The following is a 144,179-nucleotide window of genomic DNA, read 5'->3' as shown; positions in this document are numbered from 1 at the left end:
CTTTTACATAGATGTGATTTTTTTTCTGTCAGTTGTGGGGATGGAACCCAGGGCCTGGGCACCATTCTTGAGCTTTTCTGTGCTCAACTTTAGCACTCTACCACTGAACCACAGGGCCACTTCTTATTTTCTGGTGGTTAATTAGAGATAGGAGTCTCACTGAGTCATTACCTTACCCATGTAATTGTAAACCCTCTGTACAGTATTTTCACAATAAAAGAAAAGAGGCTCACTGACTTTCCTGTCCTGATTGGCTTTGAACTGCAATCCTCAGATCTTAGCCTCCTGAGTAGCTACAATTACAGGCATGAGCCACCAGTGCCTGGCCTCCATGGTTGGCTCAATCCAAGGATGCACTCTTTGAGAAAACATTAGTCAGAAAATTTTAAAACCTGGATCTAAGTGAATGGGAATGCAACATTTACAAAAAGTTTTCAGGCATATTTCTTGTAATTTGTAAATCCTGTCTTCTCATAGTTCTGCATTTGTGAGTAATGAGAGGTGCAGAGTGACAGAAGTCACGTACATCACAGGGCTTTGGAGACACCAGGAGAGAACCATAAGCCACTTCTGGCTTATGATGGGAACCTGGAGGTGGGAAGCACAGCAGGGCTGTGGGAATTATGATCCAAGGTGAAGTTATGAAGCCCTGTTCTTGATGTTAGCCACAGAGATGCTGGTGGCTCATGGCTTTAATCCTAGCTACTCAGGAGGCTGAGATCTGAGGATTGTGGTTCAAAGCCAGCCCAGGCAGGAATGTTTGTGAGACTTCATTTCAAATTAATCACCAGAACACCAGAAGTGGAGCTGTGGCTCAAGTGGTACAGTGTTAGCCTTGAACACAAAAGCTCAGAGATAACACTCAAGCCCTGAGTGAAAGCCCCAGGACTGGCACAAAATCAAAGATCCCTTTTTCCCAACCAAAAAGCAACAGCATGAGTTTTTTCTACACAAATCTGAATGTGTTTCTGGGTATGTTACCCAAGTAAACCAGCTATAGACAATATATTTAACTGCCTGAAACTTAGTACCCATTCCAATAAATCTTGGAATCATGTTAAATAAGTTAAGATACCTTCAAAAATAAATGCTTTGATCTTTCCTGAAACATTATGCAATTTCTAAAATTAGAAGGCAAAAATTTATACCTTCTTTTTGTAAATGATAAAAATGATAAAAAGAAAGATATACAGTCTTGCTGACATTGGTACAAAGGACATCTTCATTTATCTTCGATGCACTATTAATTACAAAGCTCCTAACTGCCTTTCCCTGAACATGTAGTAAGAAATCCATTAGCAAATCTAAAACCATGACAAATGAAAATAAAAGTAGAGCCTGGTTGCTCAGACCTGTAATCCTTTCCCTTTGGAGGCTGAGGTCTCAGGATCTTAGTTCAAAACCAGCATAGGCCAAACAAGTCCATGAGACTCTCATCTAGAATTAACCAGCAAAAAAGGAAGTGAGAAATGGAGGTGTGACTCAAGTCGTAGAGCATTAGCCTAGGCCCTGAGTTCAAGTGCCAAGACAATCACACACACACACACACACACACACACACACACACACACGAATTTGTTTAAAGTTATATAAAACTAACATTTTTCTAGACTATTACTATTTTATCAAAAAATTCATGCTTTATACACAGACAATAATGCATGCAAGAAAGAACACAAATAGTTTTCAAGGTGGACTTTTACTGTGCTGCCAAGTCTCACCTTAAACTATTGGGCTCAAATGAGTCTCCCATCCTAGGCTACCAAATAAATAGCTGGGACTACAGATATGCATACCACATATGCTACAAATTGTTTTTGAAATGTCAAAATACAGACTGGAAAGTCTAACTATATTTAAGAGCATTCAAAATCTCAACATTAGCTATAATTGCATTTAATTACATAGCAACAATTTGGGAATTTACAAATTTGAGAAAATAAGCCTTTGGTAGTTGGAGAAGTTTTTTCCTTTGAAAAATATATTTGGGATGGGTGCTAGTAGCTCATGCTTGTAATCTTAGATCCTTAGAAGGCTGAGATCTAAGGATGATGATTTAAACCTAGCATGGGTAGACAAAGCTAAGATATTCTTATCTCTAATCAACCAGCAAAAAGCTGGAAGTAGAGGTGTGGCTCAAGTGGTAGAGCAAAAATGCCGAGTGAAAAGCTAAGGTCCTGAGGTCAAGTATTGGTACAAATATAAATACCTCTTTTTTTTTGTTGGTTGTGGGGCTTGAACTCAGAGCCTGAGTGCTGTCTCTGATCCTTTTTGTGCTCAAGGCTAGCACGATCCACAGCACCACTTCTGGTTTTTGAGTCATTTATTGGAGATAAATAGTCTCAAAAGGACTTTTCTGCCCAGGCTGGCTTCAAATTTTGATTTTCAGATCTCAGCCTCCTGAGTAGCTAGGATTACAGTCATGAGCCCCTGATGCCCAGCTTCAAAGATATCTTTATGACAAGTATAATACTGTTACATTAATAGAAAAACTTTAAGTGCTAATAGAACAAAGTAGGAATTTGAGAAATGGTTGTTAATCTAATAGAACTAAATGAATATAGCTTTAACCAAAAGCATATTAACTGATTACATTTTATTACTTTCACCTTTATAATAATCAGTTGCAGAGATTGTTGGTCACGCAAATAATTGAGAAATACAAGCAATAATAACAATCTGGGTTGTTTAGTGCTCAGTTCACTAACTCTTTATGAAAGTAAGAGGCAGCAACTCATTAGAGTGTGCAGTTAAACTTCATAGTCATCTTTATGCAAAAGTGTAAATTAAGATTCATTAATAACTTGTAAGGTTAAAAAGGCTACAAACATATTTTTCTATAGACAACTGAATGTTATCCTGTGAAATTCCTCCTTACCAAATGCTCATGAATTTACATATATATATATATATATATATACCGTATACATTATATATATCTGATATATATGTATATGTATATGTATATCTATCTATCTATCTATCTATCTATCTATCTATCTATCTATCTATCTATCTATCTATCTATGATACCAACCCATTTCCTCCATTTGCTGGCATCAAGGCTTAAACTCCAAGCCTCACACTCTTGCTCAGCTTGCTTGCTCATAGCTACTGCTCTACCAGTTGAGCCATGCCTCCAGCCTGGCTTTTTGCTGGTTAATTGCTCAGACTGGGCTTGACTTGTGATCCTCTAGATCTGTAGGATTAAATTTGTAAGCCACTGGAGCTCCATAGGACATCAGTTACCAAGTAATCACATCTTTTTCTGTAGCTATTTATCCAGCTCTGATTTTGTGTGGCTGGTCTTAGAACTATGTGTGCTTTATCATAATTTGGTAAAGATTTTTTAAATATATGGCCAATTTTTCTACAACAGTAACAGCTGTTTGAAGTAAACAAAAGATATTAAAGACTGAGATGATTATAAGTTGATCTTAGGGAAATGAACCCCTAAGATACATATTCAAATGTTTTTTTTTCTTTCATGCAATTGTTTCTAACACATTTATAAGGTGATTTCTTTGTTGCTTTGTATGTCCCTCCCCATGGTAAAAACCCTGCTTTCACTGTATTTGATGTCGGTATAATTTGTGGAGGGGAAGGGAAGAAACAAATCGTTTAAATAGGGATACAGGTGGACCCATTGCAACAATGAGATGTACAAGTCCTTATGTTGAAAACGAACTTTACAACTTTGGTAGGGGAGTGGGGGGAGGTGGGGAGGTGGATTGGTTGAGGGGGGTGGGGGAGGATGGGAAGGGATGGGAAGGGGAAAAAAAGGAGGAGACTACAATGTTTGATAAGAAATGTACTCATTATCTTGCCCATGTAATTGTAACCCCTCTGTAAAGCATTTTCACAATAAAAAAATAAAAAAGTATTAAAGATCAATATAATAATGAGATTATTCTCAGTTTCAAGTAAAAAAATATGACAAAGTTGGGCATTAGCTTATTATGCCTGTAATCCTAGCTACTCGGGAGGCTATGATCTGAGGATCAAGGTTCACAACCAGCTTCAGGGAGGAAAGTCCATGAGTCTCTTATCTCTAATTAAGCACCACAGAAGCCTGAAATGAAGCTGTGGCTCAAGTGCTAGAATGTTAGCCTTGAGCAAAAAGAGAGCCCAAGCCCTGAGTTCAAGTCCCAGAACTAGCACACACACACACACACACACACACACACACACACACACACACACACACAGATACACACACACACACAGTGTCACAAAGAATTAACCTATTCTCTGCAATAGTACACAGAATGTATTTGGCACCTGGTTACTGGTGGTTCACACCTATAATCCTACAAACTCAGGAGGCTGAGATCTGAAGATTGAGGTTCGAAGCTGGCCCAGGCAGGAAAGTCTGTGAGACTCCAGCTAACCAGTAAAAAAAAAAAAAAAAATAGAATTGTGGCTTAAATGGTAGAAGACTGACCTTGAGCAAAAAAGCTAAATGACAGTACCCAGTGTTGGCATCAAAAAATTATTTGGTATCACAAAATTTGGCGACATGATATAGATATAAAGAGATGTCATTATTTTCTGTAAAAAGTAATGAGTTAGAAGATTCTAGAATTTCAGTAATATATTTTCTTCAGAATTACATTTTACTCACAGAACAACATCACCACAACATTACCAGGCAGGGATCTGTAAAATACATCTTCTCTTTGCACGTCTTGGCTTGAGTTACTTAGACACATGTTTCTCACTGTCTTCCAACACCCAAAGAGCTTTGGAGAAACAAATGTGGCCAATTAAGCCAAATTTTAAGGCATCTGCCATGAAAATTTTCCTTGTGCCAAACAAAGCATGATTACATTTTTAAGGCTGGAAAATATCTTTCCATTCATTTAATATTTATTTCTCCTATCAATATCCAATTCTCATTCCCCCCCCCTTCAGGTTTGGTGGGTTTTAAGAATGTGTCATGTCCTCAGGGATGCCTTGTACTCACAAAACGCAGGCAATTATGTTCTGAGTAGCTGCACAAGGCTAGGTGCAAGGCAGGTGGCCAGGTAATAAGCTTATGCATTTGCTCCATTTGTAGAGTCCATCCTTAGCCATCCATCAACCCTTCCTTCAGTGTTAATACCTTCCTGCTCTACATGCACTAACAAATATTTCAGCATCCTGCAGAAAGATCAGAAAGCAAAGGAGGCATTGCCAACGCTTGTCCCACAAATAATTCCACTTTGGTCTCCTAATAAACCTTACAGGGTAGCTGGCTGCGTTGTCATTTGGTGTGGTTATTTGTGTCTGCCAGGAAGTTGTAAAGTTTCTGGGGGGTGGGCAGTGAGTTGCATCTTGTTTTCCCAGAACTCTTTGGCTGTACCTTATTAAGTCTGTTTGCTTGACTTGTTTATGTGATTCTCTCTGCACTGGATTACCAGTTCCTGAAGAATGGAAATGGTACTATTTCCATCATTGGTTTCTTCTGAGCATAAAACACTGCTTTAGGTACATAATACATAATAAATGCTCAGAGATCGTGGGTTGAACTGGAATGTTTTCTCTTCTGGATAATAAGATGTTCAAAACATTCACATTTGAATGACATTTTATTTGTATCAGAAATTATTGATTTTGCAGATGAAGGGACTGGGAATTAAATGAGAAGACATGACACATTTTTTAAATGTGCTGTTTGAAACTATCCTAGGGATTTAACTGGAGTATGACAATGTAGCAGAATGCCCGGCTGGCCGTTGGTCCCTGGTCATTTTCAGGTTGAGTTTGCTGTAAGAGTGTGAGGTACCCACTTCATGGGGTTTTCATGTGCTTATTTATGTTATAGTAATCAGAACACTAGCCTTGTACTCTAGGTCCAGGACAGGCCTTGTGTACAAGAGCAACCTCCTTCTCAGTGTGTGTGGGGCCCTGGCGGCTCCTGCCTGACATCCTAGCTTTGTGGGAAGCTGAGATCAACCAGATTATATTCTAGGTACCTGCGGTCAGAAAAGTCCTCAAGACTCCATCTTAGTGAGAAAAGCTGAACATTGTGGCACACACCTGTCATACAAGCCATGACAAGAAGCCTCAAACAGGTGGGTCACATTCTAGGTGTAGGCTTGGGCAAGAAGCAAGAACTTTTCTCAAAAAGTAAAAGTTACAAAAAAGGGCTGGAGGCATGGTTCAGAGGTAGAGTGCCTGCTTAGCAAGCATGTGTTCAAACCCCAGTACTGACAAGAAGAAAAGGAAGGGGGAAAATAAGAATATTTAGCATTAGATCTACTCCTTGCACTTTCTTGACTGTAGGTACAGTGTTGTACAAAGGTTGTTAATGTTGTATAAGTCTTTCAACTTCATTCATTTTGCTTTTGAGAAATTAATTTCTCTTTGATTGCTAATTCCCATGGCCCATCTTCCTTGAGGGTTTTTAAAAAAAATAGAGCAAACAGACCCTAAAGAACTATCTATTTATATATCAATATATAAATGTATTATATAGAGATTATAGTATGTAACATATATAATAAATAGATATATAAATATATAATATAATGAATAAAAATAATACATAAATATAATAAATATAAATATAGATATACATATACATATAAAATAAATATATAAATGTATAAATATATTCAAAATGCCTCATATTATGTGTACATGCATTTTGGCAGTGCTCAACATCTATTACTAATATTAATTTATTTAATTAATTTATTTTTGTGCTAGTAGTAGGTCTTGATGCCAAAGCCTCTGTCTTACATGTGGCTTTTATGCTCAAGGCTAGTGCTCTACCACTTGAGCCACAGCTCCACGTCTGGCTTTTTGCTAATTATTTGGAAATAATTCTCCTATGGACTTTCCTGACTGGACTGGCCTCCTGAGTAGCTAGGAATGAGCTACCAGCACTAGGCTCCATTTAGCTTACACAGAGAGGAACAATTAAACTCTTTGAATTTTTAAAGGGAAATGTTTATTCGTTTCATTGAATACATCTAGGGGCTGTCCCCATAGGAGGCCCTGGTGGAAATTAATTTTAACATGATGTACTTTTTATTCTCTAACCTCCATTTCCAAAATTTCAGGTTCAGTTCTATAGAGACTTGCTTTCTTTGACAGTACTGAAATTTGAATTTAGGCTTGGTCAGTTTGCTGACTCAGTTTACCCACTACCACGTGGGACATGCCTGAGACATGCTGATTGTTTTAGAATCAGAATCTGACAGACTTTTCTAATCAAGCTGGCTTCCAAATGTGACCCACTGGATCTTAGCCTCCTGAGTGGTTAGATTTACAGGTGTGAGATTTAAATCTCTTTAGAGATTTAAAACAATGACCTTTTATAGAAAATAGGTTCACACATATGCAGTATAATTTTTAAAACTTAAATCTTTTCTTTAAAGCACAGTCAATCTCTACTTTTCTAAATTTGATTTCAACATTGCTCAAAATTTATTTCATCCCCAGAAGTCAGTGGCTCACGCCTGTAATCCTAGCTACTCAGGAGGCTGAGATCTAAGGATCTCACTTCATAGCCATCCCAGGCAGGAAAGTCCATGAGACTCCTATCTTCAATGAACCACCAGAAAACTGGAAGTGGCACTGTGGCTCAAGTGGTAGAGCATTAGCCTTGAGTAAAAGAAGCTTAGGGACAGTGCCCAGGCCCTGAGTTCAAGCCTTGAGCACACACATTTGTTTGATCATTCTATGGATACAATGAGCTGGCACCATCTGAATAATCACCATTAGCCCTGGAATCTGGAGAGGCTCTGGTGGAATCATTCACTCAAGGCCTGGCTCATGCTGGGCATGGGGAGAGGTCTGGCAGAGAACCCTTAGCAGACAGTGGGACGGGTTTAAAGCACCTGCAGTTACCCAAGCATCATAGCTATGATGATAACTGAAAGCAAGGTTTCGAATAGGGCCACCTGCAGGTAGAACTCCTCCACTAAGAGGGAAATCTATTACGAGTTCCTATGAAGGTAGACACACACTTCTCTAATATTAAAGCAAAGCCTCACTCTACTCTCCTGATGCATCTGAAAACTGTAATCTCTCACCCAAAGTGAGCATTTGCCAACAAAGGGCATACTGTGAACATATAGCAATCCCAGTTTTGTGAAAGTTCATGTACTGTCACCACACTAATAGAACCTCATATTCCACATGATTCTGTGTGTGTGTGTGTGTGTGTGTGTGTGTGTGTGTGTGTGTGTGTGTGTACTAGTACTGAGGCTTGACCTCAGGGCTTTTTCACTCAAGGCTAGAGTTCTATCCCTTGAACCACAGCTCTACTGGCTTTTTGATGGCCCATTGGTGATAAGAGTCTCAGAGACTTTTATGTCCTGGCTGGCTTTGAATAGTGATCCTCAGCCTCCTGCATAATTAGTATGACAGGCATAAGCCACCGATATTTGGTTCAATATTCTTACTCTAGTTTTTTCCTTTGGTGCTAGTCCTGGGGTTTGAACTCAGGGCCTGGGTGCTGTCATTTAGCTTTTTCATTGAAGGGTAGAGCTCTACCTCTTGAGCAACCGCGCCACTTCCAGATTTTTTGATGGTTAATTGGAGATAAGAGTCTTACTGACTTTCCTGCCCATTTTAGCTTAAAACAGTGATTCTCAGATTTCAGCTCCCTGAGTAGCTTGGATTCCAGGTGTGAGCCACTGCCACCCAGATATTTTACCTATTTTTTGAATAGGATCTCATTACCTGCCCCCACCTCCTACCCCTGCCCTAGGCTGATCTAGACCACAGTCTTCTTCATGCTTCTCTTGTACTAAGATGACAGATACATTGTCATATCCAGCGACTGATTGAAACAAGGACCTTGCTTTTTTTTTTTTTTTTGTCAGTCGTTGGGCTTGAATTCTGGGCCTGGGTGCTGTCCCTCAGCTCTTCAGCTCAAGGCTAGCACTCTACTGCTGGAGCCACAGCACCACTTCCAGTTTTCTGAGTGGTTTATTGGAGCTTAGAGTCTCACAGACTTTTCTGCCCAGGCTGGCTTTGAACCACAACCCTCAGGTCTCAGCCTCCTGAGGAGCTAGGATTAAAGGCGTGAGCCACCAGTGCCAGGTGGGAACTTGCATTTTATCTGCAGGCAGGCCTTGATCCTTGATCCTTCTAATTTCTACCTTCTAAGTAGGTAGGATTACAGGCAAAAGCCACATTCCTAGCTTGAGTAGTTACTTCTAAAGGGAAACTCGGAGGTTGGAGAGATGGGGGAGAAGGATGGAAGGGGTGACACTGATCAAGATGTATGGTGCTCACGAACTGACCTGTTGAATTGAAATCCCTTTGTACAATGACTTACAGATAGTTAAAACAAAAGTAAAACTCAGAGGGAGTTTAGAGTTTTATTCTCTAATCCTCAAAGAATTCCAAATCTTCTCCCCGTGAACTGTAATGAAGGCCAGCAGTATTCTGATTGTTGCTATAGGAGCTCTGCAACCTAGCTTTTGAATGAAAGATTTCTAGTTTTTTAAAATAACTATTTTGTTATTATAAAGGTGATGTACAGAGGGGTTACAGCTACTTAAGTCAGGTAATGCATATGTTTCTTATTTGGGGTAGGCCGGGAGTGGGGGGACTTTTTTGCTCAAGGCTAGCACTCTACCACTTGAGCCACAGCTTCACTGCTCCACTTTCAGCTTTTTGGTGGTTATTTGGAGATAAGAATCTCACAGACTTTCCTGGCCAGGATACTTTGAACCTGGATCCTCAGAGCTCAGCTTCCTGAGTAGTTAAGATTACAGGCATGAGCTACCAGTAACTGACATGAGTATGTTTCTTTTTTTGGACATTGTTACCCCTCACCTCACTCTCTGCCAATAGATACCTCAGTTTGATCTATGTTGTATCTGTGAGGTACATATTAAAGATAAGGAGTATGTCAAATAAGGCATGTGTTGCAGATGATGTTTGTTGAGTGACACATCGGATAAATGAACAATGAATCCACAAATAAAAGACCGCACTTGGGTGTTCAGAAAGATTTTCTCCTCTGAATAATTTGAAAGCAAGTGACATCATGGTTTTTCACTTGTAAGCATTTTGGTGTCTATTTTGTCAAAGTTCAAGGAAAGGAAATAATGTAATTTTATATATTCTTTTTATAAATCAATTTTACTTTTTAGAGATACTGTGAGGAAATTTGAATTTGAATCAGACAACTGCTATTGTGCTGAGAGTTAAAAAAAATTATTTTGAGACAGGGTCTCACTAATGTAGCCCAGGGCTGGCCTTGAACTTGCAACCTTCCTGCCTCAAAACCTTTCAAGTGCTGAGATTACAGGTGTGCCCCACCCTGCCCAATCTAAGAGCTGTTTATGTGTAATAGACTTTCTCACACAGATATCACCACTATTTACTACTGTAGGACAAAGAATTTCTTAGTGAACTTGTGTACCACAAAAACAAGCATTTCCTTTACACCTTTACCCCTCTGGGCAGGAATATAATCCATGTAGAGATTATCAAGAAGTTTCCTATCACCTGTATTTGGTGGTCTTGAGGCTGCTTTTCCTTTTCATTTATGATCTCATTGTCCTCAGAGACACTTCTCCACTCCAAGCCTCTCCTCTTCCATGCAGGCTTCCGGGATGCAGAGTGAGTTTGCTTCCCCTACATTTCTCAGCTATTACTTTCCAGCATGGTTTTTTGTTTGTTTGTTTGGTTGGCTGGTTTTAGATATTGCACCTCTACTTCTAGCATCTTGTTACTTAGTCTCTTCCTTTATTTTTCATTTCATTCCTAACTCTTTTGCATTCTCTTGGATTGTTTTTTCCCCATTGTCACTGCCCCCTCCAGGAAAATATGCTTACAATTCTGGGCTCATTCATATGTTATTGAGTGTGTTTTCTGAGAAATCAGGGGAGGCTTAGAAGACTCTGTTGGTGGTTCAGGCAAACAGCAGGAGGCTTAGATGGATTTAAATTATGTGAGAGGCAGAGGTGCATTTCCAGTTACTAACATGTCAGATCCACACCAGCAGACTGACATCTCTTGCTTTTTCTCTCCTGTGTTGACCCACACAGCAATTTAAACAATTTTCAACTGGTAGGTACCATTTAACATAGAGATCTGAGTTCTTTATTACACTGTGGGGAGTCATAATCATGCAGAATAACTCCAAGCAGCGCTAAGTGGCCACCGGCCTCTTCAGAGTGGGACAAACTAGTCAGAGTTTCTAGAATTTACTTTCCCTGCCTGGCCCTGTAGTCATTAGAGTTTGTGGCTTAGAAGTTAATACCTTACAAAACAGACAAGTCAAGGGGAAGGTTGGCATCAAAGGACATGAAGATTCCAGACTATTTTCACTGGGATGTGGGAAGGGAGTCCTTGGTCCCATTCCTAGCTGAATGGTGCCTTTTGTCGAATATGACTAACTCAGGCAAAATCATTACCATACCTTTATTTTTGGTGCTGGTCCTAGAACTTGAACTCAGGGCCTGGGTACTGTCCTTGAGGGTTTTTTGTTTGTTTTTGCTCAAGGTTAGCACACTACCTCTTGAAGGGAAGCTCCATTTCCAGCTCTTGGGTATTTCACTGGAGATAAGAGTGTCATGGACTTTCCCCGCACAAGCTGACTTTGAACAAGGATCCTCATATCTCAGCCTTTTGAGTAGCTGGGATTGCAGGCATGAGCCACTGGTCCCGGGTTTCATACCTTCAATTTATAAATCTGTGAAAACTCAGCAGGGCTCCTGTGAGACCTGCAATCCCCTGGATCCAAAAGTTCTTAGCAGGTGTAAGGGAGGAAAACTGGGCACCTTCCCCGGGGCACCATATACTGGCATGGAGTCAGAACCAGGACCTGATTCTTAGATCATTTCTTGTTCATTCAACTGGCCAAGCTTCCCTCTTATTCTGTGATTGGACTGCTGGTTCCTAAGAAGGCCAGAGTCACAGGAAGATAAGACAAAAATAGATTTTGTGATTGATTGAAAACAGAGTCGGCTCCATTTGACAACCTTGATTACAACCTTTCCTTCGATTCCAATGGGGCGTGTCTAGTGTCTAGATTGCTTAGTAGGGTATCCCACTGTTCTACGCCTCCCACACTAGTGCAGCATAAGGTAAAGCACTGTGCCCCGGCCACTGAACTACAGGAAGCCACCACAGAACCATTCCACACAGGGCCACAGGCAAGAATCATTTGTCCTGGTTTTCAGCCCAAAGCATCTCCTTCTGGTTCTTCTAACACATTCTTTGCTGCCTCCACATTTGCTGTTATCCATTTTCATCTTATATTGAAGTAAAATGATTGTGGGACAGGACTCAGAGATTCAAATAGCTGGTGATTCATTTCCCTGCTTTCATGGGCATTTTATATTCTATGCATCTCACATATGAATTATTATTTTTTGTGCCAGTTTGGGGACTTGTGCTCTCCCTTCCTGCTCAAGCATAGTGCTCTACCACTGGATCCATGCTCCCATGTCTGGCCTTTTGCTAGTTTAGTGCAGGAAAGAGGCTCTCAAACTTGTCTCCATAGGCTGGTTTAAAACTAATTGTGATTCTCAGATCTCAGCCTCCTGAGAAGCTAGAAATACAGACATAAGCCACCAGCTCCTGGCTCAAATTAATTTTCTTTTTTACAACAACAACAAATTATTTAAAGGAAAAAAGAAATTAATTTAAAAAATACAACTGAGGCCATTCCACTTTCAGAGAGAATATTAGTTCTAGAAGCCTCATCTCTGCTTTTTCTCTAGGTATCAACTGCGATTGTTTAGTGTTCTCTCAAACTGTAGATAGTCTCCAAATTTAAGGATATATACTAGCAAGAGAAACTTAGGGGTTCTTTCATCTTGCATATTCCCACAGTACTAAGTACTAAGTCATACTACCAAGTCACAGCATCAAGTCAGTTCTAAGTCACAACACCAAGTCAGTACTAATCACAGCACCAGGTCAGTAGTAAATCACAGCACCAAGTTAGTAGTAAGTTACACATCAGGTAAATACTAAGTCACAGTACTACATCATTACTAAGTCACAGCACCAAGGAGGTACTAAGACAGCTGTAGTTGCTCCTCAATCTTCAAAACCTGATGACATTTGCTGCCCTTGAGGTCAGTGGAGCTAGGCCATACATCCTGTTGTTGGATGGCTGCTCATTTTTGGATCATCATTACCTTCCCCATTACTATTCAAGATATATTTTTTTACTTCAATTTATAGTAATGTGTAACTTATTCTAGCTCCACCTGACCGTACAGTTATGGTGACAGAAAGGCTGATTCTCAGCACATTGATCTTATTGTCTTTCATGAGTTGCTATATCGTGCTTTGACTTTCTTACATACTTTATTGAATACAAACAATCTCATATAAATAGTTATCTGGTGAAAACCACCAGAGAGGCTGACATTTGTGATTTCCTTTGGCTTTTGAGTCTCATGTAGGAATATACCAAAGAAAGTTTCAGTTACTCTTGTTTAGAATCAGCTTTCTTGCTGAATTACACCCACAAATATCTTAGAGCTTTTTTTATGTGTGTATGTGTACTGGGGCTTAGCTATTCCCTGAAGGCTGGCACTCTACCACTGTGCCACATCTCCACTTCTGGCTTTATTCTGGTTAAGTGGAGATATGAATCTATTGATTTTTTTTCTGCCAAGTCTGGTTTTAAACCTTGGTCTTCAGATCTTAGCCTCCTGAGTGGGTAGAATTACAGATGTGAATCAAAAACATCTGACTCCATCTTACTTCTTTCATATTTAATTACCATTCTTAAATCCACAAAACACATCATGCCATTCTTAATTATACTTATGCTATTGTCCACTACAAATTCCACAGGGAATCTAACCTAAAAATCAGACCAAACCAGTGTATTTATGTCTAACTATTTATTTGATTTTACTTTATTACTGGGTAACGTGTGTGTGTGTGTGTGTGTGTGTGTGTGTGTGTGTGTGTGTGTGTGTGTGTGTGTGTGTGTGTGTGTGTGTGTGTGTGTGTGTGTGTGTGTGTGTGTGTGTGACCTGGAGCTTGAACTCAGCATTGCCCCCGAGGTTTTGTACTCAAGGCTAGTGCTCTACTACTTGAGTCACAGCTTCTTTTCCAGTTTTCTGGTGATTAACTGGAGATAAAGAGTCTCATAATGTTTCCTGCCCCATCAGGCTTTAGACTGTGATCTTCAGATCTTAGCCTCCTGAGTAGTTAGGATTACAGGTGTGAGCCATCGGCACCTGGCAATTACTGGCCACTTTTGCTAGCTTTAGGAAATCTCAACTGAGTGTGCTAATGCTGACTTCCAACCTGAGAAGGCTAATTCCATGATTAAAATGTCATGGTTTCTCATGTCTGTATTTTGCTAGCGTGAACGTGGAATACTTTCGGGAGGAAAACGAGCATACCAAAACAATTTCTTGTGGTAGAAATTTGCCATTATAAATGTTAGGAAGTAACCTTTTCATTCGCTGTCTCCCAGGAGAAATCAAATAGTGGTAATGAGCACAGTAGGGTAAGACTCAGTTTCCGACAAGTTATGCTTGCAATAATACAATAATACCTTTAGCAAAGACTGGTTATTATCCACATTTTTCTAGCCTACCTTTTGCTTAGTGATCTTGCTAATATTATGTTACCCTGTTTGTTTGCTTAGTTACTGATTTTTAGTGCCAGTAGTAGGACATAAGCTCAGGGCCTCATGCTCTCATTCTTGCTCATGGCTGGTTTTGTACTCTTGAGCCAGGCCTCCAGTCTAGCATCTGCTGATTCATTAGAGATAAGAGTATCATATACTTTTCTGCCCAGACTGGCTTTGATCCATAATTCTCTATATCTCAAGCCTCCTGAATAGTTAGGATTACCAGCATGAATCACTAAAGTTTAACTACATGATTTAAAATAAAAACATAAGGTATAGATTTTTAATGCAATTTAGAATCCAGAGATATAGTGTCATTATTATAAATGTGCATATTTGTGGAGTATGTTATGATAATCTGATTATTAAATCAAGGTAACTAATATTTTGATCTTCATGTCATTATTTTGCTTTTGGACCTTTGCTTCAAAAATATATCATAGCCAAGCACCAGTGACTCACATCTCTAAACCTAGCTACTAAAGCAGGCAGAGATCTGAGGACTGGGGTCCAAAGTCAGCCTGAGCATAAAAGTCTGTAAGACTCTTATCTACAATTAACCACCATAAAAAGCCAGAAGTGCAACTGTGACTTAAGTGGTAAAACATCAACTCTGAATGAAAAAGCCAAAGGACAATGCCCAGGCCCTGTATTCAAGCCCCAGTGCCAGCACAAAAAAAATGTAATACATACATTATATATGAGTGTGTGAGTGTATGTATGACATATATTGTCATATACCATAAAATATATGATATGTATCATAAGTTGTTCTGCATCATGGTCACCAGCATGCCATAGAACATGAACACACGTTGATGTTTATCTCACCGTGTTTTGTACTTGTTTCCCACTCCTATCACTCCTCACCTCTACCCTTCCCGTCCTGTAATATTTCAGATAACTGTATCAGCACTCACAGACTAGGGAGAATGTATATCTAACTCACCTCATGGAACACAATGTCTGTTACTAGTTGATACTATCAATAAATACAGATGTGCAGGTGTCTTCACAGTGCACTGATAGGACATCCTTTAGCTATTGATCAGAAGTAAGTCACCAAGATCATTCAGGAGATCTCTTTCCAGTTGTGTTTAAGCTTCTTTATATTGTTCCTTGTAGCAGTTACCTTAACAAGACTTTCACCAGCAAGTCAGGCCCTGCTGTCTCACACCTATAATCCTGGCTACTCAGGAGGCTGAGATCTGAGGATCATGGTTTGAAGCCAGCCTAGGCAATTAACCACTAGAAAGCCAGAAGTGGAGCTGGGTTTCAAGTGGTAGAACACTAGCCTTGAACAAAATAGCTCAGGGACAGCTCCCAGGCCCCAAGTTCAGACCCAGGACTGGCACACACACACACACACACACACACACACACACACACACACACACACACACACATTTCACCAACAGTGTAACAGAACTCCTTTTTCTCCACATCTTTACCAGCATTTGTGACTTCTGTCTTTTTTATACTAGCCATTCTCATTTGGGGTACAATGATGTCTCATTGTGATTTTAACTTACATTTCTGTGATGCTTAATGAGATTGAATACTTTTGTCTTGTATATTTATTGGTCATTTGTTTATCTTATTTTGAGAATAATATAAATACCATAATTCATATGATTTGCCCATTTGAATTATATATAACATATACACACTCTATCTATCTATCTATCTATCTATCTATCTATCTATCTATCTATCTATCTATCTATCTATCTATCTATCTATCTATCTATCTATCTATCTATCTATCTACCTACCTACCTACCTACCTATCTGCCATTCCTGGGGCTTGGTCTCATGGCCTGTGCACTCTGGGCACTGTTTCTGAGCTTATGTGCTCAAGACCAGTGCTCTACCAGTTGAGCTACAGCACCACTTCTGGCGTTTTGATGACTAACTGGAGATAAGTGTCCCTCAGTCTTTTCAGCCTGGGATGACTTCAAAATATGATCCTCAGATCTCAGTCTCCTGAGTAGCTAGTATTTTAGGTGTGAACTCCTGATACCTGGCTTTCTTGAGCTTTCTGCCATGTTTTTCCATGTGGTTGCCTCTTAACTACTCATTGTTTCCTGTGTAGTGCAGAAGGTTGTTAGTGTGATGTGATTAAATTTGTTTTGCTTTTGTTACTTATGCTTTTAAGATTGAAGAGTTAAAGTAACTCCATTTTGGGGCAGTAGCCATTTTGCTGTTTATGTTAAACTATGAGCACCTGTCAGTGCTAACAGAATTGTTTGTGCTGAAACGACTAGACCACAAACCACCCCCACTTCACAGGTGGCAGGTCAAGAGCCCCGAGCCGACACCCCTAATCATGCTCACACATCTGGTTGTAATTTGGTGTTTTTTGCCTTTATAAGCCCTGTGAAATTTCAGCTCGGGGCTTCCTCCTAAGTCCGCTGTGTCGGTGTGAAGGACGAAGCCCGAGCTGCAGCCCGCCTGAATAAAATCTTGCTTTTGCTTTTCAGAAAGTCTGACTCTCGGTGGTCTTCTTGGTGGGGGTCCTGCGACGTGGGCACTACAAGATCTTATCAGAAAAACCAAAAGGTAAAAGAAAATATTGCTTGTAGTGATGCTTAGAAATGTTTCTGCAATATTTTCTTCTAATAGTTTCAGAGCTTTGGGTCTTGGATTTAAGTGAATTTGATTCTCCACCACCCCCTCCCACACTATCCACACACTAGGCAAATGCTGTCCCTCTCGGCTACATTGTCAGATGTTGAGCTGATTTTTGTATGAAGTGAGAAGTAGACATCAAGTTTCAATTTTCGACATGTAAACATCCAGTTTTCCTAGTGTACTGATTGAATATTCTTTCTTCTCCCCAGTGAATGTTTTTGAGGCCTTTGTGGAGAGATTTTTGTGTTATGAATGTATGGAATTACTCTTAGGCACTGTATTCTGTGTCTTCAATCTGTGTGTCAACTTCTTAATTACTTTATTTTGGAGTCAGGTAGTGGGATGATCTAACTTAGCTTTGTTCTGTTTCTTTTAAGTGGTACTGGGATTTGAACTCAGGGCCTCATACTTGCTAAGCAAGCACTTTGCTGCTGAGCAATGCCTATAGTCTTTTTGTCATGAGTTATTTTTAAGACAGGTTCTCTCTCTTTGTGCAGGTGAGCTGTTGGATTGTGATCCTCCTGTTTTATTACACCCTGGAGCTAGGATGACAAGCACACGATAGCACCCTCATATTCTTCCTTTGCAATAGGTCTTGGAAACATTTTTCTTTGGTTTGTTTTTCAGGTTGGCCTGAAAATATGATCCTCTCAATCTCAGCATCTTGCACATCTGTGCACGCTAGAGTGTCCAAACAGCTTTGTTCTTACTGCTCAGGGTCGCTTTGAACATCCAGGGGCTTTTGTACTTTCATATGAATTTAAGATGGCTCTTAAAGATGCAAATAATCTAAAATGAAATAAGTAAAAGAATCTCACTTTTGTGGAGAATGATGTTGGTATTTCATTGCATTGGGAATTTTTTTTTTTTTTTGTCGGTGGTAGGGCTTGAACCTGGGCCTGGGTGCTGTCCCTCAGCTCTTCAGCTCAAGGCTAGCGCTCTACCACTTGAGCCACAGCTCCACTTCTGGATTTTTCTGCTTATGTGGTGTGGAGGAATTGAATCCGGGGCCTCTGCATTGAGAATTTTATGATTCATGGGATTTTTCACTGAATCTGTAAATTGTTTTGAGCATTATGGGCATATTAACAATAGTATTTTTTTCCCAATCCATGAGCATAGGAAGTTTTAAATCAAAGTTCTGTAATTGTCCTTGCAGAGGTCTTTCACTTTCCTGGTTAAGTTTATTCCCTGTTTTATTTTGTAGCTATTGCGAATGGTGTGTGGCTTTAATCATGGTTTTTGTCTGCAATGTCACTCTTAGTGTAGAAAAATGGTGGTGATTTTTGTGTTATTTTAGATATTGTAATTTTAAGGAATTTATCCATTTAGACAGTCTTCTTATGGAGTCTAATCTATGGAATCATATAATCTACAAACAGATTTGACATTTTTTTCTTTTTTTCTGCTGTTACTGGTGTTTGAACTCAGGACCTGAACACTACTATCTCTTAGCTTTTTTGCTCAAGGCTGGCAATCTATCCCTTGAACCACACCTCTATTTCCAACTTTTTTTTTTCAAAAATTTTTTTTATTGTGAAAATACTGTACCTCAGTGGGGTTACAATTACATGGGCAAGATAATGAGTACATTTCTTATCAAGCATTGTAGCCTCCTCCTTTGTTTCCCCTTCCAATCCCATCCCTTCCCATCCTCCCCCCACCCAATCCTCCCGACCCGCCCCCCACCAAAGTTGTAAAGTTTGTTTTTGACATAACGACTTGTACATCTCATTGTTCTGTATCCCTATTTAAACTATTTGTTTTTCCCCTTCCCCATAGGAGATAAGAGTCTCACAGACTTTTCTTCCTGGCTAACTTCGAACCTTAATCCTCAGATCTCAGCCTCCCAAATTGCTGGGATTATAAATGTGAACTCTCAGCACCTGGCCACTTTTTCTCTTTTTTTTTTTTTTTTTTTTTTTTTTTTTTTTTTGCCTAATTGTTCTGCAGAAAACTTATAGCTCTTTGTTGAATAAGAGTGCGATGAATTAACTTGTGTTGTTCAGTATCTAGAGGAAAAGCTTTTACAATTATTTTATTCTTTTATTAGGTTTAGGTTTGCTTTATAAAAACTTCTATTATATTGAGGTACATTCTTCTGTCTCATTTTTTTCATGAAGAATGCTGAATTTTTTTTTCAGTCATGAGGCTTGAACTCAGGGCCTCAGTGCTGTGCCAGAACTCTTTTTTTCAAGGCTAGTGCTCTACCACTTTAAGCCACAGCTATATTTCCAGTTTTCTGATATCTATATTATAATCAAAAGAAGATAAACAAATGACCAATAAATATACAAGACAAAAGTATTCAATCTCATTAAGCATCACAGAAATGTAAGTTAAAACCACAGTGAGACATCATTGTACCCCAAATGAGAATGGCTAGTATAAAAAAGACAGAAGTCACAAATGCTGGTAAAGATGTGGAGAAAAAGGAGCTCTGTTACACTGTTGGTGAAATGTGTGTGTGTGTGTGTGTGTGTGTGTGTGTGTGTGTGTGTGTGTGTGCCAGTCTTGGGTCTGAATTAGGAGCCTGGGAGCTGTCCCTGAGCTATTTTGTTCAAGGCTAGTGTTCTACCACTTGAAACCCAGCTCCACTTCTGGCTTTCTAGTGGTTAATTGCCTAGGCTGGCTTCAAACCATGATCCTCAGATCTCAGCCTCCTGAGTAGCCAGGATTATAGGTGTGAGACAGCAGGGCCTGACTTGCTGGTGAAAGTCTTGTTAAGGTAACTGCTACAAGGAACAATATAAAGAAGCTTAAACACAACTGGAAAGAGATCTCCTGTATGATCTTGGTGACTTACTTCTGATCAATAGCTAAAGGATGTCCTATCAGTGCACTGTGAAGACACCTGCACATCTGTATTTATTGATAGTATCAACTAGTAACAGACATTGTGTTCCATGAGGTGAGTTAGATATACATTCTCCCTAGTCTGTGAGTGCTGATACAGTTATCTGAAATATTACAGGACGGGAAGGGTAGAGGTGAGGAGTGATAGGAGTGGGAAACAAGTACAAAACACGGTGAGATAAACATCAACATGTGTTCATGTTCTATGGCATGCTGGTGACCATGATGCAGAACAACTTATGATACATATATATTTTATGATATATGACAATATATGTCATACATACACACATACACTCACATAAAATGTATGTATTACATTTTTATTTATTTCTTTGTGCTGACACTGGAATTTGAATTCTAGGTCTGGGCACTGGGCATTGTCCCTTTACTAAAATTTTGTCCGTGTTGCTGATCTTAAACAAAAAACAACTCTTCGTTTACTTAATCTTATGTTTTTATGCTCTTTTTTTTACTTCTAATTTAATCTATTTCTTTTTTGCTTTTGTTTTTGCTTTTCTTGTAAGTTTCCTTTGTTTTTGCTTTTCTACGCCAATAGAAAATCTTGGCCTACTGTGTAGCTAGGACTATAGGCATGAGCCACCAGCACCAAGCTCCAATGCTGAGTTTTATTGAATGTTTTCATAGATCTATTGAGAATAATTTCATGATTTTCATTGTCATTTGTTTCATGAGATACTTTGTACTTACTGATTTATATTTTAAACTGGCCTTGCATCTCTGAGCTAAATCCCCCTTCATCATGATAAATCTTGATTTTTGGTTTTTTTGTTTGACTTTCATAATATTCTATGTATATATATGTATATAAATGGAAATAAAATATTGAGGATATGAGTGGGGATGGGAGAGATGGGGGTGACAATGATGGAGGGGGTGACATTGATCAAGATGCATTAGACTCATAAATTAACATGTTGAGCTGAAAACCCTTTGTTACAATCATTAAAGATAATTTAAAGAAAGAGAAAAGGAAAATAAATCTTTTTGATGTGGTGTTAAATTTAATTTGCTAGTATTTTCATGAGAAGTTTTACATACATGTCTTAGAGATGTTGGCCTATACTGTGTGTACTCGTGTGTGTGTGTGTGTGTGTGTGTGTGTGTGTGTGTGTGCTCTTGTTTGTTTTTAGTATCAGAGTAATACTATATTTTGGAAGTATTTCCCTTTCCACTTATTGGAAGTGTGAGAAGAATTGGTACCAGTGCTTAGAAGTTTGATAGGACTGAGCAGTAAATCTATTTATTCTTGAGCTATTCTTCTTGGGGAAGACTTGTTTTTGTTAAATTATTGATTGACTCATACTATTCATTATTCTACTATTCTGATTTTCTATGGCTTCACAGAAAAGTTTTTCTATTGTTCAACTTTGGTGGGTTATATGTAATTATATTATTCAAAGGGGTGGCATTGTCTTAAAAAGAATTGTATTCTTTACCTGACTTATATAACTGTAACCCCTCAGTATATCAGCTTAATAATAGCAATAAACAATACAAAAGAATATTATTAAAATGTATTATTCATAAGTTTTCTACTTTTTGGGGGGGTCATGGGGCTTGAACTCTGGGCCTGAGCACTGTCCCTCAGCTCTTCAGCTCAAGGTGAGTGCTCTACCACTTGAGCCACAGCACCACTTCCGGTTTTATGGTGGTTCATTGGTTCATGAGAGTTTCACAAACTTTCCTGCCTGGGCTGGCTTTGAACCACGATCCTCAGATCTCAGTAGCTAGGATTACAGGCATGGCCACTGGCACCCAGCTTAAGTTTTCTACTTTTATGTCATATATTGGTTTGTCAGAGTTCCTAACGATCCATTTTACTTTATTTTATTTTGCGCCAGTCCTAGGGCTTGATCTCATAACCTGGGTGTTATCCTTGTGATTTTTTTACTCAACGCTAGTGCTCTACTACTTGAGCCACAGCTCCACTTCTGGGTTTTTTGCTAGTTAATTGGAAAACAAAAGTCTCAGACTTTCCTACCTGGATTGGCTTTGAATCACAATCCTCAGATCTTAGCCTCCTGAGTAGGTAGGATTACAGCTGTGAGCCATCAGAAGCCTGGCTTGATCCATTATTATGACATCCATTGTAATGTTCTCTTTTTCCTGTCTAATTTTATTTATTTTGGTTTTTTTCTCTTAGCTAATTTAGCTAAAATTTTGTCCATTTTGCTGATGTTAAACAAAAAACAACTCTTTAATTCCTTGATCTTATTTTTTTATGCTCCTTTTCCCACTTCTAACTTTATCTTTTTTTTTTTTCTTTTGTTTTTGCTTTCCTTGTGAGTTTCCTTTTGTTTTTGCTTTTCTGGGCCAATAGAAGAGAGGTCAGTTTCCATGTCTAAACTCTGTTCCCCTCATGCAGTGAATTTTGTTTAATGCTCCTGCTTGCCAACTTACCTAATGTTCTTATTTAATGTCTTTGCTAAAGAGAGTGCTTTCGGTTTCTTGCTATTCATATTCTTAGTATCCAGATATTTTGCTATTCATAAAAAAGACAAGATTGTTGAAGTTATTTACAAGTAAATTAGGATGTGTTCAGTGGTGTTCAATTCTGCCTCATATGTAGATACAACTGTAGCTCTGGAAATCATTTAAATGTTGTTTCAATAACAAGAGGTTAATGGTAAGGTCACTTTGTGACTCAGAATACATAGACACAATGTTCTGAACCAGATAATAAAGTACAGCTGGACATGTGGTCAAGATTATTCTCAGGTATTGGAACCTGAAATGTATTTTTATATTGAAGCAAAACAGCAACGTATTTTACTGAAATATATTACAGACACGAATTGCCATCAGATGTTGACTTTCAGTAGTTTCATAAAAGAGATTTTTCCTGGTGGTTCATGCCTGTAATCCTAGCTCAAAAGGTTGAACTCTAAGGACCATGGTTTGAAGCCAATTCAGGCAGGAAAGTTTGTGAGACTCATATCTCTGATTACTCACCAAAAAAAGCTGGAAATGGAGCTGTGTCTCAAGTGGTAGAGCACCCCGGCCCTGAGTTCAAGTCCCAGAGAAAATAGAGAGAGAGGTGTGTGTGTGGGGGGCAGATTTTTCATATTGGATGGAGGGAAAAATATTTAGGTTCTACATAGAATTTATTTTTACTCAAGGTAGGTCCTAGAGCCTAGGAATATTGCTCAGAAATTCTCCTTGCCTTTCTTTGCAGGTCTTGTCCCTGAGAAGGCCTATCACCCTCCTTGGCTGATAGATCCTGGGTCTCTGCCTTACTTCCAGGGAGAAAGAGATGTCATGTAGAGAGACCCAGAGGAGCCTGTGTGCTGCAGTGGCCTTTGTTGTGTACCATCAAGTCATAACCACTTTGCTAATCTTGTTTCCACTTGACTGTCCCTCATCCAATCTAGGCACAAAAAGGGCTTCCTCTGTGTCTATCAATCTCCCAAGTCATATAAAACTTGATCTTCGATATTATTCTCATATTAATTTGTTATTTGTTATAGAAGAGTCCACAATGATCCTTAGGGATGAGAAAAGGTGTCACACTTTTCTACTTCTATAGTATTTGTGTGTGTGTGTGTGTGTGTGTGTGTGTGTGTGTGTGTGTGTGTGTGTGTGTGTGTGTGTGTGTGTGTGTGTGTGTGTGTGTGTTGATCTTGGTCTCAAATTGAGGGCTGGGTACTATCCCTAAGCTGCTTTTGCTCAAAGCCAAATCTCTATCACATGAGCCATAACTCCACTTGCAGCTTTTTGGTAGTTTATTGGAAGTAAGAATCTCAATGTCTTTCCTGCTCAGGCTGGCTTTGACCTGGATCCTTAGATCTCAGCCTCCTGTGTAGCTGGGATTCTGCAGGATTTTGGATTATTATCCCTTGTATCATCCAACCTTCCAAGTCTGTGGTAGCTAACGTTTCACTCTCTGCTTCTATGGAACCAACTATTTTAAATTTCATGCTGAAGTAAAATTATGCAACATTTGTCTTGCTGTGCCTGGCTTATGTCAGTTAATGTTTTCACGGTGTGTCCATGTTGCTGCAAATGATGGCACTTTCTTTTTCTGAAAGGGTTGAATAGTATTATCCTGTGTATATGTTCCACATCTTCTTTAACCATTTATTTGTTGGTGGACACTTGTTATTTTAATGTCTTGGCTATTGTTAAAAATGTAGGGAAAAAAACCATGGATATTTAAATACCTTTTCCAAAAAAAACAAAACCCACCAAATTTAAGCTGAGTACTGGTGCTTTATGCCTGTAGTCCTAGCTACTCAGGAGACTGAGATATGAGAATAGTGGTTCAAAGCCAGCCCAGATAGAAAAGTGTGTAAGACTCATATATATATATATATGATACTGTACAGAGGGATTACAGTTACATGAGCAAGGCAATGAGCCCATTCCCTATCTAGCTTTTGTTTTTCCTTACTATCCCTTTCTTGTCCATCTCCCCAACTCCTCCCTCCCCCTGCAAAGTTGTAGTTTGTTTTCAACATAGTGTCTTGTACATCTTGTTGTTACAATGGGTCAACCTGTAGGACTCTTACCCTCAATTAACCAGAAAAAAGCTGGAAGTGGAGATGTGTCTCAAGTGGTAAAGTGCCAGCCTTCAGCAAAAAAGCTAAGCAAAGAGTGCAAGACTCTGAGTTCAAGCCTCAATATTAGCACAAAAATAAGTAAGTAAATAAAAAGTAGATGGATAGATAAATGTTATTTTCTTTGGATCAATACCTTGCAGTGGAATTCATGGATAGTACAATTGTACTCTGTTTCTTTCTCTTTGTCTCTCTGTCTCTCTCATTTTTACATTTCTTTTCTTAATGGATGCACTAATTTGTGTTCCCACAAGTAGTGTGCCACGATTCCTTCTCTTCCCTATTTTTTCCAACACTTATCTTGGCTTTTCTAATTGTTTAAAGTTTTCTATATATGGTCAGGTTGTTTGCAAATATCTTTGGGGGTTACATTCAAAGACACTCAATGGCTATTCTAAATCATGAATAATACTGAATGCTTCACACACACACACACACACACACACACAAATATATCTATGGTAAAATTTCCATAAATTAAGCACAGAAATAGATTAGCAGCAGTAACATTTGATGATATATAAGAATCATAACACCATAATGCACATAAATATGACCTCTCAAATTTGTTCTCTACTCACTGTTCTTTGATGGTCTGAGAAGATCTGATGCCTGAGTGATGGTTTTAAGTTAGAGGAATGATTTACACATTATGTGGTCATGTTAGGTTATACATAAAGAATACTTGAACCCGGTGCCAGCAGCTCAGGCCTGTAATCCTAACTACACAGAAGGATGAAATCTGAGGATCACATTTGGAGCCAGCTGGGGTTAGAAAAGTCTGTGTTCTTTCCAACTAACTACTTAAAGCAGAAAGTGGAGTTGTGGCTCAAGTGGTAGTACCATTATTAAGCAAAAAAGCTAAATGACAATGCCCCAGTCCTGAATTCAAGTCTCTATACTGGAATAAAGAAAGAAAAAAGATGATTTGGATACAAGCAGTACAGTACCATGAAAGATGATATTATGGCAGAAATATCTAGTGGTAGTGCAAACAGTGTGGATATGCCAAAAGAGTAGCAACTCAATAGAATGGATTGAAACCTAAGACTTCCTTGTGCTTCCCAACTGGCATGCAATTAAAAACTTAAAACATGTTTATTTCTAGAATTTTCCAGTTAATATTTTCAAATCATTGACTGTGGATAACAAAAACCATGGAAAGCAAGGCTGCAGATAAGAAAAGATCATTACATGGACAATTTAACATCTTCCTTTGCAAGTCCTTCCTTCCTTCTTTCCTTCCCTCCTTCGTTTCTTCCTTCCCTTCCTTCCTTCCTTCCTCCCCTTCCTTCCTTCCATTTTGTGCAGGTCTTGAACTCAGGGCCTGGGCTCCATCCCTGAGATTTTGTGCTTAAGGATAGCACCCTACCACTTGAGCCACAGCTCTATGTCCAGCTTTTTGGTGGTTAATTAGAAAAAAGAGTGTCATGGACATTTCTGCCCAATTGCTGGCTTTGAGCCTTGATCCTCAGAGCTGAGACTTCTAAGTAGCTAGGATTACAGGCATGAGCCACCAGTGCCTGGCTGTCTTTTGTTTCTTTCTCTTGCCTCATTGCTCTGGTTAGATCTTCCAGTACTATGTAAAATAGAAGCAGAAAGAATAATGCATCTGTCTTCCTTTTGTTTTAGGGTGTGTGTGTGTGTGTGTGTGTGTGTGTGTGTGTGTGTGTGTGTGTGTGTGTGTGTGTGTGTGTGTGTGTGTGTGTGTGTGTGTGTGTGTGTGTGTGTGTGTGCTTTCTGGTACCCAGGGGCCTCATGTTTGCTTAGTTCATACTCTCAAATCATGATTCTCCAGATCTCAGCTTCTCAGTAGCTGGGATTATAAGCATGAGCTACAGATGCCTTGTCTTCCTCTTGTCTTTCTTTTCTCCCAGTATTTTTATCTAGCTTTGCTATTAGGGTAATGCTGGCCTTGAAAAATGAATTTGGAAGCCAGGTGCCAGTGGCTACACAAGAGGCTGAGATCTGAGAACCAGGGTTTGAAGCTAGCCCAGGGTAGAAAAGTCTGTGAGACTCTTCAATTAACCACCAAAAAGTCAGAAGTAGAGCTGTGGCTCAAGTGGTACAGTGCTAGCCTTGAGCATAAAAGCTCACAGACAGTGCCTAGGCCTAGGTCATGCGTACATGTACACGTGCATGTGCATGCGTGCACACACACATATACACATCTACTTTGTCCTATTCACCTGCTTGATCTATTCATCATCTCCATGTTAGCCCAATCCTCTCCCACTGGTGCCTTCCAAACCCACCTGTTTCTCTTCCCCTGCCCAACATAGAAAGATGGAGACACAAGAGAATACTGTCTTATCTGCTGAGAAGAAAGGTAGCTGACTGCCACTTCAATCCATCTCTTTCTTTGGCTTTAAAGGCAGCGTATTGTAATTTTCAAGATGTGTCTTTGGAATGTGCTACTTTAAATAAAATTCTGGCTCTGTGGTTTATAAAGTATGAAAAGTTCTGTGACACTGCTTTTTCTTCTTCTTCTGTTGGTCATAGGGTATCCCTGCCAACAACATAACTATGGATAAATGGTTCTTGGTGACTATTCAATGCTGCTCATATTATGAATATTACTAGCTTTCTTAAGAGGAAAAAAATAAGCTCACCAAACTCAGAAGGCAAAGGAACGCTCCAAGTCATTTGAGGTTATCACCTGGGAAGCCAGCATTTTAGTAGATCTTCATCTTCCTTTGGTGGGTACTGATATTGGCCTCAGGTTCAGTAGGGAGAATTGGAGATGTTTCAAGATGAATGCAAGCTTTTCTGGAGTCCAAAGTGATTGCAATGGGAAGAGCCCAGATCCAAGGACACAGATGCAAAGCTGGGAGACATATAGTGAGTGAATTCACAGTGCCAGCAAAAACATCCAAGTTACTTCTTATAATCCATCCCTTGTGTTTGGGAACAAATAACTAAATATATAAGTCAAAATACTACTTAAAGAAGAAACTAGAAAAATGACAGGCACTGGTAGCTCATGACTATAATCCTAGCTACCCAAGAGGCTGAGATCTGAGGATCGTGGTTTGAAGCCAGCCTGGGCAGAAAAATATGTGAGTCTCTTATCTCCAATTAAACACCAAAAAACTTCCAGAAAGCCGGAAGTGGATCAAGTAGTGGAGGAATACCCTTGAACATAAAAGCTCAGAGACAAGGTCTGGCCCTGAGTTCAAACCCCAGGACTGACACCAAAAATAAATAAGTATTTTTTAAAAAAAAGGAAACACACTAGAAAACCATGTCAAAGCAGAATGCAAGTGGCAGAGGACATTCAACTGGATAAGTTGTATATATAGGTGACCTTCTTTCAAGTAACTCCAGGAGGATGAATATTAAAATATATTTGGACCAGGGCTGGAAAGATGGCTCAGTGGTAGAACGCATGCCTTGCATGCCTGAGGCCCTGGGTTCGATTCCTCAGCACCACATAAGCAAAAAAAAAAAAAAAAAAAAAAAAAAAGCCGGAAGTGGCGCTGTGGCCCAAGTGGTAGAGCACTAGCCTTGAGCTGAAGAGCTGAGGGACAGCACTCAGGCCCAGAGTTCAGGCCCCACAACCAGACGCCCCCTAAAATATATTTGGACCAGCAGAAATGGTTCTTTTTGTCTCCATTATAAATAGAAGGCCTTTGTCAAAAAAAATTGTCCCGCTTTCTGTTAGAGGTGCCTGGAAGGTTTTCTTTTTAAAAATACTTATTATTTATTTGTTTATTTAGTATTTTAGTAGTTTATTGGCAGCAAGTATCTCATAGACTTTTTTTTTTTTTTTGGTCAGTCATGGGGCCTGAACTCTAGGCCTGGGCACTGTCCCTCCCTCAGCTCTTCAGCTCAAGGCTAGTGCTCTACCATTTGAGCCACAGCACCACTTCTGGCTTTTTCTGCTTATGTGGTGCTGAGGAATTGAACCCAGGGCCTCATGCATGAAAGTCAAGCACTGTACCACTGAGCCACCTTCCCAGCCCCATCGCAAAGACTTTTCTTATCCCAGCTGGCTTCAGGCCATGATCCTCAGCTCTCAGCTGCCTGAGAACCTAGGATTACAGGAGTGAGCACCAGCCTGGTCGAATGACCATGCATATATAAGAAGCCCTTTTAAAGTCATTCAAGCTTTATTTATGCTTGTAGAAAGGCAGGCACAAGTGGCTCAATAGGATTTTTGACAATTTCCTCTCTGAGCAGCTTTTTTTCCCCCTAGAGTATTTCTGAATAGTTATCAGAAGATTTTCTTGATTAGATTAATTACTCTGTGTTTTCTCACAAGTCACTAGTTGCAGAGATCAGCTTTTGCCCAGATAACTCGGTCTGGTCCCATTGGAGGGGAAGGGTAAGCCACATGAGAATCACTGACAATGAGACCCTTTTTTGCCAAATTTAAGCCAACCAAGTGATTATAAGGAGTAGCTCATAACTGAGGCTTATCTGACATTTTCTGTCTAATTCTGCCTGTCCTTCACTTTATTGAAAAGAAAATCTCCTCTGGTTGCTATTTTTAGAGGATGTCCTCATGCAGAATGTCACCAGACAACAGCTTTAAAGTTTTACAAGAAAATACAAGGCAAAAGCAATCAAAGGAAATATTAAAGGCTCAGTCGGTTGGCAGCTAAGTACTGTCTAGAATCATTTTCCATGGATTGACTGCAAACGTTCCAGAGAAGGACCAGAGCCACAGTGATCCAAGCAGAATGGCCACAGTCAAAGCCAGTAGTGTAGGACCTGGCAGAACAGTCAGCATTTCCATTGCATGCAGAGGTTTAAGATAATAAAGACTGACAGCACTGCAGCAGCAGCATTAAGCTCTCCTTGTAACATTGAGGAACACATACAGACCTACAAAAGATAGAACCATTGCAGGGTGCCAGTGCCTCATTCCTGTAGTCATAGCTAGTTATAAGGCTGAGATCTGAGGATCACTGCTCAAAGCTAGCCCAGGAAGGAAAGTCTGTAAGGCTCTTATCTCCATTTAACCACCAAAAAGCAGGAAGTGAAGCTGTGGCTCAAGTGGTAGAATGCTAGATTGAGCAAAGAAGCTTAGGGACAGCACCCAGGCCCTGAGTTCAAACCTCAGCACCAAATAAAACTAAACAACAACAACAAGAGGGGGAAAAAGATGGAATGATTGATCATTTTAGGTTAGAGGACATCTGGTTGGTAAAATTTTGTTCTAAGCTTTGCATTCTAGAAGACCTCTATACTTAAAGAATGTTAAGTACATTTGACATACAGGCAGTAACAGCTACAACTATATAGACATTAGAATTCAGTCCTGTTACTCTTAAGGCAAAATTTAAAATCTTTTGGCTAGGTGAAAGTAATACGTATACATTATGATCCAAATCACATTAGATCTCTTACTAGCTAGGGGGAATGGTGACAGACAGCAAGATCTATCTATCTATCTATCTATCTATCTATCTATCTATCTATCTATCTATCTATCTATCTCTGACTATAGATCTATATATACATATACACACATTTACATATATATGTCAGGTGTTAAACAGAGTTTTCTGAATGGTAGTTTTTCTTTTAATCTGTAAAGTTCTGAAGTTCTTATTACTAACAGCAGAAATGCTCAGTTTCCTTGGTTGTTTTTATACACTGACAATCACATACATGGATAAAAAGAGCATTAATTGTTTATCATATGCTAAACTTGCTCATTTTGACTCTGCGAATATTCATATAACATTTTGAAAAACAGCTATAGATACAGACATACAGAACAGTCACTGAGTAAGATCACTTTGATGTAAGGAGGAATGATTCACCTTACAACACTTACAATAAGAGTTGTCATTCCATAATTATAAGGTGGTCATTTAGACAAATATTTAAAGCTTTACAAGCACTATGACAAACAAATGTGAAGAGATTTTTTTGTGCTGGTTTGGAGGCTTCAACTCAGGGCCTGGGTGCTATCTCTCAGCTTTTTTCTCATGATTAGTGCTCTACCACTTGAACCACAGCTCCATTTCTGGATTTTTGCTGTTAATTGGAAGAGTCTCATGGATTTCCCTGCTTGAGCTGTCTTTGAACCATGATCCTCAGATCTCAGCCTCCTGAGTAGCTAGGATTACAGTCATAAGCCACCAGTGCTCACAAAATGACTTTTCAAAAAGGAGGGTCAGATGCTGGTGGCTCCTGATGTAATCTTAGCTACTCAGGAGGCTGAGATCTAAGAATCACAATGTCAAGGCAGCCCAGTCAGTAAAGTCCATGAAACTCTTATCTCCAATTAATGACAGAAAAATCTGGAAGTGGGCCTGTGGCTCAAGTGGTAGAGTGCTAGCCTGGAGTAAAAGAAGTTCAGTGACAGAATTATCCCAGAAGCCACATTTTGAAATGTAGAATATTGAAGGCTTTATTATACAGTTAGCAGGCTGCAGGCAGCTAGTTTTTACAAAGGCCTGCGGTCCCCAAATACACATAACACAGTTAGGAAACATGCTAGAGAGGAAAGAAAGAACAAGAACAATACCAACAATACCAACAATCTAATTCAGCTCCAATGGGAGAGCTGAATTGGGTTGCCATGATGACTGGAGATGAGCCAGAAGAGAGGACACAGGAGAAGATCATGGAGACACATGTGGCATGGTGTCCTGGCAGCTAGGCTGGTCTGGGCCTAGATAGGGTTAGCACAGGGGCAGAGCCACAGGAAATTTCTGGTCTCAGGCACTGGACTGACAGATTCAGTAACCAATCAGCCAAGTACCTGCCCCTGCCTGGAATCCGAGCATGGCCATCACCTGGGAGGCAGGTGATGGACAGAGGGTTTTCTTTCCCCAGCATGAAGACAAGATGCCAGACCTACCATCCACCATGTGGCCAATATGGCGCTGGCCAGACCTGACCTCCTTTCTTTACTTCAACAGGACTGGCAAAAAAAGAGAAGAAAAAAAGAAGAAAAAAAGGAGCTTAAGAATCATCTGAACGATGTTCATAAACACACATACATACACACACATATGCAAAAACACTAGGCATACATGAGCTCAAGAAAATTCAAACCAACTCAATTTTAGTGGCCACAAATCTGTTGCAAACTGAGTTGTGACTGAGTTGTGTCTAATACTGTTCTATTTACCCTGATGGCGGAAGCAAGAGTTAATTTCTAAAGAAAACCATTGAGTATTAGAATTAGAACTATTAGAATCTTTATTAGAATATTAGAATTTTAGCCTTCATCAAGCCTATTATCATAAATACAGATTAATAGACATACATAAAAATGGCAATTATAGACGAGTGCTGATGGTTTGTGCTACTCAGGAGGCTGAAATCTGAGGATTGTGGTTCAAAGCCACCCTGGGCAGATAAGAGTCCCTAAGACTCTTATCTATAATTAACCACCAGAAAACCAAAAGTGGAGCTGTGACTCAACTGGTAGAGCTCTCTCATCTTGAGCAAAAGAGCTCAGGGATAGCACCTAGTACCCAGTCCTTCAGTTCAAGCCCCAGAATCTGCACACACACACACACACACACACACACACACACACACACACACACACACACACACACACACACACACACACACGCACACACACAATTCTGGGGACTGAGAAACAGGGACAAAGTGTGAGTTGTTTGCTTCCTAGGAGTCTTTTCAAGGTTTGCTTTTTTTTTTTTTTTAAGGGAGCTTAAAGCATATCTCTTTGTGTTCCTTAGTTGTCCAACCTATTTGTTTGCTAAGATGTAAATGAGGTACATGTAGGGAAAGAATTCAGTCAAGCAATGAACATTGGAGCTAGAGCTTATTTGGGGCTGCTCTGGTTGAAAATCTCCTGGGATACTCAACCACAACTGAGCAGTAACCTAATAGTGTGAACTTCCAAAACTTTCTCCCTGTGGGGTGAGCAAGTCCCATTATGTAAAGTGGTTTTGAAGGGTTTTAGTCATTGTTTTCATGATATAGACACAAGAAGAGTAGGCCAATGATTTATTTCACCAAAATGTGTGGCATACATTGAGTTTTTTCAAAGCAAAACAAACAAAAAAGATACCAAAAAACAAAATACCTGCGAAGTAGAGACGTGATTAATGGGAGCCTGTGGATCTCAGCTGAAGGTTCATTTATGGGAGCAATGCATCGCACTCTCTCCATGGATAAATGCCGCCACATAGCAGAGGATGGCAATGCATGCTGCACATCGTGAGTTTTTCTCTGCATTGGGCAGCCCTTGGGGATAAAGTGACTCACGTGCCCAACTCTCACTGCAAGCTATTGATTTTTTTTTCCTTCTTGTGTTTTTTTTGGGGAGTTTTTGTTTTTATTTTTGTAAATTTCAGAGAAGTGTTCACTTTTTCAGAGAACTGAAATACAATTTGGCATGTTGCTTAATGCATTTTGATAAAAAGCAAAAAAAAAATGCCCACAAAAAAACAAAACAAAAACCAAGCTCCTGTCACTCAGACACAGAACTGCCACAAAGCACTAGTTGAAGCTGGGCACTGGCAACACGTGCCTGTAATCCTGGCCATTCAGGAGGCTGAGATCTGAAGCTCCTGGTTCAGTGCCAGTCTGGATAGATAGATTCAAATTACTCTTATATCCAATGAACCAGCAAAAAGCAGGAAGTGGAGGTGTGGCTTAAGTGGTAGTGTCAGGCTGGAACAGAAAAGCCAAGTGAGAGTTTGAGGCCCTGAGTTTGCCTCCCAGTACTGGAACTAAAAGAAAAAAAACAGGAAAGAAAAAACTCCCCACTTATTTCTTTTTGTTTTCCAGTCCTTAGCAACCCTGGTGAGCTAGAAGTGTAATACCTTCAGCATCTAGGCTGCAAAATCAGCTGACTCTCTCTTCATCCAATCACTGCCAACTTCCCCTTCCTACCAGCTCTGCTCCTCTCCTCTGAGTAGTCATTTGTTCCTTTCATTTCCTTTCCTGTTTATTGTTTTTTTGTGCTCTTGTTTATCTTTTTCACTTCAGCTTAATGCTCTACAACTTGAGCCACACCTCCACTTCCAACTCTTTGGTAGCTAATTAGAATAAGAGATTCTTGGATGTGTCCTTCCCAGGGCTGGCTCTGAACCTCTATCCTTACACTCAGCCTCCTGAGTAGCTGGGATTGCAGGTATAAGCTCCAGCACCAAGCTCCAGCATTTTTAATTTTTTTAATTTAAAATTGTAATTGTTTTTGTTATTATAAAGAGGAGTTACAGTTACACAAGTCAGGTAAAAAGACCATTTCTTTTTGGTCTATGTCATTCCTTCTCTCTCTCTAGCCCAGTTTTTCCCTCCTGTCCCCACCCACAAATTGTATAGCTCATTTTCAACATAGTGTCTAGTGAGTACCACTGCTGTACTTATTCACCCTTTGTCCCTCCATTTCTGTGCCTGCCCCTTACCCTCCAAAGACAGATCTTTTCATTCTTTATTAGGCAAAGAAAACAAATCAATATTCCTCCACCACATCAATATTTTGTGAGACTGTTTATAAACATTGTTTTTTAAAGATATATATATATTTTTTTCAAAATGTCTTCTCTCCTTCTTTCCCTCCCATCCTCCCTTCCACCCTCCCTCTCTCCCTCCCCCCTCCCTCCCTCCCTGCCTCCCTCCTTTCCTTCCTTCCTTCCTTCCTTCCTTCCTTCCTTCCTTCCTTCCTTCCTTCCTTCCTTCTTTCCTCCCTCCCTTCCTTCCCCCTTTCTTTCTTTCTTTCTTTTTCTCTTTCTTTATTCCTTTCTTTCTTTCTCTTTCCTTCTTTCCCTTTAAGTCATCAGGCAAAGTGGCTTGATTCAACAAATCAGTTCATGATACAATGTGTCTGATCAATGTCAGGCCTTCTTTCCCAACCCCACCCATCTCCTCAATATAAGCATTGCTTTATATTATATGAATTCTGTATCCCAAGCTCTAGTCTACTGCTGGTCTTTATATGTCATGTCCTTGGCCACCACTTCATGGATGGTGAACTTCTCTACTCTTTCATTTTTTTTCTCCACAGCACTATGCTGACTGAGACTTCAATAATCAGCCATTTGATGAGCTCAAGTCAGACAAAGACATACGTAATCCTAATGCCTTCAATATGTTACCAAACACTTTAGAGCAGCTAAACAACATTGATGCTTGAATCTGGCAAGAGAACAATTCAGACAAGACTTGAACATAAGAAGTATATGTGATAGAAAAGAAATATTGTAGTGAAAAGGAATATGTTATGTAGACACATCACTGGGAAGATGGCAGGCTTTCCTATTTCCTGTCTTGGCTGTCTCCAGCTATCTGCTGCCATGTTTCTTTTCCAGGTTGGCCTTCAGTTAAATAGTGAGAGCTGGGCAGCTTTCTGATTGGTGGATCTCCTTTCTGTTTCCTGTAAGGTTTAATGCCCAACCTTTACTTCCTCCTTCTTATGTTCTTCTTACTTCCTCAGTCTTTCATAGCTCCTATTTTGTTGTCAGGCAGATTTTGATTTCTTAGCTGCCCTTGCTTCCAGGGAGTTATATAAACCTCAATTCCCTGCCTGCCTTTATAATAACCTCGCATCAACTGCTGCTAGACATGATTGCAGGGTATCTGTAATGAAACTCAATCAGATCTCTCCACCAGGAATATGGACATGGGGGAGAGAGGAAGACAAGTGGGAATCAGTGCAGAAGATGTTGGTGTTAATTGTGTTCAAATGGAGACATTAAAGAGATGGATACCTGTTTGTTCATGGCAATTACCATTTTAAGCCAGTGATTCTTTTTTCCTTGCTATGTTGAGCCCATTTGACTAGCCACATTTGATTCGCTCACCCAGTCTTGTAAATTAGGGATGTAAAACCCTAACCAAGACTTAGAAGCTGCTTTTGTAATAACCACAGACATCTCACTTTGGGCCACAATGTAATTGTAAGCAGGCCTGGGAGCCCTGACTTCATTTCCTATCTCTTTTCCTGGGTCCTTTGCTTAATAGAGGCTGCTTCCATGATAATCTAGTGGATGTAAAACCAGTTATCAAAACACATAAAATACAGAAAAGAAGATGAAGAGCCTGGGGCTGGGAAGGTGGCTCAGTGGTAGAGGGCTTGTCTTGCATGCATGAGGCCCTGGGTTCGATTCCTCAGCACCACATAAGCAAAAAGAAAAAAGCCAGAAGTGGTGCTATGGCTCGAGTGGTAGAGCGCTAGCCTTGAGCTGAAGAGCTGAGGGACAGCACCCAGGCCCAGAGTTCAGGCCCCATGACTCTGGACCTTATACTTCTGTGCTTACACCCTTTGCTTATTTTTGTGTCCCATCAGCATTATCTTGACATGTCCTCCCCTCTCCTTAGCCACTTGACCTGCACAGATGTCTCTCTTTTGGCTTTAATAGTATGGATCTCCTTGCCACCTGCCAGTGACTCACACTGGGAATGAGGAGGCTGAGATCTGAGGATGGCAGTTCAGAGACTGCCTGGGTGGGAAAGTCTGTGATGTGAGACTCTATCTGAAATTAACCAGCAAGAAAGCTCAAATGGTAGAACATCAGCTGAGCAAGCAAGCCAAACCAGAGTAAGAGGCCTTGAGTTCAAGCCTAGGTACCTGCACCAATAAAACAAACAAACAAAAAAGTCCAATTATGCATCAGCTATTAATGATGAGAATGGTGTAGGTGCAAAAACTAGCACAAAAATGGCAGATATATTAATTGGTAACCCAGGCATATATGACTAAATTGGGCATACGATGATCTGAACCTTAGGGATGAACAAAGCATTAATAATGAGGTATTTTTATTTGTTTGCTTTTCCTGACCTGGGGCTTGGTCTCTGGGCCTGGTTGTTATCCTTGGGCTCCTTTTGCTCAAAGCTGGTACTCTATCACTTGAACCACAGCACCACTTCCAACTTTTTCTGTGATTAATTGGAGATAAGAGTCTCATAAATTTTCCTGCCTGGCCTGGCTTTGAACCTTGATCCTCAGATCTCAGCCTCCTGATTAGCTAGGATTACAGGCATGGGCTACTGGTGCCTGATTGACATTCAACTGTCGACTCTGGTTTTCATTATCAGCTTCTGACTGAGAGGTCCCTCCATCATTATCATTGTCTTTCCCTCTGTTTGTCTTGCTGTTGACCAATTTAAGAAGATGATTTGTGGCATCAGTTACACAGTCTGCAGATGAATGAGCCTCCGGGAATGGTGAAGTCTGATGACCTGTTTGTGTCTTTTCTTCTCACTATGATCCTTAGCTGTCAGCTCTCCTGCTTCTGCTTTGAGTTCTTACTCATGACTCCTATTTAAGGTAAAATCTATAAACACATATACATCCTAAAATTTATAGTAAGGATACTTTCCTAGAACAATATTCATAATCCAAAGTGAAAGTTCACATGCACCGTGGAAACTGCTTTCTCTTCATATAATTTATACTCTTACTCTGAGCCTTGGGTGATTTCTTTTATTTTGAAAACTAAAGGAAGAATGTAGAAGTGTGGCTCAAAGGGCAGAGAACTAGGCCTGAGGAAAGATGCTGGAGGACAGAGACAAGGCCCTGAGTTCAAGGCCCAGTACTGGCACAAAGTAAAAGAAAGATACAAAGAGAGACGTAAAGAAAGAAAACAACTCATACTCCTTAAGAGCTGAAGACTTTTGTTTGCATTTCACTTTATATTAACTCACATATTATTCCAGTATAGATTATTCATTTGCCTAGCTGAATTGTGCCTTTTTGGATAATAACTTGACATCATGCTTCTGTTTTATATGATGAAAATCAATTTGGGATACAGGCATATGAAGAATTTATCTCCATAAAAAAAGAAACATAAACATTTAAAATTCAACGAGGAAAGAAAGTCCTAACTTAAGAATGGGAAAAGACTTCAATGATGAAATGCAAATTGCCAATCAATACAAAGAAAGGTCACTCTTAGTAGGAAAAACAGAAACAAAAGTTAAAATATTGATGCATTTGTGTCTTGTTTGAGTTGGCAACAAAGTAATAGTATCAATATACATGAGCGTTTTTTGAAGCTTTCACATATTGCTAGGGGGAGTACAAATTTTAAATACATGTAAATATAAACATAAATACCTCCTGGGGAGCAATATAATATATATCCATAACATGGATACATATAATATACATACAATGTATGATATAGAAATATAATATATGTACTAATATATGTGGATATATACACAAACATGAAAACACATCTACATACCTATAGAACTATTTGTGTATGCATGTATGTGTGTTACCTATGTATATATACAAATATATGTATCTGTGTTTATGTTTATAACTGTATATATGTGTATATGCATATAGTTACTGTGAACATTTGTTCTGCCCACAATTACTATTTAGTCTCCTGACTATCTAAAACTAGTTGCTACTCCTGTACTCCTTGTGAAAAGACATTTGAAGGCAACTATGTCAAGGAACAGGGACACCCTACCTCATTTCTGAAGGCATGGAAGTTTTTTCAGGTAAAATATGTTGAGCTAACCACGTGTAAGTGATGCTTGCCTCTTTTAACATTTGATTCATTATTTCTGCGCGGAAATGGTCTAAGGACTTCGATGAATCATTAGTAGGAGCAATGGTGTTGAAGCTCAAAAAATGATACTCCAGAACATGGTATTGGGCGACTTGGTCCTTTGAGGTGAGGGCATTAGAAGGGGAGTCTGTTTGTGAGCTTGTCCTGTTTTTCTTTCCTGTCTCTCATTTCCATTCCAAGGTTAGCAGTGGAATCTTGAACTCCTTTCATGACAGCCAGCCATGAAACTGGAAATGTTACTGTTAACATCTCCTGGCTTTCTTTGTAAGAGATGGCTAGAGATTTCTCTGACTTACCTTGTCTCACAGTGGACCAAAGCCCCTCATCTCAGAAGGAGTCTTGCCATAGGCCTGGGTGGAAGAAATGCCACAAAGATGCTACACACTCGGGCCGGTTCCCTACATTTTCCTCTCACTCTAGGACCATTAGGTCACACCTTAGTCTAATCTTATTTCTTCCTGTTGTCCACTTTTTAAATTACATCTTAGCACAAGCAATAATAGTTTTTCTGTTTTTATTATCTTCAAATAGTTTTTTTATTTTTTGTCGATTGTATGGCTTGAACTTTCAGCCTGAGCACTGTCCCTCAGCTCTTCAGCTCAAGGCCAGCGCTCTACTGCTTGAGCCACAGCACCACTTCCAGTTTCCTAGTGGTTCTTATTGGAGATAAGAGGCTCACAGACTTTCCTGCCCAGACTGGCTTTGAACCATGATCCTCGGATATCAGACTCCTGAGTAGCTAGGATTACAGGCGTGAGCCACTGGCGCCCGGCTTCTTTTAAGTAGTTATGCAAAAGGGTTTCAATTCCACACGGCAGGTATTGAGCACAATGTGTCTCAATCAATGTCATCCCTTCCACCATTCTCCCCCTCTCCCCACCCCACCGCTCCCCTCAGGTTACCTGCTTCCATTTTCACGGATGTACATTGAATAGTGGAGGGTGGGCAAATGTCTGTATTGGTCCATCTTTCTTTTTCCATCTGCCCAACCCCCGCTCCTGAAGCTCCAGATAAAATATTGCTTTGTTTTCTTTTTAGCTTCCTATTATTTATTTTGTTCTCAGTTAATTATTCAAAGGAATAATACCATTAGAATTCATTCCTACATATGCCACACTTCGGTTTTTAGTGCTTTTATATATCTTTATAATTTAGATCTAATTTCCACTTATGAGACAAAAACATGTGTCCTTTGTTCTTCGAAAATGACTCACCCTATTAGTAAAGGGACAAAGGAGCTAAATACAGATTTCTCAGAAGAAGAAATAAAAATGGCCAATAATGCATGAAGAATTGCTCTACCTCCCTGGCCATAGAGGAAATACAAATCAAAACACTGAGATTCCATCTCACCCCAGAAAGACTGGCCATCAAGAATCCAAACAGCACCACAAAGAACCCCTCTTACACTGTTGGTGGAAACATAAATGAGTGCAGTCACTGTGGAGGGCAGTTGGGCATTTCCTCAGAAAAGTAAACATAGGACTACTGCACGAGCCAGTGATACTGCTCTTAGGCACGTTTCTGCAAGATTACAAGTCAGGATACAATCAAGGCACTTGCACATCCACATTAGGTGCTGTACTATTCACCACAGACAAGTTAGGGAAATGGCTATCCTAGATATCCAAAATGAACCAGTTGATCAAGAAAATGTGACACATATACACATATACATTTATGCAATATATGTAATGTGTCTTGTATATGTCTCACACATATGTAATGTATGTGTGCATGTGTTTGTTGTATTATATATATGTATATACACCAACAATGGATTTTTATTCATCTGTCAGAAAGAATAATAAGTTATTTGCATCAAAATGTGTGGTTCTGGATAAAAATCCCATTTCCATGGTTTTGAAGGTTCCTGTATCACATAAAACTGTGTATGTATTCGTGTGTGCATGTGTTGCTGTGTCTGTGTGTGTGGTGCTAATGATTGAGCCCTCAGGGCCTCATTCACACAGGCTAGGCAAGTGCCCTTCTATTGAGGACAACCTCTAACCCTGCCAAACTGATTGTGAATACATTTTGTACACTTTGGCACACTTCTCTCTTATTAGTCTGCCTTTTTGTTTTTAAATAGGAGAGTTAGCTAAGACTGCCACGATGAAGAAAAAAGGTATTCCACCTTTCTGCCCCTACAATGTTCTATAGAAAAAGTGACAAGGCTGAAACTTGTATTTAGCCCTTGATGTTCTGGATTTTTGTTGGTGGTGGTGGTGCTTGTGGGGCTTGAACTCAGGGCCTGGGTGTGTCCCTAAGCCTCTTTATGGCTTCTGGTTTGATGTTCTGGATTATTGATAAATTATGTTGCACTTCAAGTGAGTAGCCAAAATAATGTCTATTGAAGAGAAATTTAACACAGAAGTCTCAAAAATTAAATCTAGAAAAGGTATTTTTTTTCCAAAGACAGACAAAAAAGAATTTATAATCACTTTATTTCTTTTTCAAAATACATACGAAACAGTAAAATTATATTTCAAGTGCTTTTCATTTTCTTTTACAAAAGAAATGATAAACTATACTTCATAACAGCTTTGAGGTTTCATTGTTACATAATTCATCCAAATCTGACAAATAGGTTCACACGCTCTAAAGAAGACAGTGTAAAAATGCTGCAATGTGTAACATCGATTAAAGAAGGCTGCAAAAACATGTGTTCTAAGTAATACAATTATAGGCTGTCAAGTTACACAAATGGCTGGTTTACCAGGTACAAAAGCCAGAATCACGAATTTCCAAAGCTTTTAAATTTTCTGTTCTATGATACGGAAGTCAAAGATATTTATTTGAACAATGGATAAATAGTAAATCACAAACTTCAGCTTAAAAAAATCACCTTACAAATAACAAGACTGAAGGATACACACAAAAAGACCAAATAAAATGGATCCTAATTCTGTAATGTCATATATAAAATGGCGAATTTTATTTGCTCCTGTCAGTAGAGAATAATGGATGAATAAACTAGCCGAGAGAGGATGCGTGAATTTTATACACTATGATCTGAGCCAGTTTCCTGTTGCTTAGATTTCTTTATTTAGAAACAAAGAATTCCTCTCACTGAACTCTGCAGTTTCTCCTTGGGAATAGTCAGTAAGTCGAGGTAATCTTAAGGGCACCAACTTGAGTGTTAAAGAGTTTTTAAATTTTTTTGTGCCAATCCTGGAGTTTGAACTCAGGGCTTTGGTACTATACATAGAGCTAATTTTTGCTCAAGACTCTACCTCTTGAGCCACAGCTCTACTTCTGGTTTTCTGGTAGTTAATTGTAGACAAGAGTCTCATGGACTTTCCTACCCAGGCTGATTTGAACTGTGATCCTCGGGTCTCAGCCTCCTGAGTAGCTAGAATTACCTGTCTGAGCCACCAGTGTACAGCTCAGGGTATTAGGCTTTTGTTTATGAAATAAAATGTAAATGCAAACATTTTGGATATTAGAATAGTACAGTGATCTGCAGTGATAAAATTTTGTGAATCTTTTTACAGTGGATATTTCTGTAATCATGAAAAGCTCAGAGGAGATTTTTAAAAGAAGCAACTTGTAAGAAAACCTAAGAAATACCTACTTGGATTATAAATAGAATAAAGTATGCACTTTTTTTGCGTGCCAGTCCTGGGGCTTGAACTCAGGGCCTGGGCACTGTCCATAAGCTTTTTTTGCTCAAGGCTAGTGATCTACCACTTGAGCCACAGCTCCGCTTCTGGCTTTTTAGAGGTTAACTGGAGTTAAGAGTCTCATAGACTTTCTTGCCAGGACTGGCTTTGAACTGTGATCCCCAGATCCTCAGATCTCAGCCACCTTAGTAGCCAGGATTATAGGCATGAGCCCCTGGCACCCAGCATGCTTTATTCTATTTAATCCTGTCCCAGGATGTTGTCATATACCCAAATCAAACACTGCTTTCTTATTTCCATGATGAGCATGGTGAAAAGGAAAATATATATTTTTTCACTGTGATGGGAATACATTTGAATTAAATGTTTAAATGCCACTGTTCAAAAAAGTCTTTTCGATCCACTACTAATAGCAGATGACAAAGAAGTATCAATAAATCTTTGTTCAAATTACCATTTACCTTAACAAAATATTCTACAAATATAGAAGTCTTTTACTGAAAGAAAATTCTTAGCTAAAATCTATCACTGAATACCATATAGAAAATAGCATTCTGTTTCATTGGCTCTGAATCCCATTTTAAAATACTAGACTCACTATTTGTTCCTGAATAATAGGCTCTTCCTACAAGTTCAGAAGAATCATGTCCTGAGTTGAGTCATTGAGTAACTATTACATGATGTCTCATGGGGTGCTTATTGGACAATGTTAGGGGGTAGACTGTCCCCTGAAACTTATTGATTTTGGATCTCAATATTTTTATTTCCATACATGTAACACTCTTACTTAGTTAGCATTTAATTACATTATCTTCATGTTCTTTTACTCCCCCCACTCCCCAGAATCACTTCTCAACAACAATCTAGTTGTAGCCTAAAAAGTGTTGTTAAGAATAATTAAAGTACTTCAGACAACTCAAATAGCTACAAGATTTGGAAAGAAAGATCTCCATCTTTAGTTTAGATTTACTACAGGTCAAATGACCTTAAATCCTTACCAACCATAGAATCTTAGTCGCTTTCTCTTTATCTCTCTGTGTCTGTCTCACACATTCTCTATCTTGTGCTGGTGTTGACCTCAAATAAGCCTTGCCTCTTGCTTGTCTTTCTCACTCAAAGCAGAGCTCTACGCCTTGAGCCACACCTCCACATATGGCTTTCTGCAGGTTAATTGGAAATAAGAGTCTCATGAACTTTCCTGCCCCAACTGGCTTTGAACTGTGATCCTTAGATCTCAGCCTCCTGAGTAGCTAGCCTTACAGGCAGGAGTGCAGCATCAGCACCTAGCTCCTTTAGTTTTCTCTTTTAATTATCAAGTAAGTAAACTGCCTGGTTCTAATCACAACTAAAGAAATATGAATATCACTTCAACCCTTTCCATAAACATGTGTTCTTCAACATTATCCAAGTGTCTTTGTGAAAAGGAAAAGCGATTGTCCTGTGGTCAAGGCTAACATCTTGTGTCACTGGCTTATGAGAGAACTAATTCTGAAATACATCATATTTTATGTTTTTGGATAGTAAAGGTGACACAGGCATAGATGGTTGACTTTTTTACCCCCTCCTTGTGAAATAACTAGCCATTCAATGAAAGTTCCAAGAAACTGACAGCTATTAATGGAGGCTGCAAAATTTTAAACTAATAAACACTCTAGGAGGATAATTCATGTCATTGTGAATGTCAATGAGACATCATCATCAATTCAGTTCATATATATTTGTTTTAATATAAAACCTGAGTCAGAATTGATCATTTGTGATCTCCCTGCAGTAACAGCACAACTGAACAAAAAACATTGTGCACAAAGTGTATGTTTGGCTCTTCAATCTGTTAGTATCTCTCTGACATTAGTCCTGACAATATTTGAATGTGCTTGGACATTCAGTAGGGTGGCAGAGACACAGACTGGCCTTGATCATGAAATTTCAAATGGCCAAGGAAAATATTATTAGAAAAGCAATGATCACATATCCATCTTTTGGCTAAGATCAAGCATAAGAAATAGGTGAGAGGGGAAAAAAACGTATCAGTGGATTTTGTGATGAACTTATGTCCTCTGCAAACATTTCTGATCATTTCCATGTTTGATTTACCCGTTTCCCGTATTGGTTGTTGGTGAATCAGTTGAAACCAATAAAATAACGATCACAAAGCCATGAAAAAAGGAATACAAAAGAACCTCAGTGTAGTTATGCTTAATGAGGTCCTAGTTATGCTTAGAGGTCCTTTTTGTGGACCTCTATTTTAGCAATGAATCACTGAGATTAGGTATTTGTTATATACCTAATCTCTATAACTTCATATTATGTCAATCCTGCTATTAAAATGTGGCATACAGAAATTAGCAGTGGAGATTTTTAACATGAGACTCTATTTTAAATGCTGGAATGAAAAATATTTCTTCAGTCATGAGCAGGAAGAGGTAAGTTCCATGTATGGCTGTGCAGAACAAAGGGATGCTGTTTCAAAATGGTGGGATCACAGTTTCTTCAAATGAGCTATCTTTGTACATGATCTGCTTTAGCAATCAGTGGGGTACATTTCTCTCCTGTGTTACAGAAAACATGAGTTGTGAATTCTTTCACCTAATTTCTTTCACAGAATTAACCACATACTCTGAGATTGTAAGTTAACTCTAACCCCTAGGGGGAAAAATATATTTTTTTAATTTCTAAAAATTAACGTAAAAGAGTGTATTTTAATGTCAATCCTCGTATTCAAACCTCCTGAGTAGCTGAGAGTTTTCGTCCTAAGAAGTGTTTTTTTCCTCTTTAGGAAATCAAGAAAAATACAATGCTTGAAGGATGAATAAATGCACAAAATAGAATTACAAGTAAAAGTGTATACTATATTGGCTTAGAAAATGTAGTTGCAAGTTTACACTGGCTACAACTAATTACCTCTCAAAAAGTCAATAGATTTAAGAGTTTTCAATTTTCATTTGACAAACTTTATGTCCCAATGAAATAAAGTTCTAAAATTATCATCTTCAGTCCTTCAGTCTCTAACAATTGGTTTTCTAGGCTTGAGAAGGTAGCCAAGGGTTTTCAGTCTGGTTTATCCTATTGTTTTCAATTAGAATTCTATTCTCAAAATAATACTACTTGCATTAGGATAGTACAAGAATTTTTGGAAAATTTTTTGCAGTATTCTTTTTGCCTTTAAAATACTAATGTGCGAAATATTTACAATTTAATTAACAGCATTTCTTTTCTTAGGAGATTCCAGCAAACAAAATCCCAAGGCTTTTAAAAGTATTTTTTTAATATTTATAAATAAGGGATTTTGTGAGAATAAAATTTTCATAATTCATGATAGAAAGTTTCTCATCCCGATAAATTTGTTTTATGTTCCAGGTATAAATGTTGTTGCTCTTAAAAATTCTTTCTAGTTTAGAATAAAATTGAAATATGGACATCTCAAAAGTAACATTGGAATAATTCAATACAGACACTTTCCAATGAGATCTGGACATAAGACAGTAAAAAGTAGATCTGGATGAAAAGGAAAAGGAAGTTCTGTCTTGTAAAAACATTGCATAGCTTTTATATCTAGTAGCCTGATACTTGCTCTTGATCCTTTTTTTTCCCTGTCAGTACTGGGGCTTGAACTCAGAGCCTAGGCACTGTCCTTAAGCTTTTGAGCTAAAGGTTAATGTTCTACCATTTGAGCCATAGCTCCATTTCTGGCTTTTGGGGTATTTACCTGGAGATAAGAATCTCACAGACTTCTACCATGGTTGGCTTTGAACTTTGATCCTCAGTTTTCAGTGTCCAGAGTAGCTAGGATTACAGGACTGAACTGCCAGCATCTGGCTTCCTTGATCCTTTTGAAGCAAAATTCCTTTCATGAAAGGACTGGAGGTCTGTGCCTTTAGAATTGATTTGCACATTTTTATTAAATGTGGAAGTTGTATCATTAATGGTATATATGCACAGATGGCTGAACAAAAAGGTCACTCTTTCTTTAAGAAAATAATCCAGTTCCACTGAAAGGCTCCTGATTGGTTTGAAACTTTGTCATCACAGAGTATAATGTAAAAAGACGGTGAACACAAGACATTTAATTGGACCTTTGGTGTCTGCTAAGTGTGATCAATCAGAAACACAAGATCTATAGGAGAGCCTCAAAACACAAAAGAACATGTGTCACAGGCTTTGAGAACCTTAGAAACACTGAGGAAAAAATACATTTCTTATTCTACTTAAATAGTAGTCCCTATGACCCTTGGGGGAAAGAAAATACCAGTCACACAACACAACAAATGTTTAAATCAACATCAGCAGTACAATATTATAAAACAGTAGCCCAAATGGCTCAACTTCCATTTTTTTCTCCAGCTACTACATGACATTCTTATATTGATATTCAAAAATTGATTCCATGTACAGCTTTCTCTGCAGGAAGCTTGACAAAGTTATTTTTTTATGTTTTATTTGTTTGGTTAGTTTGGCAGAGCCAAACTTCACCAAGAAAAGTATTTGCTCAGAATGAAAGAAAAAAATGCTATTATCAAGTAGGAAACATTAGTTTGAGTGTGCAAAGACTTGATGCTACGTAAGTTAAGATTAGAATGTCCATCAAAGGAGGCTGGGATGTAGCTCAGTGGTAGAAAATTTGCCTGGAATGCTTGAGGCCCTAGGTTTCCCCAGCATCACCAAAAAGAAGTCCATCAATATAGAACCTTGTGCATAATCATTAACAAACACAGTTGTAACAAGAGTAAAACCATACAAATATAAAATGTGCTACTTTGTGCAATAGCAGCAGACACTATGCTTAAGTTTAGATACACAGGGATTCTTTTGTTTTTTAAAAAACACAGTTTCTTTGCTGATGCAAAGAGTCACAACGTATTGAAACACTGCTAACCAGGCATGTGACTTGAGGGCCAAATGCCTGATGTAACAAAGGACTATTTGTATTCAAGTAAAATGTCTTCAGATATTCAAGACAATAAGGTAAATGAAAAAAATGCACATCAAGTTTGCTTATTACCATGGGTATTTTTGAAATGAAGAAATCAAACCTTCCAGTTGTATATTTTTCCCTAATTCAATAAGCACTGGATTGTAGGTCCTCATAAAGGCCATATTTTTTGAAGAATTAGGGCGTAGGTGGTGGTTTGGGAGAAGAGCAGGACCCTTGACTGTCAAAACTGGTTGCCCGGCCAGGTAACTGGAAGATAATAATTTCAGAACATATGATTCAGTGTAGGAAAAGTACTACACTTAGTTAAGTGTTGCTTCCTTTTGAATTGTAATTCAAAGCAAGAAGCAGAGTCTTATCCCTAGAAAGAGAGCTGATACATTCATTTGCTCTATGGCTATTACACCTATTGTTTTTTAAAATTGAAATAGGTTTGCTTTTCATCAACTACATATGTTTTTGTGAGCTTGCATTACATTACTATACAATAAATCCGTTATATGCATTATTTATTTGCAACTTTGCAGAAGATCAAGAGATTAGAAAGAAAGTCATTCAACCCACAGAGAAAGAAGACCACAGAGGCGGATCTGAGCTCCAGAAACAAAAGGCCTGACAGAAAATGGATGTTCATAACCACCTCTGTTTAATATAGAGGGTAATAGTCATTATCATAAGTAATAATATTGTGATGGTAAGTGCTAATATTGTATTCCATGTGCAAAGCATGCATTATTCCCATTGATTTGGTTTACTTCTAGCCTAGGGTGATAGGAGGAATGTATAGAGATTCATGTAACTTGCCCAAGGATTTACAATATACAGACACACAGAAGGACTTACGCTCAGGCAGGCTGATAGCTCCTGTGCTCTACTTTACCAGAAGGTTTGGTGGGGGTGGGAGGGGAGCAGAGACATATTTTTCCCCTCTGGTACACAAGTTGGATTAGGTGAGTGTACCTCTACTTAAGGACACTCTCTCAAAAAAAAAAAAAAAAAAGGAAAGAAGGAAGTAAGAGGAAAGGAAGAAGACTGGAGAGGAAAAAAGAGGGGAAGAGAAAGGAGGGACAGAGAAGGGGAGAGGGAAAGGAAGGGGAGGGGAGAGAAGCAAGGAAGGAGAGGGGGAGAAGGAATGGGAGAGAAGAAAGGCAGGAAAGGGGGAGGGGAGAAGAGGAGAGGAGAAAAGAGCAGAGGGAGGAGAGAAGAGGGAGGGGAGAGGAGCGAGTGGAGGGGAGAAGAGAAGAGATGAGGGAAAGAGAAAAGGGGAGAGGGGAAAGAAGAGGGGAGGGAAGGAGAGGGATGGAACCAGCAGGCCGGACATCAGCTGGTTGTGAGTTGGAGTAAATCCTCATGGCAGTACTAAAGCATTGGTAAAGTGAAGCAGACTTTAGGTAAGGTGATTATTCCACAAAATTCCACTTCTAGCCACTAATAAACATACAAGCTTGCTCAGGACTCATTGATATGAAATTTTAGACTGTACCAAAAAAAAGGAAATAAAGTCAGGTACCCATGGCTCATACCTGCAATCTTAGCGTCTCAGGAGACAGATCTGAGGTAAAAGGTTCAAAGCTAGCCCAAGCAGGAAAGTCTGTGGGACACTTAGCTCCAATCAACAAACAAAAAGCCAGAAGTGGAGCTGTGGTTCAAGTGATAGAGCACTAGCTTTGAGCAAAAAAAGAGGCTCAGGGGCAGTGTCCAAGCCCTGAGTTTAACTCCAGAACCAGCACACATGAAGAGAGAAAGAAAGGAAGGAAGGAAGGATGGAAGGAAAGAGGGAACGAGGGAGGAGAGAAGAGAAGAAGGGAGGAGAGAACAGAGGGAGGGAGGGAGGGAAAAAGGAAGGAAGGAAGGAAGGAAGGAGGAGGGAGTGGAGGGAAAGAAGGAGGGAGGGAAGAAGAGGGGAAGAAAGGAAGGGAGGGGGAGGGAGGAAGGAAGGAGGAAAGGAAAGTAGGTAGACGCAGCATTGTGTGCTTATTGTGCATGAAGTCTAGAAATTCTGGGGGTTTTACGATCCCCCAGGCACACAGCACACAGCAAGCTAGATGTCAGAGGCTGTGAATAAATCAAGCATCAGGTAAGGGTTAACAGGTCAATCTATTTAAGGAAAGTGCTAACCACCTCAATGGAGACCAGCATGTCTCTGGCTTACCTCCAGCAAGGGGTGCCAGTGGGTAATGGGCTTGCGGTGGTAGGCCAGCATTTCGTTCCAGTGGTCCCGGCCCAGCCCCTGGGCGTCCAGCCCAGTTCTGCACACGCCAATCACCTCATTGTGCCCCACCCTGCCATGCGGAGAATATTACATTTCATCTCCAGCATTCAAGGTCAGTGGAAGCTCTTCACACATCGTAATAACATTCTTAAAAGTTTTTTTCTATTTGAAAATGCTAAAAACAGAGGAGTTACAGTTACATAATTCAGGTAATGAGTACATTTCTTTTTGGACAGTGTCACCCCTTCCCTTGCTCTCTCCAAGTTTTCCCCTCCCATCCCCACCTACAAGTTGTATAGCTCATTTTCCAGTGAGGACGGAGGCCGCATTTGTTTACCCTTTGCTCTGTGCACTCCTTGCCCTCCCAAAGACAAATTAATAAATGAGAAAAAAGAAAAAGAAAAGAATAGTGACAAAGAAAGAAATCTTGGAGCTCGTTTAGATGAATATTATTTTATATAATCAGAGGCGCAGAGGCCTTGCGCTTTTGTGCTTTTCTTCCTGTGGTCTGGCTGTGTGTGAATGCCTGGAGTCTTGTATTATTCATCATGTCCCGGGGTATTTTAGATCTCGTAGTAACATTTTAAACATAGCACTGACACACTAGGTGGTGTGATTTTACAAATTACAATCATTTCCCTTACTCATGGTTTCAACTTGTGTATGTTTACCTATAGTCAGTTCTGTTCTAAAATTATCATATGGAAAATTCCAGAAATAATTCAAAAATTGAAAAAAAATGGTAGTCCTGGGGTTTGAACTCAGGGCATCACATTCACTTGATTTGGTTTAGCTCTTTTGCTCAAGGCTAGTGCTCTACCACTTGAGCCACAGCTCCTCATCTGGCTTTTGGTGGTTCCTTGGAGATAAGAGACTCACAGACTTTCCTGCCCGGGCTGGCTTTGAATCATGATCCTCAGATTTCAGTCTCCTAGCTAAGAACACAGGTGGGAGTTCCTAGCACCTAGTTCTTAAATAACTGTTAATTCTGTAAATCATTGTGATTGATTGGTTGATTGATTGATTGATTGATTTTTGTCGGTCCTGGGGCTTTAACTCTGGGCTTGGGTGCTGTCCCTCAGCTCTTCAGCTCAAGGCAAGAGCTCTACCACTTGAGCTACAGTGCCACTTTCGGTTTTCTAGTGGTTTATTGGAGATAGGAGTCTCATGGTCTTTCCTGCCCCGGCTGGCTTTGAACTGCGATCCTCAGATCTCAGCCTCCTGAGTAGCTAGGATTACAGGCGTGAGCCACCAGCGCCCAGCTCTGTGGTTGTTTTATTTAGTTATGGTTATCGGTAACTCCTTCCTGTGCCCAACTTAAAGGTTAAACGTCACCATAGTTATGGACTGTGTGGGAAGCACAGTGTATCTTGGGTCTTTGAGAGCAGGGGCATGTGAACCGACGTAAGTACAAATCAAGTCAACAATATCAAACAATCAACAACCCCAGATGAATTTCTATAAGAAACACAGTCAAACCCTCTGAGGGTGCTTCGATTTGAACACAGTAAGTAAAGACATTAATCATAAAAATAAGAAATAGTAATGACTGTGAATAAGCAATGCTTCGGAACTTTGATGTATGCATTTCTGTCTTGCAAGCCTTTCTATCCTTTGGGTTTTTTGTTTGTTTGTTTGTTTTTTCAAATTTTTAGTTTTTGGCTGCTGGCCTGGCTTGAATTCAAGGCCAGGATATCCGGGCTTTTCTGCTCAAGGCTAGCACACTACTTATGACTTGAGCCATAGCTCCACTTTTGGCTGTTTGCTTGTTGACTGGAGATCAGAGTTTCATGGATTTCTCGCTTGGGCTGGTTGTGAACCTTTAGCCTCAGATCTGTGTCCTAAGTAGCAGGGTTACAGGCATGAGCCATGAGCCCCCGGCTCTTTCTACCCAATTTAAGTGGTGTAAATTAAGCCTCCTTCCCCCCCTCCTCACCCCCGCACTAACTACAGCTGACCACAGGCTCTCCAGTGACCCTCCTGTTCCCTGCTCACTCCCTGTCTTCACAATGAAAAGTCAAACAACAAGAACAGCTACCACTTGGAGCTTATAGGCTACCAGAAAGTCTAAGAAACTTCAATGCTCTGTCCCTATTAGTCTGTCTCTCATGCCATGAACATCATCATCGTCATCATCACATCACAATTATAACCATCATTATCATCACCATCATCATTATCATCATCACCTTCATCATCATCATTATTACCATTATCATCATCACCATCATCATTATTACCATCATCACCATAATCATTACCATCACCATCATTATTACAGCCATCATTATCATCATCACTTCATCATCATCATCATCATCATCATATCATCACCATGATCATCATCATCATCATCGTTACAATCATTATCATCACCATCATCATCATCATGACCTTCATCATCATCATATCATCATTATCATCATTATCATAATCACCAACATCATCATCATCATCACCATCTCATTTTACTGATAAAGAAATGAAATACCCAGAGAGTTAAGACCTGGTTAGCTTTATATACTGTGCAAGAGGCAGAAGAGGATCTGAATCAGAAATTAGGCAGTTGACTCAAAAGGGCATTTGAGCCAGGGATCCCAGCTATGCAGGAGGCTGAGATCTGAGAATCACAGTTCAAAGCCAGCCTGAGCTTGAGTGGTAGAGCACCAGTCTTGAACACAGTTCAAGCTCTGAGTTCATGCTCTAGTACTACACACACACACACACACACACACACACACACACACACGCACGCGCGCGCGCGCACACACACAGAGTACATGTGATTAGCTGCTTCCTCAGATGGGATGTAATTTAAGGAGCTTCTGCATTATTTTTCCTTGTTTTGGAAGTTCTGGGGTTTGAACTCAGGACCTTGTACTTGATAAGCAGGTGTACTGCCGCATGGTTATACCTTTAGTCATTTTTGCTTGTAGGTTATTTTCAGATAAGAGTTTGGTTTATTTGTCTGGGGCTAGTCTTGGTCCTCCCATGTGCTGGGTTTACAGGCATGAGCTACTGTACCAAGCCAAAAATAGATTCTTAGGAATTTTTTAACCCCAGCTCATCTCCAACTATGATCTTTCTTATTGCTGCCCAGTATCCAATCTCTTCAGGGTTATTTGGATGGATATCTCTGAGGGGACTTTGGTGACGGTTTTAGACCATTGATTAATTTCTTCCTGTTTCTAAAACTGAACAGGTTTTAGAAATAATTTTCCTGTGTGTGTGCTGGTCCTGGGGCGTGAACTTAGGGACTGGATGCCTTCCTGAGCTTCTTGTGCCCAAGGCTGCTAGCACAACACCACTTGGGCCACAGCTCTAGTTCCAGCATTATGCTGGTTCATTTGAGCTAAGAATCTCATAGGCTTTCCTACCCGGTCTGGGTTCAAACCAGGATCTTCAGATCTTAGCCTCCTGAGTAGCAAGGATTACAGGCCTGAGCTCTCCAGCAGTGCCTGACTACAACTGACGAGTTTTGAATGAGCGTTTTCCCCTCCTTCTCTTTACATGAAGTGATTGCAGCAGGAAATATCTTTGGCCTCTGCGTTACTGACATGGCTACTGTGTGCTGAGCGGAGCCCCTGCTTACCTGTCATAATCCATGACAGCAATGGAGATGCTGACCTGGTCCACATTCTCTGGCGGGATGTCGAAAATAATAGCCTCATTGTACACAGGGTTCAGAGTGTTTTTCTTGGTCGTTGTTTTCCTCTTTTTGAGTCTCCGGCCTTCACACATCAGAGATACTTTGACATAAGGATCTAGGAATAGGAAGGTACGTCCATTCAGCTAAAAGTATAGCTATGAAGCAAAAGAAACATTTGGAGATAAGAGTCTCATGGACTTTTGCCCAGGCTGGCTTTGAACTGCAATCCTCAGAACTCAGCCTCCTGGGTAGCTAGGCTGATAGGTGTGAGTCACTGGCACCCAACTAAAATTACACTCCTAACTTTAGTAGATTATCTAAATTTCAAGCACCATATAGTTATTCAATATGCGCATCTAGAACTAATGTTGCTAAGTATTTCACAAATTTTAGTTTGCTTATTCTAAATCAGTCTGAGGGAAAATAACCTGAACAATTGAACTTCACATTATTTTTAACAGATAGATTTCAATTCACAGGACTTAATCAGGGACAATTGAAAGGTAAGCCATTTACTAGGGGGTAAATAAAAACATAATGAATCTGATATCACTGTTGGTTTTTTTTGGGGGGGCGGGTAAAGGGGGTGGTCACTGTGGATAGAACATATTCATGTTTGGCTTTCTTGTTCATGGCTGGCTGGCGCTCTACCACTTCAGCCACACCTCCACTTCAGCATTTTTGAGCTGAAGTCTCAGATCTTCTTGCCCAGATGAGATGGCTTCAAAAATTCCCAAATCCAGGAGGAATCAACAATGCTCAATAGGAAATGTACTCATTACTTTGCTCCTGTAACTGTAACCCCTTTGTACAGCATTTTTACAATAAAAAAGTATGAAAAAAAATTCCCAAATCCCCCATAGTCAGGTTCTGGTAGCTCACATCTGGAATCCTGGTTATTCAGGAGGCTGAGACCTGAGGATCCAAATTCAAAGCCAGCCCAGGGGAGAACGTCTCTGAGACTCTCATCTCCAGATAACCACCAAAAAGCTGGAAGTAGAGCTTAAGTGGTAAAGCACCAGTCTTGAGCAAAAAAATAAAACAAACAAACAAAAAGCTCAGGGACAGTGCATACACTAAGACACACACAGACACAGACACAGACACACAGACATACAGACACACAGACACACACACAGACACACACATACTTGAAATCCTCCAGATCTCAGTTGTTTGAGAAGTTATAATAATAGGTGTTATGAGCACTCAGGTTTATCTGCTTTTAGCTCAGGAGAGAAAACATATCAGTGTATCAAGGTATCAAGAGTTACTCTAGCACTGAAATACAGTTATTGTTGTTGTTGTTGTTGCTTGCCCTGGTCCTTTGATTTGAATTAACTTAGGGAATGCCAATAAATAAAAACAATTGTTCAGGTTATTTTCCCTCAGACTGACTTAGAATAAGCAAACTAAAATTCTGGGAACGACTTAACAACATTAGTTCTAGATGCGCATATTGAATTGCTTCATCATACTTAAATTTTTCTTTCACTGCTGGATAACATACTAAAGTTAGAAGTGTATTTTTAGTTGGGTGCCAGTGACTCACACCTATCATCCTAGCTACCCAGGAGGCTGAGTTCTGAGGATTGCAGTTCAAAGCCAGCCTGGGCAGCAAAGTCCAGCAAAGTCTCCAATTAACCTTCAAAAAAAGCTGGAAGTGGAGCTGTGGCTCAAGTGGTAGAGTGGTAGCCTTGAGCAAAAGATCAGGGACAGTGCCTAGGCCTGAAGTTCAAGACCCAGGAAGGGCACACACAAAAAGAAATATAATTTTAGTTACAATATTAGTGCTTGAGTTGCCAATGAATTTATATAGAAGAAATGACCCATGAATATTTTATTAGATATACAAGAGTATATGATAAAATATTTATTTTTCAGATGAACTCAAGGAAAACTCTGATAACACAATGTCTATATAATGCCACTTGGAGAGAGAAAAATTTAGTTGACTAATGTGTGTATATGTGTGTGCACAGTACTAGGGCTTGAATTCAGGACCTGGGTGCTGTCCCTTAGTTTTTGCATTCAAGCCTGGTGCTCTACCACATGAGCCACAGCTCCACCTCTGGCTTTTTGATGGTTCATTGGAGATAAGAGTCTCACAAACATTCTTGCCGAGGATGGCTTCAAACCTTGATCCTCAATCTCAGCCTTGTGTGTAGCTAAGATTACATACTGACTGTGCACTCCTAGCAGGTGGTGAGTTCACTAAATTTTTATGAGCCCCAGAAGTGAAATAATCAACAAATTCTGCTGCTGCTGAATGGATACTTATCATCTCAGAACAGGACCAATATTTCTGGAAGCTCTGTAACATTTTATAAGTTCAAGAAGTATAATGGCTTTGGGAGTGGCAAACTTGCTAGCTAATTAAAACTAGGCCATTGTATGCTCTGTATTTTTTTTCTGCCAGTACTGAGGTTTGAACTCAGGACTTTGCATTATTGCTTGATTTTTTTTCACTCAAGGCTAGTGCTTTTCCACTTGAAGCATACCTCTACTTTAAAGTTTTTGCTGGAGATAAGAGTCTCACAGACATTTTTTCTCTGGCTGTTTTTAAATCATGATCCTTAGATCTCAGCCTCCTGAGTAACTAGAATTATAGGAGTGAACCAACAGCACCCAGACTGCTCTGTCTTCTTTTTCTTTTTCTCATTATTTTTTTTTTCTGGTCACACTGAAGTTGTAACATCATCATCTCTTTCTCTCCTTTGCTATAGTCATAAATTTTATTTCCTTAGATTTAGCCAAAATGACAGTAATATAAATTTACTGAGCTGGTATGGGCTTTATAAACCCTAGGAGGAAAATGTTTCTATATATATTGAAAGCATTCTGCAAAAAGGATCCAAATGTATTTGGAGTCTAGCAATCACATCAGCAAAGGACACTGTAAGAAAACAATATTTCCTATCTATTCTGAAGCATTAAGAAAGTATGCTGAAGCAGAGTGCTGGAGGCTCACGCCTGTAATCCTATCTACTCAGGAGGCTGAAATCTGAGGGTCATGGTTCAAAGCAGGCCAGGTCAGGAAAGTCTGTGAGACTCCTATCTCCAATTAATCAGCAAATAGCTGGAAGTAGAGCTGTGGCTCAAATGGTAGAGCGCCAGCCTTGAGGGGGAAAAACAAACAACCTCAAGGACAGCTCCCGGGCCCTGAGTTCAAGCCCCAGGTCTGGGCACAAAAATCAAGGAAGGAAGGGTGGGAGGGAGGAAGGAAAGAAGGAAGGAAGGGAATGTATGCTGGAAAGAACCAGTTATGAAGGGCTAGTTTTGTGTTTGCGCCCCCAGGTCTGTCAGTGGGAAGAAGGCAGAGTCCGTTCTCGGCCCTCCCTCGCATTTCTGACAGCAAGTCTCTGCTTCTGACAAGGGTAATATCCTGGCTCCTGGGCTGATTCATGAGCCGGATGTGGAGATTAATGAGGAGGTGCTCTCTAGCACATGATCTCCCTATGCAAGTTCCATTGAAATTTAAAAAAAAGTCATCTTGCACTTAATTACACCTGAGTACTGTTGGCTTGTCTAAAATTTGATCTCTGGGAACGTTGGGAGGGGGTGGACAAAGAGGAACATAAACAATAATTGGTAGACGACATTGTTTATCTCAACGTTCCTTAATATATCTTTGCCCAAGATTTTTATTTTTCCAGAAATATAAATGTGGAAGATTCTTGTTTGTTTGTTTTTACTTTTATCTCTATAACAGATCTGAGGATCATGGTTCAAAGCCAGCTGAGGCAGAAAAGTTTGTGAGACTCTTCTCTCTAGATAACAACCAAATAAAAAGCTTGAAATGGAGCTGTGGTTCAAGTTGTAAGCTTTTGTGCACAAGGCTAGCACTCTACCACTTTGAGCCACAGCTCCATTTCTAGTTTTCTGGTGGTTAATTGGAGATCAGAGTCTCTTGGACTTTCCTACCCAGGCTGGGTTCAAACAGTGATCCTCAGATCTCAGCCTCTCTAGGAGCTAGGATTACAGGTGAGTCACTGATGCCTGGCTTCCATTATTTCTGTATGCAAATATTAGTAATATAAATTTATGATCTAAATGTCTGTCTCCATTTTTGCACAAAAGTAAGCATGACACAACACACATTCATTTTTGTGCCTTGTGGTTCTTTCCATAGAACTTAAGAGCTCCATTATGTTTTTTGTAATGTAAATTTAGCTTTTCTTTTTAGTTCTAAAGAATACCAGAGTTACAGATCCTCTTCTCCAAAGTCTTCTTCAACTGTATCTCCCTTACTCATATTTTTTAAATTCAAAAATTCTGATTTCCTTGTTTGTCTTTTATCATATTTCATCTGCAAATCTGTGCCATATTCACATATTAAGTTATATATAATCCCCCAGAATTGCAATGACTTTAAAAAGGAAGTCGCACAACATTCTGTGGCTTTCCCTCTAACAAAGTTAACACAAGAAACATTTCCTCCAAGAAAGGGTGCCGGTAGCTTACCCTTAGAATGCTAGCTACTCAGAAGCCTGAAAGATGAGGATCATGATTGGAAAAGTCCATGAGACTCCTATCTCCAATTAACCAGCAAAAAGTCAGAAGTGAAAGTGTGGCTCAAATGGTAGAGCATCAGCCTTCAATGAAAAAACTATGAGAATGCAATGCCCTGAGGTCTAGCCCCAATACTAGCCCCTAGCCCCCAAAAAGAACCTTATAAAGTATTATTTTTTTTAATTGTGAAAATACTGTACAGAGGGGTTACAATTACATGGGCAAAATAAATGAGTACATTTCTTATCAAGCATTGTAGTCTCCTCCTTTACTTTAGTCAGGTAAAGTATTATTTTATTATTTTATCTTACTGTTTCATGCAGTCCCTACAGACACCCAAATTCTGAGGTGAAAAAGTGACAAGAATATGAACGCAAATGGTGGTGTTCAAACATGGTTTTTCTGCCAATAGTGAAGGAAATAAGTTGACTGTAATTAATTCTTCCTATCACAACACAAAATCTACGAATCTCCCCTTACGACTAATCAGGCCAAAGCAGAACAGCAGTGATACATCAGGTGTTTTTTTTTAAAAAAATATAAAACTAGATTAATATTGAAAGCAAACTGAGAACCCAAGTTCAAAGTCAACCTCTTTGTTAGTCATTTTTCAAAACTAATTTTATTGTTATTATTAAGATGCTGTATAGAGGGGTTACCACTGCATATGTCAAGTAATGAGTACAACTCTTTTTGGACAGTGTCACCCTGGTAGTCATCTTTAAAGAGGTGATTTGGAATTCGTAATTGCTTTTTAAGTTGTAATTGCTTTTTCTAATTTTATTGTACTCCCTACAGACAAATGAACTGTATGGATATATGTATAATATATATGTATGTACATATGTATACATATATATATGAAACACCTATATCAAACATATATATAATGTGTATATATACATATATATGTGTGTATGTGTATATATATATGTGTGTATATATATATATGTATATATATATATATGAAATATATGTTGGTCCTAGGGCTTAAACTTGGTGTCTGGGCACTGTCGCTGAGATATTTTTTGCTTAAGGATAGCTCTGTTACTTGAGCCATAGCTCCACTTCTGGCTTTTTGCTGGTTAACTGGAGATAAGAGTCTCTTGGACTTTCCTGCCCTTGCTTTGAATTGTGATCCTCAGATCTTAGCTTCCTGAATAGCTAGGATTACAGGCAGGAGCCACTGGTGTCAGTCTGGGTTATATATCATTTTAGATAGCCAGAATATTTGATTTGGGACTATGCCTTTGCCCATGGGCCAGCCTTGTATGTACCTGATGAGCCAGTGATGTCCATAGCCTTCAGATTCCTGCACTTGATCACGGTCAGGGTCATGCGGCCAGCCGTCGGCAGGTAGCACAGCGAGAACATGATCTCTCCCAGGTCTATGCTCTCCTAGAGAAACCATCAAGAATGTTAGCAATGGCTAACACTGCTTAGTGATCAGAAAGGAAGAGTAAAGAAAGATGATAAGTGTAAAAGTCACTCGAGTAGAATGTTAGGATACTATACTCCAATAGCTCTATTTAAGGACACAGATAGGATTGCACAAAGCTGTTCTGCAGAGAATGACATCATTGTACCCCAGATGTGTGTGAGATATCTCCAGGTGTAATTAAGAATTGTGTGTGTGTGTGTGTGTGTGTGTGAGAGAGAGAGAGAGAGAGAGAGAGAGAGAGAGAGAGAGAGAGAGAGAGAGAGAGAGAGAGAGAGAGAGAGAGAGAGAGAGAGAGAGAGAGAGAGTCCAAGGGCTTGAACTCAGGGCCTGGGCGCTGTCCTTGAGCTGGTTTTGCTCACAGTTCTATCTCTGGCTTTTTTGCAGGTTAATTGGAGGTAAGCATCTCACAGACTTTCCTGCCCCGACTGGCTTTGAACCACGATTCTTAGACCTCAATCTCTTGAGTAACTAGGATTACATGTTCACCTCTAATATTTCTTAATTCCTCCCTTCTTCAAATCCTACATATGTATAGATGTTGATGTGATCCTTTGTGAGCTTGTATATGTTTATCTTTTTAGTGAAACCTATGTTTCATTATGTTTTGAAGGTACAAATAAACAACCCAGTTAATCTGGATAAACACCGACAGGTATTGTTTCATTTACTAAGCAGAACTGTCTACAGCACCAGAACTCAGATTTATGTGTTGTCTTTCTACACAAATGATAAACAAATGAAATGAATACAGGCCATTTAGGACATCTCTAGGAGGTGTTTACAGAATTCAGTCAAATCATTCCTGGTGAAACAATGAGGTAGGTTTAATTTTGGGGGGAAATACATTTTTGACTATTCATCAGGTCCACAGAATTAAGCTCTTAAAAATTCTTTATGGCTGGTGGGCACTAGTGGCTCATGTCTGTAATCTTAGCTACTCAGTAGGCTCAAATCTGAGGAACCAGGTTCAAGGCCAGCTTGGGCAGAAGAGTCTGGGAGACTCTTATCCTCAAGTAACCACCAAAAAGCTGGTTATGAAGCTGTGGCTCGAGTGACAGAGTGCTAGTCTCGAGTAAAAGAGCTTAGGGAATGTGCCCAGGCCTGGAGATCAAGCCTTGGTACTGGCACACACGAAAAATCCTTCATGGTGATCTAAAACATTTATTAGAAAATTTCAGCATGGAGAAATAATTCAGTTTTCATAAATAGTGATTGTCTTGAGAGCAAATATAGCATAAACTCAGTTTCCTTAACAGCCTGTTTGGAGATGAGGGTTCCCTGAAAGTCTTCGTTTTATGATTTAATTTCTATTATTTCAAGTCTATGCTTTAATGGCTCATTGAATGGCTTATAGATTTTACTGGGACATCTCACTGACTCCACTTGTTCTGAATCTCATCAATGTCCAAATAAAGTAAATCATATATTGAACAGCCACCAAAAAATACACACAAAAACCCAACCATTTATGGGATTTTATTCTTAATGGCTTCAGGTGTGAGTTACATAATTCTACTTTGTTATTCATGATCTAGAGGTAGTAAAACCTAGTAATTAAGAGTGTAAACCTTAGCGATAGTTAAATAGGAGTGCGATCCCTAGGCTTAAACTTCCTAGCTGTAAGATTCTCAGCAATTTAATTAGGCTTTGAATCTCTGAAATGTCACTTCCTAAGTGAGGCATATTTTTTTGCCAGCTGGATGACTGCCCCAGGAGTTATAAGCATTAAATGAGATAATGCAAATAAAGCATAGGGCATATAATAGTGTCTGGGATGTTGTTTTGTTCACTGCTGTATTGATAGCATTCGGAATGGTGCCTTATATCTATAAGGCACTCAGTAACTACTGGACAACTGAAAAAAAAGTAAATAGAAGCAATTGCTTTTGTTTGTTTGTTTGTTTATACATCCTAGGGCTTGCATTCAGGGCCTGGGTGCTATCTCTAAGCTTTGTTGCTCAAGGCGAGGGCTCTACTACTTCGAGCCACAGTGCCACTTCCAGTTTGTTCTGGTGGATGATTGGAGATAAGAGTCTCACTGACTTTCCTGGTTGGTGGTTGGATGGCTTTGAGCTGTGGTCCCCAGACCTCAGTTTCCTGAGTAGCTAAGGTTACAGGTGTGAGCCATTGGTGCCCTGCTATGAGTCCCATTTTTTCTAATGATTTTCTCCTTGTTTCTGCTTTCATTTCCTAAGTGTTTCTGAGGCTCAGCCTAGGAGTGAAAGGCTTTTATTGTATGATGGCTTTCCCATCTTTTCACTGGAGAGTTCTTTCAGTTACTACCAATGAGCATAGGCATATTTTGAAGCCAGTAGTTCAAGTCAGGGGATCTTACTCTGAATGTAGAGCATGACATCATGTTTCACCAAGGCACATGGTACTCTTAAAGGTGGGGACACCCCAAAAAGAAAGGGAGGTAATGACTTCAGACATGAGAGCCTTAGAATTGCATTCCATGAAAACAGAAAAAAAAGATACACAATTAGAAAGGCATTAACAACTAAAATATATACTCATGGCTGACTAATACATATGAATGTATGTATGTATGTATGTATGTATGTATGTATGTATGTATGTATGTATGTATTTAGGTCAGTTATTGGGCTTGAACTCAGGGCCCTGGATGCTGCCCCTGAGCTCAAGGCTAGCGATCTACCACTTTGAGCCACAGGTCCAATTCCAGTTTTTGAGCGGTTAATTGGATATAAGAGTCTAATAGGGACTTTTCTGTCCACACTGGTTTTGAACCATCATCCTCAGATACCAGCCTCCTGAATACCTAGGACTACAGGTGTGAATCACCATTACTCAGATTACAGGTTTATTCATACATATTGGACTGCTGTATGAGTAAACACACAAAAAGACATATGCATATTTATATACAATATGCAAAAATGAATCTCTATGAAGAAGACCCTTTGGACAATTAACAGGCCGTTTAGAAAGGTGATATTACTGACTGAGTGCTGGTGGTTCATGCCTGTAATCCTAGCTACTCAGGAAGCTGAGATCTGTAGATTGGGATTCAAAGTCAGACTGGGCAGGAAAAGTCTGTGAGACTCTTATTTCCAGTTAGCTACCAGCATGCCAGAAAAGGAGCCATGGCTCTAGTGGTAGAACATTAGTTTTGAGCAAAAAAACTCAGCGACAGTGCTGAGGTCCTGAGTTCAAACCCCACAACTGTGCACATGTGCACGCACATACATATGCGTGCGCGTGCGCGCGCACACACACACACACACACACACACACACAAGCACTGGACACATACATGTTAAATTGTACAACCTTTTGAAGTTTAGAAACTAATAAGCAAATAAACATGATGGAAAATAAAAAATGAAATAATAAAAAAATGTATGAGAGCATTTTTTTTTCTCTTGGTCGTGGGGCTTGAACTCTTGGTCTGGGGGCTATCCCTGAGCTCTTCAGCTAAAGTTAAGTGTTCTACCACTTGAGCCCCAGCACCACTATCTGTTTTCTGGTGGTTAATTGGAGACAAGAGACTCACAGACTTTGCTGGCTTTGAACCTCGATCCTAAGATCTCAGCCTCCTGAGTAGCTAGGATGACAGGTGTGAGCCACCAGCACCCAGCTGAAAGCAATGTTTTTGAATCAGCATGTGGCTCAAAGCAATTTTTTTTTAACTTCTCAGAACATATCACATACTTATTGGCTGAAACAAAGAAAGTTGGTCATGTTTGGTCTCATCTTGTAAAGATCCTAACACAAAGACAACATAGTACAGATCGTCTGTTACTGACAGATACTAACACAGACAGGACTTAAAACTGAGCAGTCGACTAAACCATCAACTCAAATGAGCAGAAAACAAAAAAATATAGGATCAGAGTGCAGCCTCTTGCAGCTGTATATTACAGTCAAGCTGACCTCATGCCTAATGGAGTAAAAAGAGCTTTACTTCACATTTGAACTCTATATGGTGAAGAGTTTTAGGAAATGGAAATGAACTGTGTGTGAAAATACTAATATATGAAGCCAGGACTGCTGGTTCATGCCTGGAACCTTACCCATTCAGAAGGATGAGATCTGAGCATCACAGTTCAAAGCAGCTCAGACACAAAGTCCCATAAGTACCTTATCTCCAGTTAACCAGCAAAAAGCCAGAAGTGAAGGTATGGCTTAAATGGTAGAGCACCAGCCTTGAGTGGAAAAGCCAAGTGAGAATGTAAGGATGGCCTTAAGTTCAAGGCCCATTACCAGCCCGAATAAACTCTAATATACTGTAAGCATTCATAACAATGACACAGCTTAATTCTTCTGGGAGTTTTTTCCTTTCAAGGAAGCATGAATCGGAATGATCAATTTCATACATATTAGAAAGAACAGAGTGCTCCCTAAGGTAAACACTAAAGTTGTTAAGCTTTTTAAATCTGGAAGTGATCCAAGAGATAATCCTGAGAAAATGAACTTAATGAAGATGAATGGCTGTCTGATATCTATCTATCTATCTATCTATCTATCTATCTATCTATCTATCTATCTATCTATCTATGTAAATTTTTTTGATGTCAGTCCTGGGGCTTGAACTCAAGGCCTGGGTGCTGTTTCTGAGCTTTTTAGCTCAAGGATAGCCCTCTACAATTTGAGCCATAGCTATACTTCCAGTTTTTTGGTGGCTAATTGGAGATACCAGTCTCATGGACTTTCCTGCCTGTGCTGGCTTTGGACCACAATCCTCAGATCTCAGCCTCCTGAGTAGGTAGAATTATAAGCATGAGCACCAGCACCTAGCCATCATGGTTTTGAGTGCAGAACTTTGCCCTTCCTCAGTTTCCTTGTTCAGCTGGTGCTCTACCACTTGAGTCATGCCTCCAGCTCAGGATTTTTCTGATTGTTTTGGAAATGGAGTCTTTCAGACTTTTCTGCTTACAGCTGACATATAATTGCTTTTCTCTAGATTTCTGAGTAACTAGGATTACAGGTGTGAGCCACAAGTGCCTGACAATGAGTATTACTTTTATAGATTATATCCAAAAATACTTTCAATATGTAATTGGTTGTTTTGATTTGATATAAGAAAGGCTTTAATTTTCTGAAAATTCTTTACATGTGATCTTAATTTTTCTTATATTTTATAATCATAAATTTCTCATGTTGACCTTTAAATAAACTCCTGGGCAGCCAGGACTACGGGTGTGAGGCTCCAGCACTAGAATTTTGAATCCATGCATGAAAGGAGCTTGTGAGGAAAGCTAACACTGAGGCTGGATGCAAGGCTGTGTACTGATTTCTTCATTTTGGCTCTACCAATATGGAATAGGGTAAATGAAGATCATTTTCTAATGATTGACTGTAGTCAACCTCACAAAGAGAGTTACACATAAGACATTTTCCCCCATAAACACTCTCCTTTTTCTTCCTTCCTTTCTTCCTTTCTTCCTTCCTTCCTTTCTTTCTTTCTTTCTTTCTTTCTTTCTTTCTTTCTTTCTTTCTTTCTTTCTTTCTTTCTTTCTTCCTTTCTTCCTTTCTTTCTTTCTTTCTGCCAGCCCTTCAGCTTAAACTCAGGGTCTGAGTGCTGTCCCTGGATTTTTTCTTCTTCTTCTTTTTCAAGGTTAGTGCTGTACCACCTGAACTACAGCTCCACTTCTGGGTTTTCTGGTAGCTTATTGGAGAGTAAGAGTCTCACAGACTTTCCTGTGTGGTCTGGCTTTGAACCATGATCCTCAGATCTTAGCCTCCAGAATTGCTAGGATGATAGGTGTAAACCACCAGCCTCAGGCCCAAGGACTCTTGCTCCCACATAAGAAATACCAGCCACTTGAAGTACAAATGGATATGCAAATGTTTGCACAGTGCATCTCATTTCAGAACTAAGTGATGCCCCAATGAAGCCAAGCATCGTCTTATCTTGACGGAGAGTAGAAGGCTGAGAAGCAGAGGGTAATAATCAAGAGATGCTTTCCAGGAGAGGAATAATTACCATACTGGCATTTAAGGAGTCAAAGTGATAGGATTGCATAGAGTTGGGGGAATGATGTTGCACATGAGTACTTTGAAAAATACTAAGAAATAAGAATGGGATGGAAGGGAGGGAAGTGGAGAAGAATGAAGGAAGGGGTGATGATACTGATCAAGATACTCCGTACTTGTAACCTGATGGATAGAACTGCAACCCCTTTGTACAACGACTTAATCATTAAAAAACTGAAAAATTAGGGACAAAAGAGAACGAGTAGTACGTGCTGAGAAATATGGAATATGGTGGCCTCTGTGAGGGCAGGGCCTGACAGCTTCTATAGGTGACGAGGAGCCGAAGGTTTTGGTAGCAGAAGAGTGAAGAAGGCCCCAGCAATGTGGGTCAGAAATGCTTGACTTGCTGGGCATCAGGAGCTACTTAGGAGGCTGAAATTTGAGGATTGAGGATTGAAGCCAGCCCAGGCAGCAAAGTCCATGAGGCTCTTATCTCCAATCAGCTGCCAAAAAATTGGAAGTGGAGATGTGTTTCATGTGGTAGAGTGCTAGCATTGAACAAAACAGCTAAGGGACAGCACTCAGGCCCTGAGTTCAAGCCCCAGCACTGACACAAGGAAAGAAGGAAGGAAGGAAGGAAGGAAGGAAGAAAGGAAGGAAGGAAGGAAGAAAGGAAGGAAGGAAAGAAGGCGGGCGGGCGGGCGGGCGGGCAGGCAGGTAGGCAGGGAGGAAGGGAGGAAGGAAGGGGAGGGAGGGAGGGAGGGAGGGAGGGAGAAAAGAAAGAAAAAAGAGGAACAAGAGGAGAAAGGAAGAAAGAAAGAGAAAGGCTCTATTTAAAATTCTACATATTCTACATACTAATTTGTGGGGCCTCAGAGCCCTGCAGGAGCCAAGGGCAGGTTCAGGAAGTGTGGACTGTGTGGTGTGTGCTGAGATACTGGCTGCCATCGGAACCATGATGGCAGCCACCAACTCCTGGTGCATGTCTGCATTATCCTATGTGCAAGCGAAAATGGCAGAAGCCACAGGATTCTGTATGCCTGGCCTTTCTGAGACGGAACAAGTGCTGCTTCTTTAGTGTCCCTAATCTTTACTGCATGCTGAAATCCTGTCTTCTGCCTCCTATTCTTTCATCTGGAGACCACAACCACCCCAAGCTAACAGGTACTCTCTTGCCCTGAGGATGGCCAGTGGCTCACCCCTGTAACCTTAGCTATTCAGGAGGCTAAGATCTGATGACTGAGGTTCAGGGGTCAATGTGGGATAAAAGTCCATGAGACTCTTTAACTACCAAAAAATAAAATAAAAATAAAAGCCAGAAGTAGAGCCATGGTTCAGATGGTGGAGTCCTAGCCTTGAGCAAAAATAGCTCAGGGATAGCTCCCAATCCCTGAGTTCAAGCCCCAGGAATGGCACTAAGGAAAAAAACTGAAGTAAAACAAAAACAAAAAACAAAAACAAACCCTCTCTTTGTCTCTCTTGCCAATGAATATATGTCTAGAAGAATCGTTCTTCCATCATTATGGTATCTGCTCGATGGAATTACCACTAATTCAAAAGCACACAGCAATTTTTTTCTTTCTTTAAATTGGGATTTAATTGTAAGTAAAATGGGAATCATAGCTTTGCTGAGTAGGCATCAAGCAAATATAGTGTTTGATATCTAAAAAGCAACTAGGAGGCTAATGAGAATAATATTTGGAAAACATTTCTGTATCATGAGAGCAGACAATAGGATGGAAAATCCGGGAGGAGAGAGAGAGGTCAATGGGGTGAAATGGTGTGGGAGGTGTCGGCTGAGGAAAGGCTTGAATTCAGGGATACATTAAGAATTAAGAATCAAGAAGACATTGAGGGGGGAAAAACCCACTTCAAATAAACAACTGGTTGCTATGGTGCCAGAGTCACCACTTAGCGCTCACAATGTAGCCTGCCTTCTCCATTTCCTCGAGGGTAAGGAAACAGATTTTTTTTCACACTGTGAACAGGGGATGTGTTACTGGATCAAAATAAGCTTCTTTACAAACTTACTCATCTTTTGTCCACTTTCTCCCCAAAATAAAGCTACGGGATTCAGACATCTGTGCAAGGTTTATTTCTCCTGGACCCCTCCCTACCCCTCAGTCACTTGAGAAAATAATGGAATATAATCATGAGCAGTCAATCTACTTGCTAGTCCTTGACCCCAGCATATGTGGTATAAGATGAGGGCATTCAAGTTTGGAGGCTGGAAGCTCACACCTGTAATCCTTGCTACTCAGGAGGCTGAGATCTGACAGTCCAGATAGGAAAGTCCATGAGACTCTTAGCTCCAATTAGCCACCAAAAAGCTGGAAGTGGAGATGTGGTTCAAGTGGTAAAACACTTGTTATGAGCAGAAAAAGCTGAGGGATAGCACTGACTGAGACACTGAGTTCAATCCCCAGAACCAGCATACACACACACACACACACACACACACACACACACACACACACACACACACACACACACACACACACACACACACACACCCTTCACATTTGTTTGTCATAGTGCTGGTAGAAGCTCATAGAAAAGGCTGCAAAAGAACAGTTAGTGCTAACAGATGGATGAAAAATGGTCACAAGAAACAGCTTTCACTTCATCTTGCAGAAAATATGCTGGATGAGGAAGGTTCTAATTGGCCAGGCAGAATACAGGGACTGATCTAGTTGGGGAATAATGAGAAGGTGCTAGAAGCGGCTGTGTGCAATGGCTTTTCCATTGCACTTGCCTCTGATAAAGAGCTTAACAGATTTTCTGATATGCACTATGTGCCTAAGTCTCATGAAGTCCTCACTGCTCCACAGGACAAGATGCTCTTAACATTTCAGTCTCTATCTGGGCATCAATGGCTCACACCTATAATTCTAGCTAATCAGGAGACTAAGATCTGAGGGCCAATGTTAGAAGTCAGTGGGAGCAAGAAACTCTTATCTCCTCCAAAGAGAAAAATCTGTAACATTATTTTCTTTTCTTTTTTTTTTTTTGTCGGTCATGGTGCTTGAACTCTGGGCCTGGGCGCTGTCCCTCAGCTCTTCAGCTCAAGGCGAGTGCTCTACCACTTGAGCTACTGCGCCACTTCCTGTAACATTATTTTCATCTCCAATTAGCCAACAAAAAAACAGAAGCAGAGGTGTGGCTCAAGTGGTAGAGAGCTAGCCTTCAAGTGTTAGGCCCTGAGTTCAAGCCTCAGTGCCAGCACACACACACACACACACACACACACACACACACACACACACACACACACAGGTACATACACACATACATATTTTGGTCTCTAAAGCTTGCTACTTTTGTAATAAAAATTTCTTGTTATATTCCCACAACCCCAGAATTATGAGTCCAGCCTTGTTAAAAACCTTGGCAATCTCTAAACTTTCAATCATTCATTAATATGCTTATGTACTATATATGTATAAACATATGTGTACAACATATGTGTATATATGTATATGTGTATATAGGTATATATAGGTATATATGTGTTAGTATGCTTATGTACCATATACATATATGTATATATTATATATACATATATACTACATATATATGTATAGTTATATATAGTATATATACTATAGCATATATGTAATATATATGTAGTATAGTACACATATATATAGCATATATATAGTATATATATACATATACACACACACATACACACACACACACACACACACACATAATGTTTGCAGACACTGTCTCTTTTTCTATCACCAGGGGAACTCTGGTGACCAAGAACAGTTTTTTCTCCTAGGTGTTATAATTGATTTTGGACACATGACCTCACCTCTTGGGATATCACACAGTGAAGCACAGGTAAAACACAGGAGTAAAAACAGAGGTCTGCCTAACTTTAAAAATTATTTTTTTCTCTAGCCAAATGCTGGGGCTCATGCCTGTCATCTTAGCTACTTGTGAGGCTGAGATCTGAGGAGGCTGGTTTGAAACCAGCCAGGCAGGAAAGTCATGGCACTCTTATCTCCAATTCACCAGCAAAAGCTCAGGAACGATGCCCTGAGTTCATTCAGGCCCCAGGATGGGTGCTCACACGTGTGTGCGTGTATGTGTGTGTGCACATATGTGCACACACAAACACACATGCATGCACAGACAGACAATATATGTTCTCCTAGATTCATTGTGATAATTGCTTTTTAGCAGAATTTTTGGAAGTAGGGATGGTGATGAAAAGTATCTGGTTCTTCCCACAAAGATCTACGCTTCTGATGTGGTGATAAAAAATCTAAACATTAAGGCAAAGAAAAGAAATTACATCAGTAAGAACAGCATCTACAAAGGCTGCAGGTTATACAGGAAACACTGGCTCTGGCAAAGATGGAACACAGTTACTGTGGCAACACAGTGGCTTTATTTAACCAAACCCTTCGCCAGGAAGACTTAACCAGATCACCTCTTAATAGTCTCTGCAGTCAGTATGGGTTCCATTTCATTGGATAGAAATCACCTAGAAGGGTTGCAGTTAGATTTAAGAGGGATAAGATGCAAAGATAATACAAAATTATGAGCCTGGTTTGTAGCCTGACACATAATACTTGCTAGAAAAAAATCATTTTTCCTTGCTCATAAGTTGTTGTAGGTCAGTGACTGACAAGTTTAGAGCTCTAGAAAGAGTTCAATGCATGAATAAGTCATCAAGCCATCGGGCACTCATGGCTCACACCTGGATACTCAGGAGGCTGAGATCTGAGGATCACAGTTTGAAGTCAGTCTAGACAGGAAAGTCCATGAGGCTCTTATCTCCCAATTAACCACCAAAAAGCTGAAAGTGAAGCTGTGGTTCAAGTAGTAGAGTGGTAGCCTTGAGCATAAAAGCTCATGGGCAGTGCCCAGGCCTTAAGTTCTAGGCCCCGAACTGGGACACACACACACACACACACACACACACACACACACACACACACACACACACACACACACACACACACACACACACACACACACACACACACACACAAAACTCAGGCCAGGACATGACTTTGGACACAGCAGGGCATCTACTGCTTGTAGATGTGAATACTACATAACAGCCACAGAACACCTGAGCAGAAAAACTTCTTAGGGGCTGCTGGCATGGTCTTTGTCAGTGAAATCTCCTACATGTGTCAAAGGGCTGCCCATATAGAATCGCCATGAGCATATAATAACTTACAGAAGTTTTGAGTGAATTAAGAAAAATACATTGACAGTGAACGATATAGTCACTAGCTAAAAAGACTTCCTCCCTACAGAATTGGGGAAGGACTTTGCCAGCAAGGGTCTAATATCCAGAGTATATACAGAGCTCAAAAGCTGAATCCCCAAGGACTCAAAAAACCCAATTTTAATTAATTAAATTAAACAATCAATACAAATTTAAAAATAAATTAAAAATACACAATTTACAAAGAGAAAAAGGAGCTAAATATAGATTTCCTAGCAGAAGTAAAAATGACCAATAAAAACATGAAGAAATGCTCAACATCTCAATCCATAAGGGATAGGTAAATTAAAATAATACTGAGATTTTATCTCACCCCAGTAAGATTGGGCATCATCAAGAATACAAACAACAGCAGGGCACCAGTGGCTCATGCCTCTAATCCTAGCTACTCAGGATGCTGAGATCTGAGGATCACAGTTCAAAGCCAGCCTGGGCAGAAAAGTCTGTGAGACTCTTATCTCCAATAAACCACTAGAAAACCAGAAGTGGAGCTGTGGCTCAAGTGGTAGAGTGCTTGCCTTGAACTGAGGAGAACAGGGACAGCATCCAAGCACAGAGTTCAAGCCCCATGACTGACAAAAAAAAAAAAAAAAAAGAAAAAGAAAAAGAAAAAAAGAATACATACAACAAATAATGGTGAGGGTGTGGGAAGAAAGGACCTCTAGTGTACTGTTGATAAAGATGTAAACTAGTGCAACCACTATGGAAGTCAATTTGGAGATTACTCAAAAAAAAAAAAAGCAACATAGAAATACCCTGTATAACCCAGAAATACCATCCTTGGGTATCAATCAAAAATATCAAAAGTCAGGATACAATAAAAAACACTTGCACATCCATGTTTGTTGCTGCATTATTCACCACAGCCAAGTTATGGAAACAGCCCAGATGTCCTACAATGTACGAATGAATTAAGCAAATATGACATATACATGCAGTTGTATTCATCCAGTACAAAGAATAATATTATGACATATGCAGGAAAAAAGATGGACCTGGAAAAAATTATGTTAAGTGAAGTAAGTCAGGTGTGATGAAGGGTGCATATGGAAGTTAGATCTAAACTATAAACATATATAAAAACATACAAGGTCATAGGCATATTGACAAACAAATTGACTAAACTGTGGTAGGCACAGGAGAGGAGTTCAATGGGCTAAATCCTTTGAATAACTTACTTTTTAACAAAATGAATATGAGGAAGCTGAAGTATGTTTTGACAAAGCAGTGTGAGACTCAAGGAGAGGGAGACAGATGAATGTAGAGAAGAACGGGCAAATACAGTCATGCTATTCAATTCACATCTGTGAAAATGGAAGCAGGCAACTTGAGGGGAGGGGTGACATGGGAGAGATAGGGGAGAACGATGAAAGGGGTGACATTGATCAAGATACACTGTGATCATATGCTGATGTGTTGAAGCGAAACTCCTCTGTAAAGCTACTTTTAAAGATAATTTTAAAACAGTAAAAAGAAAATGTGCATGATATTAGGAGCTAAAGAAGGAAGAAGATCAATGTATTGAATCGTATTTCTCTATAGGTCTCTCTAATCTAGAGTGGTCTGGGACTATGCTTGTTATAATTCTGTAGGGAAGTAGAACTTAACGGCTTTTTTGTTCTTTGCACATCTGGTCATCCCTTTTAACTAGCTAACACAAGCAGTCTAATGACACTAGATGGCAAAGGGAAGAGGAGGAAGCAGTTTGATAGAATGAAATTAGTAAGTATAATTAACTCTGTAACTCTTATCCAGTCCAGCCCACTTCCCTTTCAACAAACCACCATATCTTGGCAAGGCACTTCCTCCCTTCCTCTTCTCAGTGATCCTGATTGAATCAGATCTCATTATGGTCAGTCAGGGTGAGGGTGGGGGAAGGAGTGGGAAAAGGTTTCTACCATAAAACCTAGAGATTTCGCACCCTAGTTCCAGTTGATTTCTTTCCTTTTCTTTTTCTTTTTTTTTTTTTTTTTGGTCCTGGGCCTTGAACTCAGGAACTAGGTGCTATCCTGGGCTTTTGTGCTCAAGGCTCACACCCTACCACTTTAAGCCACAGCTCCACTTCCAGTTTTCTGGTGGTTAATTGGAGATAAGAGTCTCATGAACTTTCCTTCCTGGGCTGGCTTTGAACCACAATCCTCAGATCTCAGCCTCTTGAATGGTCTTTCCCCTCTCAACTCTTTCTCCCCTCAAGCTGTAGAATTAATTTCCAACATAGTGCCTAGTAAGTATCACTGTTTCATTGCTTCACCCTTTGTCCCACTGTTTCTGTGATTCCCTTTCCCTTTCCCAAACCAGATAAACTTATATACAAGACAAAGGGTATAGAAATAAAAAAGAACAGTGTCATTAGGGAATAAACCAAAGGGAAAAAAGAAAGAAAAAAGAAATAACTGTTTACAGTACACTAAAGAAAAACCTCTTGTTTCTATTTCTTGGAATTCATTTTGATAAGCATCATTTTATATGGTCATATGCACATAGCTATTGAGCTATTGTGGTCTTCTCCTATGAATATCCTAGACATATTCTAGTTATTACTGAGGGAAATCATGCAGCCTGTGTTTCTTTGGGTCTGGCTTACTTTGCTTAATATAATTTTTTCCAAGTCTTTCCATTTCCTTATGAATGAGGCAATGTCATTCTTTCTGATAGAAGCATAGAATTCCATTGTGTATATATACCACATTTTCTTGATCCCTTCATCTACTGAGGAGCATCTGGTTAATTCATAGCTTAACCTTGGTAAACAATTCTGCAATGAACATGGTTGTGCTGGTGGTTTTGGTGCAGTCTTCTGGATAAATGCCCATGAGTGGGATTACTGGGTTATAAGGAAGGCTCTATGTTTAGTCTTTTGAGGAACCTCCATACTGCTTTCCAGAGTGGTTGAATAGGTTTACATTCCCACCAACAGTGTAGTAGTGTTCCCTTTTGGCCACATCCCCACCAGTATCGGTTATTAGTTTTCTTAACAGTGGTCATTCTAAATGGGGTGAGGTAGAATCTCAATGTTGTTTTCATTTGCATTTTTTTATGGCCAGATATTTTGGACATTTCTTCATGTATCAATTGGCCAAGGAATAAATTTTATATTAAGCACATAAATCCTACTTATAGCTTTACAGTGTGTGTGTGTGTGTGTGTGTGTGTGTGTGTGTGTGTGTGTGTGTGTGTGTGTGTGTGTGTGAGTGTAGGTGTAGGTGTTCTACTGGTCTTGAGGCTTGAACTCATGGCCTGGGTGCTGTCCCTGAGCTTTTTCACTCTTGGCTAGCTCTGTACTACTTTAGCCACATCTCCATTCTGCTTTTTGGTGGTTAATTAGGGATTAGAGTTGCATGGACTTTCCTGCCTGGGCTGTCTGTGAAGCTTGGTCCTCAAATCTCAGTCTCCTAAGTAGCTGGGATTACAAGTGTTGAGCCATTTGCTCCCAGATTGTAACTTTACAAATTTTAAACAATTATTGTGCATATTTGAAATTTATAGCATGAATTAAGGAAAGTGAACAGCAAAATAGTAATTAAAAAGGAATAAGCACACAACCCTAAATGTGGTACTTGCCAGGTGAAGTATTTGGCTGAAATCAGAGTAGAAATTGGCCAAAGAACAGGATAGGGTTCAAAGCAGGGCAACTGGATGCCTCAGCAAGCCATCCAGCATCAGCGATAAGAGCCCAGAGCTGCTGGCATCCCAGACACAGAGTGCTACATTCTGCCAGATGGTCCATTCATTCTTACCTTCCCTATTCAAGTGAGAACAAACTTGTCTACTAAGATGGTTTAGCTCTTATCCAGCATATCCATAGACTTTAACTTTTACCAAAAGCTATGTAATACTCAGGTAATTAACCAATCAGGTCTCTTAACTACCAGTGTAATACAAATATGCAAGCAAAGAGGGAATAGCTCAATGTAGGTACTGAGACAAAAGCAATTTGGGATATACGAACAGAATATGAATCTGATAAGAACTCAGTCTAGATTAGAAATACCCTAGGCATTTGGGGAGAGGCACTGAATACTTATCTTTTGAATTTTATGTTGTTACTACAAAGGTGATGTACAGAGGGGTTACAGTTACATAAGTCAGGTAAAGAGTATATTTCTTTTTGGACAATGTCACCCCCTCTCTCACTCTCTCCCAGTTTTTTCCCACCTATCCCCACCCACATCTTGTATAGTTCATTTTCAGCATAGTCTCTAGTGAGTACCACTGCTGCATTTGTTCACTCTTTGCCCCTCCATTTCTGTGCCCTACTTTACCCTTCCAAAGACAGATAAGCAAACAAGGCAAAAAAGAAGGAAAATAAAAACAGCAACAAAGAAAAAAAACCTTGTTTCCATTTCCTGGAGTTCATTTTGATAAATATTATTTTCTATGATCAGAGTGAATATTTACTTTTAAACCTTGTTATTTATTCACAAAGGAATAGAAATATGTGCAATATATAGTATTTTTTAACTGTTTTAAATTTTTTACCAATATTTAAAATATCTCTATGATTTCTAGTTAAAGAAATCCCTCTTAAATACAGTTATACAGCTGGGAACCAGGAGTTCATGCCTGCAATCTAGGTATTTGGGAAACTGAGATATGAGGATTACAGTTAGAGGCTAACCCAGGCAGGAAAGTCTGGTAGACTCTGATCACTAGTTAACCAGTAAAAAGCTGGAAGTGGAGCTGTGGTTCAGATGATAGGTGTCAGCCTTTAGCAAAAAAGATCAGGGACAGTGCCCAGGCTTTGATTCAAACCCCAGTACCAGCACATTCACACAGACACAGGTGCGCACACGCACGTGCATGTACACACACATACACACACATATATAAGAAAGCTCTCATAATCATTTCACAGTCTATGATAGTCTGTGACAATAACATGACACTATTTTAAGTTTAAATTAAATAAAAGTTTACATCTGCCAGGCACTGTTGGCTCACACTTGTAATCCTAGCTACTCAGGGGACTGAGATCTGAGGATCACAGTTCAAAGCCAGCCCAGGCAGAAAAGACCCAGTGAGACTCTTATCTCTAATTAATCACTCAAAAACCAAAAGTGGCTCTGTGGCTCAAAGTGGTAGAGCACTAGCTTTAAGAGAAAGAGCTCAGGGACAGCATTCAGCCCCAGTTGTTTGTTTTTTTTTAAGTTTACGTTCAACATAGATACATAGATGCTTCCTACCAGTTATTACAAAATGACTGGAACACTGGATGGCTGTACTCCTGAAATTTCCTTGTATTATCCCAGTGAACCAACAATAAACTTAGAGTGGCTGGAGAGCAGACATGTGATCAGTGGTCGCACAGGGCTTAATTTAGAGATGAAACAGGGCACAGATATGTGTCCAGGTGTGTGTGCCCAGGGCTCTAAGACAGCCAGCAACTTCCTGGGCAATGGAGAGAAGTTGACAGCTACCATGAGAGATCCATCCTCCACTTCCCTGCCCTCTGACACATGCTTGTGTTTAATAAGATACTGGAATTTTGTTATTTATTTATTCTTTAATCTATTTTTATGGGGGCTCTCCTTCTAGGTTTCCTTTTTCCATTCAAGTCTGGCACTCTACCACTTGGGCCACACCTCCACTTGCAGCATTTTTGGTAGTTAACTGGAAAGAAGAGTGTCACAGACTTTCTTCCTCCAGCTAGCTTCAAACCATGATCCTCAGCTCTCAGTCTGCTGAGTAGCTAAAATTATAGTCATGAGCCACCATTGCTTGGCTTTTCCTATTTTTTCAAATTGTCAATTCACACATTGTTGCTGAGCTAACACACTTTAGATGAGAATTCACTGATGAAAGCAAAATGAATATATATATATATATTAGTATATTCTGAAACATGTAAGAGAATTTGCAGCTGGGCACTGGTGGCTCACACCTGTAATCCTAGCTACTCATGAGGCTGAGATCTGAGGATTGTGATTGAAAGCCAGCCTAGGAAGGAAAGCCCATGAGACTGTTATTTCAAAAAAACCATCAGAAAACCAGAAGTGGTGCTGTGGCTCAAGTCATAGAGCACTCGACTTGAGCTGAAGAGCTAAGGGACATTGCCAGGCCCCATGACTGACAAAAAAAAAAAAAAAGAAGAAGAAAGAAAAAAAGAAAAAGAAAAGAATATATTTGCCTGAGCTGGGTACTCACTGTTGGCTCAAACATATATAATTCTAGCTACTCAGGAGGGTGAGATCTGAGAATCATGGTTCAAAGCCAGCCCAGGAAGAAAAGTCTTTGAGGCTTTTATCTCCAATTAACCAGCAAAAAGTTAGAAGTGGAGGTATGGCTCAAGAGGTAGAGAGTGCCTATCCTAAGTGAAAAGCTAAGGGTTAGTATCCAGGCCTGAGTTCAAGTGCTGGTATCAACACACACACACACACACACACACACACACACACACACACACACACACACACACACACACACACACACACACACACAAATATATGATTATATCAGTACTGTGTATTGATTCATACCTGTAATTGTAGCTATTCAGGAGACAGAATAAGAGAATATTGGTTTGAGATCAGCATGGGCAAAAGACTCAGAAGACTCCTACCACCATCACAACTGAAATCCCTAATGTGATATAAATCTGTAATTACAGCTGTTTGGGGGAGGGCAGGGAACATTACACATAGGAGAATCGCAGTCCAATGGCAGCACTGGGCAAAACTGTAAAAGCCTATTCAAAAAGTAACCAAAGCAGGGTTGGGAAGGTAGCTCAGTGGTAGAGTGCTTGCCTTGCATGCATGAGGCCTTGGGTTCCATCCCTAGCACCACATAAGCAGAAAAAGCCAGAAGTGGTGCTGTGGCTCAAGTGGTAGAGCACTAGCCTTGAGCTGAAGAGCTGAGGGACAGTACCTAGGTCCAGAGTTCAGGCCCCACAATAATTTTGTGGTGCATTCAGTACCTGAGTGCTAGATACAGTGAACAGGACAGTTTTCCTTCTGTCTGTCCCATTGAGGTTGACTCTGCCAAACAACATGTCACAGATAATTCATTAGAAACAATGGATTTGAAGTCAGGCACCTGTGGTACATGCCTGCAATCCTAGCTACTCAGGAGGCTGAGAAATGAAGATCATGGTTTGGAGTCAGCCTGGACAGGAAAGTTCATGAGACTTCTACCTGATGACCCACAAAAATCTGGAAATGGAGCTGTGGCTGAGTGGTAGAGCACCAGTCTTGAACAAAAAAGCTCAGGTACAGCCCCTAGACCTTGAGACCTTGAGTTCATGCCCCAGGACTGGCACAAAAAAGAGAGAGAGAAAGAGAGAGAAAGAGAGAGGGAGAGAGGGAGGAGGGAGAGAAGGAAGAGAGAGGAGGAGAGAGAGGGAGTAAGGAAGGAAGGAAGGAAGGAGAGAAACAATAGATTCTAACACTTTAAACCTTTGAGCTAGAGCAATTTGGTATGCCTATGTCCTTTCATTTTTCTTGTGTGTTTTGAAGTTTGTAGAAGAGTTGTGGCTATAACTTTTTTTTTACTGAATAGAGAAGTTAAATAATGTGCAAAAAGGAAGCTGGTTCTTCTCAAAACCAGGAAATCTTTTCCTCAAGGATGTGTATTTTGGGGGGGGAGGGGAGGGAGGGGAGATGGGAGGGCAAGGATGGTAAGGGGAAACAAAGGAGGAGGCAACAATGCTTGAGGGAGGGAGGGGAGAAGATAAAGGGGAAGGGATTGAATGTTTCTTTCATGCCCTCCACTACAGCTTTTTTCTGGTTAATTGGAGATAAGCATTTCAGACCTTTTTGCTCTGGCTGGGTTTGAACCAAGATCCTCAGAGTTCATGTATTTTTTTAACATAATAAATCATTATCTCTCATACTTTCCTTATAGAAATATAGCAACAAAGGAAACAAAAATGAGCCCAAAAGCAAAAGAACTCCAATGTTCCTTTAAAACATGATCCAGTTTCAAATTTCCTATTTTGTTCCCTATTAAAATCCTAGTAGATGATGAGTGGATCCAAAAATTGTGGTACCTATATACAATGGAATATTATGCAGCCATTAGAAAGGACAAAACAATGGCATTTGTAGGGAAATGGATTGAACTAGAGCAAATCATTTTGAGTGAGGTAAGCCAAGAGCAAAGAGACAAATGGCACATGGTCTCCCTGATATGTTGATGCTAAAGCTAAAATGCAAGGACATATGACAAAGTAAGCAGGACTTGAGAAACAAAAGACTGCCACTCATTTTGTCATATCTTTGCTAAATGACTTCATGTTATTGACCACATATATGGTATATATATATGCCAGCAACGGAGGGAAGCTAGGAGGAGGACACAGAATCAGTGGAAAACAGGAAAACATAAAACAGAGAGGCCCATCAGCTGCACTGGACATAGATGAAAATGAGCTAAGCAACCCAAAGACAGTGATGGGAAGGGAGGAATGAGAGGGAAGGAAGGAACAGTCTACACTAAGCAAAAGGAAAGAACTCTAATCATCACCTGATGTGGAAGAAATAATTGTATTGTCAAAGATCATAGAAGTCACAAACTTTATAGACCATGATAATGACAATTTGCCTTGTGAAGGTTAAAATGTGTTTGTGACTTTAAGTATCACTATCTCTCAATACTGTGAAATTTGTGAAATTTATGTAATCACCTAATCTCAATTTAAAATAAAGAAAAGAAGAAAAGAAAAGTGAGAGAAGGGGTGGGTTAGGAGCGATGGGTGACAATGTTTTCATATACTATTTTGTAGACTGGGAACTTAAAAGTAAAAATAAAATAAAATAAAATCATAGTAGAGACATGAAATAAAAACTCAATCATAGCTTGCATTAGCCATCTCTTAGCTATTCAAGAAACTGACATCTGAGGATGGAAGTCCAAAGTCAGAAAAGTCTGTGAGACCTTATCTCTAATTAACCACTAAAAAGCCAGAAGTAGAGGTGTGGCTCATGTGGTAGAGAGCCATCCTTGAGTGGAAAAGCAAAGGGCAAGCAAAAGGCCCCAAATTCAAGCCCTAGTCCCCAGTACTGATGCTTGCACCTGCGTGCGTGCGTGCGCGCGCGCGCGCACACACACACACACGAACAATAGAAATTGTCTGCAGATACAATGTGGTACTAAATTTGCAGTATAAATCTTTGTTATTTTATATACACAATTTATAATAATCATCTCAAATACTGCCTACAACTAGTAAAATATTAAGAAGAAATTTTAAGATTTTTGGACCTCAAAATTTGCTTTATCGTCTTTTAAAATAATCCTTTATGTGTTTTCAACTTCAGTATTTTGAGCTTGTAATTGTGTGTGTGCGTGTGTTTGTGTGTGTGTGTGTGTGTGTGTGTGTGTGTGTGTGTGTGTGTGTGTGTGTGTGTGCCAGGACTGGATCTTAAACTCAGGATTTCTCCCTCTCACTTGTTTTTTTTCACTCAAAGTTGAAACTCTACAACTTGAGCCACACCTCTACTTCCAGCTTTTGCTGGTTTATTAGTGATAAGAGTCTCTTGAATTTATCTGTTTAGGGCGGCTTTAAACTGCTACCTTCAGATCTCAATTTCCTGAGCAGCTGGGATTATAAGTGTAATGGCTGAGCCTATAAATTTTAACAATAATTTTTTTTAAAAAATGAAAAATATATGAAGATATCAAATAGTATAAAGCTAAATGTTCCTATTTTAAAATTAATAAATCAATACACTTTAGAAATCTAACGTAAGAGACCAATTTTCTAACTTCACTTCTATAATTCTCTGCTAGACAATCTTAAATAAGAGACAAATTTGAAAAAATAAAACACAATTTTGATAACTAAAATAGCTTAAACATCTAGCTATAAGAAAATGGTTAAGTAAATTGGTCACAAATTTAACTATCATGCATTAAAGCAAATACAGCAAAAAAAGAAGTGTGAAATTGTTAAACCTATTATGATTTTCATTATTGTAATGCATGCATAACAAAGAAATTGGACAGCAACATGCCAAAATGTTTTATACAGTCTGTAGCACTGCTGGATATTTAAATCTGATCCTGTATGCTTTGTACTATTTTCCTAATTTGCACTCCTTTTGTTGATACTATGTTACAATCAGGAAGCACATTTCCTAATGAAAGAGTTCTAATGTGAACGAGCACTGATGGATGGATCGCTCAGCCTTTGGTTCACTGTTAATTACGCATGCCTCACAAACACCTTCTGAAGGAAGAGGCTGCTTTAGATCAAACCGAATGATATCAAAGCACATTTTAGGTTTGATGTGTGGAACTAAATTACCTTAACTCCTGAAGACCGATATTAACTGTAGGGAAATTGGGTTGCTGAGAAGAGCGTACATATAAATACCTTATAAAAGAAAACGGTATTACTGGTAAGATCCGCCTTGTCATGGACGCGACCGCGAATATCACCCATCGTGTGTGGGGGGGTCAGCCCCCCAAATCATTATGCAATCCCATCTTACCTTTGCCAGCGGCCTGCGTCTGTAATCCTTGCCACTTGCGCGAGGCTCAGATCACGAGGATCCACAGTGGGAACCAGCCCAGGCAGGCAAGTTCGGGAGATTGTGCTCTCCAGTGAACCAGCCAAAAGCTGGAAGTGAAGCTATGACTCCCGTGGTGGAGGCACTGGCTTGGCTCCAGCGCCCAGGCCCTGAGTTCAAGCCCCAAGCCCAGCATGCTCACATACAAAAATGAATGACGATAAATAAATAGCAGACGTGAGCGTGGCCGGTGGCCGGGGATCTGAGCGCTAGAGCTGGGAACGCGCACGCGTTCTACCCCACCCCCAGGCCTTCCGGGCCGGCCAGGCCCACTCACTCACCGCGGTGGCGCAGCGGATGTCCTTCCACACCGAGGCTTCCCGGGACAGGTCGGACACCTCGAAGAGGTTGTCGAGGATCACCTCCCCGATCATGTCGTGCCTGGAGAACCTGTCGAAGTCGTAGACGCTGAAGTGCAGCTTGCGCGCGCCCAGCTGCGCGTAGGCCACGGGGAAGTGGAAGGCCTCGTCAAAGAGCGGGTTGAGCGTCTTCCTGTGCACGCGCGTCTGGAACTTCTTCTTCCTGTCGGGGAGCAGGTACATCTTCACGTAGGGGTCGGAGGAGCCCGTCAGGTCCTTGGCGGGCAGGTCCAGCGCCTGAATCATCCTCACCACCAGGAGCTCGTTCTCATAGTCGTAGCGCAGCGAGAAGTGCAGCTTGCCGCACGCCGGGGCGTCGTTGGCGCGCTGGCCCTCCGAGTCCACCGACCGCTGCTTGTACAGCTCGGGCTTGATCCTGCCGATGCTCGTGCTGGTCTCCCCGCGCGGCGGCGGTGGCGGCGGCGGCGGTGGCGGCAGGGGCCCCGCGGGCTCCGTGCCCGGCCCGAAGTCCACGCTGGACACCTGCATCTGCCGCGGCAGATGCCTCCGGAACGAGTTGTGCCTGCACACACGGACACGGACACGGACGCGTGAGCGCGCGCCAGCCATCAGTGCCGTGGGGGGAAAGAAACCGCACCCCGCGCCTCAGCCGCCCTCCCAGCCCCTGCGAGGACCGACCACAGATGGACGGACAGACAGACAGACAGACAGACAGACAGACACACACACACACACACACACACACACACACACACACACACACACACACAGAGTTTCCCTGGAAAAATCAGGGAAACTGTATTCATTCCCCCCCCCCGCATCTATCCCCCCACAATAGTCCCCTAGAAAATTCTAGAAATAACTGAAATGCAGAGATGTCCTTTTTCTTTAAAAAAAATATTCTTTGATGCCAGTCCTGGGACTTGAACTCAGGCCCAGGCAACTGTCGCTAAGCTTTTTGTTTTTTGGCTCAAGGCTGCCACTCTACCACTCGGGCTACCGCTCTACTTTTGGGGTGATTGATTGGAGATAGGACTCCCGTGGCCTTTGCTGCCTGGGCCTGCCTTCAAACTGTGGTCCTCAGATCTCAGCCTCAGGCGTGAGCCACTGGTGCCTAGCAGAGATGTACGTTGTAGTTTTTTAAATTGGTCCTGGAGCTTGAACTCGAGGTCTGGGTGCTATCAAGTTGTTTTTTTGTTGGTTTGTTTTTGCTCAAGTCTAGTGCGGTGACATGTACATTTTTGTAAGCTTTTGGAATTTTGCCATCTTTACCATGGGTATCTAAATAAGATGGTTATTCAGAGTCACAACTAAAAACAACATTCAATGTTGCATAAAACAATAGATGTTGTTATGTATCTGTGCCTATCCAGACTTTAGAGTCACGCAGGTAGTCTTTACATCTGGATATCTGAATTTCATGGTATAGGGATACAGTCATGTTTTTGTATGGGCACTGAAACTTGAACTCAGGGCCTCACATTCTTGCTCTTGCCATCTTGGCTCAAGTGAAGTACTTGACCATTTGAGCCAGAGCTCCACTTTCAGTTTTTTGGTGACTAATTGGAGCTAAGAGTCTCACAGACTTCTGGCCTGAGCCGGTTTCTTCCATCCTCAGATCTCAGCCTCCTGAGTAGCTAAGACAGGTGTGAGCCACCAATGCCAAACTGGGATACAGTTTTGAAAAAAAAAAACACTTAAGTCCATGCATGTTATGTGTTAATTATTCCTACAGTTAATTATTTAGTGAAGACAACTAAATGAATATTTACTTTCAAAGAGCTATATAGCTTTGACAGCCTACATGAGTATTTTTCCTTCTTTTTTTCCCCCCTCCTTTTATATCATGCAATAGGTTTCAATCTCTCTTAGGACAAAACAGAATGTAGTTTAGAATATGGTGCCAAAATAACCCAGCTTTAAAAAAATCCCTCGTAAATTACTCCTGGTCATTATTGCCATTTATATCTAATCAACATTTTCATAATCTTAAATACTTAAACTTAACATGTTCTGAATTCTTTGTTTACACTTCCTCCTTGCCTTATTTCTAGCATCAACGCTGCCAGAAGACATGTTTCTCCCAAGCTGAGTTGCAGATCTTTTGTTCTTAGTACTCCTAAGTCTGCCCGACAGATGAATCATCTGTTTGGGGGTCTGTAATTATTGTCTTGAATCTGAATCTCCAGATACATCCCAGCTACACAAGCTTTTAATGCTGGATCTCTGCAACTCCAGTATACATTCCTCCACCCATGTCCTGATTCCACCCCAAACTCAGCACAAACTTGTCATTTTCTCCATTTACTGCTCAAACCAGCTCTCCCTCCTATAGTCTCTGACAATAGCACTGACATTGTGAGTGTGTGTGTGTGTGTGTGTGTGTGCGTGCACATGCGCACGCGCATATTGCTATGTGGCTTGAATTCAAGGCCTGAAAGCTAATCCATAGCTTTTTCTGCTCAAGCCAGGAACTCTACCACTTGAGCCATACCTCTATTTGTGGCTCTTTGCTGGTTCACTGGCCATAAGAATCTGATGGATGGGTACTCTTCTGACCTGGCTGGCTTTGAATCTTGATCCTCGGACCTCAGATTCCTGAGTAGCTAGGACTACAGCACCTTGCAGATTTTTCTAATAAAAGCTAACATCATGGGTACTCCAAGCACAGATGTATAATTTCTTTATTGTCTAGAACCTTATGTGATCCTAAGAAAAGCTTACTATCCCACAAAGACATGAGTTACAGAGAAGTGTCTTATTCAGCACGGGAAGAGCTAATTTTATTTTAATTTTTATTAATTTTTATTTTTATTTTTTGTGAACATACTGTACAGAGGGGTTACAATTACGTAGGCAAGATAATGAGTACATTTCTTATCAGGCATTGCAGCCAGAGCTACATTTAAATTAGATAGGGAGTACGGATCTGTGGCACACTGTATACCATACTATGTAGTCATATCTATGGTTCTACTGTTGGGTTTTTGTTATTTGTTTTGTTTTGCTTTGTGGTCTGTCCTGGAGCTTGAATTCAGGGCCTGGGTGCTGTCTCTGAGCTCTTCAGCTCAAGGCAAGCGCTCTACCATTGGAGCCACAGCACCACTTCTGGTTTGGTGGTTCATTGGAGATAAGAGTGTCATGGACTTTCCTGCCTGGGCTGGCTTTGAACTGTGATCCTCAGATCTCAGCCTCCGGAGTAGCTAGGATTATAGGCGTGAGCCACCAGTGCCCGGCTCATGGCTCTCCTGTTTAATTAAATTATTTCAAAAATTTGTCATCATCAAGTAGCCATATAAAATATGAAAAGAATTATATACTTTATATAACTCTTCCCTTGTCAACATTACATATAACATACTTATGTAATCTGGTAAGATCTGAAGTCTCTGTGGTTTGAAATAGCTTGAGATATATTTTTAGACATTTTTTTTTCCCACCGCTTTGACTAGTTACCAACAATTGAAAGAGAACAAAGATGTTTAATTTGTTAAGATTATTTATGAGTATATATTATGTAAAAAAATCATTCAAGTTTATTATTATATGACATTTAATAAGAAAAGACATTTATTTTGTAAAGAGTAGTTAAGTAATACTTTTATACAATGCATATTTCATATATTTAAAGATGACTAAATTTAATTATAACTGAATAATTATTTTCATGTGAACACATACACTAGGACTATATTATCTTAGGTGAGGAAATTAGTCATTAAAAATATGCTTGATTTAAGATAAATATTTTAGTTTCTAGCATTAAGTATTAGATATGAGTCTTTGTTGTTGTTGTGCCAGTACAAGGGCTTGGACTTGGGGCCTGGTTTTGTTTTTACTCACTCAAGGCTGACACTCTACCACTTGAGCCACAGCTCCACTTCTGGCTCCTTGCTGCCTTCTTGATGAATTGGAGATAAGAATCTCATGGATTTTTCTGCCTAGGCTAACTTTGAACCTTGATTCTCAGATCTCAGCCTCTTGAGTAGCAAGGATGACAGGTGTGAGCCACTAGCCGTTTATGTATCTCTCTCTCTCTCTCTTTCTATCTCTCTAGCTAGTTATCAATATCTATCTATCTTTAGTCTGTATCAAATAGATCTTAAAGTAACCTGTTTTCTTAAATCCATTCCACTTGAACTCACTAAAGGTATCATGAAATGAATTTTGACTTTGAACTTAACCAGATATAAAAATCTAGAGCCTAAATTCCATTCAAGGAAAGCTCAGAGAGAATTTAAGAAAATAACAAGAATAAAAAATGAACATAGGCCAGGTACTGGTGGCTCACGCCTGTCATCCTAGCTACTCTAGAGGCTGAGCTCTGAGGACTGCAGTTCAAAGCCAGCCCAGGCAGGAAAGCCTGTAAGATCCTTGGCTCCAATTAGCCACCAGAAAACGAAGTGGCCTGTGGCTCAAGTGGTAGAATGTTAGCCTTGAACAAAAGGAGCTCAAAGATAGAGCCCAGGCCCTGAGTTCAAGCCCAATGACTGACTAAATAAGAAAAAAAAAAAGAATACAGGTTGTGTATATTATTATGAAACAGTGTAGGGGTCTAGTCCAGCTTGTATGATCAGCATTCCTCTGGTATTATTTGGGATAGTTGGTTGAATAAATATGCTAATCTTATTGTGAAAATCATTTTCGTTTCTGCAACATGACTTTTGAGTATTGTGAACAAAATCACTAAAGAAATTAATTCCTCATCTTATAGGCATATTCTATAATTTCACAGTCATACTCTTCAGTATAATAAAACTTTAATCTTCTTTCCTTCCCTGAAAAATGAGACATTTCTTCTTTAGACCTCTGAATATAATTTGTGCAGCTGTAAACCTCTTGTACTAGAAATCAAAGCTAGAAAGGCTCTTCTAATCAGATAAAACGACATAGTAACATTTTTGTTCTTGTAAGTCAGTGTCTTAATTATAGGGTAAATAATGTGTATTCAAAGTCACAATTAAGCTACTCAGTTAAAAAAGCTTTAATTATTACAATGTTAAACTATTACCATGACAACACAAGATCTGCTTTTTCATCTTGCCTCTCCTCTCTGTCTCTCTCTGTATCTCTGTCTTTGTGTTGCGTTTCTGTTTCTGTCTCTCTGTCTCCATCTTTGTGTGTCTCTGTGTTATGTGTCTGTCTCTGAATCTCTGTGTGTTTCTCTGTGTTACTGTGGTGTGTGTCTCCCTGTTTTTCTGTTTCTCTGAGTCTCAATGTGTGTCTGTCTCTGCGTCTCTCTTCTTTTTCTCAGTCTTTTTGCTTCCCTCCTCCTCTTGGCATTATGTCTCAAAATGAAAGCAATTAGTGGCTACATTGGCTCATACAAGTATCCAACCAATCAAAGTGCAAGGTGCTAATTCTGTTCATATCCTTCAAACCAAGAGGTGAGCTGCCATTTAGGTCCTGGGGGGGCAGGGAGAGCGGGGTATGGTATTGAATCACACTCAGCTGCCTTACATAGGGAAGGTAGCTTAACTTGTATGACCTTTATTTTCCTCACTTATGCAAAAGATCTTTCTGCTGGGTGCTTGTAGATCATGTCTACTTACTTAGGAAGCTGAGATCTGAGAATCATGGTTCAAAACCAAACCAGGCAGGAAAATCTTTGAGACTCTTTATCTCCAAACATACATATACATAAACACATACACACACACACACACACACACACACACACACACACACACACACATGCTGGAAGTGGAACTGTGGTTCAAGTGGTAGAGCACCAGCTATGAACAAAAAGTATGTATATATAAAAGTCTCATGGACAGAGCCTATAACCTGAGTTCAAGCCCCAAGATCAACACCAAAACCACAACAACAGCAATAAAACTAAAAAAAACTTCCATAGAGTAATGATCAAATAATGATCAAATGTGTGTGAGCGTGTGTGTCTGTATGTATGCATGCATGAGAGCATGCACACACATACATGCACACTGTTACTGGAACCTGAGCTCTATCTCTCACTTAACTTTTTCACTCAAGGCTGGTACTCTACTACTTGAGCCACACCTCCACTTCTGGCTGGTTAATTGGACTTATCTTTCCCAGGCTGGCTTCAATCCTTAACCCTCAGATCTCAGCCTCCTGAGTGTCTAGGATTACAGGGGTGAGCCACCAGTGCCCAGCATGATCAAACAGAATGAATAATGCAGGAACTACCATTAAGTGTTCCCAAAGGGGACAGGAGAGGAAATGAGATGTAGTATGTAGATGGTGATTCTTCGATTCTGGCTTTCCATCAAAGGACTGGTTAGTGACTCAGAAAGACAACTACCAGGATGAAAGTGCTGGGAAGAGAATGGGTGATATGGGTGATGGCCGTTGGAAGGCTTCTGCTCTTTTCTCCAATTATTTATTTAGTTATTTATTTGAAATGAAAAGTAAAGTCACAGATTAAAACTAAGTCCAAGGTAAGAGGAGTTGGAAGAAAGCAGAGAAGGTATAAAGTAGTGTTGGGAATCTGGGTGATGGAAAGGAAAATGGGCAATTGTAGAGTATGAAGTATGAATGTGGTCATGAATTTAAAGTGGGTCAGTGGCAGTTGCTTCTTATGTTTGTATGCTTTTTTCCCCTCCAGAAACATTCACTTTCACTGGGGCTTGAAGAGAAGGACTGTATTCTTGCTTTGTAATTAAGAGAATTGGGGATTCATGCAAGCAGTTGATGCTAATGACTGCTGACCATGAGGTTGAAACTGAGAAGAGGAAAGTATTATAATAATCCAAGAGCTGGTGGCTCATGCCTGTCATCCTATCTACTCAAGAGGCTGAGATCTGAGGATCATGATTAGAAGCCAGCCTTGGCAGGAAAGGCTGTGAGATTCTTATTTCCAATTAACCACCAAAAAACTGGAAGCAGAGTTGTGGTTCAAATGGTAAAGTGTCAGCCTTGAGTAAAAAGAAGCTCAGGGACAACACCTAGGCCCTGAGTTCAAGCCCCAGGACCAGCACACACACAAAACAAAGCCAGAAGTGAAGCTTTAGTGTTAGAGTGCCAGCCCTGAGGGTAAAAACCAAGGGATAGTGCCTAGGACCTGAGTTCATGCCCCAACATGGCACAAAATCAGCAGCAGCAGCATTCCCAAGTATGTAATATAACAAAATGCATTTAAATTACCTACTTTTATTCTCTACAGAGAAATTCTTGGCATTTGTACATTAATAACAGATTAAAGAAGAGGTTATTCTAAAAATACTTCCTTTGACATCACTCCATACTAAAAATTGATACTATAACGAAGAATGATAAGCAGATGATTTTGACGAGCATATACCCAAAGAAATGTCTGTGAAGTAATTTGATTGGAAAATATGTCTCGGTGGTTTTTAAACTACAAATAATGTTCTGTGAACATGCTTCTCATATATATTTCAAGTCAAAAACTTAGAATGAAGTCATACCCATCAAATATTCTCAGTAATACATGGCCAAAATAACAAATCTGAAAGCTTATTCTACAGTAAAACAAGATTCCCTACAAGCTCTTTAGACCTTAATTATATATGTAAACTCGAAATTTCTGTATGCATTCTAATATTTTAGAGCCTTTCTGTTTACAACTGCCATGAGTCTGCCTCTTGATGAGATGTGCTCTGTTTTAGAGAGCTGAATTCCCCTGCTGTCCTCTGGAACTTTCTAAATGTCCATTTGATCTCAAGGATAAATGTAATTGATGGAATCAAAGAACCATTTTTCATACCTATATTCCATTATCCAAATTGTGTTTGTGTGTGTGTGTGTGTGTGTGTGTGTGTGTGTGTGTGTGTGTGTGTGTGTGTATGTATCCTGGCCCTGGGGCTTGAACTCAGGGCCTGTATACTATCATGAGACTTTCTACCACTTGAGCCACAGCTCTACTTCTGGCTTTTTGGTGGCTAATTGGAGATAAGAGTCTCATAGACTCTCCTACTTCAGTTGGCTTTGAACCATGATCCTCAGATCTCAGCCTCCTGAGTACCTAGGATTACGGGCAGGAGCTATGGGCACCCAACCACTCAAACCTTTTTAATACACTTTGGTCTTTATAAGAAGCTAAGTATTACTCCTTTCTATATGCATTTCATCACAATCATATTCTGGACCAAGAAAACACCTGTTAGATTTTTATGAAAATAATGTACTCTAAGTTTCTTGTGACTGGTGACATGAAATTTCCCAGGAATTATTTGTATTATAAAGAATAAACAGCCAAGCAAGAAGTTTGTAGCTCATAATTAGTAGCTCATGCCTCCTAATTAGGAGGCTGAGATCTAAGGTTTAGAATTTAAAGCCTGAAGGAAAGTCTGTGAACTGCTTATCTCTAATTAACCAGCAAAAAGCTAGAAATGGAAGTGTGACCCAAATAGTAGAGTGTCAAATTCTATTATACAAAGCAAAAACTCTAATAGACAGCACACAAACCCTAAGTTTATGCCCTAGTCTACACACACACACACACACACACACACACACACACACACACACACACACACACACACACCCTGGTCAACTTTTTAGTAATGCTTATATAGAAGAAACAAAACTTACTAGTGCCAGAAGATAAACTCTCCAAGTCTGGGTCTATTTTGTCTGGCTTGGTGCAGAGTTACCCCATTTCAAAACACTTGGTGTTTCATTTGGAACTAGCTTGTATAACATTGTGTTTTTCTTTTCTTTTTTTTTTTCTTTTTACAATGACTTGGAACAAAAAAAAATTCATTTTTTTCTCTCCTTTGAGAGAAATTTAATGTTGAAAAATTCCTTAACAGTAAATAAGATGATCTAATCCTGCTTATTTTTTCAATATATATTATATATCACATACTTCCTCCTTTTCCTTACAACCAAGAACACCCATTATTCTTTCTGACATTGTGTGATGGTTTTATGAATGACTCTTCTAATCAACCATAGCTAATTATAAATCTTCTACACCCCCTAGAACATGAGTCAGTGATTATTCCTTCAGTGTATCCTCCTGCTTTTGTTCTTGTCCAAATGGATCCCTCATTATGCCTCTTAATTATTTCCAGCAGGAACCTAGAATTCTCACACACAGTGACACATCTGTCTATAATTCCTCATTTTCAACAGATTAGTTTGCCACTGATGATTTCACTCTTATTTTTTTGTTTGTATACAAATGGTTGTGGTTTATTCTGTTTATTTCTGTCAGAAACAGGAAAGGAAACAAGGGGTGAGTTCCAGGACAAGATGGGTGCCAGCTTCCAATCATTTGCTCTCAGCAAAGTTTCATAGAAGCAGCAGTTCTGCACAGCAACAACGCAGCAAAGAGCTGCTCCTGCTCAGGCCCAAATGAGCTTTGGCATCCAGAGTTTTTATGAAGGCCTCACATGGAGCCACCCATAATTTGCGTAAATAGCCTTTCTGAAGTATATATACACACTTTATAGCTCCCTAGATAAAAAAGCAAACAAACACGTATTTTTCACAAATCATTCTATTAGCATAAACTTTTCTGACCAAATTACTATCAAGTGGCCGAAAGCCATACATCTCTCATCAGGAAGAATGCTCTAAGGGCTCACTGATAATTTCTTGTATACTGGCCAAGAGCGGGTCCTGAAGACATATCTGTCTTATAATTGTGCAGCATTTAAGTAGGATAGCTCTGCTTCACTTTCCCATATGCTCAATATTGAAAGCTGGATCTAAAATTGCAAATGTAGGAAACCAACATATAAATCTAGATGTATAGTTACAGAGAAATAGAACACTAATCTCAGGGCAATACAAAGCTACAATACATAACAATCACTTTAGTCTTGACTACAAATGATAGACAATTTCACTCATTACACTATCAATGAATGCACAGAATAGTGCCTCTCATTCTCAGCCTGTCAGTACACCACCATCAACCTTCTTCTCAGATCAGCGCAGTGTCATCTCAACCCTGGATGCCTGTAACTGAGCAAAACGAAGTGCAATAATGATCAACCAATCAAAAGCCTTCATTTGATGCTTATTATGCCCCTACACCTTGCTGGAAATTAGGAAGGCATAAAAGTAGGCCACACTCTTGTTCTTTGTGTAAGTAATAAGATGCTATAACTAATTGTGAGGTTGTAACTACAAATTTAAATAGTAAGATTGTAACTGGGAAGAGGAAGTAGACTCTCGGGTACAGTTTCTATAAGGATCTTAAGAGTAGATTAAAAAAAAGTTCACTACTTAGACAAGGAAAATAGCACAAGCACACAGAGGTAAATATAGTCAAGATTTTCAGAAGGGTGATAACAAAGCTGAACTCCCTTCTTGTGTAGAACCATGAAAGACCTATTGGCATAGGCAATACAAGAGGAACATCCATTTACTAATTTTTAATACCCATTTACTGTGTCTCTGTGGCACTGTGTAAGCAACCACAACCACAACCGCAAAACCTCAATACAGAAGTGAATACAGTAGACATGCATGTATGAATGCGCATGAATGTAGGTTTGATTTCTCCATATCTTGGGAAAAAGTTGGCACTGGAGCTGAATAATTTGAATAATATTGTACTCTCCACCCCAAGTGTCCAACTGGACTTCAGAATAAACAACTATGAAATTTTCTTTCTCGCCATACTAAGGTAATTTCTAGTGTGGTGATGTAATTAATGCTGAGGGGTTTTGAGAAGTAAAAAAGAAATAAATCAAGTTTTTGATGAGAAATGCATTTCAAGGCCAAATAGATTTAGAATTATGAATCTTGTCATTCAAGTAAAAAATTCAAAATTCTAGATTTTTTCCTGCTTTTTGGGGGTAGGGTGGCATGAGGCTGATATTAGGGTTTAAACTCAGGACCTGAGCTTTGTCCTTTAGCTTTTTCATGGAAGATTGGTACACTTACTTCTTAAGCCACAGCTCCTCTTCCAGCTGGTTAATTGGAGATAAGAGTCTCATGGACTTTCATGTCTGGGCTGGCTTTGAACTGTGATCTTCAGATCTCTCCCTTTGAGTAACAAGGATTGCAGGTGTGAACCCCCAGCACCTGGCTACATTTCCAGACTTCTAATTGCATAGAAGAGAAGGAAGATCCCTTAATTTTCCAACTCTAAACTACTTGTCCTCAGCTGAATTTGCAACCAACATCTCTAGTTGCCAAAATTTTTTTTTTCTTCACAATCTGGATAAATTTGAATTCTTACTCCAGCCAATTGCATAACTTCAAGCAATATTTATAATCTCTCTGGGTTTTTATAAACTCAGAACTAATAGGGATAATTAATAATATTTACTTTATGCAGATTGATGAAAGATTAGCAGAATGTCTGTCTTGGCAAGGTGATAAAGTTGCAAGTGTTCAAAATGAATTATTTAAGTGGGCACCAGTGGCTCATGCCTGTAAATATTAGCTACTCAGGAGGCTGAGATCTGAGGACTGTGGTTCAAAGCCAGGCAAGAAGTTCCCATAAGACTCTTACCTCCAATTAACCACTCAAAAACCGCAAGTAGTGTTATGACTCAAGTGGTAGAGTGCTAGCCTTGAGCACAAACAGGCTCAGGGACAATGCCCAGAACCTGGGATCAAGCCCACAACCACCACCAACAACAACAAAAAAATTGTGGACAGAAGGGAACCTTACTTCATTGTTGGTGGGAGTGTAAACTCGTTCAACCACTTTGGAAAGTAGTATGGAGGTTCCTCAAAAGACTCCACATAGAGCTCCCCTATGACCCAGCAATCCCACTTTTGGGCATTTACCCAAATGTTTACAAACAAGACCACACTAAAGCTACCAGCACAACTATGCTTATTGCAGCATTATTTACTATAGCTAAGATATGGAACCAACCCAGATGCCCCTCAGTAGATGAATGGATCAAGAAAATGTGGTATATATACACAATGGAATTCTATGCCTCCATCAGAAAGAATGACATTGCCCCATTTGTTAGGAAATGGAAAGACTTGGAAAAAATTATATTAAGTGAAGTAAGCCAAGCCCAAAGAAACATAGGTCCCATGGTTTCCCTTATTTGCAATATCTAGTATATGTATGAGTCAAGCAGAAAAGGTCAGACAAGTTGATGTTAGGAAAATGAACCCTAAGATATGTATTCAAATGTTTTTTTTCTTTCATGCATTTGTTTCTAGCGCATTTATAAGATGATTTCTTTGTTGCTTTGTATGTCCCTCCCCCACAGTATAACCCCTGCTTTCACTGTATTTGTTGTTGATATAATTTGTGTAGGGGAAGGGGAAAAACAAGTCATTTAAATAAGGATACAGGTGGACCCGTTGCAACAATGAGAAGTACAAGTTGTCATGTCGAAAACGAACTTTATAACTTTGGAGGGGGGAGGATTGGGTAGGGGAGCTAGGAAGGCTGGGAAGGGATGGGAAGGGGAAACAAAGGAGGAGGTGACAATGTTTGATAAGAAATGTACTCATTATCTTGCCCATGTAATTGTAACCCCTCTGTACAGTATTTTCACAATAAAAAATAAATAAAAATTAAAAAAAATTCATTTATCTCTTCCTTGCCTAGCCACTCATATAAACACAGAACTTCAAAGAAACAGATGAAATGATAGCAAAGTTCTGGCAAAACTATGAATTTGTGTTGTATTTTTTCCTCTCAGAAAATACTAGATATGTACAATCTAATTTCATGTTTTTGAAGATTGACAGAAGGTTTTCTGACATAATCACTGTTTTGGTCACATAATTACTGAGAAGTCAGGGATAAAATGACATATCTTGTGTCAAGCCAATTTATACCAAAGCCACATCTTTACATAGTGTGTGGGTGTTTTTTTTTTTTTTTTTATCAGTACCTAGGCTTAAACTCAGAGTTTCAGTCAGTTTGCTTATTTGCTCTTGGCTGGTGCTCTACCACTTGAGCCACAACTCCAACTCAGCTTTTTGCTGGTTAATTGGAGATGGAGTCTTGAGAAATTTTCTGCCTATGCTGGTTTTTAACTATGATCCTCTGGGTGTCAGCCTTTTGAATAGCAAGGATCACAGAAATGAGCCACCAGTGCCTGGACTTGTACATGTTTTGTTCAAGAATTTATTCTTTCATTCTCCCATAGCTTAGGGCAATCAGTCTTACAATACTGAACAGAAAATATAATATAACTAGAATATGTTTCTGAAAAACATAGGCTACCTTAAATTTCTTTACAAATTAAGTTTTCCTATTTAAGGTATACTCACCAACCAAAAGAAGTTGAATAAATATTACTGTCATTAATATAGTACTCTTTAATCCTTAGTTTACTTTTTTCCTTGGTTTTAGATGCCTGTTGCCTCTATTATCAAATTAAAACCTGGATATATTGAACAATACTGGATATAATATTAGTGAATGCATTGGCATGTTTTGGATATAGTGAAAGTTCCAGAAGTAATTCATAACCATTTCTTTTTACTATGCCAGTGCTGAGGCTTGAACTCAGAGTCTAGGTGTTGTCCCTTAGCTTTTTTCCCTCAAGGCTGAAGCTCTATCACTTTGAGTCACAAATCCGCTGCTAGGTTTTACTAGCAAATTGGAGATAAGACATGAAATTTTCTATCCAGGCTGGCTTTGATGCACAATCCTTCTGTCTCAGCCTTCTGAGTGGCTAAGATGACAGGTGTGAGCCACCAGTGTCTAGATGAGTTTGTAAGTTTTAATTTGGTTATTTTCCTGACTTGTGTAAGGCATTCTCAGTCTATTCTGCTTGTTTGCAGTCAGGGTATGGTTCACTCTTCCTTCTGTCCCATATTTCCACCTTGTATTTGCTACCTGCCTTGCAGTCACTTACTGCATATCTGGTTATCAAACATACTGCTATAACACAGCGATATTTGTGTTCCAGTAACCTTACATGGCAGCCATGCACTACCTCACAGTACATAGCATGATGTAAGCATTGCATCTTCTCACATCATCACAGGAAGAAAGGTGAACACAGTACATGGTATGAGAGACTGAAGGCACACAACTGTCATTACAATATATTGTTGTTCTCATTCTGTTTCATTATTGGTCATTTCTATTCATCTCTTAACTATTTCTAAGTTACCAATTCAATGTTATCACAGTTATGAATGCAAGGGGAAAGTGCATCCGTTTTCCTTATTTATTAGCTTGGTGCTTAAAGGCATCTGGAAAAAATTTCAGGACATCTCTGCAGATAAAGGGTAGCACTGGCATTATTTATTTATTTATTTATTTATTTATTTATTGGGTCCGGTCGTGGGGCCTGAACTCTGGGCCTGGGCGCTGTCCCTCAGCTCTTCAGCTCAAGGCTAGCACTCTACCACTTGAGCCACAGCACCACTTCCGGCTTTTTTCTTTTTGCTTATGTTGTGCTGAGGAACCAAACCCAGGGCCTCATGCATGCAAGGCAAATGCTCTACCACTGAGCCACCTTCCCAGCCCTTTTATTTACTTATTTTTTTTGTCAGTTGTGGGGCTTGAACTCTGGGCTTGGGTGCTGTCCCTCAGCTCTTCAGCACAAGGTAAGCACTCTAGTGCTTGAGCTACAGCACCACTTCCAGTTTTCTAGTGGTTTTTTGGAGATAAGAGTCTCATGGACTTTCCTGTGCAGGCTGGCTTTGAACTGTGATCCTCAGATCTCAGCCAACTGAGTAGCTAGGATTACAGGCGTGAGCCACTGGCGCCTGGCTAGCATTGGCATTTTTAAATGTTTTGCTGTTTAATTCAATATTAGTATCAAATCCAGGTATGGGTGGCTCACACCTGTCATCCTAAGTATTCAGGATACTGAAATCTGAAAATCATAGTTCAAAGCCAGCCCAGCACAAATGTTCTTGCAACTCTTATCTCCAATATACTAACAAAAAGCTGGAAATGGAGGCATGATTCAACAAGTATAGCAGCAGCCTTGAATGAAAAAGCCAAGAGTGAACAAGAGACCCTAAGTTCAAGCCCAGTACCAGTCCACACAGAAAACTAAATATAATATTTTATTAAAGATTGAATATAATATTTTGTCACAATTTTCAGGAATTGTAGTAAAGATGATCAAGGAGCTACATGAGTCACCTTCACCCAGATTACACACATTGGGACAATGTTTTAGAAAAGAGTAAATTCAGCTGGTGCTGGTGGTTTGCAATCCTAGCTACTCAGGAGGCTAAGATATGAAGATCATGGTTCAAAGCCAGCCCTAGGCAGGAAAGTCTGTGAGACTCTTATCTCCAATTAACCATCAAAAAGCCAGAAGTGGAGCTGTGGCTCAAGTGTTAGAGTGTTAGGCTTGAGCAAGAAAGCTCAGGAATAGCACCCAGACCTTGAGTTCAATACCCAGGACTGGCATAAAAAGAAAAAAAAAAAGGAAAGAAAAGAGCAACTCCTCCTACATACCTGTTTTATTCATTTTTAGGACATGTAAAAAACAAATATTTTGGAAAGTTATTATATAACCAAAGTATCCATAATTAAAATTAACATTTATTGGCTTATATTATCACAAAAATAATTGTTAAAATGTCAAATGCCACTGTTTAGAAAAAGCAACGTAATAAGTATGAGGCATGCCGTGGTTGTCACATAAAAAAGAATCCTTCAGGGCTGGGAAGGTGGCTCAGTGGTAGAGCACTTGCCTTGCATGCATGAGGCCCTGGGTTCAATTCCCCAGCACCACATAAGCAAAAAGGAAAAAAGCCGGAAGTAGTGCTGTGGCTCAAGTGGTAGAGCGCTAGCCTTGAACTGAAGAGCTGAGGGACAGTGCCCAGGCCCAGAGTTCAGGCCCATGATCGGACCCCCCCCCCAAAAAAAAAAGAATCCTCCATCTTCCTGAGCCTGAAGTTCCCTATCTGAAAGGATAACAAAAATTCCTGTTCTCCTTCTTGAATGGATTTATTTATAAATACAAATCCTCTTTTATCTTCACAAAAGGTAGGTTGAATAGCCCTTCAGGCCTAGCAAACAAACATGACCCAGTTTTCCAATTTGACACATTTGTAAACCCACAAAAGTATGTCATGGCAGACAGCGTAGGTGCACCCCGGGCTTGGAGAGGTAGGAGGGTAAGGTTAGGAGGGAATTTAGTTAGTGAGAAACATGGGCTCACATCCCACAAATTAGCTTTGGAATTCACCCTGCCCTAAAATAAAACCAGATGCTATTGTGTGAACCAGAGAGAAATTGCCACTGTCATGCTGTCATTTAAGGATGGATATATACTTAGCAGAACAAAATACCTCTTCTTTTTTTTTTTGTTTTTTTGGTGCTGTCCTGGGCTTGAATCAGGGCCTAGGTGCTTTTCTTGAGCTTTTTTGCTCAATGCAAGTGCTGTACCATTTGAGCTACAGCTCTACTTGTGGCTCTTTTTTATTTATTTATTTATTTAGTTTAATTGAAGATAAAGAGTCTCACAGACTTTTCTGCTTGAGCTGGCTTTGAATCATGATCTTCAAAGCTTAGCCTCCTGAGTAGCTAGGATTACAGGTTCTTGGCTTGGATCTCATCGTGAATACCATTTGAATATACTATGGCAGATTATTATTATTACTGTTTGGTGTGTGTTGGTACTGGGACTTGAACTCAGGGCCTTGTACTCTCCCTTAGCTTTTTTCCACTCAAGGCTGATAATCTACCACTTGAGCCAGACTTCCAATCCTGTCTTCTTTTTTCTTTGCTAGCTAATTGAAGGTAAGAATCTCACAAACTTTTCTGTCCAGATAGCTTTGAACCATGATCCTCAGATCTCAGCCTACAGAGTTGCTGGGACTGTGTGAGTCACTGGTGCAGCTTGATTAATTTTCTTCCAAAGAATATTTTTGGGTTTTGTCTCCTTTCTCCTCCCTGACTGTAAACTTGGAATTTCTCCTAATAAAGACTTGTATGGAAGTCCTCACTATGAGATTTTTGTACCCATGAGTGACTTTCCTGGCACTTTTCTGTTTCTAGAGTAAGTGCTAATTCTAGATTAAACATTGGTCTCTGTTAATGGGATCATGAACTACTACATGGTTCCTAATCTTTAGGACCTCCATGCTATACATTTCACATGCCTGTTTGGTATTTATTCCCACTACTTCTTGGTTGATGAAACTAAACTGAAAAGATTCTACATTACTGTTTTCCTAAGTTCCTTGCTCTTCTGAAATCAACACACAGACACAGACACAGACACACACAGACACACACACACTCACACACACTCACACACACACACACACACATACACACACACGAGTGTGTATTTATCTTTCCTTACCGGGAGGAAGATGTTGGCTCAGTCGTCTGTCTTTGCACACGTGAATGTTTAATTAAATGTTCTTTTAAAGCTGTTTGGACTTCAGCTGGGATGTCAGGGGAAGTGTGGCTGATTTTGATTGCGGGCTCCATGGCTTTTACCACTGGCTTTTCTTGTTCTTTGTCTTCTTTTTTCTCTTCTGTCTCCAAGACTTGCGTGGGAGCCTGGGAAGGGCTTTGTGGAGCTGCACTTGCACTGGGGGCAACAGGTTTGCTTTTCCAGCAAGGCCAGCACAACTTCCAGAACACAAAAAGTGAGACCACTAACAGAGCCAGCCCACAGAAGCTCACCACAACGGCTAACAGGCTGACAGAAATATCTGCAAAAAAAAAAAAGGGTGACAATGGATGGAAAGAAATATTCATCAGTATTGTGCACCACAAGGCAGAAAGAGGGAGGTATGAAAGATACCTGGAAAGTCTCATTCCAGTTAAGAGTCTTCCTCTGTGTGCAGGAAAAGCCTGATGCATGCATGCTAGCTCCCAGTACACCACAAAGGACTTGAGATTTTTTGAGGCTGTATGAGTCCAGGGGCCTGGGTGCTGTCCTAGAGCTTTTTGGCTCAAGGCTAGTGCTTTAGCACTTGCGCTACAGTTGCATTTTTGGCTTTTTGTGGTTAACTGGTGATAAGTGTCTTGCAGACTTTCCTGACTGGCCTGGTTTTGAACTGTGATCCTTCAGATTTCTGCCTCCTGAGTACTGGGATTCTAGGTGTGAGCCACTGGCACCTGTGTTAGCCCAATGAGCTACTTTCCCATATCTTAGCATGCTTTTTCCCCTTCCCATAGCTTAGCATGCTCCTTTCCTAGGCAACACTAGGCCCATTTAGTAAAGGCAGGAAATAATCAGCCTCCAGCCCTCCCCCTCCCTTTACCTTGAGATGGCATTCCTCTGGGTCAGCCATCACCATATAAGGAAGCAAGATCCCTTAGAGTGACCTTCAGCTGGAGGCCCCTTATCTACTACTGAGGAAGCAGCCATAAATCCCTAGTCCACCATGATGAAGCCCCTGAGCCTCACGTCCACACTAGGGTCTCCACCTCCTAAATCTTGTAGGTTATAAAAGGTCACCCAACACCAGACACAATAGCTGGTGCTTCTTCTCTCTTGTGAGAGGAGTCTTGTTGGTCCCTTTACTGGCAATAAACCTTTTCTTTGTTCTTTGTACCTGGATGGTTTTCTGGCAAAGTCTAATTTACTCTAACAACCTGGCTATGGGACCTTTGGTTTTGTAAGTCAAGGCTGCCAATCTGCCATATGCCATGAAGCTACTGACGGCTTCATTGTTGGTCTAAAGAGAACTCACTCATTGTCTAAGCTGAGCATAGTCTTAAACAGTTATATAACCTGCTTATTAAAAGATCAGTGAGAGTTACACAGTACTATAGTCTTTTTTTTTAATTTAATTTTATTTTATTTGTGAACATACTGTACAGAGGAGTTACAATTACGTGGTCAGGATAATGCAGTACTATAGTCTTAAGTGCTACATAATTACTTACATTATAAAACTCTGGGGAAAAAATCTGCTCTTAGCCAGGACTGGTGGCTTACACCTATAATCCTAGGTACTTAGGAGGCTGAGATCTGAGGACCACAGTTCAAAATCAGTCTGTGAGGCTCTCATCTCCAATTAACTAGCAAAAAGTCAGAAGTAGGACTGTAGCTCAAGTTAGAGTTAGTGTCAAGCAGAAGAGCTCAGGGACAGTGCCCAGGCCTTGGATTCAACCCCCTTGACCAGCACACACACACACACACACACACACACACACACACACACACACACACACAAGCTATATCTAACCCAACCCTCTCCTCAATTTTCTTAGTTTCATAGGCTATGCATTGCATATTATGAATGCATATTCTGCACTGCATATTATGGTTCCTCTCTTTGGGAGTCTCCTCCCTCCCTTTGACTCCTCCACCTTCAACACCTTTCAAATGCCAGTGTCCTGGTATTCATGTGAGTCATTTTTTTTCTAAGGAGTTACCTGCTTGAATTCTTCCTTACAAATACCATAGTTCATACATTTGTGTACACTTGCATACAACATTGTATGTGTTTACTCCATAGAGGAAATGTGAATCCAAACAACACTGAGATCTCATCTCACCCATGCTAGAACAGCCATCATCAAGAATATGAATAACAGATGCTGGCCAGGGTGTGTGGGAGCAAGAACCCTAATACACTATTTGTGGGATTAAGATAAATTGTTATCTAGGTATCATCCAAATATTCTTTTAAAATAGTTAAAATAATAGTATATGTTTATTGATATGTTGACTGATAGATGAGTCAAGGATATATGGTTTTAAAAGTTAATAAGCTTTGGTAAATACTGGTCCCTGTTCACGCCTGTGATTCTAGCTACTCAAGAGACTGAGATATGATGATTCAGATTCAAAGCCAATACTGGCAGAAAAGTCTGTGCAACACTGATTTCCAAAAGGGTAGAATGTCAGCCTTGAGAAAAAAAGTAGCTGATAGTGGGAGGCCCTGAGTTTAAGCCCTAGTACCAGCAACACACACACACACACACACACACACACACACACACACACACACACACACACACACACACACACATGCATTAAGAAAATAAATCAGAAAGAAGACGCAAATCTTCCTCGCACAGAAATTCCAAGCAATTTATGTAGCTCCACCCTCAAGGCTTAAATCTTCACTTGATTTCAGACTGCTGGCCTCTAAGACAGTGAGGAAGTAAGTTTCCATGGTTCAAGCCATCCAGGCTGAATATTTTCCTATAGCCACCCTAATTTACTCATACAGTCTAATGATAATAGTCTTTAAGTGACATTCTAATTTTACTAGGGCATATCCCTCCTCAGACTTAACCAATGGTAAAAATGAATGGGTTGGTTCATCCCCAGCATTAATAAACAAAACATGTTCTTATAAAACCATAAATATATACAACCATACAACATTTGTGTGTTTATATTGCTGTGGAAAATAATCCAGGAAGAAGCAAGTAGTACTAGAAGAACTGGTGAATTCAGCTTCATTATGCTGGAGAGTCCAGCGGAGTTCTGATACAAAGTCTGAGTCCCAACCAACAGGAATACAATCCTTCTATAGCACTTGCTTTCTGGTTTTGGCTCTGGATAGAGCACAGGTGTTCTGAGTTTTGGTTTGCCCCAATGCCTACAGTTGCTCAGAAATTACCTGGTTCTTCCTTTATGCTAATCAGTTTGAGAATCTGAAAGATATGGACAAATTTCTAGCAAATATTGACATACCCAAAATAAACCAAGATGATTTAAACCAACTTAACAGATCCATGTCAAGCACTAAAATAGCAATAGCAGTAGGAGACCTCCCACCCAAGAAAAGCCCAGGACCAGATAGATTTACAGGTGAATTCTACAAGGCCTTCAAAGCAGACTCACACCAATACTCCTCCATCTCTTCAATGAAATTTAAAGCAAAAATTCACTACCACACTCTTTTTATGAAGCCAGCATAACCCCCATCCCAAAACCTGGCAGGGACACATCAAAGAAAGAGAACTATAGAGCCATTTCTTTGATGAATATCAACACAAAACTTCTCAACAAAATCTTGGCCAATCGGTTTCAACAACTCATTAAAAAAATCATACACCACCATCAAACAGGATTCATTTCAGGAATGCAAAGCTAGTTCAATATATGCAAAACAATTACTATAATTCATCACATCAACAAGAGCAAGGATGATAACCACATGGTAATATCAATAGATGCAGAAAAAGCATTTGACAAGATCCAACACCCCTTTATGATGAAATCTCTGGAAAACCTAGGAATCCATGGGACATTCTTCAATATAATAAAGGTTCAGGAACAAGACAAGGATGTCCACTCTTCACTCCTCTTCAACCTAGTATTAGAATGCCTGGCTAGGGCAATAAGACAAGATGCAGACATAAAGGGGATCCAAATAGGGAAAGAAGAAGTAAAACTCTCCTTTGCAGATGACATGATCTTGAATTTGAAGAACCCCATGGACTCCACTCCAAAGTTACTTGAGCTGATCAGAAACTTAGGCAAAATAGCAGGGTATAAAATTAACCCTCAGAAATCAATGGCTTTCCTGTATGCCAATAATGAGAAGAGTGTGGCTGAAATTAGGAAAGCAACTCCATTCGTAATAGCCCCACAAAAAAAAATAAAATACTTAGGAGTGAACATAACAAAAAAGGTGAAGGTCCTGTATGACAAAACCTTTAAAAATCTGAAAAAGGAAATTAAAGCAGAACTAAGGAAGTGGAAAAACCTCCCATGCTCCTAGATTGGAAAGATCAACATTGTGAAAATGGCAATACTTCTAAAGGCTATCTACAAATTCAATGTGATACCTATCAATATCCCAACCTCACTCTTCAATAAAATAGAAGAAGCAATCCAAAAATACATTTGGAACAATAAAAGACCCCAAACAGCAAAAACAATACTTAGTAAAAAAGAACAGCACTGGAGGAATATCAATTCCAAATTCCAAACTCTACTACAAAGCCATAGTAATCAAAACAGCTTGATACTGGCATAAAAACAGACCTGAGGACCAATGGAATAGGACCAAAGACCCAGAAATGAACCCACAGACCTATAACCACCTAATCTTTGACAAGGAGCTAAAGAAATAGAATGGAAGAAAGACAGCCTTTCTAGTAACTGGTGCTGGCAAAATTGGTTAATCACCTGTAGAAAACAAAAGCTAGATCTGTATATATCACCATGTACCAGAATCAACTCCAAATGGATCAAAGACCTCGAAATAAAAGCATACTCCATGAAAACATTACAGGAAGGAATAGGAGAAACTCTAGGGCTCCTTGGCACAGGCTGAAATTTTCTTAATAGAGACCCAGAAGCACAACAAATCAAAGAAAGGTTGGACAAATGGGATTGCATGAAACTGCAGAGCTTCTGCAAGGCAAAGGAGATAGCTAGCAAGATCAACAGCAAGCCCTCAAACTGGGAGAAGATCTTCACTAGCCATACAACAGACAAGGGTCTCATATCTAAAATATACCTGAAACTGAAAACACTAAATCTCCCAACAAGAAATCCTCAAAGAAACAACTGCCTGAATAATAAATGGGCTAAAGACTTAAAGAGAGACTTCTCTAGAGGAAATAAGAATGACCAGTAGACACATGAAGAAATGCTCAACTTCTCTAGCCATAAAAGAAATGCAAATCAAGACAACACTGAGATTCCATCTCACCCCAGTTAGAATGGCTATAATCAAAAAATCTAGTAACAACAGATGTTGGAGGGACTGTGGCAAAAAGGGAACCCTACTGCATTGTTGGTGGTAGTGAAAACTTGTTCAACCACTCTGGAAAGCTGTATAGAGGTTCCTCAAAAGACTCCACATAGAGCTCCCTTATGACCCAGCAATCCCACTTTGGGGCATTTACCCAAAGAATCACAAACAAGGTCATACCAAAGCTACCAGCACAACCATGTTCATTGCAGTATTATTTACCATAGCCAACCCAAATGCCCCTCAGTAGATGAATAGATCAAGAAAATGTGGCATATGTATATATATATATATATATATATATACATATATATACACATATTATATATATATATATATATATATATATATATATATATCCTATGCCTCAGTCAGAAAGAATGACATTGCCACATTTGTTAGGAAATGGAAAGACTTGGAAAAAATTATATTAAATGAAGTAAGCCAAGCCCAAAGAAACATAGGTCCATGGTTTCCCTTGTTTTCAATGAGTAGTACATGTCTAGGACAAGCAGAGAAGGTCAAAGGCTATGTACATATGACCACATAAGATAATGTTAAGCAAAATGTACCCCAAGACAGGGACACAAATGGTTTTTTTCTTCTAGCTAATGTTGTTAATGTATTTACAATGTACTATGTGATTCTTTTGTTTCATTTCTATGTTCTTCCCACGGTATAACCCCTGTTTTCACTGGATTTGATGCCGGTGTTTTGCATCTTGTATATACATTTTTGTGATTTGGGAAGGGGAAGGGATATTGCAGAATGCTTAAATGGGGATGCAGGCTGACCCATTGTGACGACGAGATGTACAGGACACTATGTTGAAAACAAACTTTACAATGTGTGTGGGGGGGTGCAGGAGGAGTTGGGGAGGTGGGGAAGGAAGTGATGGTAAGGGGAAAACAAAGGAGGAGGTAACAATACTCGGTACGATGTACTCATTACCCTACTCATGTAACTGTAACCCCTCTGTACAACATTTTTTTTACAACATCTCTCTCTCTCTCTCTCTCTCTCTCTCTCTCTCTCTCTCTCTCTCTCTCTCTCTCTCTCTCTCAGAGAAAGAGAGAGAGAGAGAGAAATTACCTGCTTCTGGCAATAGCAGGCTTTTCCTTATGAAACTGAGTTAATTCTGATAATGGCAAGGTTGAGCTAGTTCAGGTAAAGGCAGGTTTTTCTTATCAATATATGTGGCTCACTATCTATTTCTTCTTGCAACTTACGTGTTTTATCACCTATACTGAAGATCTAACATTATGCTAGGGTATAACATTCCACAAGAATCCATCTTTATGCACAGTTAAATTCTGCTCAGTGGTAGATAGTCCAACATAGTGAATACCTTTCTCCTCATAGCTTGTATTTGTGACTTAAAAAAAATTATTATTATTATTTTGGTTGGTCATGGGGCTTGAACTTTGGGCCTGTGTGCTGTTCCTCGGCTCTTCAGCTCAAGGTGAGCGCTCTACCACTTCAGCCACAGTGCCACTAGTGCCCAACCAACATCTTTTCTTTGTTTTTGTTTTTTTTCTTACTCAGGGTATCGGCCTTGAGGAAATAAAAGTCCCTCCAGGCCACCGTTCGTAAGAGATGGCATTGACATTCATCTATTTTCATTTTGAGGAAGAGCCCTGTGGAAATCTCTGAGTCTAATTCCATCTTCCTTAGTACTAAGATTTGTCTTCCTAAAATTGCCATCCTATTCTGTCACTTGAACGACTATAAACTATTTCCTCTAAACCAAAGCACTTTTAAAAGAGAAAGGCTGTGCTATCAATAAAGCCAGGGTAGCAGGTTCTGTCCTTAGAACGGAGATATATAGTCCCTGTGCCTTTCTCAACCTTGCCTCCTTCCTGGTCTTCTCTAAGTCATCTGAGCCCATTCCCAACTTGTCATGATATCCTTTAGCATCTTTGTGATTTGACCCCTAACTACAGATCCACTACATTTTTCTGCCACTCTCTTACCCTAACCATGCATTATTTTTTTAAAGATTTTGGGCTCGGGGACTGTCTCATGTAGTTGTAATCCATTTGATCCTCCTGAAAAATCTACATGCTTCATTCAACAATCAGTTGCAACAGTATTATCTCCTTGGAGGCCTCTCTGCCTCTATTCCTTCCTTCTTTCTTTCCTTCCTCCCTCCCCCCACCCCTCACCCTGCCCCTACCCTTCATTTCCTCTGATTCTGGAGCTTGAATTCAGGGCCTGGGTGCTGTTCCTGGGCTTTTGTGCTTAAGGCATTCTTAGAGCCATAGCTCCACATCTGGCTTTTTGGTGGTTAATTGGAAATAAGAGTCACATAGACTTTTCTGCCTTGGCTGGCTTTGAACCAAGATCCTCAGATCTTAGCCTCCTGAGTCAATGGTGCATGGCTTGCCTCTTATTCTTTAGGACCTCTATATGCTCTCACGACTCTCACACTAATATTGTAATCATAGATTTAAAATGATCCTCTAAACCCAAACTTTTGGTATATAATATGCTTCACAAAATATTCGGATATTCGGTGGTAACATGGCATATATTATCTAAGAACACAGTATAATGTCTAAAGAGAAATGCACAAGTAGATCCCACTGAGTGGGATTGCTGAAAGACCATGAAATTCACACTTGGTATGCTTCTGTAAGCATTTTTATCCTACCAAAATATTCACTCCTTGATCCTTCAAAGCAGGAATCATATTTATTCAGCTTTTTATATTGAATGTTCAGTATATATCACATGATCAAAATGCTTATAGAATATAAACATTTGGAAGCTCTCAGAAAAACGAGTCTGATGTCTGTGATTTTTTTTAAGAGGCTAGATAACAAAAAGCTAGGTAACATAGAAGAACCATGCAGAAAGCGTTCTGTTAGTATGTGTTACTATATAGTTGTTCCATGGAATTATTCAGACTTGGGTTTGAATGTCAACACTGTGCAACTTTGGAAAGTTGTTTCGGCTTTAAGAGTCGAGAATGCTGATGGCTCATGCCTATAATCCGAGTGATTCAGGAGGCTGAGATGTGAGGATTGGGATTCAAAGCCAGCTAGGGCAGAGAAATCTGATAGGTTCTTCTCTCCAATTAAAAGCAAAAAAGCTAGAATGTATGTCTCAATGGGTAGAGTACCAACCTTGAGCAAAAGGGCCAAGCAAGAATGTAAAGCCCTGAGTTCAAGCCAGAGTACCCCCCCCCCACACACAATCTTAACAAAATAAGAGTACTTTAATTTATTTCATAAGAAAATTGTAAGGGGTAAATAAGAAAAGTAGGTAAAGTTTTTGCCATAAGTATTAAATGTGATATCAAGTATTGAATGCAATGTCATTGTATTACAATTTTTCCAATAAACCTTATTCAATAAGCAACTAAAGAGGAGGGAAGGAAGGAAGGAAGGAAAGAAGGAAGGAAGGAAGGAAGGAAGGAAGGAAGGAAGGAAGGAAGGAAGGAAGGAAGGAAGGAAGGAAGGAAGGAAGAGAGGAAGAGATGGAGGGAGGGAGGGAGGGAGGGGGTTTGGGAGGAAGTAAAGAAGGAAGGGAGGGAGGGAAAAAGAAAGAAGTAGAAAGATAAATAATCAACTATGTAAAAATTAAGGAAGAATGTAGGAAAATGTATAGTCTTCAATTTTTAAATGATCTTTTTATGATTGTAATTCATTATTTAACTGTAATATGAAGGAAGTTATATCATAACTTTGGACTCAAAGAAAAACAGCCCCAGGAAAGATTTACATTGATGTGTTGAAGTTATCACATTTATTTATTTATGTATTTATGTATTTATTTATTTATTTAGTACCAGTACTGGAACTTGAACTTAGGGTTTGGGTGTTGTTCCTTAGCTTTTTCATGTAGGGCTGGTGCTTTACCACTTGAGCCACAACCCTACTTCTAGCTTTTTTGTAGTTCACTTAAAATAAGAATTTCATGAAATTTCCTTCCTGAACTGACTTGGAACTTCAATTCTCATATCTCAGTGTCCTGAGCAGCTAAGATTACAGGCATGAACCACTATGATAGGCCCAGAATGTATCTCAAGAAATATTACTGTGCTGCTGGTAGTTCATACCTGTAATCCTAGCTACTCAGGAGGCTGAGATTGAGGATCACAGTTCAAAGCCAGCCAGAGCAGGAAAGTCTGTGAGACTCTTATCTCCAATTAATCACCAAAAAAACAGAAGTAGCACTGTGGTTCAAAGTGGCAGAGTGCTAGCCTTGAGTGAAAGAGTGCAAAAATTAAAAATTAAAAATAAATAGTAATGCTGTGCTTAAAGAAAACATAGAGGAGAAGACAAGGCTGTACCAAATAAAATCATTAATCTATGTGAGAGAATGTGGATCTGAAGGTGAGATGGGAAAAGGAAGCCTCAGAAGGAAACCTGAAAACTACTGAGAGAGTGTGAAGACTCAGAAAGGGCAAGAACATGAATCACTGGGAAGCCAACAGGATGGTGAAGAAACAGAGATCACGATTTCAGTTTTGGCAGAAGCACTTGTGATCATGCAACTAGATAATGTTGGTTGAGCTGTTGGCCGTGCAGTGCAGGTACAATGGATTGGCTTTCTTAACCAGGGGGTCTGAATTGATAGAAGAGAACAGCCCTTCAATAGAATTGAATATTTAATGACAGAAAACTTTGAGAAATATGAAATGTTCATGTAAAGAGGAAGTGGAGACATGACTCAAGTAATAGAATGCCAATTTTAAACTTAAAAGCTAAGCAAGGTGGGGCACCAGTAGCTCATACCTGTAATTCTAGCTATTCAGGCAGCTGAAATATTAGGGTTGTGGTTCAAAGTCAGCCCAGACGAGAAAGTCCATGAGACTCTTATCTCCAGTAAATCACCAAAAGAGCCAGAAGTGGAACTATGGCTCAAGTGACAGAGCACTAGCCTTGGGACAAATAGCTCAGGGACAACACCACCCAGGCCCTGAGCCCAGGACTGGCATCAACCCTCCCCTCCCCTGCCCCCACCCAAACCACAAAAACAACAACAAAAAGCAAGGACATGAAGCCTTGAGTTCAATCCCCAGTAATCAATACCTCTCTCTCTCTCTCTCTCTCTCTCTCTCTCTCTCTCTCTCTCTCTCTCTCTCTCTCTCTCTCTCTCTCCCCCCCTCCCTCTCCCTCTCCCTCTCCCTCTCTCTCTCTCCCTCTCTCTCTCTCCCCCTCTCTCCCTCTCTCTCTCTCTCTCTCTCTCTCTCTCTCTCTCTCTCTCTCTCTCTCTCTCTCTCTCTCTCTCTCTCTCTCTCACACACACACACACAGAAAGAGAAAGCTGGGAAAGAGCAGAAAGAGACATACAAGAAGTCAGGTCAATGAGCTTTCATAGAAACTAGGGAAAGAATATTTAAAGAAGTAGTCAGCAGGCCAGCAGTATAAGATGTTAAAATAAATCCACTGAAAACAAATGGCTATTACCTTTAAAAGGTAATTCTTTTGTGCACATACTAGGACTAGAGCTAAGGGCCTTGAGTTCTTACTTGGCTTTTTTTTTTTTTTTTTTTTTTTGGCTTAAGGCTGGCACTTTAACAAGTGAGCCACACCTCTATTTCTGGGCTTTTTTTTTGCTGGTTAATTGGAGATAAGAGTCTCAACTTATCTGCCCAGGCTGGCTTTAAATAGCAATCTTCAGATCTGAGTAGTGTGAGCCTACAGCACCTGGCAACAAGTAATTCTTTAGTGAAGTTGATGAGACCAATAAAGTAGAGGCTATGTTAGCTAGGTGAAGGTGGCCTAAATGTTAAAGGAAAATGAGGAAGCAAATTCTGTGGGCACAGATTTATTTCCTTTAAGAAATTATACTTAGGGAAAAATCAGAAAAAGAGAGCAATAGCTAAACAACATGCAGAACTAATAAGGTTGTTTCTTTTATCCATTATTATGTACAATATTTTAGCCTGCTTTATACTGATGAGACAGAATTAGTAGACAAGAGATTAGAAGTAAAGCAATAGTGAAGACCTATAAAAGGTAACAATAGATGGAGACTAAGACAAAAGTGAAAGAAGTGAATCATTTCTTACCTTGTAAAGAAAAAGAGAAAATTGCTCTAGAAGCCCAAAGTTTACAGGGTTGCACTACCATTCTTTGTATTATTGCATATACAATACACTTGAGAGTTCAGGGGTCATGCATTTACACAGCTAGGAAGTACACATAAAGACATTAGGGCAAGATTTCATTAGGGCAAGCTCATTGTGATCAGCTTCTTCAGATCTTAAGGGATAATTTTTCATATATAGGAATAGCTGAATAAGTAAGCGTTTTTTGCTACTGAGCTCGACTCTTGACCTATGAAATTCACAAAGATAAATTTGATTTACTGGGTGTCTTTCTTTTAGTGCTTTTCCTGGGGCTTGAACTATTGAATGTTGTCCCTGAGCTTCTTTTGCACAAGACTAGTGCTCTTCCACTTGAGCCACAGAACCTCTTCTGGATATTTTGGTAGTTTAATAGTGATAAGAGTCTCACAAACTTTTCTGCTCCAGCTGGTTCAAACCTCGATCCTCAGGTCTCAGCCTCCTGAGGAGCTAGGATTTCAGTCATGAGCCACCATATCCTCACAATCACTTGATTTCCGACACTGCCCTCTACATTGGGCAGATTTAGTGTGCATTCTCTCACATTCAGATTTTTCAACATCTCTAGATAATTAAATAGAATCCATTCCATGTTATTCATCCTATTATATCTTGGTAAGATTATGACTTAATGAAATTTACAGAAATTGGTTTAGGCTCTGGGATAATCAGGTTTAAAACTGCTCAAACTGGCTTGATTACATACATTTGCATAAAATTTCTGTACCTCTATCTACTCTTCTGGGCCTTTGTCTATCTCATTTTAATTTGAAAGATTATATTCTTCCTTCCTTTTTTCCTTTCCCTCTCTCTCTTTCTTTCCTTTTTTTCTTTTTCTTGTCCTGGCCCTTGGGCTTGAACTCAGGGCCTAGGCAGTCTCTGGGATTTTTGTTCAAGGCTAGTACTTGAGCAACAGTTCCACTTCTGGCATTTTGGTGGTTAATTGAAGATAAGAGTCTCATGGACTGTCCTGCCTGGGCTGGCTTCAACCTGTGATCCTCAGATCTCAGCGTCCTGAATAGCTAGGGTTACTGGTATGAATCACTTGTGCCCAGCTTCTGATTTTTGCTTCTCTTGATAAGGTCAACATGGAAAGCTACCCTGTCCAAACTCCAGACAGCTGGATGAAGAATGGTACAAGGCAACATCTCTTCATTTTTCAGGGTTCAACCCCATCATGTGACACATCTCTCCTGATACCAACCTGATTTTCTGTGGTCAGAAGTTAGTCATGTGACCATGCAGCAAACCCAACTGAAAATAAGGGATTCTGTTGCTATGAATTCAAAACTGAAAGGAATACTAGCCAGTGTCTTCCTCATCTGTAAATCTGATATATGTAACATATTATATCTCTCTCTCTTTCTCTCTATCTTTCTGTGCTAATTTTTGAGGCTTGAACTCAGGGCCTCTCACTCTTGTCTGAATTTCTCTACTCAAGGCTTGTACTATACTTGAAACATACCTTCACTTACAGGATTGTTATTTTTTGGTTGTTTAATTGGAATGAAGAGTCTAGAGTCTCTCTTCCTGCCTTAGGTGGCTTTGAGCCTCCATTCTCAGATATCAGCCTCTTGAATAGTTAGAATTATAGGAATGAGCCACAGGATGCCTGGCCAGTAATACCTCTTATATATTCCATTTAAATTTTATTTCCCTGGAATTCCAGTAAATGATGAAAAGCTATTATGGTCATATTTAACTGATTATAAAATGTGTATTTTAAAACATCTTGTTTCTGGAATCAGAATGTGCCTTAGGATTGATGGTTACTCACTCTTGCTAATAGCCAAGTCACAGTGGGCTGTAATTTTTATTGTTAATGTATGTGCTAAAGCAAACGATCTGTATAAAATTCATCTGGTAGTCTATCGAGAAACGTGAGCACCCTTCATCTTGTAAGTCAGGTTTCTGTTGGGAATTGGAGGGAAATGGGTGAGTCCAATATGTGAGGTAGCACTGCCATCATTCATAGTGTTGGGAGTACAATACCCATGGCCTGTATATTTTATGTGTCCACATAAAGAAAAATGCATCGTTAACATTTGTGATAGAAGACTCTGATATTGACTGGAAAACAAAAGCCTCGTCAATTCTGAATTAAAAAATAGCAACTTTTAAAATTCAGATTCAATGAGGCACTGGTAAGATCTAAGGATCTTGGTTCAGCGCCAGCCTGGGAACAATCAGTCTATGGGACTCTTATCTGCAATTTATCAGCAAAAGGCTAGAAGTGAAGGTGTGGCTCAAGTGGTAAGAGTGCCAGTTTCAGCAGGGAATACAAGAGAGGGCTCAAGGCTCTGAGTTCAAGTAATGGCGCCAACAATGGGGGTGGTGGAGGAGAAAATCAAACTCAATCCTTCAATTTTAAAGTTATGGAAGCTATTTCTTTCATGTTTCCCTTTGTTATTATTATTTTATAAACGTTCTATACTGTTTTTAAAAACTATCGTTAAGGGTAAAATAAATCTTTCAGGAAGAGTGAAATGAATATTTCAACCAGTGCTTCCTAATACTTTGTTTTCTTGAGTGCTAGTTCTAGGGTTTGAACTCAGGACCTGGGCATAGTCCTTGAGTTGTTTTACTCAAGGCTAGTGCTCTAACATTTGAGCCACAACTCCATTTCTGACTTTTTTGGAAGTTAATTAGCTATAAGAGTCTAATGGACTTCCCTTCCTGGGCTGGCTTCAAACCTCAATCCTCGAATCTCAGCCTCCTGAGTAGCTAGGATTACAGGCATGAGACACCAGTGCCCAGCAATGGTTCCTAGTTTAGTTGATAGAATTCTCTTTATTTTCTTGGTGCTCCATACAATAATGATGTATCACATAATCAATGGTATCTTAATTCAACCAAATATGATACAATATGGTATTCACATTTTAAAATTTATTTAAAATCTTAGTATATGCTCCTAATTGAGTGAATAATTTATAATTATGACAGTACATCAAGTACTTAGTCAATCACAAAAGTCATATGGACTTATTGGCGTTAGTTCATTTCATCAATGACTTTAACACAGTAAAAACATCTAATGAAAGGCATACGGTGAAAACTAACTTTCAGACAAATTAACAATTCCTGTCAACAGATTAGGAAGAAAAAGCTTCAGAATCTTTTGATCACAATCCCTATAATTTTATGAGAACTTAAGCAGAACTAAGGGAATCATGAAGAACAAAAAGAAAGCAATAGATATTGCTTATCTAAGATAATTTTGTATTCTGGACAAATCGGCATTTAGAAGCTTGTAAACTGACAGTGAACAGAATGTCTGTGTCTCACACTTATCCTTCCTACTCAGGAGGTTGAGATCTGAGGTTGGAGGTTCAAAGTCAGCTTGAGCAGGAAAGCCAGTGAAACTCTGTCTCCAATCAACCAGTAAACAGCTGAAAAACTAGAGAGGTGGTAGAGTGCCAGCTTTGATTGAAAAAGCTAAGGGACAGTGCCCAGACTCAGAGTTCAAGCCCCAGTACCAGCTCGCCTGTGCGCATGCACACACACACACACACACACACACACACACACACACACACACACACACACACACACACACACACATTGACATTAGTATTTCCTATTCAACAATACAGTAATAAATTGACAGCATGCTATATAACACACTCCAGGACTCACTTGGAGAGAAAATAGTTGCTAATGCCAGTCTGTTTTTCCAGTCCTTAGGACCCACACAAATATCAAAGTCTATAGCTGCTCTAACACCTTAGATAAAATGAGTCTGAATCGTCCTCCAATTATATCTGTAATATCTAGTCATATCTAATTAAAAGCAAAATCCACATAAACAGCGTTAATGTTACATTGTTTAGAGAATAACAAGAAAATAGGTCTGCACATGCTCAATGCTAATGTGATTATTATAAATATTTTCCTTCCACAGTTGATTGAATTCATCGACATGGAGCCCTTGGACATACAGACCTGACTCTTTAGATGGAACACACACACATACACCCACATACACACAGACATGCACACATGTTTTCTTGTAGCCTACCTGAGCCATATTAATTCCAGTTCTTATAAAACATATGCATACACAAAACACCACAACTTCCCTTCCTCACCCCCCACCAAAAAAAGTATCCTATTTGACAATACCAGGACGCTACCTTTTTTCGTAAAGAATTATCTTTCTAAACTTAGAGAGTATTGAGTATACCAAAAAAGAGGGAAAATAATAGTATATAAATTAGCAGTAAGAAAATGTAATTTATTAAACTTTAATAGTAATAGTCTTATAAAGGGGATCCAAATAGGGAAAGAAGAAATAAAACTCTCCCTCTTTGCAGATGACATGATCTTGTATTTAAAGAATCCCATAAACTCCACTCCCAAATTACTCAAGCTGATTCAAAACTTTGGCAAAGTAGCAGGTTATAAAATTAACCCCCAAAAATCAATGGCTTTTCTGTATGCCAACAATGAGAAAAGTGTGGCTGAAATTAGGAAAGCAACTCCATTTGTAATAGCCCCACAAAAAATAAAATACCTAGGAATTAACTTAACTAAAGAAGTGAAGGACCTCTATGATGAAAACTTTAAAACCTTAAAAAAGGAAATCAACACAGAACTTAAAAAATGGCAAAACCTCCCATGCTCCTGGATTGGAAAGATTAACATTGTGAAAATGGCAATTATTCCCAAGGCTATCTACAAATTCAACGCAATACCTATCAAAATTCCAACCTCATTCTTCAAGGAAATAGAAGAGGCAATCCAAAAATTCATATGGAACAATAAAAGACCCCAAATAGCAAAAACGCTCCTCAACGGAAAGAACACTGCTGGAGGAATATCAATACCAAACTTCAAACTCTACTATAAAGCCATAGTAATCAAAACAGCTTGGTATTGGCATAAGAACAGACCTCAGGACCAATGGAATAGAATTGAAAACCCAGAAATGAACCTACAGACCTATAGCCATCTAATCTTCGATAAGGGAGCTAAAACAATAGAATGGAAGAAAGACAACCTCTTCAGTAAATGGTGCTGGCAAAATTGGTTAACTACATGTAGAAAACTTAAGCTAGATCCTTATATATCACCCTGCACCAGAATCAACTCCAAATGGATCAAAGACCTTGAACTCAAAGCAGACACTCTGAAAACATTACAGGATGGAATAGGAGAAACCCTAGGTCTCCTTGGCTCAGGTCGAAATTTTCTGAATAGAGACCCGGAAACACAACAAATCAAAGAAAGGTTGGACAAATGGGACTGCATAAAGTTGCAGAGCTTCTGCAGGGCAAATGACATAGCTAGCAAGATCAATAGAAAACCCACGGATTGGGAGAAGATCTTTACTAGCCATACAACGGACAAGGGTCTCATATCTAAAATATACTTGGAACTCAAAAGATTAAACCCCCCAACAACAAATCCTCAAAGAAACAACTGCCCAATAAATAAGTGGGTGAAAGACTTAAAGAGAAACTTCTCTGAAGAAGAAAGAAGGATGGCCAATAGACACATGAAGAAATGTTCAACATCCCTAGCCATAAAAGAAATGCAAATCAAAACAACATTGAGATATCACCTCACTCCAGTTAGAATGGCAAAAACCAAGAACTCTAACAACAACAGATGCTGGAGGGGATGTGGACAGAAAGGAACTTTACTTCATTGTTGGTGGGAATGTAAACTTGTTCAACCACTTTGGAAAGCAGTATGGAGGTTCCTCAAAAGTCTTCACATAGAACTCCCCTATGACCCAGCAATCCCACTTTTGGGTATTTACCCAAATGTTTACAAACAAGACCACACTAAAGCTACTAGCACAACTATGTTTATTGCAGCATTATTTACCATAGCTAAGATATGGAACCAACCCAGATGCCCCTCAGTAGATGAATGGATCAAGAAAATGTGGTATATATACACAATGGAATTCTATGCCTCCATCAGAAAGAATGACATTGCCCCATTTGTTAGGAAATGGAAAAACTTGGAAAAAATTATATTAAGTGAAGTAAGCCAGGCCCAAAGAAACATAGGTCCCATGGTTTCCCTTATTTGTAATATCTAGTATATGTATGAGTCAAGTGGAAAAGGTCAGATAATGTGATGTCAGGAAAATGAACCCTTAGATGTGTATTTTAATGTTTTTTTCTTTCATGCATGTGTTTCTAACGCATTTATAAGATTATCTCTTTGTTGCTTTGTATGTCCCTTCCCCACAGTATAACCCCTGCTTTCACTATATTTGATGTCAGTATAACTTGTGGAGGAGATGGGGAAAAACCAGTTGTTTAAGGATACAGGTGGACCTGTTGCAACAATGAGAAGTACAAGTTGTCATGTCCAAAACCAACGTCGGTGCGTGGGGGGGGGGGGGGGGGGGAGGAATAGGATTGGGATGGGGGGGATGGGGGAGGCTGGGAAGGGATGTGAAGGGTAAACAAAGGAGGAGGCTGCAATGCTTGGTAAGAAATGTATGCATTATCCTGCCCATGTAATTGTAACTCCTCTGTACAGTATGTTCACAAATAAAATTCAATTAAATTAAAAAAAAATAGTAATAGTCTGTATCAGAAAGTACAATTTTTTTTTAGCACTTTCACATTAATTACACTTGGGAAACTTTTTTTTTTTGTACCTGCACTGGGGCTTGAACTGAGGGTCTGGACCTTTTCCTTTAGCTTTTCCACTTAAGGTAGTGTTCTACCACATAACCCACAGCTCCACCTCCAGATTTTTGATGGTTAATAGGAGTGAACAGTCTCATGGACTTTTCTGTCAGGGTTGGCTTCTAAACTCAATCCTCAGATTTCAGCTCCTGACTAGTTAAGATAATAAGCATAAGCCACAAGTGTGCAGCTCAGTTTTCTTTTACTGCTGCAAATATAAATATAGATGACCTCTGATAGGACCTTTGTGCTTTGTAGTGTTGTAATATACATGGTAGATAGTATATTTTGAAGTCTGAATCTTCGTCTTTTCTGGAGCTAGTAATATGTGGTAGCAAGTTCACTTGTGATGCCAATTATAGGCTAAAGTAAGTGAGTGAGCACATTTTAGATTGGCTCAGATGACACTGATATTAATGCTCAATGCCATCAGTGCACTGAGTGCATTTTAGGCTTCGTGTGTGTGTGTGTGTGTGTGTGTGTGTGTGTGTGTGTGTGTGTGTGTGTGTGTGTGTGTGTGTGTGTGTGTACCAGTCCTGAGGCTTGAACTCAGGGCCAGGGCACCATGGCACAGTCCCTGAGCACAGTCCTGTGCTCAAGGCTAATGCTCTACCACTTGAGCCATAGTGCTATTTCTGCCTTTTTGCTGGCTAATTGGAGATAATAGTCTCATGGCCATTTCTGCCTAGACTGGCTTCGAACCTTGTTCCTCGAGTAGCTAGGGTTGCAGGCATAAGCCACTGGTGCCCATCCATTTTGGACTTTTATTTCCAACTTATGACTGGTTTATGAGGATGTAATTCTACTGTAAGGGAAGAAGAATCTGCATGAATCAGATCTTCCCACTGTCCCAGAATTTCAGGAAACTTAGAACATTCACTCTATAACACAAATTCAGCTGTGGACTCACAGCTACATCGAATCCTATTCTAAGGAAATCAATAGATGTTCATATTGTGTTCAGTTGCTTTGGCATAAGGTGATCATTAAATTCTAGTTTTTAGCTGAGTGCCAGTGGTACTCGAGAGGCTGAGGTCTGAGGATCACAGTTTTGAAGCCAGCCAAAGCAGGAAAGTCTGTGAAACTCTTATCTCCAGTTAACTACCTAAAAAGCTGAAAATGGAGTTGTGGCTCAAGTGGTAGAGAGCTAGCCTTGAGCAAGAAAGCTCAAGAATGGTGTCCAGGACTTGAGTTCAAACCCCAGGATGAGCACAATGAAAAAAAAAAATCTAGTTTTTAAATGATCAAGTACTTTAATTCCTATCATTTTCATAAACTTTACTTTTGTTGGGGGGGGGTTCATTCATGGGGCCTGAGCTCTGGGCTTGGGCACTGTCCCTCAGCTCTTCAGCTCAAGGCTAGCGCTCTACCACTTGAGCCACAGCGCCACTTCTGGCTTTTTTCTTTTTGCTTATGTGGTGCTGAGGAATCGAACCCAGGGCCTCTGGCATGCAAGGCAAGTGCTCTAACACTGAGCCACCTTCCCAGCCCCAAACTTTACTTTTTTTTAGTGTATGCTAATACTGGGTTTGAACTCAGGTCCTAAGCATTGCCCTTTAGTTTTTTTCACTCAAGGATAGTACTCTATGACTACAGCCACAGCTCCAGTTCCAGCATTTCTCTGGTTAATTGGAGAAAAGAGTCTCACAGACTTTATTTCCCAGGCTGGCGTGGTACCTCACTTCTCAGCTGTCAGCCTCCAGAGTTGCTAGGGTATAAGAGTGAGCTACAAGTGCCTGACTATAAACTAAATATTTTGTATGCATTTCTGCCTAGGATACTGTAGTAGACACTACAGACAGGAAAGATTCAGGAATATGTCATTCGTTGCACAAGGCATTTAGAAGTTATTAAGTAGAACTATTATTTTATAAAAATGGAAGTCTTTTACTCATTCATGCAACTAATATTTATTAAGCCTCTAGTATATAAAACAATAAGCAACAGCCTGTCTTGAAGAGCTTGGTGGCATCATTGGGAGAAGAAATACAGATCAGGAAAAATCTAATTTCACTTTTGTTGTTGTCAAGGGTTTTAAACTCAGGGCCTGGGCACTGTCCCTGAGCTCTTTTGCTCAAGGCTAACACTCTACCACTTTGAGCCACAGCTCCACTTGCAGTTTTCTAATGGTTAATTGGAGATAAAAGACTCATTAACTTTCTTGCCTGGCTGGCTTCAAACAGTGATCTCAGATCTCAGCCTCCTGAGTACCTAGGATTACAGGTGTGAGCCACCAACACTCAACTTCATTTCACTTTCACAAATAATTGTAACTGCCATAGGAAATGCCATTAAATGTTTATGGTAATGTTTGTTTTCTACCAAAAGTTTATTTTAAAACTAGTCAGTGAAGGCAGATGTATTCCATAATGATGTATTTCATAAATGATTTTTAAAGCAAGCATACAGTGATGATTAAATTTGAAAGGAAATGTTATTTGAATAAAATAGACAACTGAGTACCTAACAGATCTCACCCTCTTAGGGGCAATGTTGGTCTTTGATTTGTTCCAAGAATAATAAAACAGGGCTGGAGACGGTTTTCTCACACACTGCGTGTGTGTGTGTGTGTGTGTGTGTGTGTGTGTGTGTTTGTGTGTGTGTGTGTGTGTGTGTGTGTGTGTGTGTGTGCATGCACCAGTAGTGGGGCTTTAACTCGGGACCGCATGTTCTCATTTTGGCTTTTTCACTCAAGCCTGGTGAGTGATAACTTCATTTCTGGATTTTGATGTTCAATTGGAGATAAAAGTCTCACAGAATTTTCTACCCTGGCTGGCTTCAAACCATAATCCTCAGATCTCAGCCTCCTGAATTGTTAGGATGATAGGCGTGAGCCATCAGATTTGCTCTCACTTCCAATTCTACCTACAGAGGTGCAGATTCAGAATGGGGCAACTTGGGCAGAAAGTTTGGGAGATTCCATCTTAACAGAAAAAGTGAAGAGTGAGCCAGGCCCAAGTGGCTCACGCCTGTAATCCTAGCTACTAAGGAGTCTGAGATCTAGGATCATGGTTCAAAGCCAGCCTGTGGAAGGAAAGTCCATGAGACTCTTATCTCCAATTAACCACCAGAAAACGGAAAGTGGTGCTGTGGCTCAAGTTAGAGCACTAGCCTTGAGCTGAAGAGCTGAGGGACTACGCCCAGGCCCAGAGTTCAAGCTATGACAGACAAAAAAAAAAAAAAGTGTAATGTGCAAAAAAGTGTAATGTGCCTTTGTCATCCCAGCTGTGGATGAAAGCATAAACAGGAGAATCACTGATCAGGCCAGCCTGGACAACAAGCAAGACCTTAACTCAAAAATAACCAGAACACAAATCACTAAGGAATGGCTCACATCATGCAGTATTCTCCTATCAATTCTCCTATCATGAGGCAAAGCCCTCATTTCTAAACCCTGGCACTCCAGCCAGGAGCAAAGCAGCCAAGTAAAAGTATGGTAGACTCTGAGTTCAAGCCCTGGAACTACTTCAAAATCCCAAAGAAAGAAAGGAAGGAAGGAAGAAAGGAAGGAAGGAAGGAAGGAAGGAAGGAAGAAAGAAAGAAAGAAAGAAAGAAAGAAAGAAAGAAAGAAAGAAAGAAAGAAAGAAAAGAAAAGAAAGAAAGAAAGAGGGGGAGGATAGAGGAAGGGAGGGAGGGAAGAGGCAGGAAGGGAAGGAAGGGAAGAAAGAAAATATTAAGACCCTCCCCAAAAAGTCTCCAGTATTTCCAAAATATTGACACTTGTGAGTGAAAGAAAACATGCTTGCTGAGACTTTGGTCTTTGAGGAGAATCACCAATTAATTGATTTTTGGAGTAGATATGACAAAGGGTAATGTACAGACTTAAAGTACGTGAGACAAGGTGTTAAACATAGAAGTTGACCATTTCTCACAGGAATGAGAACGTACTGGAGGGTGAAATGACCATCTCATATCTTCTTTTTTGGGTGGGTCTATTCATTGAATGTATTGTGGTTTAATTACTCTTTTTCAGGCTTGCAAGTCTCAAGGGAAAAATGTGTACCTGCACATGTTAAGGTGTCTACAAACCATGTTCATACGAAAATGATAACTCAGGCTCAACTTGTAATCCTAGCTACTCAAGTGGCTGAAATATAAGGATCTCAATTTGAGCCAGCCTGGGCAGAAAAGTCTGTGAGACTTACATCTCCAATTAAGAAGAAATGGAATTGTGGCTCAAGTGGTAGAGTGCTAGCCTTAAGCAAAAAAAAAGCTCAGGGGCAGCCTCAAGACCTTGAGTTCAAGCCTCAGAACTGACACCAAAAAAAAAGGATAATTCAATGACTTGAATGATTAATTCTTAATTATTAATCTGTTTTTTTTTGTCCCAAAAAGGAAGACATATCAGGTGCTCCAATTCCATGTAAGCACTTAGCAATAAACTCAAAATGCCTTGGTCTCAGAGAAAAATCATAATGCTACCTAAACATTTTTACTTAGTTATATATTTTTATAGTATTTTCATTGCTATAGACTGAACTCAGTATACTCATCTCTAAGAAACTGATGAATATATATATATATATATATATACACACACACACACACACACACACACACACACACACACACACACTCATGAACTTGGAACAATTAATTAATTACTTTTGCTGTCAGTACTGCCGCTTAAACACAGGGCTTAGATGCTCTCCTAGCTTTTTCACTCAAAGTTGATGCTCTACTAGTTAAGCCATAGTTCCACTTAAGACTTTTTGCTAGTTCGTTGGAGATAAGCATCTCACAGACTTTCCTGCCCAGGCTGGCTTTGAACTGCAGTCCTCAGATCCTCAGCCTTCTGTGTAACAGGGATTACAAGTGTGAGCCACTAGCTCCTAGCTTAATTTTTATAATGTTTAGCTCCAAATTGGAATTGTACAAAAATGCAAAATTAAAACACTGATGAATTAAGTGCTCATTAACATATGTACAGTGAGGGTTAGATCTTACACAGCTGTAAGGGGCTGTGAACTTAGTTGGTTTGATTAGTTGAAGTCTCTCTTACCAGCAACATAGATTCCTTGAGCTTGTTGAACATTTAAGCAACTATTAAAGACTGACCAGAAATGAACCCAAATCCAGTAACAGAATAACTGAAAAACACTGGAGAACAATATATTGCTTTGTGTTTTCCCTCAGCATTCCAGTATTTTTTTTTTAATCAGTCATGGGGCTTGAACTCTGGGCTTGGGTGCTATCCCTGCGCTCTTCAGCTCAAGGCGAGTGCTCTACTGCTTGAGCCACAGTGCCACTTCCAGTTTCCTAGTGGTTATTGGAAATAAGAGTCTCACGACTACCTGGGCTGGCTTTGAACCGCCATCCTCAGATCTCAGCTTCCTGAGTAGCTAGGATTACAGGCAGGAGCCACCCTAGAGCTGCTTCTTAAAATGCTCTGGGAAAGCTCTGAATCTTTTCTGAGCTTGTTTTACCTTCAACTTACATAGCCATCCATTGTAGAATGATTTAGAAATGAGCATTATTACCAGCTATTTTGACTTAAGAAGTCACTATTTGCTATGTGATCAGGAGAGGGGAAGAATCAGACATTTAATTCACAGCACCAATTGTTAAATAACCTAAACCCAGGTTATTACACTTAAAGCATCTCATTTCTTTCCCTGTACCACCTGCTTTGAGTCTCAATTTAAGAGTTCTATGTCACTTAGGAGCTATCCAAGACTGCCTGGAGGTCATCTGTATTTTGGTCTTTACCTCCTGATTAGCAATCTCACACATGACATGCTCGTTTAGGACATTTTCCTCATATTATTGGGGTTTCATTCACTCATAGGACTTCTAATGCCTACTGAAAAAAATAAATGATTCTTCATTGTGTCTATATATTCTCTCTCTCTCTCTCTCTCTCTCTCTCTCTCTCTCTCTCTCTCTCTCTCTCTCTCTCTCTCTCTCTCTCTCTCTCTCTCTCTCTCTCACACACACACACACACACACACACATCCAACTTTCCAGCACACTGAAGTAGCAACATTTTATTTTCCTCCAGAATCCAAACAACAGCACCCCAGGCTCAGCCAGCTGCAGACAGAAGCCCCATTCTTGGATCCTGAATTATCACCAGAGAATTTCATCCAAAACCCTGCAGATAGTCTATGTATTTGTGTAGCAAGCTAAATTGAATCATTCTCCTCCCCTTTTTGGTCTTGGATTCTGGGGGGTGGGTGAGAAGGTAGGGGACTTACTTTGTGTGCCCTCCCTTCTACCTACCTAGCCCCCTGGGGTTTTTCTGATCCTGGGCTCTGCACTCTAAGCTTGGCAGTCCAGCTCTTACCTGTTGCCTTGGCGACCCTCAACCTCCAAACCATGCCAAAGGACAGCCAGCAAAGCAAAGTCAAAGAACCACCCTGAGCTGAAAAATCTCCAGAGTGGTGTTTGTCTCCCAAAGCAACAAGTGACCTGAAAGTCACCCGTCCAGGTCGCCCTCGCTCCTAAGAGCAGTTCTAAAAGCTGGGCAAACCCACCATTATCGGGGGTCATTAAAATCTTTTTCCCTACAGCATGACCTTATTGATGGTTCTGATTCTCCCTGTATCCCATACAGGAGAGAAATCTGTCACCTGGAAGGTGTTCCTACCTTGATTCCTTCATTCCTTCGTTTTTCTTTCTTCCCTCCCTCCCTCTTCCTTCCCTCCCTCTTCCTTCCTTCCTTCCTTCCTTCCTTCCTTCCTTCCTTCCTTCCTTCCTTTCTTCCTTCCTTCTTTCCTCCTTCATCTGTCTCTGTCCCTGTCTTTCTCTGTCTCCCCACCCCCCTTAGTTCCCCTCTCCAGGATTCTGACAGGGGCTTCTTCCCTCATCCACCCCTCCTAAGGTTCTTATAAGTTGCTGGAAGGGGTAGGGCTAGTGCCTGTTTTTTTTTTTTGGGGGGGGGGGGGTGAGGGAAGGGTTATGGGAACAGGGAAGGAATTGCTTGGGTTTCAGACCCTCTAATCCACTTCCTCTCTAGTTGGCCTCGGTCTTCAACTTGAGATCCATAATCCCTGCTCTCATAAACTGCTTTGTTAAATGAGGAGAACAAATTCAATACATAATCTAAAAATTAAGAGAAGTGAGGGAAGGGGTGGGGTGGGAGGGATGGGTGATGATATTAATAGGATGACACTGGCCAAGAGGCACTGTACTGGTTAATGGTGACTCTTCTGTACAATTACTTAAAGTAAACATTTAAAAAACCATAATAATCCCTGCACTTTTGCCATCAGACACCGAACTGCAGTGTTCACACGCTTTGTAAACTCCCAAGAGCTCGACAGGTTGTAGCTGAAAGTTCCCCCAAAGGAAGATCCGTTCATTCTCCTATCCCAAAGCCAGGGCAGCCACTCTTGTCTCCCCCCCCCCCCGGGGTTCTCGGCACGCGGCAGAATCCAGATCCCCAGCTAGCTGATCCCCTTCCCTCCGTCAAGGTCAAGCCGGTGATGGTGACCCCGGACGCTTAGGTAAGGCTGGAGCGGAGCAAATACAGCCAGCCAGGGAGGGAGCGGCGCCTCTGGGCTCCTGGCCTGTGCTTAGACTTGGGAACCTGGAGGCATACAAGCGAGAGCTCAGAGATCTAGACAGAAACGGGGGGCGGGGGGGGGTAGGACCGATGTGGGGGGGATACAGAGAGAGAGACACTGACAGAGGGAGGCAGAGAGAGACAGAAAGACATACAAAAGAGAGAAGAGAGGGGGATGGTGGAAGAGAGAGAGAGAGAGAGAGAGAGAGAGAGAGAGAGAGAGAGAGAGAGAGAGAGAGAGAGAGAGAGAGAGAGAGAGAGCGCCAGACAGGATGGGGAGGTGGAGAGGCTGGAAGGCGACCAGAGTGGGAGAAGCAAAACCCACCCCTCCCCCTAACACCCCGCACCCCAAGACCCCCAAGCGGCTGAGGGGCGCCAGGAGGAAGGATGGAGAGTGGAGGAGGTAGGCAGGTTTTGTGTCCCCCCCCCTCTCCGGCGGCCCCGGCCCGCTCCCCTCCTGGACGGGCGGCCCTCGGGGTCGCCGTTACCTGTGCTGGGCGCGCCCTGGCCGCCGCGGTCCCGGGGGAAGATGCCCGAGCACTTCTCCCACTCCACCTGGCCCGCGAAGCACAGCTCCGTGACGATGTGCAGCGCCTTCTGGCACAGGCTGCCCACTCCGTCCTCCTTGCGGAAACTCATCTCTGCCTCTTCTTCTTTCCCCCACCCCCCCTCGCTCCCCCCCCCAGTCTGTCTCTGTCGGTCTGTCTGACCTCCGGCTCTGTCCACGCGCTCACCCTACGCCATAGCCCGCCCGCCCCGCGGCTCCTCGGGACACTCCAGGTGGGAGAAGGGATCGCGGTGGCGATCGGCCGGTTCTGGCAACTCTTTAGGAGCCGGGAGGCGTCCCCATGGTGGGAGCCCCGGGCGCAGAGGGCGGCGAGGCCCCGGCGGGCTGGCGATCGCGGCGAGGACGAGGCGCGTGCCAACTCTCCGGCCGTGCGCGCCCGCCAGCCCCGGCGACGCGGAGCCCGAGCTCCGGCATGGGGGTGCCCACGGCGGGGAGGGGAGCTGGGGAAGGAGCCGAGCGCCCCGTCCGCGCGGCCGCGTCTCACCCCGTGTCTGGCGCGCAGGGGAGTGGGGGGGGGGGACTGGCGGGGCGCCGGCCAATCACAGCCCTGCGCGGGCCGGGTGACAGCGGCGGAGCGCACAGCCCCCCGCCCCACCCTGGCTGCGGGGTCTGGGGAAGCGCTGGGAGGGAAGAAGCCCCGGGCGGCGCTGATACCTACATCTTCCCTCTTCCTTCCCGAACCTGTTCTTCATGTCTGCTCTCCGCCCCGGGTCCTTTTCGCCTTTGCGCCCAACTTTTCTACTTTCGGGGCTCCACGCTCTGGAAAGTGAGTCCAGAAAAAAGTGGAGAGGTTAAAGGTGAAAACAGAAAGCAAGCCCTGGGGTGCAGCAGGTGGCTGAGATGCTGTGAGGACCATGGTTCAAAGTCAGCCTGGGCAGGCAAGTCGGTGTGAGAGACTCTTATTAACCAACAACAAAAGCCAGACTCAAGTGGCAGAATACCATCCTTTACCAAAGGGAGAGACCATACACCAAGGGAGAGACCCTGAGTTCAAGCCCCATCGCTGGCACCAAAACAAAATAACCAAAGAGCAGGAATAATCAAACTGTGTCTCTAGAAAAAAGGAAGGATGTCTATCTCTGTATAATATTTTTTAAATACTTTAACAATAATGGTTTAGAGGCAGAGACTATTATACGAGACAACTTTATTACCACCAAAGAAATTCTTCATCGGGCACCACAAACTGGTATTTATTGTCCTTACTAGTATTCTTTTAGTTTTTATTAAATGTCGGATGTGGGGCTTGAACTCAGGGCTTGGGGCGCTGTCTCCCTGAGCTCTTTTGCTCAAGGCTAGCTAGCACGCTATCATGTTGAGCTTGAGTGGTTAATTGGAGATAAAAGTTTCCCAGGAACTTTTCTTCCCTGCACTGGCTTCCAACTATGATCCTCAGATCTCAGCCTCCTGAGTAGCTAGGATTTCAGGTGTGCCCCACTGGCACCTGCTCTTTAATATTTTTAATCTTTTTTGGATCACAAAATGAATTCTGTCATTGACATGGACATTCTGCTGGGATTTGGTGGGTGAAATCATAATTGGCAGTTGAGAATGTACAACCTGATGTTTCGTATCTCCTTTTGCTAGTTACTTTAGTACTGAAAAGACAATTTGGGAGTTACCAGGAAGCTAGGTTCAATTTTAGCCTGTGACTTGCTCAATGTGAGAGATGGTTCTTAAGTTGTTCTCTGTATTTAAACTAGAGGCTTGAACTTGAGCTCTCCTTTGCTTATATTTCTCTAACCAAAGGCATGCAAATTACTAATAAGCTAAAAGTACAAAATGAAATCAGTAAACAATTGCCACGGGTTACAAAAAATGCGTACACATAGGCTTAAAACTATTTTCATGCAGAATTTCAATCTATATCATAATGGGAGGATTGATCTAAAGATCCTTAGGTGAGAAAGGGAATATCCTAAACTTGTTAGTGTGTGTATATTAGTAGAATAATTTCATTTTAGATTGTTAGTGCATGATCCTTTCTTTGTTCCTTCCTTCCTTCCTCCCTTCCTCCCCTCCCTCCCTCCCTTCCTCCCTCTCTCCTTCTCTCTCTTTTCTTTCTTTCTTTCTCTTTTTCTTTCTTTCTTTCTTTCTTCCTTTCTTTCTTTTTCTTTCTGTCTGCCTGCCTGCCTGTCTTTCTTTCTTTCTTTCTTTCTTTCTTTTTTCTTTCTTTCTTTCTTTCTTTCTTTCTTTCTTTCTTTCTTTCTTTCTTTCTTTCTTTCTTTCTTTCTTTCTTTCTTTCTTTCTTTTTCTTTCTGCCTGCCTGTCTGTCTTTCTTTCTTTCTTTCTTTCTTTCTTTCTTTCTTTCTTTCTTTCTTTCTTTCTTTCTCTTTCTTTCTTTCTTCCTTCCTTCCTTCCTTCCTTCCTTCCTTCCTTCCTTCCTTCCTTCCTTCCTGTCTGGCTTTCTTTCTTTCTGTCTGTCTTTCTTCCTTTCTTCTTTTCTTCCTTTCTGTACTCGTCCTGGAGCTTGAACTCTGGGCCTGGGCTCTGCCCCTGATCTCATCAGTTCAAGGCCAGCACTCTACCACTGAGCCACAGCTCCACTTGCAATTTTCTGGTAGTTAATTGGAGAGAAGAGTCTCATGGGCTTTCTTGCCTGGGCTGACTACATGATTGCTTTTCTACAGAAGGACACTATGGTAAAGCTTATGATAAATATAGGGCATAGCGCCTGAGTAGGTAAGCATTCATTAGTTGAATCATTTTGGCCTGATTCATAGGACAAATTGGTCTGAGACTATTTTTGTCATGAATTAAACTGAAATCTGCAGGCATCATTTGATTTTTTTATTGCTTATTGATCTGGATTGTATGAGGGGGGGAGGGAGAGGAAGAAAGAAAGAAAGAAAGAAAGAAAGAAAGAAAGAAAGAAAGAAAGGAAGGAAGGAAGGAAGGAAGGAAGGAAGGAAGGAAGAAAGAAAGAAAGAAAGAAAGAAAGAAAGAAAGAAAGAAAGAAAGGGAGGGAGAGAGAGAGGGAGGGAAAGAGGGATGGAGGGAGGGAGGGAGGGAGGGAGGGAGAATATACTGGGGCTTGAATGCTTGAACTCAGAGCCTCTTCACACTCACTTTCCCTCTACTCAAAGTTGGCATTCATACCAATTGAGCCACACCTCCACTTCTGGCTTCTCTCCCCACCCACTGTGGTTGATTATAGATAAGCCTGGGCTAGCTTTGCAATGCAATCCTCAGATCTCAGCCTCCTATGGCAGGCATGAGATACTATGCTGGACTGATCTGTATGTTGGTTTAGGTGAGATTGTCCAAAGACAGAAATAATTTCACTGTCAAGTTTAAAAATATTGAGTATTGTTTGTATGTTCAACGCTAAGTAACTCTCTCAGGAGGCCCTTTCCAATTGTCCTTGCCCTCCATTTTTCTACAGTCTAGTCAGACTCCTGTCAAACAACAGCCAACAATGAAGGCTTTCCTATTAGCACAAAGTGTGGGAAGGCCAAAAGAGAAATGTATCTTTATACTAGACTCTAATTGCTTAAATGGAGTAATGCAGAAGGTCTCCCTAATGACCCTCTTATGTTTGTTTTCAGTGTTATGCATTGGGTACAGGAATCCTGAAAGTCACTTTGTTGGTATTTGCCTATGCTCTTCTCAGTCTAAGGCTAGCTACTTTTACTGTTGTGTATCCATCAAAATTAGGGCTTAATGCTACTTAGATATTTGTTTTCGAAACTAATTTGTCTGAAAGTATGTTTCTTTCGTGTAGTAAATGAATACAAGGTTTTGATTTTTCTCTTTGGTCTGAGGTGGGGGGAGAGACAGAGAGAGAGAGAGAGAGAGAGAGAGAGAGAGAGAGAGAGAGAGAGAGAGAGAGAGAGAGAGAGAGAGAGAGAGAGAGAGAGAGAGAGAGAGAGAGAGAGAGAGAGAGAGAGAGAGAGAGAAGCTTTTCTAGGGCTTAAATTGAGGGCCCTGAATGTATTTCCTTAGCTTTTTCACTCAAGGCTAGCACTCTACCACTTGAGCCACACCTCCACTCCTGCCTTTTTCCTGGTTAATTAGAGATAAGAGCCTACAGAGATCTTCCTGCTGGGTGTGGCTTCAAACCACAGTCCTCAGTTTTCATCTAGGATTACAGGCTGGAGCCACCCTGTCTCTTGTCTTTGTTCTTTACTTCATCTTTCTGTTCATTAAGAAGTAAACCAACACACTTTTGTTTTTTTTTTTTTTTTTAGTAAATCAAGATTTGGGGAAAAGTAGACACAACATTCAAGGTTTGTTTGTTTTTTTTCTTTCTTTTCTTCAATACTAAAGGATAAGATGACAAGAAATTCAATGTGTAGTTTTGTGAGAGAGTGATACTGGGATTTGGACTTGGGCTTGAGCGCTATCTCTTAGCTGTTTTCAAGGCTAGTGCTCTACCACATGGGATACAGTTCCAAGGCTAGTGCTCTAATAAAGGAGCCACAGTTCCACTTCCAGCTTTTCTGGTGGTTAATTGGAGATAAGAGTCTCATGGACTTTGCTGCCTGGTTGGCTTTAAACCATGATCCTCAGATTTCAGCCTCCTGCGTAGCTAGGATTACAGGGGTGAGTCTGGCTTCCTGGAATGACTTTATATTAGATTTACCCTCTCTACCCCCATTCCCCTGTCCATTGTGGAGCTTGAACTCTGGGCCTGGGTGCTGTCCCTCAGCTCTTTTGCTTAAAGCTAGCACTCTACCACTTTTAGCTGCAATGCTACTACTGGTTTTCTGGTGGTTAATTGGAGATAACAGTCTTAAGCATTTTTTTTTTTTTTGGACTGGGCTGGCTTTGAACTTTGAAATGCAAATCTTAGCTTCTTGAATAGTTAAGTGCCCTATTTATGCTAAGATTTTGACCACCAGGATCAAATTCTAATTTTGGTCTCATTTCTAGTCTCCATATCACTCTCAGTTGTTGTATCTTAGTTGGAGGAGATTTTTGTGACTTGCTCTTTGGAGCCTTCTATTAAATTATTGCAATTTTAGTGAGTAGAGTCCTAAAGTCTCTGAATAGTTCTGGATTTAATGATTGTTTTCTAATTTTAAGAACATAATACATTTTCTTATTTCTTTGACTATATTAATTATTTTTTCCTTTGCCTTACTAGGCAAGTATCATATCACCCAACCCTTCAAAGCCAGGCCTTTAATTATGGGCTTTTACCTCCTCTTACCCTCAGTTCAACTATGTATCTTTTCTCCTCTGAATAACTCTCTTCCTTTGTGGTTTTTATTGCTGTTCTTCATATTAGTGGATTTCTGAAAAATCGGATACCTGCTTAGTTTTGATTCTTTATTAAGAGCACTAAAATATGGGTTGAAAATCCCGAGAACAAGCTAGGCACAATCATTCCTGTAGTCCTACCTACTCAGGAAGCTGAAGTCTAAGGATCGCAGTTCAAAGCCAGCCTGGGACAGGAAAGTTCATGAGACGTTTAATCACCAAAAAGCTGTCAGTAGAGGTGTGGCTCAAATGGTAGAATACTAACCTTGAGAGGAAAATAAAAGCTATAGGAGAAGGCGTGGGCCTGAGATCAAGCTTCAGGACCAACACACACACACACACACACACACACACACACACACACACACACCACACACACACACACACACACACACACACACACACACACACACACACACACACACCTCAAACCCAAACATGGAAAAAACAACAAATCCCAAAGAAATCCCTGTAAGAGGCCACAAGGCCTGCTATTGATATAATAAAACACAAAGACAAGAAGCATTAGGGAAGGCACATAGGAGAAACTTGCTTGTATTTCCCATTCCCAGGTTCAGGCAGCTGAGAGAAAAACTCAGTGCTCCTACTTCAGGGAGGGCAAAAGAACAACGTCCCAGCCTTAGGCTTTCAACCCAGTCCTGGGCCTGCCAACAACAACATAGAGGGCTGAGCAAAACCCCCGTGGTGCCCACTGACAGGACCTTCCTCATAGGCTGAGACCTGGGCTGACTCATGGAGCTGCAGTAGGCCCCGCAGCTGACTGCCTTCTCCATCTTTCCTCTCACCTCAGGCAGCAGAGCAATGAGCAGACTTCAGCTGCTAGAAAGAAGGGCCCGGAGCTAAGAGAGGGCTTTATCTTGCAGCCCAACTTCAGGTTTGTGAAACCAGAACCTAGTAGAAAGAGAAGCCCTCCCCCACCCCCATTAAGTGTGCTATAGGAAAGCAAAACAGTCGTCCAAAGGAAAAGACAAAATACTTGCAACCTGTATATCTGGTGAAAGCTTGAAAACTAGGTTACATAAGAAACTCCACTAACTTGACAGGAAAGAACAAATAACTTGCCGAGTGCCAGTGGCTCATGCCTGTAATCCTAGCTACCCAGGAGTTTGAGATCTGAGGATCACGGTTCAAAGTCAGCCTGGGCAGGAGAGTCTGTGAGACTCTTATCTCCAATAAACCACCAGAAAACCGGAAATGGTACAGTTTCTCAAGAGGTAGAGTGCTTGCCTTGAGCTGAAGAGCTGATGGACAGTGCCCAGGCCCAGAGTTCAAGCCCAACAACTGACAAAAAAAACAAAACAAAACAAAAAGCAAATAACTCCATGAAGGCATTCAATCTTATTTTTTCTTTTCTTTCTTTTTCCCTTTTCTTCTTTTTTCCTCTTTCTTTCTTCTTCTTTCTTTCTTTCTTTCATTCTTTCTTCCTCTCTCCTCTTCTCTCTCTCTTTCTTTCTTTCTTTCTTTCTTTCTTTCTTTCTTTCTTTCTTTCTTTCTTTCTCTTTCTTTCTTTCTTTCTTTCTTTCTTTCTTTCTTTCTTTCTTTCTTTCTTTCTTTCTTTCTTTCTTTCTTTCTTTCTTTTTCTTTCTCTTTCTTCCTTTCTTTCTTTTTTGTTCTAGTACTGAGGCTTGAACACAAGGCCTGGGCACTATTCTTTAACTTTTTCACTCCAGACTGGTGCTCTACTACTTGAGCCACAGCTCCGCTTCTGGCCTTTTGGATTTTCCTGCCTGGGCTGGTTTCAAACTGTGATCCTCAGATTTTAGCTTCCTGAGTGTCTAGGATTACAGGTGTGAGCTACTCACACCAGGCTTAAATAGATAGTTCTTAAAAGGAGACATAGAAATGTTCTTCAGGTACATGAAAAACTGCTGAATATCACTACTCATCTCTGTAATTAATTGTGTTTAATTATTTAAATAGGAAATTCTGGTCTCATCACTGTTGAAAAAAATTTCCAGTGGTAGCCAGGTAGCATTGACTTGTACCTGTAATCCTACCTACTTGGGAGGCTGAAAACAGAAGGACTAGAATTTGAGGCCAGCCTGAGCAGAGAAGTTCCTGAGACTCTTTCTCAATCTATAACAAATGGGGTTTTGGCTGTTATCTTAAGCCATGTGGGAGGCTCAGCTTGGGATGGTCTGTGGTTCTAGGCCAGGCCAGCCAGGGAAGAAAAGTCGGTAAGAATCTGTTCCCGTAGAACACTAGAGTCTGTGGTATGTGCCCATAGTCCCAACAGCAATGGTACCTAGCATGGAAGACTGTGGCTTAGGCCCATACCCAAGTGGAAATCAAAACTCTATCCTAAAATACAGCCAGTAGAAAACAAGGCTGGAGAGCTAGTTCAGCAGTACAGGGCCATCCTAGCAAGTGTGAGACCTTGAAGTCAAACCCGGTCCTGCCCCCGCCCCATTCCAATTAACAATTCAAAACAGCAGCTGAAGTCCCATGAAAATATGAGCAAATTGCCCGGTGCTGGTGGCTCCTGCCTATAGTCCTAGCTACTCAGGAAGCTGAGATTTGAGGATTCCAGTTTAAAGCCAGCCTGGTCAGGAAAGTCTATGAGACCACCAGAAGTGGAGCTATGGCTCAAAGTGGTAGCATCCAGGCACTGAGTTCAACCCATGACTGATAATAAAATAAAATAAATATGTGTATATGCAAATTATTAGACTCCTAGAGTTTCTGACTTGTATGTCTAAGGTGAGAATTGAATTTTTATGATTAATAAATTTCCCTGCAAAGCTGATCCTATTGGTCTACAAACACACTTTGAGAACCATTGTCCTTTATATACTCCTTATGACCAAAAATATTCCTAAAAATATGTTTCTAACATTATTATCTGTTCAATTCAAAAGACTCAAAGGTTAGAAATTGAAGACACTAATTGAGACAAGGTAGGAGTAGCTATGTATGGTAAGCTTAGCTACTCAGAAAGATCATGGCTTGAAGCTAACCCAGGCAAAGTATGAGTACGACACCATCGCAACCAACGAAAGGACAGTCATATAGTACATGCGTGCAAACTCAGTTATGCAGGAAGCATAAATAGGACTGTGGTCTAGGTTGGCCTGGACATAACCTCAATACCCTATATGAAAAATACCAAAGGCCAAAAAGTCTCTGGATGTGACTGAAGTGATAGAACAAGTGTCTATCAAGTTGTGAGGCCCCAGGTTCAAATCCTAGTGCCCACCAACAGAAAATTAGGTTGAAAACAATAGTTATAATTTTCATCACTTTCTGGTTGAATAATGAACAGCTTCCTCAAACTCTTCAAACCTAAGTTTGTCAAAAGTTAGAATATTACCTTTTTTTTTTTTCTTGTTCCTTGTTTGTTGGATACTTGATAAATTTGAAGCAGCACAATTATCAGGCAGGATAGACTCTATTGGCCCTCTTGCTGTCTTCCTCCCTGGTAAAATGTTGGATGGGATGGGAGGGTCTGAAGACCACTGTTATGGTCCTCCTAAATTGGGTTTATGACTGTCATAGTTGAAGAAATGTACCTTGAGGATGTCTATTTTAAAAACTGATCTTACAAGTTAAAAAGTCAGCCTGGTGAGATGTTTTTCCATCTCCATTTAACCAGTAATGGTTTGAAAAGTGTTGTGTTCCACACGGTCTTAGACCTCTTGTAATGACTGTATTAACTTCCAGCTCAGGTAGTGTTTTTCTTAAGGTTATCTCAGCACACTGACAGAATGTTGGCATGTGTAGGGAAGTGTTTACTTTCTTGAAATCATCAGTTCTGGTATAGTTCTCTAACAGTCTGTAGTTATTTTTCTTCAAAGGAAGACATTTCTCATTTATTGAATTTTCTTGATTTTAAGATCATAAGAAAGTTGTTGTTGTTTTTTTTCCTTTTCCCCTGATGTCAATGCAGATGAGGGTGGGTGGATAAAAGGGATGTTTAGCATGTTACAAGTAGTCCAGTGGGTGGGAGGGTTGTTTGTATTTTTTTCCTTTTAATGACCCTTGCTTAGTACTGTCCATTAGCTCTCATGCCTGGTCAGCAAAAATGCTCATTTTTTGTTTTTAATGAGATACAGAATTTGGTGATATGCCACAGAGGCATGTTGCCTGATATTAGACTGACCAAACCTCTGATTTTCTGTTATTCCTCCAAGGCAAATCAATAGGATTATGTGCCACCAGAATACCTCCTGGGCTGCAGGAAGCTCACTACAGGCCCAGCTGGGGTGCCATTGCATACCACTCCATTGTAAGTGGGCATTGCTGTGGCAGTGTGGACCCCACATTACTGTGGCTGGGTGGGTGGGGAGTTTCCCAAAACTTTTTGGCAGAAGTGGGTTTCTGTTATTTACTCACACTTGTCCCTGACCCTTCCTGTTGTGTGTTTACTTTTAAACCTTGTATGTTAGTATTGCAGGCCGTAGGCATGACAGGAATCAACAGGTGAGGAACCAATGGAAAAGTGTTTAAGCTCCTGTGTTTGCTAACAGGCTTCCGAATGTATCGCTGTGGTCCACAGAGAGGGCTGGACAAGGTGGCAAGAAGATGCTGTATCAGCTACCACAGCCTTAAAACAAAGTTGGTGTCTCTTTGGGCTTTAAAAATGTTCTTATGCAGCTTATTTTTTTTTGTTTAATCAAATAAACAAGAAGGTTTTTTTCATGGAAAAAAAGTTAGAATACTATATTTTGCTTCACGCAGGACTGTTTGAAGGCTCAGTAAAGGCACTGATTGAGAAAGTGCTCAAGCAACCTGCGAAACACAACAAACACACATGAGCCTCATCATCATTCCTGAGAGTAAGATTGCTTGATATATAATGTAGATACAGCAGAGCCTTACTACACTAAATCAAATCGCATTCATCAGTAGAACAACTTAAAAAGTCATAGAACAGGCCATGTATGTAAACATATGCCAGGCCTGGTGCAGGTGGTTCACGCCTGTAATCCTAGCTACTGAGGAGGCTGAGATCTGAGGATCATGGTTCAAAGCCAGCTGAGGCAGGAAAGTCCATGAGACTCTTATCTCCAGTTAACCAGCAAAAAAGCTGGAAGTGGAGCTGTAGCTCAAGTGGCAGAATGGCAGCTTTTAGTGGAAAAGCTAAAGGACAGGCCCTGAGTTCAAGCCCCAGGGCCAGCATGTACATGCATGTGTGTGCATATGTACACACACAGACACAGAGTGATAGAAAATTTTCTTTAAACCAACAAATGCTAAATTATCTAATAGCATACCACTAAACCCGTCCAAAAACCCTCTTTATACAGCATTCTCCCACATTTTTCACTTTTGTGTGTGTGTGCACGCGTGTGCATGTGTACGTGTGTGTGTGTGTGTGTGTGTGTGTGCATGAGTATGTGTACACACCAGTTTTGAGGCCTGAACTCAGGTGCTGGGTGCTGTCCTTGAGCTATTATGCTCAAGTTTAGTGCCCAACCACTTTGAACTACAACATCATTTCTGGCTTTTTGGTGGTTATTTGGAGATAAGAGTTTCACAGACTTTCCTGCCTGGGCTTGCTCTTGAACCACACTCTTCAGATCTCAGCTTCCTGAGTAGCAAGGATTACAGGTGTGAGTCATCGATGCCTGGCCAGTTTGCACTTTTGAGGATGTTTAAATTGTATGTGAATGTTTTGCTATGTAGACACAATTGTTTTTACTCTCTGAAATTATGTTGCTGGTCTGCTCATTTGTTTCTATCCACGTTAGCAGATTGCAATGTCTGTGACACACAGATCTCTGATGTTTCATTGTATCCCAGTGAATTGAGCACAGTTGTGAATTCAGAGTAGGAATAAAACACTGTAACATTTGAGTGACTAAATAAAACTATGAAAGAAGTAAGTACTAGGCAGTAGTAGATCACATCTGTCAGCATAGCTCCTCAGGAAGCTGAGATCTGAGGACTGAAGTTCATGTCCAGCCTGAGCAGACAATTTCAAGACACTCTTGTCTCCAGTTAACCAAGAGAAAAGTAGAAGCGGAGGTGCAGCTCAATGGTAGAGTGATAGTCTCGAGTGAAAAAGCAAAGCAAGGCTCTGAGTTCAAGACCCAGTGCCAGTCCCCAAAATTTAAAAAACAAAATGCTAGTACCATTTTTTTTTCTGGGACTGACAGATTAGAGTTAGGAACTTACAATGTATTATGCCCACTTTCAAATCACATACATTATCTCTGGGCAGTTCAATGGAGAAGACACATTGATCAACTTTACATCCATTTTACATCAAATTTATACACTTTACATAGATGGCGATTATCATTAAAATGTGCATCAAATGTATACAAGATAACATTAACAGGAGTTTGGACATGATTTGATCCTCAGTCCATTCCTTGGAAGAAAGCATAAAATAAAGCAATTCTACCTGGGTAGATTAGAACCAAATGTCTTGATATCAAGTACTCTTTCCCATTGGAAGACATAGTCAGGGTGCTCAGATAACCAGTGAGTGAAAGCAGCACAGACCAAGTTCAAGTTCTTGTCTTGAGCATTTTTTTAAAAAGAGGAAGAAGAGATAATAAAATTGTCATATTTTACTCTTCAGAGCAGGCCTGGGCAAATAGCACTGAAGGCACTTTTAGCTTGCTATGAGAAACAACTTTCTAATAATGATTGTGATTCTCACATGCTTTCAGTTTTTACTGATCAAGTTCAGCTTATGACAGAAACATCTGGATTATCTTCGACTCCAAACAGAAGAGGAAGTGCAGGTTCATGGAACATACCTAAAAGATAAAGAGCATATATTGCTTTCCTGAATCGTTTTATAAGCTCACCACCAAGTTCAGTGTTGTCAGCTTCACTCACGTACTATCAGATGTGCATCGTTTGGAACTGACTTCTTCAATAATGCATAAATAGAAAAAGAGGGTGAGGATTCTACAAGTACGAGTTAGAATTGTATAATTCGATGAAATATAGGTTTACCAATCTTGACTCTTGCCTGTTAAATCTTCACTTTAAAAACAACTAGCTACATCACTTAAAAAATATTCAACAAACTAGGAGTAGAAGAAAAGTCACTCAACCTGAAAAAGGATGACTATAAAAATCCTTGCTAACATCATACTTCATAATGAAAGGCTGAAATCTTCCATCTCAAAGAGAGGGAAAGACAAGGATGCTTTATCTTGCTACTTTCATTCAGATTGTCCTAGAGGTTTTGTGCACAACCACTAGAAAAAAACAATGAAATAAAGAGCATCCTGACGAGGCTGGGTGCGGATGGCTCACTCTAGTAATCCTAGGTACTCAAGAGGCTTAGATCTAAGGATTAAGGTTTGAAGTCAGCCTGGGTAGGAAAGTCGGCGACACCCTTATCTCCAATTAACCAGCAAAATACTGGAAGTACAGCTGTGGATCAAGTGGTAGAGTGCTAGCCCTGTGCAAAAAAAGCTCAGGTACAGTGCTCAGGTTCTGAGTTCAAGCCCCAGGACCAGCACAAACAAAACAAAGCAAAACAGAACAACAACAATGACAACAACAACAACAAAAAGTTAAGAGAAATATGAGGGGCCTCAAAAATGACAAAAGATTATGAAAAGAATTTATTTAAATAACTGAAAAGTGATCTCATGTTTGTTAAATAGGAACTTATTGTTAAGAAGGCAATACGTTCCTAGGAATAGGTGACTCACACCCGTAATACTAGCTACTCAGGAGGCTGAGATCTGAGGATTGAGGTTCAAAGCTAGCACAGGAGGAAAGTCTGCAAGACTATTATTTCCTATTAACCAGCAAAAAGCCTGAAGTGGAGCAATAATCCTGAAGTGGAGCTATGGCTCAAGTGGTAGAGCACCAACCTTGAGCAAAACCGTCAAGGAAGATTTTGAATCCCTGAGTTCATGCCTAATACTAAAAAAAAAGAAAAAGAAGAAAAGAAAGGAAGGAAGAAAGAAAGAGGAAAAAAGTGTCACTACAAAACCAATACATACATTCAAACCCATGCTTATTAGAATCGTGTTTTTGTTTTGTTTTTTATAGAAATTGCTGCATTGGTCCTAAAATTAAGTGAAACAATAAAGCATAATGAATAACCAAAACAACTTGAAAGAGAAGACAAAATTTTGAGGACTTACACTTCCATTTTCAATTGTTTTATAAAACTCTACAGGAGTCCAAGACTATATGGATTGACAATAATCCAAAAATAACCCCTTACATTTATGGGCAATTGGTTTTTTCACAAAAGTACTATCAAAAATCAGTGGGAGAAAGAATAATATTTTAACAAATGGTGCTAGGACAGCCAGTATTTCCATGCAAAGAGTGAAGTTGGACCTTTTCCTCACACCATATGTGAAGCGTAACTCAAAATGGATCACAGATTTAAATGGGAGAGCTAAAATGTTAAACCTCTTAGAGGAAAAGATAGGATCAACTTTTCCTGCATTGAACAATTTCGCCTTCAAAAGCAAGAAAATTCTGACCTGCTCCAATCAAGAGGAACCTCAAAGTGGTTACACTACGTGCACTTAGCCTGTCATAAGGAAACAAAAGCTATCTGCAGTACTTGAGACCGCGGAAAGCACAAAGTAGAATGGTGGTTTCTGGGATTAGGTAGAAGGAGCTAGTTCCTCTTAGAAGTATGAAGCTGAGCTTTACAAGATACAGGTGGATGGAAGCATTTGCACAACAGTGTGGATATATTCAATACTACCAAACATTGTACTTAGAAATGAGTAAGATGTCCTAGTTACTCAGGAGGCTGAGATCTGATGATCATGGTTCGAAGCCAGCCTTGACAAAAAAAAAAAAAAATCCCTGAGAGTCTTGTATCCAGTTAACCACTAATAAAACAGAAATAAAGATGCAGCTCAAATGCTAGAGCATCTGCCTTGAGAAAAAAATGCTAAAGGACAGTGCCCAAGCCCTGAGTTCAAGTTCCCAGTACTGGGACAAGAAAAAGCAAGAGGAAGAAATGAGTAAAATGGTAAATTTTAGATTATTACATGTCTACAAAATAGTATTTTATATGCAGTAATACAGAAATATGGAATGCTAATTTTTACTGTGCTGTAATGCCAATATTATAATAGTGATAGCAATATAGTAATAGTGATAGTAATACATCATAGTAATATTATACTGTTATCCTTAGCGAAATGAATTAATAGTAAGAAATAAAAACAAAGCAAGGCGAAAGACTATGCACTGTGCTGGAAAAGGTTTGTTCTAAATGAAATGATCACTGGGTGTTATAGTTGGAAGAATCTGAGATGAAGTAGGAGGGTTCTTACTCATATCCCATTATATAAGGAGATTAAAAAAAGCAGAATGTGTTGGGCCAAGGCACAATGTCTCACTAAAAAAATCAAACATACTCCTTCCACTTAGATTCAAGCCCAAGATAACTTGAGAGTTTTTGAAGCGCAATTTTCTGTTGCTTCAGAGTTCTCTGAAGATGGCCATGATCTAAAGAAAGTTCTAGGCTGGCAATCAGTTCCTGTCATCATACCCTGTCTTCATATTGAAATAAAATATCAAGGTGTTTGCTGATGACATGGCTCAAAGGTTTTGTTTTTGAATGAAGACCAACTGATATTGATTTTCACAAAATTTCCTGCTTTTGGAAATGGAAATACAGGTATGAATCATAAGTTAGAACACTAAAGGTGATTTAAAAAGGATGATAATTATATGCCATAAATTATCCTATCTTACATAATAAATGAAACAGAGCTTACGTAGTTGACTATAAGATACTATCATTTCCAAAGGTAGGGTTTTGACCTAGTTAGCTTTATCTGTCAGTTTGATTGGACTGTAAAGTATTTTTGTGTTTGTGGTTAACACCTCTGATCAGATGACTTTACATAGAGGAGATCAACCTCAATAATCTGGGCTTTCATCCAGATAGAAAAATATCTTCAGGGGAACATTGAATATTAGGTGAGGGAAAAGAAATTTCCCCTCTGGAATTTCATCTTCGGCCTGCTAGCCTATCCTACAGCTATCTGGCATGCTAACAACCCAAACATTAATTCTCTAAAATCAATATCTTTGTCTTATTTCTCTAACTTTGATTATGTATGTATGTATGTATGTATGTATCTATCTATCTATCTATCTATCTATCTATCTATCTATCTATCTGTCATCTATATCATCTGTCATCTATGTCAACTCTCTATCATGTGTCTATCTTTCTGAATAACTTCCATCTATCAAACTACCATCTTTCTATTATCTATCAGCATCCATTTATTCTCTATCTACCTTTCATCTATCAACTTATCTTTCTATCATCTATCTATTACCCATTTATGTAATCTATCTATCTGTCTATCATCCATGCATCCTATGTACTGACAGTAGTTCTAGAAAAAAATTAAATTTAGGATGAGTTTTGAAAATTGGTCCTGAATCTTCTGGAACTGGTTCTTAAATCTCATTAGATCTAAAAGCACTATTGACTTCAGTTTGCCTAGCACAGAGAATACTGGTAATCTGTGGCATGATGTGGCTACCAAGAAAGGCAAAATATTACTGGAGAAAATATTGGCAGAAGACAAGATTCTGGGTGACTTTCCATTTTGTAGCATAGAGAACATTTCCATCAAACTTAGGGTATAATGAGATTGACTGGTAGTTCCTGTGGCAATGGGGAAATAAAGGAAAAAGATTTCTTCAAGGTTGCAAATTCTCAGCTTAATTCTACGAGTAAGTGACACAAAAGCATCTGTGTTTGTCCTAAAGTAAACCCTTAACTCTTGAGTTGCAGGGCGATTTCTGAATCAACAAGGAAAATAACCAACAGAGTTTCATTCTGTGAATGGCTGAGTTAAGGTACAAATTCAACCTTACAAGGTAACTTCTGTTAAATAAAAGTGCTAATTAGGAATAGAATTCTGAATTCTAGGATGGAAAACTGGCAAGATCTCAGTGAGGCACAATGAGTTTTCTTGAACCCATAAATTCGGCTAAACCTTCTTTCTCCTAGAAGATCCTGTCTGAGAATGTTTGGACTGCTTTTCTTGAAGAGACTGTAATAACTACATTGCCAACACAGTCATCTCATGAGAAGTCACTTCCTCCTCCAAGAACACATTCCCAACCAAGCTTTTTGGTTTCTATGAATAGATGCAATTCACAAGTCCTGAACGCCAAAGCATAAAAGCAGCCACAGCATGGTAGTATGAGATGCAATGAAAGAACTGCATAGTCTTTCCAATTTATATGGGCAGAAATTTGTGGGAAATCGATATTAAGCATGAGAGGACTGTGGAAGAAATATAAAACTGAATTAGTCAAATTTGTGGATATAGATCTGTCACACAAAGATTCTAGATTTAATGTAGTGTGTGTGTGTGTGTGTGTGTGTGTGTGCGTGCAAGCACAGATGCTGGGACTTGAACTCGGGCCTCCGCTCTCACTTTGCTTTTTAATTCAAGACAAGCACCGTATCACTTGAGCTGTACCTCTACTTCTCAATTTTACCAGGTTCATTGGAGATTAGAAAAACAATAGTTAGGTGCCGGTGGCTCATGCCTGTATTCCTAGCTATTAATTATGAATGGAATGAATCCAATGCTACTTATCAGTTTTATGTGAAAGTACAGGAAACATACAAATTGTAACTAAAGACAGCTTGGTATAATAATATTAAAATATACTGTTTAAGTCAGAAGTAGCTTTAAAAAAAGATAAGGAAGGCTATTATATATTGACAAAAGTATCATTTTCTCAGAATACATAACAATTACAAGTATGTACTGATCCAAAAGCAGTGCCCTAATTGATATGAAGCAAATATTGACAGGCTTAAAGAAATAGTTTGACCCGGTAGTTCTTGTCCAGTTTGATGGGTTCAGGAAATTCATTGTACAGCTCCACCTCTGTCTCCTGTTTAAGGGCATTCCTTGCAATTGTCTGGAATGCCTGTTCCACATTGATGGTCTCCTTGGCACTGGTCTCCAAATAGGGAATGTCGTTTTTGCTGTAGCACCAGGCCTGTGTCCTCTTTGTGGCCACTTGTCTGTTTTCGAGGTCAATCTTGTTTCCCAACACAACAAAGGGGAAGTTTTCAGGATCCCGGGGACTGGCCTGGATGAGAAACTCATCTCTCCAGCTGTCAAGGGTCTTGAATGTGTTAAGGGCAGCATTCTTCCTGCCGAAGGCTCCCTTGGGAAGGCTGGTGCCCACGAGTCATTTACAGGCTTACACCCAGTCTGATCAGATTGAGTTTTGTTTGTATCTGTTAATGCTTGTTACTTTTAACTAATCAGATCTTTTTACAGAATCCATTTATTATGTAATGCTTCTTAGAAAAGAATCTTATAGTACATGTTAATATATGCAACCAATTAAAAATTATAAATTAGAAAAAAAAGAAATAGTTTGAAAGTGATCTTTGAGTATTTCAATGTTGCAATTTTAGTAATGAGTAGAAAGCCAGGCACTGCATTCACTCCTGTAATCAGGAGGCTGAGAACTGAGGATCACAGTTCAAAGCCAGCTGAGGTAAGAAAGTTTATGTGACTCTTAACTTCAATTACCAACAAAAAGTGAAAGTGGAGTGTCACTCAAGGGGTAAAATGACAGCCTTGAAGCTCGTGGACACCAGGCTTAGAATTCAAGCCTCAGGATGAGCACAAAAAATATTTAAAAAAAGATTTAAGATTTATAAAGTTTATCTGTATGACTGCAGAGCAGGAAATAAATGAGGGTTTTCAGCTGAGAGATAATAAATTGATTCCTGGTACAAAATTATTCTAATGAGTTTAGGCAAAATGGATTATATAAAAATTTCGGTGATAATGGTCTCTAATAATTCATGGTGAGATTACTTTAATTGTCATCTTGGTTTATACTATTCCTTCCAATTTTATCTGGAAGTTGGAAAGATATAACCCTTAGAAGGAAAAAAATGTAAGTTTTTTTTTTTTTTTTAATAGCTGTGTTAAACCAAGAGCTGGTGACTCACACTTTTTTTTTTTGGCGGGGGAGGGGGGGGGTAAAAATGGGGGCGGGGGTGGGGGTGGGTCCGGTCGTGGGGCCTGAACTCTGGGCCTGGGCGCTGTCCCTCAGCTCTTCAGCTCAAGGCCAGCGCTCTACCACTTGAGCCACAGCACCCCTTCCAGCTTTTTTCTTTTTGCTTATGTGGTGCTGAGGAATCGAACCCAGGGCCTCATACATGCAAGGCAAGCACTCTACCACTGAGCTACCTTCCCAGCCCTGACTCACACTTTTAATCCTAGTAGCTCAGGAGGCTGAAATCTGAAGATCATGGTTCAAAGCCAGCCCAGACAGGAAAGTGTATGAGATTCTTATCTACAATTAATCACGAGAAAAGCAGAAAGTAGAGCTGTGGCTCAAGTGGAAGAGTGCTAGCCTTAAGCTAAAAAACTCAGGGACAGCACCCAGCCACTGAGTTCATGACCCAGGACTTAAAAAACAACAACAACAACAACAACAAAAACAACATTCAACTGAAGCTACTAGATTAAAATGTTACAGTAAATTTTAAGTCCTTTAATAATACTATGATGACGTGTTTACTAATATCAAAGGATGCAATCTTACCTCAAATAATTCAAGTAAAATGTATTCAAAATATTTTGTACAAGAAGGGAATAGCTAGCTGTACTAGAATAAATATTTTTAACTAGGTACTGATGACTCATAGCTATAATTGCAGCTACTCAGGAAGCTGAGATCTGAGGATCATGGTTCAAAATCAGCCCATGCAGGAAAGTCCATGAGACTCATCTCCAATGAGCACCAAAAGGCCAGAAGTGGAGCTATAGCTCAAGTGGTAGAGCATAAACCTTGAGCAAAACAGTCAGGGACAGTGCCCAGACCTTGAGTTCAGCCCATTGATTGGTACCAAAATCAATCAATTAATTATTAATTAATATTTCTAAATGGCTAAAATGAAAGCAGTCAGATTCTGATCAAGTTGAATAACCACACCATTGACAACTTTAACAACAAACAATACCATTATTTGGGAAAGATGGTAGAGATGACTTACTCATAAACTGACATGTTGAATTGAAACCCCTTTGTATAACTACCTAAAGATAATTTTTTTTAAAAACAAAAAAAAGCACAACCCACTCCATGATAAAATTATAGCACCCTTAATTATAAAAGGATTTCTTTTCCTAGCATTGTCCTTATAGGGACTTGTAATATCTCAGAAATGTATTATTGCAGCAGAGCACGATGAGATAGATAACAATTCCTCTCTCAACTTTGACATTTGTTTTTGAAAAATGGGCTTGGCTTCAACATTTCTATAGCAGCAGGAGACCATTATTCTGTGACAACACTTCATTGCATTGACATTATCTGTTAATTATCTTTGCCAGCACTAATTTTGAGCCTGGTGTGTTGGAGACCCTGGATCTTACCAGTTGTGTGATTGCTCTTTTCTTCCTTTACTGGGGAGTCTGGAATAGATACAAACCTTAATTAAAAGTGAAACCCAAGCAAAGGTTATACTTTCACAGAGATTTCTGATGCTACAGTGACCAGACAGACATGCAAAAAAAAAAGAATCCTCTGGTATCCAACATTGCTTCGAATGTGCCTCTCTGTTGGACCCGATTCTATGCAAATTTGTTTTTGCTGGTCATGGGACTTGAACTCAGGGCCTGGGCATTGCCCCTTAGTTCTTTTGCTCAAGGCTAGCACTCTACCACTTTGAGCCACAGCACTTCTTCTGGTTTTCTGGTGGTTAATTGGGACTAAGGGTTGTTAGGCCCTGCCTGAAAAACCACACAGACATCCAGGCACAAAGAACAAAGAAAAGGTTTATTGCCAGCAAAGTGACTGGCAAGACCCCTTCTCACAAAATGAGAAGAAGAAGTACAGGCTATTGTCTGAGGTGATCTATATAACCTAGGAGGTTTAGGAAGGGCTAGGAGGTGGAGACCCTGGTGTGGATGTGTGGACCAGGCGCTTCATCATGGTGGGCTAGGATTTATGGCTGTTGCCAAGCAGTAGATAAGGGGTCTGTAGTTGCCCAGTTCTGAAGGTCAGTCTAAGGGGATCTTATATGGGCTTGAACTCAGGACCTGGGCATTGTCTTTTAGGTTTCTCACTCAATGCTGGAGCTTCACCGCTTGAACCATAATGCCACTTTGGGTATTTGGTGTTTAACATCACTTCATTACTGGAACAGAAGAGGAACAAGGTGGTCTGAGTTT

General features: G+C 40.1%; 1 protein-coding gene across 1 annotated transcript; it reads right to left on the bottom strand.

Annotated features, from left to right (window-relative positions):
• Positions 1 to 40,612: 40,612 nt before the first annotated feature.
• On the bottom strand, positions 40,613 to 123,884 carry Syt10 (synaptotagmin 10). Its single transcript, XM_070038820.1, has 7 exons — positions 123,734 to 123,884; positions 97,684 to 98,041; positions 80,468 to 81,068; positions 58,321 to 58,441; positions 52,475 to 52,646; positions 48,823 to 48,952; positions 40,613 to 46,919 (listed from the first exon to the last, which is right to left on the bottom strand). Exons 1-7 carry the CDS (start codon positions 123,882 to 123,884, stop codon positions 46,848 to 46,850), a joined length of 1,605 nt encoding a protein of 534 aa, XP_069894921.1. The 3' UTR covers positions 40,613 to 46,847.
• Positions 123,885 to 144,179: the final 20,295 nt, after the last annotated feature.

Source organism: Dipodomys merriami, unplaced genomic scaffold, assembly GCF_024711535.1.
Source record: "Dipodomys merriami isolate MVZ:Mamm:240054 unplaced genomic scaffold, mDipMer1.0.p SCAF_10, whole genome shotgun sequence".
NCBI lineage: Eukaryota > Metazoa > Chordata > Mammalia > Rodentia > Heteromyidae > Dipodomys > Dipodomys merriami.
Note: the sequence above shows the minus strand (reverse complement) of the source record. Positions and strands in the feature narration are given on the sequence as shown.

Bases quoted from the DNA above. Each gene is read 5' to 3' on its own strand.
- Syt10 (XM_070038820.1), bottom strand. From the start codon at position 123,884: ATGAGTTTCCGCAAGGAGGACGGAGTGGGCAGCCTGTGCCAGAAGGCG. The intron at 81,069-97,683 runs GTAAGGAAAGAT...CCGTGTGTGCAG, and splicing joins GAGCCAACATCTTCCTCCCG to GCACAACTCGTTCCGGAGGC. The intron at 58,442-80,467 runs GTGAGTGAGTGG...TGGTTTCTCTAG, and splicing joins ACATCCGCTGCGCCACCGCG to GAGAGCATAGACCTGGGAGA.